Source organism: Labrus bergylta, chromosome 4 (genome assembly GCF_963930695.1).
Source record: "Labrus bergylta chromosome 4, fLabBer1.1, whole genome shotgun sequence".
Classification (NCBI taxonomy): domain Eukaryota; kingdom Metazoa; phylum Chordata; class Actinopteri; order Labriformes; family Labridae; genus Labrus; species Labrus bergylta.
This window is the reverse complement of record NC_089198.1, coordinates 24617730-24734904: the sequence shown is the minus strand read 5'-3', so window position 1 is coordinate 24734904 and position 117175 is coordinate 24617730. Positions and strand designations below refer to the sequence as shown.

The following is a 117175-nucleotide window of genomic DNA, read 5'->3' as shown; positions in this document are numbered from 1 at the left end:
ACTGCTGCAGCAGTAGTGGATGTGATCCACCAAAGGCAAACTGTAATCCCCGGGCACTCCACTTACCTTCACCCCAACCCCCCATTAAGCCTTTAGACAGATGAGCTTTGGTTTTAGCTGGCTGGTTTATAGAAGCCTGAGAGTAATTAGAGTAGTCTGCCAAGCAGCATGAGTAATTTTCTGATGGTTATCAGCTATGAAAATTGATATTATGTGGCAGGAATCAGACTATTATCAGCTAATATGAGAATGTTAACTGCAAAATTGGAATGAACGCACAGGCCATGTTTAACACGTTAAAAAGGAATAAAAGGATTTAACTGGTATGGTACAGTCACACGTTTAATCATGTCAGCGTCTGAAAGTAGTTTAATAGTAAGCACTGCATTGCCTGAGGACTCAATAATGGAAAGAAATGTGTCAGAGGAATTAGCAAGAGACATTTTCCTTCAAAAGGTTGGTTGAAATATCAGCTAATAACAAACCACACGGGGGAACAATTGTAGGAAACAGTTGCATATACATAAAAAAAAACTTCAAATGTACATATTTCAAGCGTTCAAAATCCTTGAGACATGACAAATCTTAACAAACAAATCACTTGTGCTGCATATGGCATAGCCTTAGTTATAATTAGGTGCAAGAATCAGGATGCCATCCACTCTGTGGTGCCCTTTCTTCCTTATCCTACCTATCCTGACTGCAGCTGGCTGAAAATAGCTTTGTGTTATATCACACAGGGGGCTATAGGTTGATGGAACGTGTGCTCTAATATTACCTCTCAAGGAGCTGAAATAGTACTGTCCCTGGACCGACAATGCCCCTGTGCCCTTACAGAGGAGATCCTGAAGCATCCATTAAGAAGCCATTTCTCCTCTCGATAATGAGAGCGGGGTCATGGTGCATATAGTTACAGCACAGCTACAGAGGTGTTTAGGTGAAACAAATAACAAGGAACTGGGGAGGCTGAGAAATGTGCAAGGTCCCTGGCTCTTGAGCAGAATTAAAAGATGCGGGATTGGATGGATGCAGAGGGGAGTGAGAGGATTATTAATCACAGGCGAATGGCAGGGCTGCACATGCATTTCAACTGCACTGCTTAAGCTTTGTATTAAAGCACTTGTAACCCACTTTCAAATGCTCAGCAACTACATGGAAAGCAAACCAAAATAACACAGAAGTCATCATACAAATTGAAGCCGGAGCTTAAGTGTAAGGCCAGCAAATTTGAAAACAGTTGTATAATGACATCTGTGGCTGCAGAGGGGGCATCGTGATGTCATGAGGGTTATCCTGGGTCAGGGCCTTGAGAATTGAAATCTTAACACCTTCTCTCTCTATATCCCCCCCAGAAACTGCGGATTAGCTTCTACTGATGCACAATAGAGAGTATCCTGACTTATTGTTGTGCTGTGTGGTACTCCAGCTGCACTGCTGCAGACATAAAAAGATCTGCAGAGGGTTGTGAAGACGGCTTGTCGGCTCCCCTCTGCCAAACCTGAATAACATCCACTCGAGCCGTCTCCTCACACGGTCCACAAACATCCTGCAGGACCCCTCACACCTCGGTAACCACCTCTTCACCACCCTCCCCTCACGTAGACGGAGAACCCCCAACACACGCACAAACAGGCTGCAGAACAGCTTTTTCCCCAGAGCTGTGGACATGCTGCATACACAGACACACAGCTAGAACTCACCCCGGACTCTGTGCAATAATGGACTCTTGCTGTCATGTTTTAACCACATTGCTCCTTTAGAGTATTTATTACATTCGTTTACAATTTTTTAACGGGTATGAATGTGTATGTGGGTATGGGTGAGATTTGTGTTTGTGTGTGTGTGTGCTGGTGTATTTGTGTATTTTATATTTTATATGCTGCGGCTGGATTGCTCCAACAGAGTTTCGTTGTATAACATGCTATGACAATAAAGCTCTATCTATCTATCATTGCTTGAAAGGGTGTACTTTTCCCAAACTTGTTCCCTTTCCCTGCTCTCTCCCTACACTCAATACATTCGACACAATGCAATACATTCAAACCTTGTTCTATTTCGCTGTAAAGATGCAGTCCAAACCATTATATCATGACTTGCCTTGCTTGACATTTTTTGTCTATTTAGTCTCCTGTTCACACTTTGTTCTAATTCAAAAGCAAAGCACTGGGAGGGAGGCAAATCAGTCCTGTGTATGTCGAAGGCAATGTAGAGGATAATGGTATCTCAGGAACAGTATATTTGTTCATGCAAGGTTTGGAATGGAACCAGCATGTAGAAGTATTCTTTGTAACAAGAGGAAGTTGCTCACCCATTGAGCTATTGTTGTACCCTGCATGAAGGGAATCCTTTAGTTTAGAAGTCATTATAATATTGAATGTAAATCGAGGGATAATGACAGTCCTGGAACGGGCAATCTGACTTAAGTCATACCAGTGTTTTTTGACACATGGGGCAGTTGCTCATCCACTGACCAATCACTCCGCCCTGCATTGAGGACCCTCAATCAAGAGCATCAAAAAAAACATCAGTAATGTAGATGTGATTTAGATATGATGGAAAAGGAACATCCACCACACTGACTGGGCCTGCTTGTTAGGGTTTATTCACATTCCAGTGCATTGTGGTCATTTAAAAAGGGTCCCACACCCCAGTGGGAGAAAGCTAGAACATTCCAGTCCCAAGAGAGGGCCCCTGCCGGTAGACTGCCAAGAGAAGTCAATGCTAATCACACTAATATGCCACCTTGCAGGGTTTTCTTGTTAGTGTTTATCTGCTTTCCAGTGCATTGTGGTAGTTCAAAAGGATGGTCTCAATCCTAGTTAGAGGAAGCCAGAACTTTTCAGCACCACGCAGGAAGACCCACCCCAAGATTCGAACCATGAGTTGAACTCTGAATCTCCTGCTGTGAGCCTGTAATCATACCCACCAACTCATAAAGGCAAGTGAAAAGAATAGTTGAGACTCCAGAAGCCAGAACAATACATCCTGAAGGGAAGACCCCTGTTGACCACAACATCAACGTGTCACCTCTTAGGGCAAGCTTGCTAGAGTTGATCAACTTTCCTGTGCATTGTAGTGGTTCAAACGTCGTCCACACATTAGTGGGAGGAGGCCAGAACATTCCAGCTCTACATGGGAAGGCCCTTGTTGGGGATTCAAACCCAGAACCAAATTGCTGTGAGGTGTCAGTGCTGACCACTACACAAACATGCCAAAATATATTTATATGCTTAAATAATCATAGTAACCAGCAGCAAAGATTACAGTCTTTCTAAAATAAGAATCATAGAATCTTCCCCAATCCCAACCTATCAAGATAAACCTTTGCCTGATGTTCAAACGTAAAAACCATTCAAGTATCATCTGAAAAAAAGCATCCTTATATCTTTGCTGTCTTGTTATTACAGCAAGTATTAGCAGCATATTAGATATTAAATATTAAAATTGGCCGTGTAAGATGAAAAACCTAATCGATGGGAATCTTTATCACAGTTTAACAAATGTCTTAAAAAGCTCTATCAAACCTATTTAATAATATATGACCTCATTTGATTTCAGTTGGATCCTTTGCTCTCCGGTTTATTAATATTATGTTTTTTTGGCACAGATAAATAACTTTAACTTTTTACCCTATTGAGATGGTGAGTTGATTCAACACCACCACCAAAAACAACAACAACAACAACGCACAAATGTGCTTTGGCTGCAATGAACACACTATGAGCCTTTTTTGGATTGAAGTCACAAAAGTCAAATAAATCTGGCGTACTCCATCTACAGCTTTTTTTGATGGAAGAAGGAGAGCCGCTGAAAGGCACATCAGCGGATCTTCAGCACAGGTTGAACTCTAACCAGCAGGTGAATTCAGTCATTTACAAATGCTCATACAGTCTGTTCAAGCATGATTGCTCCCTTTTTTATTCTCAATATGGAGTTAATGCTTTCTAAAATGTTCAAACCTACATGTGGATTTCTGAATTTGAACTTTTCCAGAACAGGGACGTCCTGTTCATCATTTTGTGCAGTTTATGAAAGATGTTATACCACATTTGGAATAACATTTGCATCATGTTATATCCAGAAACGAGATTAAATGCAGAGTAACTAAAATATCAGAATGCATATTCCTGAGTCATCTACAGGACAAACGTTTGACAGTGTAGTGGATTTATGCTAAGGTCATGTGTTTTGTTAGATTTCCAGTTGAAATCTATACAAAAATACATATGTAAAAAAAAACACCCAAGTGATTTTACAAGTATTTTTTTTATTACATTCATACATTTTCAACAACAATAGCATGACTCTAATGTCATATGTTCATAGGCTGCAACCACAATGGTAAAAATGAGGTAGATCACCCAGATGCCAAGGCTACCACTGGGCCGCACATGGTCATCTAACAAATATCAGTGAAGATTGTGAGAGCAAGTTGCATATTAAGTGTTAAATTATTAAAAAAAGAAAGACACAATCTACGGACCTTTGGTATTTAAGTTACATTTTTTGATCAAAAGTCTTATTTTTTGGACTCATTTTTGATTTCATTTCATAGTGGGAAATATTTTTTTCTGCTGGCAACTTGTGTAGTGCAAGTTCACATTTCCCGCCCTGCATGACATTCAATAGATCGAAGAATCATTCGTTTTTTTTGGGTCTTGTGCAAAAGCCTTCATGGATGTTTTTTGAAGGGGGCACACTCCCTTGTTTAAAGCAAGCACAGCATGCAATCAAATATTACACTTCAATATGATTATCAGTCCAAAATGCTTGTCAAATAAATAAGAATCCCCAAATGGACTTGATTTCATTTTCAACACAAATCCAACACAAGAACAGAAAGGGACACAGACAAATGGAAAAGGACACATCTAGGTAGATTCTTCTTGCCTTTGCAACATCACATAAAATGCAGAAAGACATTATGACCAAAATATACTGGCAAAAGCTACACAAGACTAAAAAACATCAGTAACCCTCAGTGGTTAAGGGGAGGTTATAATATATTAATAATGTAAACAACGCTTTAAACAGTACAGTAGTCCAAAATCCAATTGTTAATTTTGCTTCACTCAAAAAACAATTTCTTCCCCTCACAATCAAATGGTTTCTTCATTCTCACTGGTCAAAACAAACAAAAACAAAAATAATGAATTGAGCAGTGACAGTATGAAACCTCACTTAAGGCATATTCTTTGGACAACCCTGTGCAGAAACATATAAAAACATTCTTCTTTCAAGTATATGAAATGGTCTGGTCGGTTGCTTTTGACATTCTTCTTCTTTGATTACACTTTATATTGGCAGGAAAGGGTGGACGACAGCCTAAACCATCAATGTAAAATCAGCCACAGAACATCACAAAGAGGAGGAGAAATCCAGGCACAGTCAGTAGCACTATATTTGGCAGTGATTATTTACAGCATCTACTGACATAATGTGATTGAAATACCCAGTATTTAAGTCAGTAAATGCCCAATACGTCAGTAAGAACATTCCAGTCTTACTTCCATGTGGCTTTGCCTGATTGGTGTTAAACAGATGAGTAAAACTCTGTAGCAAGTTCAATGATTCTGTTTCCGACTGCAGACCTGCTTCATTATTGTGTATTCACGCTGTAACGTAACATGATCATAACACTTTCTTGCAAAGACACAGCTTGTGCTTTTAAAAGTTGTGAATAAGTCTTTGGATACAATTGCGTGTAAGTCATTTGAACAATATAAAACACTCAAATCGCGCCTGTTAGGATTATCGATGGCACGTCAATATCTTTGAAAGGCAGGGGAGAAAAAGTCCTCATTTTCAGATGAACAAAAGTGGAGTTGTACCAATACCCACATGAGGACAGATACTGAAACCAGTATGGGAATGGGACACCGATACTGCCTCAAGTGTGGTATCGGGTAAAGTTATTAAGAGATTTTCTGGAAGCATTTTTTTCTTCCAAATACTGATTAAATTCTAAGACCACTAGCATCTACAGATCCATTAGTTTTAGGTGATTAAAGATGTGACAACATCACAGAAACAATGTGATACTAGCAGAGAGCGTAAAGTTAGTTAGAGCTGGCAAAATGTCAACAATATGTGTTTTCAAATTTTTTTTTAATGCAAAAGTATCGGAGGGGTACTTGGGATTGAACAATACTCAAGACTAAGAATCAGAACCGGTATAAGGAAGGAAAAAGTGGTATTGAAATATCTAAGTGTAACGAGTCTAAAGTCTGAATTCCATTAGCATAACAGGAATTTGGTTCTCATGACGGTAGAAATCTGATAGAGGCAGCCCTCTATGTAAGTGTTTCTTAGACGTAGAGAGCTGTTACAGTCTTTGAGGCAGAGCAGGTGTGAAGAAAGAGAACTGGTAGGCAAGGCGCAGTTGAGGATGTCTTTGGAGCCAACATAAGTTAATGCAATGGAGAAAATCTTTCAGCGACCGCACATGATTCTCCCTTTAAAAACCCTGAGATAAACAAGTATATCCAGGACATACTATCATAGTCCATATACACATTACAATCTTCTAATCGTCACATCATTGATGGGAGGCTGTCCATTTATGCAAAAATACAAGAAAAAAGGACAAAGTTTGGATTCAGCTTTGCTTTTTCCTCACAGCAAAGTCTTTTTCAGTAGAAGCTCAATGGAGGAAAGCCCAGCTACAAGCCAGGGTTTAAACCCAGCCTGACCCGCTGTAGAGCCAGGCAAAGCGCACTATGATAGTGCAGATTCAAGGGAAAGCCACATCAGGTGTCCACTTTGGCGTGCTTCAGTTTTGGCGTGCTCCACCCTATCCCCTTCTGAACTTCCATTGGAATGGGAGGAAATGTGGTTGCTTGCTGGTTCGGAGTCAATATTCTCACATGTGATTGTGTCTCAGCAGCGGAGGTTCAGCTTCAGACATGGCTGCCAGTCAGAAAGTAGAGGGGATGGTCCTCACTGCAGTTAGCTGTCTGAAACTCGTCCCGCAGACGGAACTGCCACTCATCCTCCAGCTCTAATCGGGCGATGGTCTGGCGCAGTGAACTTCTGTCCTGGCTGATCACACAGAGAGTGGCACCTGTGGACAGGAACACGGGAAAAAGTTAGAACTAGAGGACTAATCCAAAGCCCTTAAGGTACAACTGTCTGAGTCCAGAAATGATCGCATAGTTCTTAACTTAAGGTCACAAGAATATTATGTACAATAACAACAGAAGGAGTAGCCAAAACTACAAGCACACTGATGAGTCACCTTTGAGAAAGCGGAATTTCTTGAGGAGTCCTGAGACGACGAAAGAGTCGCAGAGGTAAAGCAGGAGGCCACTGAACAGCATGCCCTGATGGTTCAGGTTGGTGGAGTGCGGGCGAGAGTTGATGTAGCACACAGAAATCTACAACAGAAAATATTTCATTAATCCCAATCAAGACAACCAAAGGACCCTCGAGGAAGATGTCGCTAAGGGTACAATTTATAAAGCGTTGATCATAAATACTTAAACAATCCCTGGAGCTGCCTGCTGTAAGCACATGCTCATGTTGCACTGCATGCAAGTATGTGTCATGATTTATTTTTGTACAATACTCTTAGTAGGCATATAATGTATATGTTCTGCAAGGTAGGTCTACAATGATGTATTCGTATGCACAAATGTAGAGCTCAAATGTGCATTGTTAGCATTCATGGTTTGCACATGTGCGAGGAAACAGGTCACACCGTTTGGAGCGTTACAGAAAGTAACTTGGGGAAAAAATTACAACCCTAGAATTTAGAAACCATTTGAATTAATGAGCAGTTTTTTTTTTGTAATGGTTATCAATGTGAAGGTGTCCCTGAATTAGTAGAACAGTACATCCATGTCTATAGACAAATCCTCATATATGTAAAAGCGATGACCTCCATCTTTAAGAGGTTCTTCAGAATAGTTTGGTTTTACAGTTGAAGGCATGATGTTGATAAGCTCCTTGTCTGCATGCAACTGCAATCTCCTGGGATCTCTTACCTCTGGGCTGATGTTGAGGTAGCTGTCGATGGACAGAACTGGGTTGATTCTGTTCTTAACAGCTTTTGGAAACAGTCTGTGGCTGCAGCTTTGCAGGAACCTTTCAAGCAGGAACTGGGCCGGAGCGTCCATGAGGGTCTGCTCGCTGTCTGGGGCGCAGACATACTGTGACGGGCTGATGGGGGCGGGGTTTTCTATTTCCTAGGGGGAGAAGAAATCAGTACAGTGTTAGAAGCTGCTTCATGCACAAAGTAAGACAAAATAAAGCCACTTGATGGGTATCTATGGAAAGATCATAACACCCACCATGAGTTTAGGTTTGACCAGGAAGTCTTTGTTTCCCCCGACTGGAATGTGTTTCTTCATGAGGCTGAAGTAGTTGAAGCGACACAGCAGCAGCCCACTGCTGTTCACCCTCAGATTAAAATCAACCTCCTCACAGCTATACCTGCACATGGAAGCAAAACAGCAAAGCCAGACAATGAAAACATTGCGCAAATCACAAAATAAGTGTATGACTGAGACAATCACCTGCTGACTTACCGATTCAGGTCATACTGAACATTCTGCGTCAGGTCCACATTGAGCATGATGAAGTCGTGGAGGTGACACCGACTGAAGGGTTTGCTCGGAGACTTGTGAGCCAAGTTGCTGCTCCACTTGCGTGCACCACACATGGCGTACAGGGAGATCTTCGGCGTGGTTTCCATGTGCTGAAGAACCGTCTTCAGAGATACGTTGGTAAGGGTAGAGCATCCATCTGATGTCTCACTGAGAGGAAGAGAAACATTTTTATTTAGTCCACTTGTGAAATAAAAATAAATAAATAATAATAAAACTTTTCAAAATGTAACTTTATAACAAGAACCCCAGGGTACACTAGATATTTTTAACCTAAGTAAAGGAGGTTTTTAAATATAACAACAATCTCAAAGTTAAACACAACCAGTGGGAATAAACAGTCAAATACTCCTTTTGCACATTTGATAAATGAAAAACAATAACCACCTGCTGCCTGCTGGCTGGTGGGCGTTCCACAGCACACAGGAGTCGTCCATCATGACAATGAAAGGCCATACATCTTGTCTCTTGACACCCTGCTCTTCCAGTCGGTTTCTCTCCAGTTCCAGGTTATGGTACGACAGCTCTTTGATCATAAAGCGTGCAGCACCTTAAATAGACAAGAGCACAAGTGTCAGTTTCTGTTCATCTATACTGTCAGACACAGTGCAGCAGAAGGAAAATAAAACCAGTGAAAGTCAAATTTAAAAAGTGAACTTTAGATTTGCATGAGAAAGAGAATTTGCATTAAAAAATGTCTATCTCCCCTGAACAGAAAACAGAAGACAGATGCTCTGTGTCACACTGACACGACGTAGGTTAAGTTTAAATAGACTCCTGTACTCACTCCAGCCAGCTGATTTCTAGTTAAGAAGAACTGACTTAAGTTAAACTCATTACAGACAGGCCACACACATGACTGGCTTACTTACAAATAAGATGTAAAGTAGTTCTCTTGTAAAGTGCAAAATAGACATTTAACCTTTTACCTACTGTACACACACACCTGCCTGTCAGCATAATAAATCCATCATGCAGTATGCATTATGTATGGGTGCTCAGTTTAACACTTGTTCTCTGATGTAATGATGGTGGCAGTACAGTCTTATAAAATGTATATGAATAATGCAGGATTCAAAATGTTCAACATTAGCAAATATCATTTAGAAGCAATAAATGTAAGCTTAGAAAAACTCCACAGGGCACCCTTAATTTGTGTTTTTCTTAATCAGTGAAATAAATGGAAGATTTTATTGTATTTGTCTGATTAAAACCACTATATGTATCATTTCTATATAATAAAAGCATCTTTCAAATGATCCCAGTGGCATAGAGTGGTTGTTCCTAGGTAAAATTGAGCAATCCATGTCTGTGGAGGAATTCATGGGAATAGTCGGGACAATTGATTTAAGAAAAATCTGAGATGAGGCATCTCAGACAGCTAGGCAGATAAGCTGCTCACCAACTCCTGCGCTGTTGAACATGGCCGGCAGGACGAGCAGGATGTGGTTGGGCCAGTACTTCCTGTAGTGAGGCATCTCAAATTGCTTGACCACCAGAATGTGCAGATGAGCCGCGCCCTCCATGGCGTGGAAAATATTGAGCAGGCCGTGCTCTTGACGTCCTGTAGTTGGGGTGAAGATCGGACTCTTTAACAGGTCAGGGTCCTGGTGATGGACGCAGAGAGAAGACCAATAGTTAAAAAACAAAAAAACAAAAAAAAGCTAATTTCTCAAGACAATCATGTAGATGTATATGCACACAAAAAAAACAGTAAACATTATCAGTAAACATACCTTTGTGGAGACCAGAGGCAGGTGCATGCTCTCCAGGTGGCTACCCTGCTGACTGAATACAAAGTGCCGCTCCTTGGCTTTAGGAATGACAAACTGGAGCTGGACCTCCTCGCCCAGCATGGACGAGCAGAAGGTGAAGGCATGGAAGGTGCACTCTGATAGCTACGACACAGACACACACACAAACTCATGCATTATTAACATGTATACACCCCCATTACTGTGAGCATGAATGCAGAGCGTTAAAAGCTCTCAAGCTGTCAAAGTATTTTGACAGGTTATAGTAATGTAGCTATGTGGATATTGAAATGGAGCCTGAAAAAGCAGCACATGATGCTTGATGTGAGCTTGTAAACTGCTCTCACCTGTGTGGCAGGGCCGGCTTCACAGTAGTGCTGACACTCTTCACAGTGATGAAAGGCGTTGTGGGCCGCAAACTTGGTCAGACGTATGGACTTGGTTTCTCGTTTGGCTACTGTTGGGCTCTCTCCTTCCTGCTTTAAGTCTGCAGAGAGCCAAAATCAAAAAAAAGAGTTAACACTCCTGTCAGAAAGGGTGTGGGAATCGCAGGGTATCTCTAGGTATGATAAAACAGCAATATTTGACATCAAGTGATTCGCTCTGTCTCTGCTGTATGTTTGAACACTTCTACTGACCTTTTAAGCACTTTTGCATCTTTTCAGTGAAAACAGGGCTGGCCATCCTGAATTTAGGGTCCCGGGGGTAGGGGTCAAAGGGCAACTTTCGCACTTCCTCAATGTCAGGCAACTGGTTATTTACGGGTGTAGTAACCTCTGATGTTTCTGGAGATTAAAAGAACATGAAAATGTGAAATCACAGCCAAATAACGACCATGGAAAAGACAGTGTGACATCAAATGTCTCATTCTATCTATGAATTGAAGTTTCCAATGAATGATCTTCACCTTCTTCCTCCTCCTCGTCTTCCTCATCATACACATCCACCTCCAACAGTCTGATGAGCATTCGAAACAGGATACGTAGAAACTGCAGATAGGCACCGGTTTTTCCCACCTAGCAAAGGGAAAAAAATGACCTCTGTATTATTACAATAACAATTAAATTATAGTCAACTGCTTAAAGTTATGCATCTTGATTGTATTTAAAAATGTTTAAAGTAACAGTAAGTGCTCCAGGCAACTTTGAAACAGAACTTGTGTTTTATTACCTGTGGCGGTCCGCTGAGCAGCAGGCGCCGTGGATGCGGCACAAGTGGAGCTTCATAGTCGGCATGATGCTGCCGGGCAGTGGTCCAATGGCGGTAGTACATGCTCTGCTCTGCCCCCTGCAGGTTGTGGGTGATAAGGGGCCTCAGCGGGCTGCTCCAGGCCACGTCTGCATGAGGCAGCAGAGAGAAGGAGCTCAGCTGACTCCCTGATTCCCCTGACAGCAGGTTGTAAGCTGCCCGGGACATGATGACTGTCCGCGGTGACACCCTGACAGGTTTCGGTTCACGACTGCACTGCGTGGACTGGCTGGGCCTCTGGGTGGACGAAAAAGATGGGGAGGGGGAGGAGGAGGAGGATGAGGAGGAACTGGAACAAAGAGAAGGAGGGGCCTTGAAGGTTTTGGATGGGTTGGTGGGGAGTTGGCTTCCCAGGGAGTCACACTCCTGCTTGAAGACTTGAGTTGACCCTGTGTCTGAGCTGATGGCGCCTTCAGGTTGGAACATGGAAGTCGAAGGCTTCTGTGAAGAGTCTGCAACATCAGATGAACTGACACCATTCTCTGCCAAAGAGCCTAAGAGGAATCATAAAAAGAGTGCAATGTTATTAAACTTGAAAAACTATTCCTGGCAGGTATGATTTTTGAATCATGAATCCTTAGAGTCAGCAGGATTTACCAGAGGTTCTGGTTACAGCGCTGCTGTTGCTCTGAGGTCTTTCTAGCTCATCTCCATCATTTAAGCTGGTGGCGGCCTTCTCTCCGTCTGATTCCCGAGTGACCATGTCCTTCTTGGGCTCCTGGATGACACTCATGGACACATGGGTACAGGCGAGACCAACCTCCTGCTCCAAGGCAGTACGAGTCAGGTAGCTGGAGTCTATCAGACGCAGGTCGCAGTATTTCAGAGACCTGGAAGGATAAAAGTGTGAGAAAAAAACAAATCAGATATTTGGATTCCTTTTTTTAATATACATTTATCTCTAATCTATCAAACTCATCTTATATTTGAAAATGCCTTTTAAGCCAAACTTACTTATTTGTTATTTGAACAGAATCGCAGTGTTTGAATAATGTTAAGGAAACCTTTTAACTGAAGTGCTATAACTCGAAAATGGTTAACTGATGTTACACAACACAGATACATGACTGAGAAGTGACAAAGGACTGAGGGCAGGACATAAATGTAACTTGACCCTCCTGTGGAGAAGACAACACACACTGTGTAAATGCAGACGTGTAAAACAACACTGGGAGGATGAACATGAAACGATGCAAGAGCCGACCAAGAGAAATTCAAGCTGAGCATCCAAAGAAATGTCCCACGCTTTCCATTAAAAATTCCGAGAAAATGTGAAGTTGATGGCGATATTCGATGGATGAGTCTACCTGGGGAAAGTTTCTCCAAGAGGGTCCTTCCCTGTCAGGATGACGATGCAGGGCAGCCCCTCCAGATCTTCATAAGTGTGCGGCACCCAGTCTTCATTCTCACAGCCTCTCCACACCTACAAGACAACGCAATAAAAACAAGATTCCTTTAGTTAAGTATGTTTGTACATGCTTCTTATGTGTTTTCTCTATTCCCCATGAAGCCATTGGTAACCATGTTGTTAAAACTGCTTTATAAATAAAGGTTACTTTTTACATCAGTATGAATGTATGTCTGGACCCATAAAGCATGAGTGGCTCATACTGGACTTGGATATTAAACAAGGTATAAAAGGGCAGAGTACTTTTTAAATTTATTGTAGATATCATTTGCAAATTTTATGAATTTTATTTTTATTTTTATTGATTACTAGTTTTAGTATAATTTCAAACTCTTCTCATTAGTCATAAGATTTCATATTATTATTTTGCTTAAGAAAACAGATCATTTGTATATGCCTATAAAAATAAAAACATCCATGTGATATTCTCACCCTGAGTCGGTTGATGAAGTTTTTGGGCAGGTTAAGTTCGGAGACAGGGCTTCCCAGCAGCACAGCAAAGCTAAGCTGGAGCCCCAGTTTGTCTCTCACGTCCTCCAGCCGCTCCCGAGCGAGCATGGCCAGCTGAAGCGAGGGGACTCGTACCAGTAGCATGTGGCCCCGGCCCTGGGAGCCCTCCCTGCTTGGGGCATTGATTAAGTCCTCCACCATGGCCAGGGTTTCTGGGGTAATGTGGTCTCTCAGGGAGGGTGAAGAGGTCAGCGCCATCATGGCCTCGGTGTACTGCTGAATCAGCAGGTAGCTACGGATCACCATGCTGTGGAGGTGCGGATGTCTGGGGCACAAATAGCATGCTAGTTTGAATACATTTCTTTCATTATAAATTTTACAAATACAGGCCCACAGATAGAAAACAGCGATCTGAACAGCCCTTTGTGTTTAGACAGATAGATATATGGATGGATGGATGGATAGATAGTAACAGTAGCTACAATCACAGTCAAGATACCATCACTAAATCTAACACTGAACATAAATTAATCTTATAAATGAGACACTTGAAAATATCTTAGACATTCAATAAAATGTTAAGTGTGCAAAAGTGGCATGTACTGTCCAAATATCAAGAGACTACAATATAAATAAATATAAACAGTGCATGCAAATAAATGAACAAATATTTGCTAAGTGCTGCTGACACCATGCTGACCTTTCCAGCAGAGTGTGGACCATCTTCTCAAAGGCATCATCACAGCGCAGGATGGGGCTGGCCACGCCCCACTGCAGGGAGTTGCTGTAGTCCCTCAGGCCAAAGTAGATCAACTCATTAGCAGACTGCTCCCCCTGCTGGAAGAAGAACATAACACAACACTGAGAACTGACAGGCAACGACAAAAACATATATATTTTTTTATTTCCAATATTTTTTCATGCCCCTTAAAAAAATGTTAGAAATAACACAGAGAATGATATTTACATCCCTCCTCTGCCCCCAAAATCCTGGGAAAAAAATAATACTTAATGTCTGAATTGGTTTTTATATTAAGATTATGTGTAATACATTCTTAAATGTTACCTGAAACCCTACACCTTTATTTGAATAGGTGTCCATCAACAGAATTACAATCGAACACAGCTGTATCTTACCAGACCAAATATTGTTTCGCTAACTTGATAGCAGCATGCTGTCAATGAGGATCAGTAAGTCTCCTGTTCAGTTTACGTCCACTAGGTGGAGTAGCTGAACCACAGCTGTTACAATCTAGACTCTGTGGCTACTTAAGTTAAAACTCAGGAAACCCCCCCCCAAAAAAAACAACCCAAACTTAAAATAAAAAAAAAACTGAGCTTAATTAGCGTAATGCTTTATGTATTTTGATTTTCAACAACACAAAGGAATGCAGTATCAGAATGACCCTTTTTCAACATCATCAGAACTTTTTTTTTAGCAGGTTTTGGTGTTACAATAACTTTTCTCACCTGACTTTTGTTGGACGGCCAGTGAACTTCATTGTGGATGCTGATGCGGGACTGGCAGGTCTGCAGTGTGTGTGGGAAGCAGCTGACCTGCAGGACCAGGAGGTTCATGGCATCCAGGACTTCCTGACAGTTCACCACCCGGTCAGCTAAACCCTGCAGCTCCCCGTGGCACACAGAGCCCGACAGAGCACTACAAAGGGAACATGACAGAGTTCTTTTCAGTTTAAATCCACCTAGAAATCATACCGTAGCTGTTAATTGTAATATAATTATAAACTACTCATGCATGGTACACGAGGCTTCATGTTCTGAGATAACGACACAGTATTCGGCTTCTAGAAAAAAAAATCACTGGACTGTTCTATTTTATGTTTCTGGAAGTGATACTGCAGTTTACATGTAACAAACATATGATGTTGGCTGGGAGCAGTAGTAATAACTGCATGCAAAATGTTCAGATAAATAAAGGCCAGATATCCCTCACAAACAAATATTACATTAAACAACAATGGGAAGAAAATAAAACTCTGTGACCTCAATTTTAAAATTTCAAGTTTATAGATACTTTGTGCTGTATTTGTTCTCACTTGCTTTGCAGCTGTTCCCCTCTCATCACTTTATCAGTGTATCAAAAGCACAAGGCTGGACTTGCAGCCATAACAACTTGTCTTTTCACACAGAGCATTAGATGATCAGAAGAGCAAAATAAAGTCAGTTCTCACAAAGTTACACTGTAGCTTCCTTTGTTTCCGCATACCTTGTGAGGTCGACGTGTGAGTTGTCATGAATGAGGACAAACAGGGTGTAAGGGTTCTGTTTGACTTTCTTCATGAAGGACTCCATCTTTGTGTGAACATCACCGTCCAGACGCACCACGTACTTCTCTGATTTCTGGCCGGCTGAGGAGGCTTCTTCGATTCCTAGGTCTACAAGCACTCCTGAGCAGAACAGAAAAAAAAGTGTGAAGACCTGAAGGACAAAATCATTTCAAAGTAATGTTGTAGCCACAACACTGCTTGAACTGTTTTGTTTGGCATGATAAGTTCAAGACCAAAACAGGTGAAAAATTCATCCTCATAACTTAGAAACCAACCTGATTGTTGGATGCGCTGAGCTGTCTGATGTACCAGAATGTGAGATGGAGGCACCAAAACCAGAAAGTCCACTTTGGAAAAACGCCCCAAGTCGAGATTCTGCGTTCCTGAGTCAGCGATGGAGCAGACTTGGGAGAGGAGGCTGCGAGCAACACTTAGCTGGGTGGGATAGATCTGAAAGACCTTACTTAGCAGCTCCACTGTTGGAAAATCTGCAGAGTAGAAGAATCAATGTCAATTGTCAATTTAATGTGAAACAAAACAAGAATTGCCACAAGTAATACAGACATTCAAAATGTCAGAAATATTGTTATGTATTCTCATGTATTGCTGTTTACAGAATAGTTAAACCTACATCTTCATACTTCTGATAAACAAAGATAACTGATTCCTGTCACACTCGGACTGCAGCTAAATCACCCAATGGCACAGCAGCATATTGATTACAGAAATCTCAGAAGTTCTATGGATTATTTTGGCTGGTGAATAATCTAGGTCCTGACAGGCCAGTTTAAACAGGGGGTACGTTGGGGAGCAGTCTAACCTCTGCCTGAGGGTGGTGACACGCTGGCAGCCTCCTGGGAGTGAATGTAGTCTGTGACATCGCCTTGGAAGGGCTGAATGACCTGTCCCTTCCGCCGGCGCTGGTATCGCACCAGCTGCTTGTCCAGATTGTCTCCTAAAAAACAAGCAGACACCAGCGTTATAGAAGCAGTGTAGTTTATGTAAAACACAGACACTCAAATCCAGTCATCAAACCATTCATCTTTGATGTGTAACAAAATGTTTTGAGTCCTCGTAGTCCTTCAGTATATTTTAAGACAGAATATCAGTGTCATGGTTCATCAAGTTCAAATGTTAATATGGGTTTCATGATTACTATTTTGCAGCCAGTAAAGGAAGTCTACAACATCTGTTATTTAAATGAATATAAATAACAAATTAGGCGTTGATAGACACAATTAAGTCGACAATTGTGCAACTTTTTTAACCATTTAACAGCGCTCTATGTTAATATTGATCAAGTACAGAGTTGCCCCCACAGAATAACTGTTCAAAGAAGGCAACCAACGCAGAAAGTGACTGTGATTCATTTTACTGTTCTGTGACAGCTGATAAAAAACAAAACAATCATCGTCGAGTGTTTGCTTTGGCTTACAGAAATCCTGACCTCTAAATGTAACATGGATGGCTGACATTCTGTTAATCGTGCAGACAAAGACATAACAACTTTTAAATCTCTAAAAGGAACAAGTGAGCATATATTTCATGAAAACAGCACTCACCCAATGATGTGGTCTTAAAGTGAGAAGCCAAGACGCTGACTTTTCCTGTGATGAGTTCGTAGCTGATCTCCTTCAGAAACTCATTGGTTGTGAGCATGCCTTCAGCTAAGGCCCGCGCCTGGTACTTCCCTGTTTACAGCACATAAATATAGAATAGTTTCATAATGTGCACATGTGACAGATCAGAGTAATAACCAGGTACAACTTCTTCAGGTCTAAGCAACAATGTTGCAGAACTCACCCAAAACAAGTACACAGAACTCGTTTCCACCCACTTTGGAGGCACATATGATGACAACATAGGTGGGTAGACACTGCTGGTGGAGGGTACCCTCACTGAGAGAGCGCAGTGACTCAGAGATGCCCTCTCCCAAAGAGTTGTGGGTGACCACAACTTGGACGCTGCCCCCAGAAACGCTAGCTTCAAGCCGAGCCAACCAGGGCAGCTGTGAGGGGGAGATACCTGGACCCCCTGGGCAACACAGCATCGCCTTTAGAACAATCTGCTCCAGCTCCTCCCGCAGTGGAATTTGCTCCGAGCCTGCAAGAAAGATCACATATATGAAAACCTACACCGAATATCAAAACTTAAATGTAAAACAGTATACAAATATGTGATATTTGTCTTGCTAATTTCTGTTCAGATAAGACACCACAACCCCCTGGCCATTGACCCCACAACACTGTGTTTTTGATAAAAGCTCACATCCAATGTGCAGAAGAAATACAAGTGACAGCAAGACTTTTTTTTGTATGTGAGTTTGTGCTTCTTGCTTACCTAAACGTGCAAGATACTGCAAAGTGAGGAGGATCATTGTATCCACACAGAGAAGCTGGCTGCTGTTGAGGCCCAAGATCTCCAGGGTTCTCTCTTTCAGCTGGCTACTCTTATAGCAACTGACCAGCAGGGGGCTCACCACTATATCCCCAACATTCCCATAGAAGTAAGGTAAAGTGCTGTGCCCTGAAAAGAAACATCAACATGAATCAAACTTAAACTTTAACATAAAATAGTATTTTATCAACTCAGCAAGAAAAGGCAGCTTGCTGTGAAAACCTGTATGACTTGTTGCAAGCTAATACAAAATAAAAATAAAAATCCAAGCAGGAAATAATTCATGATTGTTTTTAAAGCTGCTTGTGTGTCCAAATACTTGCTACAAGAGAGATCATCTCCTATTTACACTTGTTGCTGCTGTGTAAAGTGTTATTAAAATATAGTTGGCCTTTTTTAAACAGTCTACATTTGCATTTGGCATTGTCGAGCTGGAAATTAGTTTGTAAAGCTTTTACCGATTAGGATGACAGGGCGAACTCCCGAAGAGTTGAGCAGGTTGTCTGGGACAATGACCGTTTCTCCAGTTGTGACAGGCTGGGGCTGAATGACTCCTGCTACTGGTGGCTGTGGAGAGGACCCTCCTAAAGCAGAGCCTGGAGGGAAATCATTAACATGTCAGTACTAGGATCAATTAACTACATTTAAGTTATGTTTTAACATACTGGTATAAGTGTATTACATAACTCAAAAAACAATGCAGTCATGTTTTTGGTTGCTTTTATTAGTTCTAAATAATCAGGGAAGATAATTTGTTTGAAATGATGGTAGGATATAAATAACCATCATTACATGATGTCTAGGAAATCTTCCTCAATCAAACCATTTTGCCCACAAACTATATGGCTCTATCTCCATGGAGACACTGGGTGAATCATCCCTAACAACAAGACAACGTCAAGGCACACTCATGCCCAAACCAGAGGGAGAGGTTTATTCAGTAACACAATCTATGCTCTGCACACAGATGCTTACACACACAGTGAAATAAACCAAAAAGAAAACACCTGACATAGGAGGGTCAATCTGTATCCCTTATCACTGTGACTCATGTAGAAGAATACATTAGAGCTCAAAGAGCTGTCCTTTATATTTCAGGGCCTGACCTGGAGAACAAACTATTGGCCGGATGGCTGGCACAGGGACAGCTTTCGGCGGCACAGGCACCAATGAGCCGGGATGCCAGCTCCGATGACGTTTTTTTGGAGGACCCGAGTTCATAGCAGAGGATACTGAAAATCAAAAACACACACAGAGAACAAGTCCATGCAGATTAGAACTAAAAGAGAAAGGATGTTCAGTACAATGGTCTTGTAAAAAAAAAACATTTTCTATTTTTTATTGGAGAAATAGTTACCAGGACTTTCTCCTAGGTCAGCACTGCGATACCCCTGAACCTGAGGCCCTAAAGAGACCTGGGAGGGGCTCAGTAAAGGAGGACGTCCATCAACTCCCAGGCCGTTAGCTGGCACGTTCACCCTCAGAGCAGTGGGTACTGGAGAAACATAGATATATGCTTTAATACACTCATTAACAGTTGGCAATGGTTAAAACCTTACCTCTTATTCTTTATATGAAGAAAGTGTGTTTTAAAGATGTACGCAAACAATGCGAAGAGCCTACCATCATGCTAGCAGATATGTTAGGCTGTATGCGAGCATAGGAATGGTTTTTGACGAAATGCTAACATCAGCATGCTAACTCATATAAATAATGCTAAAATAAGATAAGATAATCCTTTATTTATCCCACAATGGGGAAATTTACAATGTGTCAGTAAACACAATGCTTACCATGACCACAATCTTGGCCAAAAGCGTTAGCATGCTAAAATTTTAACTTATAAGTAAAAAGTAAAGCTGAGACTGTCCTATGTATAACAGGTAAAATGAAACCATGGCCACAATCTTCACATATTATGTTAGCATAAAATCACAATTACTTAGGCTACTAGTAAAAAAGAAAAAACACCACTGTGGCTTTCATTGGTTTGTTGGTACATAGGCCATGGATTAAAGAAGAAAAATGAATTAAAACACCAACGTTAATAGGAAGCAGCATGAATTTGTATAGATTACTAAAGGACATTTCGATGAAGATAAGCCATTTAGTCAAATGTGGTTGGCAAACCAACAAACCAACCAGTATTGCCATTCTTACTCTAATAAATACATAAACAAATGTACACAGAAATATTTTTTGCTACATATTTCTGAACAGGCTGGGCAATACATTATAATAAATCAGTTCTAACAGGGACATATTGATTTCCTATACATGAATGGCTATTGCCAATGACCGGATTGGCCATTTTCCGATCTCATATTCACTGTGTTTGCAATACGCTAAAACATTGATTGGTGTGTGTAGCCTTTGCCTGTCAATATCACAACCTTGTAAAGGAGCTAATGGATAGCAAGACCTTAAAAAGTCATTACAGCATTCCTTCCTTCAATATTGATTGACGTGTATGAGTGCACACATGCATATGTGTGTTTGTGTGTGTATGTAAGCAGGTTTTGACAGATGCTAATCTTGGCCCCATGGTCAGCTGCAGCCCCATCTGCCTTATGGTGAACTGTGTAACCACTTGTAGCTAAGCAACCGTTAGGGCCAGTGTCAAAGGCTGGGTGCAGCCAGGAATGTGATATGAAGTAATTTCATGAAAAAGGAAAAATAACTTCATGAGGTAATTGGCTAAATTATAACATTGCAATCATTGATAAGAGCCTCACCTATTGGTAGAGTCTTGTTTCCAGGTGTGGACGTCAGAGGTTTGAGAAAACTGCAGTCTCTGCCGAGGTCCTGGCTTCCAAAAAAGACGGATGATGTCTGTGTCATTCTGGTGGGTGGAGAATCTGGAAGCAAAGACAAAACTTGGCTTTTTAGGATTCAGTTTTTATCATAAATAATAAAAGCTCCCTGTAATGCCGCTTTGCAATGTTTCCTTGTCGTAAGCTACTCTACAATTTTTTGTCATGATCAAAACTCTTAAAGCAGAATTACACCCACTGTAGCTCTGATTGGTCATCTGGTTACCTTTGGCCTTTGGTTGGTATAAAAAAAAAAAAGAAACCTGTCTTTATCCAATGTCCACTAAACAAAACAAACTGTAACTCCCTTTTTAACCCTTTTCATTAATCATTTCAGGATAAACGGTCATTTGAAGCTTGGAAGAGATGCTCGGGCTTGTAACCTTTTGGCTTCTAGATTAAGTGACCTTGTTGGGAGCAGGATGTTCCTGTAGGTCGCAGACAAGCGATCTGAAGCAATGGTTATGCCAACAATGAACCCTCTGCTGCATTAATGTGTGAGGTTGAGAAAAAATCAATACAACAAGCCCAGGAGCTTTTTTTCAATGAAAGGGGGGGGGGCTCATTTGGTGCTGTTTAAAGAGGTCAGAAAAAGAAAATCTCCTTAAAGAGAAGCAGAATCTGTCTCGTAAATATAACAGAAATGTAGGTTACCCAGATAAAACTATTTAGGCGGTTATCTTATGTGGTTGCTCTCCTAATACATGTCAGGGATTAGCCAATACCACTTGTCTCTTAGGCAACAACATACACCTGTCAGCATAAACCTGCAGCCACAATGACTCCTTTTAGTGAAATGTAAAGTGTATATTTACAGTGTCGTTTTAGAGACAAAGTAGGAAATACATTCTATTGAACTTTATTCTTTTTTCAATTTTTAGTAGAACAAGTGTTTTACCGTTGACCTAATCATCTTTCTCAGTTTTTAGTCCTCACTAATCATCGTTAAATTATGCAGCAAGTGGAAGTACACGTGTGCAGACTCACCTGAGAGGGAAAAGGGAGACGAGCAGTGTCCACTGTTGCCTCCGTATTCTTTACTGCTGAGGGAGGAGGACGAGCTGGGTTTGGATGTTGACGCGCTGCCGGAGTATGGACGGGTCTTGCAGTCTGAGGAGGAGGGAACAGAGATGAAAGACTGTGAGACAAAGTCCATATAATCAAAGAATAAAATGCTGCAGTGCAAGAGAGAAGAGTGTTATGCGTATTCAGAGATAAAACATTTTTATGTAAAGGTTTTCACCTTTCCAGCTGATGAGGGGTCCTTTGCACAGAGCACCCTGAGAATTCTTCACCAGGTAGTATTTTAAGTGCTTCTGCTTCTTGGGCTGCGTGGATAACTTTAGGTTGATGTGGTTGGAAAACTCTGTGAAGTATCTGAAACCTTTTTCCCCACAGCCTACACAGTTTCCTGAAAAACCTGCAAATTAAATAATTGCATAGCTTTATTAACAGTGTATCACCAGCGTAGGGTAACAACAGAATCTCCCAAAAATGATGTCGATAGCATTGTCTCCTTCACTCTAATCTCAGACTCCAGGAACACACTGACCTAAAAGTGCATTTTTCCCATTCTCGTCAGGCAAATAGCGGCGGTCCACAGCACACATTAGGATGTGCTCTGGGACGCCGGGGGACTTGGCGCCAACCAGCTCGAAGCCTGCAGGGACTTCGACGGGCTCAGTTGCTATGGAGACCAGTCTGAGGTCCTTGCCGGCCTGACAGAACCCTGAGGAGGAATTTTTTTTCAGTCAGAGGATGAAACATATACTTGAAGAAATTAATCAGCATTGGTGGTTGATACAGTTTATTCATTCATACTTCAGGTTATGAAACAAAGACAACAAAATCACATCGTCCTTAATTTCTTCATCTAAAAGCTTCTTGCAATTATTATTATTATTTTTTAAAGATTTATTTTGGGCTTTTTCGTGCCTTTAATTCAGAGGGCGGACAGTGGATAGAGTCGGAAACCAGGGAGAGAGCGCGGGGAATGACATGCGGAAAGGGGCCACAGGTGGAAGCGAGCCCGGGCCTACCGCTCGAGACGAGAGTCTCAACACATGGGACGCACGCCCGGCCACTGCGCCACCAGCGCGCCCCGCTTCTTGCAATTATTGAAGTTTTTCTGTGTTTTTACAGTGAAAACCAAGGCATGTAAATGTATGGGGGTTACCATCCAGTGTGCAGCAGCCTTCGGGTGCAGGGGCCTGTAGGTAGGGAAGAGGAGGGCTGCTGCTGTCTGAGTCGTCATCATCCTCCAGCTCCTCCAGATCGTTGGATGAATGGCCGTTCATCAGCTCTGGCGGCTCCCCTATGTGGAGGTCGGCTTTTGATTTAATATCTAATGGACATAAAAAACCAGATCATTGTCTAAATAACTAATCACAATATTTGTAAGTCTCCTGGCAAGACATTCTTATTTTGATACTAGTTGTAATTCATAATCATAATATTATACATCAAGAAGTAATTAATATTAAGTAGGTGTATATTAAGCTAGACATTTAATGAGATTACACTGATTAGTACCAAACGTTGTAGTTCCTTCTAGTGAACCACATCGTTGACTCGATATGTAAATTATGATTTCATGCCAATATGTGTGTGTTTGTGTGTGTGTGTGTGTGTGCGTGTGGGGGGATTTCTGATTAGATAAAAAATGCTAACAAAAGATGTTTGTCAAAATAGTCATATTACTAATAATGGAGACATATAAACCAGGCAGATAGCCTATATTTGAACAAATGACAGCATTTTAATAAAATCTGTCAATCGAGAAAATTGTATCACTCAATTTAACAGCAGCCTTTTAGACCAGGAAACTTAACATTTACCTTTCAACAACTGAGCATTTTTAAATGTTTTGTTTAAAAACAGGGGTGAATTTCCTTCCTATAATCTCAAATGCAGTTTAGAACCCCTTCTTGTTCTGCTTTTTGCTGAGAGGCTCTTACCTTCCATGTTACCAGGATACGGCTCAGGCTCCAGGTAGAGCTGCGTGAAGATGGGCTGAGGGTCTCCACTGCTGGAGCGCAGTGACGCCTCGATGGAGTTGTGGAGAGCCTCTTCAAATCGAGCAGACTTCAGCTGCCCGGCGTATGAATTTCCCATTTTCTGTGAGAGAAAAGTGACATTCATGTCTATGTATGGACACAGCTGTAATTTCCTGGGGTCATCGTAGGTCAAATTGCTTTTATAAATTAAGAATATTTTATTTTTTAAATTTAATTTTACATTCATAATTAATCCTGGGTCAGCACTGGGACTAGAGGCAGCAACCCTCCGGTTCCCAAGTGCTGGATGAAAATTGTCTAGTTATTTTGAAAAATATCAGTTTAGTAGTGAATGTCTAGTCCTTTGGCTTTAATCCTGATGCTTTATGCATTAAGCTGTTAGACGCATCTGTTTTAATATTTTGTAAAGGAGCGTGGAGGTTCTTTGAGAGGAGGGGCTTTGCTAGACAGCAAGGTTTATTTTACCTCAAGTAACTGAAATGTAGAATATATCTTTTACAATCATCAAGCACTACTCGCATTAGAAAAAAATGCAAAGATAAACGACAGTAAATGGACTTTTCTTTGTAGCCTGCGAGTTCAATTATCTGATATCAGGGTGAGGAGAGATTTGACACTGGTCATGGCTTTGCTAGATCACAAAATTCAATTTTGCACAATGTTACTAATATTAGATTATGTCTTTTTATTCTATAAAAAAAGTACAAGCAACATAAAATAGAAAGAAACTTATCGCCAAAAGGGCCATTTAATTTTGGAGAGTAGGTTGGGCAACATAATAAATGTAAAGATGTCACACTAACTCTGGGTGTTGAGATTGTTTCCATTTGTATGATGATTTAAGGGCAAATTAGCAGTGGGACCATCTGAAGACTTTGTGAATGTTAGTCGGAAAACAAACGTGTTATTTAGAAGTGTGACATTGGACTCTGGGTAATCTTAGTGAGAATGTTTCACTGTTTTATGACATTTTACAGACAAACTTTGTATTTGTCAAAAAGTAAATAACAGCCAGGATAACCAATTGTCAAAAGAATCTTTAGATGTATGTTATGCCTGCTTGATTGTGGGTATTTTCCATCATTTGATAAATGGGTCTGACTTAACAAAGGATCCTTTAAATTATAACAGAAGCTACATTTAATCATGAATAAATGCACTTAATATATATAAAACACACTCTCAGTTTTTCTGTGGCTAATGGCCAAAGCTAATGGCTTTTTCCTGTCTTTATTCTCCTTCTCTCTGTTGTGTCACTCTGCCTGCTCTGCCCCCCCCCCGTGCCCTCTCCACCCCAGTGTCCACTCAAGGACATCTGCCAGGGTCGGCTGTGTGGGCCTTAGGTTGGCTGGCCAGCTCTCTGGTGGCAGGTGGCAGCTGGACAGAGGGCTTAGCGTGCAGTCTCAAAGAAGAGACAGAGGGGAAAAAATAAAGACACAAAAACAGAAAGGAAGAGGGGACAGAAGGAGGAAAAAAAAAGGAGGGACAGAAAAAAAAGCTCCAAATGAGGTGAAGATCCAAAAACTGACCAGTGGCTTTGCAAGCATCATGGTGTCAAGTCATTAAACACCAGAGCTTTATTCTCAAACTCCCATTTTTCAGTTTGTCATAACATTTCACTTTGTCTGTTTTAATAACAAGCTGTTTACAGTGTGTGGGATGGGAGGCTGAAAAAAAAAAATGAAGGGGAATTTTGGCTGCTCTCCGAACACATGCATGTGTTTGGCCTAAAATGCTGCCATGTTTGTCCTTGGACTACATTTGAAAATCAGTATGCGTCATCAACACTGGAGGCCAAATTGAAGCCTGCAGATGTTTGGGGAGGATATAGCTCCAGCTCCTCAGTAAAGTCTGACAAAAAGCCTGCACAGCTGCTGAAGCTCCAACATCCGTTTGTAACTGACTGTCAACTTGAGCTCAGAGTTTAGTAATGATTGGAAAGACCTCAGACAGGCTGGGGTATAGTTGTGCAGGGACATGTCTCTTTGCAAATATTGCGATGCTTGTTAAATTAATTTAGTAGTAAGAGGCAAAGACTAAATGAGAATTGTAACCATGGCAATTTGCTAAATAAATACAGCAAAAAAAAGGCAGAATGATCTAAGATTTTTTAAAGCAAAACATAGGTCTGATCCTTTTTTCAATGTAAACTACTTTCTGAAATTCAGTAGGACTGCTTATTTTGTTTCATTTAATTAAATATTGTTTTTGTGGTCAACATTTGTTTGTAAAATTCACAACTTGTCAAAATATGTGAGTGTTAATGTCATAATGACCGTGCATATGTTTTATCAGGTACATGGAGATGGCATGTATCCAGGATAAGAATAAAAGGACAGGCTTTGCAAATTGAATCAATGATTTACAATCTTTACTGAATGTGTCAGACAGTGGATCAATATTCACTAGATACACTGTGCCTTTTGGTCGCACAGACAACCTGAACCTTTTATTTTGTCAATAATCAGCCGGGCGGGACTCAAGCTGCGGCTGCAGGTCTCATTTTGCCCACGCCTGGACAGATTCCAGACCCCATGTTTACCTAACAACCTTCCTGAGGAGGAATCTGACCAGCCCAGACAAAAGACAAGATTAACAGTGCCTGACTGTGCTGTCAGACAGATAAGAAGCTTAACAGAGTGAAGCTACAGTATTTCTTGCCTAACTGGAGGACTGGATGAAGGAAGAGAAACAAAGACAGAGGGGGTTAAAAAAAAAAAAAAAGAAGGGAGAAGAAATGAGTGCCTGAAGGCGTTTAAAAAAAAAAAAAAAAAAATTAAGATTTTTATTTTGGGCCTTTTTAATTCAGAGAGAGGACAGTGGATAGAGTCGGAAACCAGGGAGAGAGAGCGGGGAATGACATGCGGAAAGGAGCCTACCGCTCGAGATGAGAGTCTCAATTCATGGGACGCGCGCCCTACCACTGCGCCACCAGTGCGCCTGCCTGAAGGCGTTTTTAAGTAGTCTGTTCAATTGTGAAGTCGAAGGAGGCTCCGGAGGCTGCTTAACCCTGAAGCCCCGGTGGACAGATTTGTCATTAACCTCATGCATGCCGGAGGTGAACACAGAGGATGACCTTTTATCACATGCACAACTTAAAACAAAGCGTGACTGTGGCCCAACGGATGTTTCTGGGGTGTCACTCATGTGGTTGCTAAGGTCAGATGCAGTGGCGAGAAGAGGAGGGGGGTATTTCAGGTGAGTCAGCGGCTGAGGCGTGCTTGATGGATGGTCAAACATAATGAGCTGACTCCACCAAGAAGAGACGTTTAATGTTCAAAGACTAATGGCTTAAAAGGGGGTGTTCATGTTGCAGAGTGGAGACTTTAAAAAACTGTCTCACAGCCAGTCAGATGGTCAGTCAAGGCCGTTGCTCAGCTCCTCCTGGGTGGCATCGACAGATTGCATGAATGTGACCCTGAGGTCAAAATAAGCGTGTCTAATCTTCACTCGGTGGATTGAAGAGTAGAGAAAATATGCACAAGCACTCACAAACAACAGCTGAATTTCTAACTGATGGAAAAAAACAAACAAGGTAACCTACGTTGTGTGATTTTTCCCAGGCGTGAAGGGACTTGTTCACTTCTGCTACATGCTGGATCTCTACCACCCGGCAGAAACTTTCAGCAGAGACATTTCACTTTGTGCTCCGTGACCTGAGGGGGAAAACAGGGAGACCTCACATAAGCTCACACTGTAACAATCAATGATACAGTGAAATACATACAAACAACTCATCCATCCAGATAAGGTATTATGTCACAAAGGCCTTAAACAAATAAAATGGTTAGTCTCATGTTGGTTTGTGTCTGATTCTGTTTTCCAGGCTTTTTCTTCAAACCATAAAAAAACTAATTTCACAGAGAAAATGTGACAATCCTGAGAGTTCTTGAAAAATTATACAGATTACTACAGTGTTTTAGACTAATGAGGCAATTTATCTAAATACATTGTGATCAATATTTTATGAAAATGTTGAATAGACATTTTACTTTCCATTAGCAGCTTCTTGTTCCAAACAGATGAATGAATGAAACACTGTATTTATATGCATTTAAACAAGATAATAAAAACAAACAAAACAAAGTAATTGTCTGAAAAAGAGGAGGGACAAGTAAAACTCAAAAATCAAATGACCATGTATGAATCCATACTGGAATTATTATTTTCATCATCTTAGATTGATTATAAAGCCAAATATCAATTCTACAGATCAAAAGGCACCGGAGGTCACCACAGTCAAAAGAACATGCTCATTCATTAAAATAAATGGCTGCACTTACGACCACTCCAACGTAAGAGTGCCACAAACATGACATAGCAGCGACTATGAGGCTAAAAAGGCGTTATGCGATACCACGGCCCTCAGGCTATTTTCATAGAACACAATTGGGTGTTTTAGTTTGCAGCTGCGCTCAGGACACACAGTCACTCCTCTCTGAATGAATCTGCCAGTTACTTTGACCCTTTGACAAACTATTGTTTGGCCACTCAGACCCTGATACAACTGAAGCACAATCTTGTGACTGTGTGGTGCTGTTCTGTAAAAGGGGAGGCTGCTCAGGGGTCCAAGTCCTTCAAGTAGCGAGTGTACACAAACTGGTTCACCTTGCATTAACTGACCACTGTGGAGCTCGTTTTGTGAATGATTAGCTCGCTTGATACAACTGATCAAAGTAAAGAGGTCCAAATGTCAATAAATCAGATCGAAAAAATGCGCTCATTACTTTCTGGGCACAGTCTAGCATGTAGAATAAAATAAAGGATTCTGGCTACTGTAGTACAACAAGTTCATGCTTTAATCTTCATCCTACGAATGACATAAATCTCAACTACATCTCTCTTATTCTGTTAATTACCCTAGCAGCGCAGTCTTGAAATATTTTGATGGTTATCTAAGACATGAAAGACAGACGACACAGAAGGAGACGCAGATGGCTGCCGAGATGAAGATGAAGGAGCTGTAAATCTAGACACCAACACGAGCACGGCCCGAGGTGCTTAATAAGGTCCTGTTTTTCCCGTAATGACATTTGAAGAAAGCTTCAGGCTGACACGCCGGAGCCAGAATGGATTCAAGGCAGTGGTTAAAGACACACACACATTTCTGGCATTCTCTCTGTGATGCAAGTGCAACTGCATGTGCACGTATACAAACACCCAACAGAAACATATAAATAGCTACCCTTGATGTATACCACAAACACATTCATAAACTGAAGGATTTCATTGGTTGCGTAAATTACTGCTGGAATTCTGATAACATCACAGTTAAACCTATCTATTTCATGTTGTTATTTATTTTATTTTCTAGTATAAAACTTTTCTCCATTTTGGAAATACACTTTTTTATAAGTCATTCTTAAAAACATGGCTGGAAAACAACAAATATTTAAGTGTCAGAAGTAACACAAGTATGTTTTGATCATTATTTTGTGAAACTGGAAAAATAAAATATTCCTTAAATGTCAAATATTTCAGTTTACAATCATTAGCTGAAATAGTTTGCTATCAATAACCTGCAGACAATGTAGCAGACATTCAGCATAATCTAAATTTTGTCCTATATGTTTTTTAGATATCACATTTCACAGAAAAGTTCAGATTTTACTTATAACCCTGCATTTTCCTTCTCTTAAGCCAATCTTTTGTTTCTCTCTTAACTGTAAAATAAAATCAGTGTTTACAGTAGAGAGAGAGAGAGAAAAAGAGAGAGCTAGAGAGATCCATCTGTTTGATCGGTTCTGCAGCAGATGCTTCAATTTTTATTCCCATTTTTATTAAGCTTTTGAACAAATATCTGAACAAAGGGGTCAGGGAAATGTTAAAATGTCTGCGTTATAACTGGACACTTGGCTTGTGTTTAAAATGGGCTTATTGAAAACTATCGTTAACTTAAAAAAAAAACATTTAGTAAAAAACTAGAAAAATCTATGAACTAATGTTGGTACCTTTCATTTTACTTAAGACATGGAAATAACTGCAGATAAAAAGTGAAATTTGGGTAAAAATCTTAATCCTTTTACAGTATTGTTATGCTTAAACCTTTAAGATCCACACCACACCAATAGTTAAAATGCGGGAATGAGCCCAGCACACTCTTTACATTAGAAAAGCTGTGCATTAAAGACACTGCCCATCACAAATGAGAGAAAAGGGGGGATGGGGGTTAGGAATGAGGAGAGAAAAAAGACAAACATCTCTTCATGTTGTCTAAATGAGGTGCTAAAAGCCCATCTCATTAATGCTTCATCAGCGCCACGCGACACACAGAAAGAGGTTTAAAAGGCTTCTTCTGTACCTTCCATGGCTGTTCGGCCACTGCATGAACCTCTTACATCCAAATGAAATGCAGTTAATCCAAAAGATGAAGGCAGATTCTTTCAAATACAGTCCATGTTAGATATAAATCCTTGTGGAAGTACAATCCAGGCAGCATATGGAGTTTCACTCTTCTCTGGTATGTCTCCGGTCACCTTTGTCATGTTAGAATGAAATGGGAATCCTCAGTACAGCACAAACCCTCCCTCTCTCTCTCTCTCTCTCTCTCTCGCCCACTCTCTCTCACTCACATGCAAACAAACAACACACACACACACACACACACACACACACATACAACTGACCCCTCCCCCTAGGCCCAGTGCCCTCCTCTGTCCTGTGCCATTTGCCAAGGAGGGGGTGAATCCATCGGGGCTCATTCATCTTGGCCCTGCTGACCCCCTGCAGTGACAGATGCTCTTGGAAGCCTGCAGAGCTGCGGGGAGGGGGAAAACAAAGGAGATTCCCCTCTCTTTTCCCCGCTAGCTCACAAGCTCTGCGCCCTGCCACGCGTGACCCCCAGCACGCCAAGGAGTCCGCCGCTGGCACAAAGTCAGGTTGAAGTTATTCTTTCCGGAAAAGAGGTGAGCCGCCTCTGGCTCAAAGTCAGTTTTTTTTAAGGGAGACAGGAGAATCCCACTTCAGCATAAAACAGGGAGAAGAATGTCTGGTCAGCTTGAGCATTTTGTCTTGGTAGCCTTGCCCGGGATTGACCCCACACTGGGCTATTACTCGGGCTGTAAATACCAGGGGCTCATCTGGTCAAAATAAATAAACGGAAATGCACCACAAATCAGCAGGCACAGGCAGATGTTAAGGATTATATGTCATTGGTGATCAAAGCTAGCACCTTATCATACATTATCACTTACCATATATTACTAAACGGACAGGGTAATCATTTACCTCATACAAACAAAGGCCGACCTGGTGTTTGGTATGTGTTACATGGCTGCCAAAGCATACAAAAGTCTGCAACTTCTGAGGCGATACACTTAATTTAAAATCAAATACATCTTGTCCCACAAAATACTATTAGTTGGCCACATTATTGAGGATCAAATTTGTATTTTTATTTTCTGAGACACACCGACTTATTCCCTGACTTTGAAAGGTAAACACAACCATCTGTCACACTGCCAAGTCTTACTGTACAGCCAGGACACTGTTTGGTCTCCAATATTTCTGACGCTAATATCATACAGTTTAACAATCAATTACTTCCTCCTTATTCTGTGTAACATACTATGAACTTTACAGCCTCCTTAGGCTTCTGTTTCTGTCTCCCTGCACACTCATTAATGTCGAAGTAACGTCAGCAAGAATTTCTCAGGTAAATAAAAGGTCTGAGTAAACTCACATCTACTTGAAGGCAGAGTGAATGCACTCTGCATTTACCATGACTCAAGAGTTTTATTGCTATTTTTCTCCAGTATTTCCCCTAGATTAATTCATTAGATGGGATTTTAATTGTGAGGAGAAAAAGAAAAGAAAAAACACTACTGTAGAATAATCAAGAAATAAAATGTTAGTGTGAATTTCGACAGAAAATACCCTCTTTGAAAACAAACAAATGATAGCAATTCATGTATGTAATAAACCTCTATTTCATCAGGTGTTACATTTCTTTTGCATCAAATCCTCTCCTTGTAAACTTCCTCTCTTTTACTGGCCCATGTCTCTTGCTCTGCTGAGCCGTGTCACTGATGTTCCAGTTCATTACCACAGACACAGTCAACAGTTGTTTTAATCAAGTTGTATGCAGCTCTTCTCACCTCCTCTCCAATGGTTATATTAGGGTTATATTAGTGTGAGGGCCACTGTAAACCACCATGCCAGCCAATCAGGGCCTCCATTAGTCCTTATAGTGCTCTCATGCACTCATTTCTCTCTATCAGCCACATTTGTCTAAACATTGGGCTTGAGTTTGACTGTGAAAAGTGTCCGGTTGTTGATGATTTGGACCACACATGAGAGAAAATAGCGATTCTGTAGCAGTGTCTCTGATTAACTTGCGAAAATATAAAAGTAAAAGAAATATAAAGTGAAACAAATATTTTGAATTGACTTTCCTCAGGAGTAACCAAAGTGAAACCTCTTCAATGATCCATTTGCATTTAGCCACAAGTTCAACTGGGGGAAAAGAGCTGTCAGAGTGATTTATCTCTCAGCCCCTGACTTTGACATGGCCTGCCTTAAATAGCCCATTTAAAACGGAGATAATGAGTAAACCGGCATTTTCTTTAGCCTCAAAAGACACTGTGCAGAAAAACAAAAGAAAAGGGTGGATTGAATGCAGCCCGCCCCCCGAGCTCATCCTTCACCATTGCATTGAGCTCCTGCTAAAGTCCCTGACAAAGGGGAAGTATCCCTGCCGCCGCCACCTGAGGAAAGACGAGTCATGTGATGAGCTGTGGGGGGGCTTCTGGGAGATCTTGGGCTATGGGATCTAAAATGTGAAGGGGGTAGGGGAGAGGAGGTCTTCCTTTTTTTGGAATTTCCAGAGAAAAGTTACAGCTTTGCTTCAGCTGACTCAGCAGCTACCAAAAACAGCCGACAATTAAAGTAACCTGTCTACCTATTTTTTTTCATCATGATTAGTTCTATTGACCAGAAAACATGGCAGCTTTAGACTTTAACACTGTAAGAAAAATAGAAAGGTTTGACCGACAAATCAGAAATGACAGATGAGTATCAGGTGGGCAGGAAGTACAGCAACCAAAGGGGCTAATTGACACGTGTGCCTCTTATAATAAGAAAACAATCCAGCAGCTCATCTGTCAAAAAACAAAACAAGAAAACAAAACCGCCACCATGTGAAAATTCCCGCGACAGGAATCCCTTTTCTCCCTGCGCCACGCGGGTTACCTGACGCCAAGGGTGTTAAGACTCGCGCTGCTGTTTGGCAGTCCATGGCTCTAATTTCCTTATAAAAAGCCCCACAACCTTCTTCGAAAATCCCCCTTCCCCCACTGCTGGGGACTACCTGCTGGGCCCTGAAGTGCAAATCAGTGCTAGTGAGGAAAGCAGATGAGCTGAGGTCATTCATGGCTTTCCAGTGGGCCACACAAACAAAAGCAAACATTCCAGCTGAATGCCATTGCTGAAGTCGGCAGCGACGCAGAGAATGAGATGGAGAAGGGGAGCAGCCATGGCTAAGTGGAGATAATAGCCTGGAGCTGTATGTGTATGTGTGTGTGTGCGCATGTGTGTGTACATGTGCATGTGTGTGTGTTCTTCAGGATTATCTGAGGAACTATAAAGTGGGGTGAACCAGGGTTTAAGGCCTGGTGTGACCAGAGGGATCGGGGGCAGGGTCCCTGTCCCGAGAAGGGGTGGACAAAAGGAGCATTTGGGCAGATGAAGAAGTCATCATCATTAAGCCACTGGAAGTTTACTGTCCAGTTATAAAAGTCATTTCAAAATGAGGGCTGAGGGGGTGCGTGTGAAAGGGCAGCAGGGCTGGGAAGGCCTGCGAGGGGCTGAGGAACTGTAGCACTAATTCATTAGGGGACAAGCAGGCTTTGTGTTAACACCAGGTTGATTGGAGTGGTGACCTTGCCACACACTCTGGCCCAGCGGATGAGTTTAAGGGCAAGGCGTTTAACCTTAAACTAAATCTGAGCCACAAACAAAGGCCAGCAGCGTTTATGGCACAGGTCTACCAATCAGATAACTGGTAGAGGAAAAAAAAAGGATTACAATGACTAGAAGCCAAATCAGGGGGAAAAAAACAGACATACCCCTCTTTTACAGTAAATATAACTTTATGTAACCATATAATAATAATAAGCCAACTCTTTTTTTTTTTTACCAGGCAAGTGGTTATCATAATTTTTTTGTTTTCTTAAAAATGAGTTTATATACTGATAAGAAATTCCCATTTTAAACTGACCTGTATGACATTTTTCTTTTTCATGAAAGATTCAGAAAAACCAAAACTCCTGAAAATTTGGCTTAGGATTTTAATTAATATCATGTTAATTACTTGTTCATAAGTTTACATTTTTTGGCACATAATAGTAAATAGTATGCATTATAATTTACAACAGCTCAATGAGATGTATTACAATTGCTTTTTTTTTAGCAAAATGTGTACAACTGATTAAAAACATGTATGACATAAGAATGCAAGTATTTTGCTTTGTCTTGCTTGGAAAATTACTAATGACAAGCAAAAAAAGAATAGTTGTTAAAATGTGTTTTCTGAATATATGCAGAATATTATCTGAGGACCTTGTTATAAACCCGTAACTTGCATTTTACAAGGAACAGAAGGCAAAACAATGAAAGATGTTTAAATTCCACCATGCCCATGCCAAAAGTGTGAGATGATTGATACAAGCAGTAAACAGACAGATCAGTTCTCATGGCTGTTATCCCTGATATAAATACCTGAATGAAAGTGAAGGACGAGTGACAGTTTACAATGCTGTTCATGACTGTGTAATAAAACGGAAGGCCTGTCAGTGAACCCAATCTGCATTTTACAACACTGCTGGGTTGAACGCCAGTTCACCCAAGACCGAACAACTCAGGACCCTAAGGCATTTATGGACTTATTCAGGGATACCATATTGAATAAGAAGACAAAGAGTTCTATTTCATACTGTAAAGCTGTCACAAGCTGTGGTCAAACAGCGGTCAATGGTAAAGGGCAAGATGAGGGAAGGAGGAAAAAACTTGAAGAACAAGTGTAACTTTAGCTTGACTTGGTCAAATCTATTCTGTAAAAATTCACAATTGTATTCAAAGCCTGAATAAATCATCCTATACATCTTACATTGTTTCTTAAAAAAGAGATCCCCACAGCTTCATTTTACATCTGGTCCACACTTAACGGCTAATCCCAGAGCAGATCTTTGATGCTGCTTGCCCAGGCCTTGTCCTGGCTGTAAACTATAGACAGCCCTATTTGTTGTGGGGTGTAAATGGCGAGTCATGGATCACGTTGAGAGGCCAACACTATCAAAACATTGGCTCTTATCAGATGTCAGAGAGAGAGCAAAGAGGGTCAGGTTCTGTTTCCAGGAGCTGGCTGCACTTCACCCGGCCTCCAAAGGGCATGTCACTCACACTAAGGAATTGATGACGTGTAACTAAAGGGCGTTTTCAAAGTGTCAACTAACCTTTTAAGCCCCGTTGCCACCAAGCGGTCCATTTAGTTGCATGAGACTTGGTTTAGTATTTTTTGAAATGTCTCACAATCTGTGCCAATTTCTCGGTTTTATATCACATATTTACAAAATAACCTTATTCTTATTTTGAGATCTTCATAAAGGAAATAGCATTTCACCAGATGTACTGTGCTTCAATTGTGCTTATAAAGTACAGTGCCCTAGAAAATAACTTTTTTAACTAACAGAGAAAAAATGTACAGCTTTTCTGACTATACATTTATCTATTATAGCTTTTCTCCGTCAAAAGAAAAGTAATATAAGTTTCTTCTCAGAGGCAAGGGTTTTATAGCTATTATTGTCCGATCAGATAGTGGACTAAATATATTTGGGTTTCAGATTTAACAAGACATCTGAAGAAGTGATTTTAGCTGGGGAAACACCTTTTTTTCACCATAATCTGAAATATATATTTAATAATTATAAGTTTAAAAATAGTTTTAGCCAACTATTCAATTAATGGTCTTTGGTTGCAGCCCTTATCCGCCATACTCATTAAAAATGTTGAAAAAAACCCTCTAAATAAGTTCATGAAGTCATTTAATGTCAGTTTCTAGTGATATTCACTTAAGAAAAATATATATTTCCAAACAAAGAAGTATAAGAGGAACAGAAATAACAGAAAGGAGGAAATTGAAAGTTCACAAACTGACACATTAAGTTAATTTAGCCATGCAGGAGAGCTGGGAAGTCATGGAGAGGACATTTGAAAGAGTCCTGTTGTGTTATCAGGCATCAAGAGAGAGACCAATTTTTGACAAAAGAACCTCTCTTTTCTTTTCCTCCTGGAAAAAGGTCCCAGCCAACTTGAATCCATTTGAGTGACACCGTGACAAAGGGGCTTCTTAATGTCCTGACGAAGAACCCTCCTCCCCTTTCCCTCGAAACTTCCTTACCAGGCGATCAGCTGTATCAATCATGCCCCTCTTCCTGACCCCAGGCGGCACTGCTACATCAGCAGCCCCCAACCCCCCTCACCCCCCTCACACTCTCGCCACATCTCTTCCATTACCCCCCACCCGCCCGATTAATAAGCACCAGGTTGCCGTCGGTGACAGGACCCACACTTAAATCCCATCAGTCCTCCTTACTGCGGCAAGAGCCACAGCATCAGCAGGACTCTTTTTGTGTAAATGAGACAATGGAGTCACAGCCATCCTTTGTTGAGGGTTTGACCCCACACACAACCATGCCAATGAGAAAAAGTGACACTAAACCTATTCAAGCACGCTGCACTTCATCCTACACTGATCCTCCGAGAGATGAGATACTTTACCAACTGGTAGATGTGACACTAAAGACAAGGCTTCTTAGAAACTGGACTGTACCAGGAACTCAATATTATACAATTTGAACAAAATGTAAAGAAAAGTTCTGATTTCCTATAATATGTTCCTTTTTTTCTTGTGTTTCTTAAAATATGCCAGAATAGTGAACTTAACCATTTTGTATGTCTTAATGAGTGTTCCAATAAACCAATAGGATAAGACTGGATGATACTTTATTGATCCCCAGAGGGGAAATTTGGGTGTTGCAGCAGCACAAAGACAGTAGAAGAATAAAAACGTTTAACAGAATATATAAGATAAATAAAAATAGCAGGTATATACTAGTACAATATAAATGGTTAAGTTAACTAGGGCAATTAGTATCATTTGCAGTTAATGGCAAGATAAAGTAACAAGTGATGATTAAAGTGACTTGGTGTGATTGATAGCAGCAAGTTGTACAAACAGCGGTGAAGAAAAGCAGTATTGTGTCACTGTAATGAAGAGTGCAGTTATATAATATATAGTTGATAACTTAAGTTATCTGTTAAAGATTAAACAAGAGTTTGCCATTTTGCTAAACATAATAAGCCTTTATGTATTACTAAAGTGAACTGTACAAAACCTTGCACATTGACAATTTCTTTAGGGGAATGGATATAAATCACAGAGGTTTCAGGAAGATTAAAGTAAAAGAAACACAGTTGAATGAATAACCGAAGAGTATTGATGAAATGCAAGAAATAGTTAGCTAAAAATATAAATAGTTGAAAGAGATCACTACAAGAAATGGATAAACAGTAAAAGCATTGACTATAGTGAAATATTAAATTCAAAGTAATGGGTAAAGGTTTAAAAGAGATGTTTGACATTGCTGGCCTAGATATTGGGTAAATAGTTGAAATGGTTAGCTTTAAGTATTGAAAAGTTAAAACAGTTGGCTAAGATAAAGAGTTAAATTATTATAATACTACTTAGCTAAAATAATGAATAAACCATGTGGTTAGCTTAAACTTATGGATGAATGGTTGAATAGTTAGATTAGGTAAACAGTAAAGATAGTTAGCCGAAAGAACTGGACATACGGTTGAGATACGGACAAAGGACAATTTAAGTAGTTAGCTTAAAGTTATAATTGGTTGAAATGGTTAGCTATGCTAAGGGTGAAATGGTTGAAATACTGTAGTAAGATAGAAGTATTAGATACATGTTTGAGTTACTACAGTAAAGGATAAAGATTAAGCTAAAAGTACTGTTTAAGTGGTTGAAATAATTAGATCAAAGAATTTGTGATATTACCTGAAATAAATAATATAAAAAGTGGGATAAATGGTTGAAATAGTTAGCTACAGTAGCCAAGTGGATTAATGATTAAAGTAGCTGTAATGGATAACTGGTTGAAATTGCTGGATTCAAGTATTGGGGGGAAATTAAGACAAAGATAGTTGATTTCAATTTAATTTTAAAATGATAGTTACAATATCCACTAACAACTCTGAAACACTTTGTATTTACAAGTCCACAGAAAGGCAAAGACAACAAAAACACAATGGATTAACACAGCCAAGTATGGAGGAAGCATTCCTTTCTTGCACGGAGAACAGCTGCAACATTACTTCACACACATTTCATAGATCTCTGGAAATCGACTGTATGTATTAACACTGTTCTCCCAAAAACTTCTAGTGACACTCTAATCTAGTGTATTACATGCCGACCTTTTTTCAACTGGGTTAATATCAGGAAATAACAAAGGCAAGAGTGTATGATTCACAGCATTTTCATATTCATTATATCATTTCACTCTCATCATATTCAATTGTTGTTTCATCACTTATTAATTTAAGTTTTTACTGTCATATATCTGTATTGCCTTGAATGCAAATAAAAGTCTGTGTTGCTGACTTTTCATGTGCCTAAGCTGCTAATAGGAGCACACAGAGAGAATGAAAAGAGAGAATAAGGGAGAGAATGACCTCCCCTGCCACAGAGGAACGGTGAGTCCTCACAACACACACAGCACAAGGTCTTGGTGACCGTAGCTTTGAACAATCTGACAGCCTATATGGAAAAAACCCTTCCGCTACTGACAGCAGTCTCCCCCGCAGAGCTTCAAAACACAGGCTGACCTTGTGTTTTCAATATGAAGAGTGAGGGGATGAATACCCTCATTGGGATGGTTTTGTGTGTGTGTGTGTGTGTGTGTGTGTGTGTGTGCATTGATGTTTGCGTGTGTGGGCATGGAGGAGATAACAGGACATTGGTGGAAAAAGCAATGTTTCTGTTGTGTCACATCACATCTGGCTACAAGCCTGAGTGTTTTCAGTTGTTGTGTTAGCACACTTTCAGCTTTTTGACTGCAACAAAAACACAGCACTTCAGGATATTCAGTGTTTTGTACCTTTTGGAACAAGATTAGAAACGTGTCAGATAAAACTGCAATACAAATGGCAGTTTAATTAAATCAATCCAGATTTCTCAACTATCCATTTTAACATTTTTCAATACTAAAACGAGAATGCAAATCCAGAAATAAGTATAAACTAATTTTATCAATATACGAAATGTCTTACATTTATCAAGGCTTACAATGCACTTATGAATGTTAACAAAAAGCAACAGGAAATGTAGGTAATGGACAGGGGCTGCATTTATAATATAGTAAAATTAAATAATTCATTATTATTATACAGAAAATATTTACTTATCTTTTTTGCACATAATATAGGATACCACAACAAGTCGAATCAAACATATTAGTTGTTTGAATGAACTTGCAGGTGAGGATCTCTGTACATACAATACATTTTTATAAGGCCCATAAAAGTAAGATAACAAAAAGAGAGGCTCCCTGTGTGTTGAACTTCCATGTTTATCAATAGACATATCCCTCTTCTGCGATGAATCATTCCAATGCTATAAAAGCCAACACTTGAAGCAAAAGCTTAAACAATGGAATTCAACATATTAAACCATCAACTTTCCTCAAGATAATTAAACTTTGTTCCTGCCCTTGTCAGAGCACACACTGTGCTCTTTAAAAAGAACATGTACCCTGCAAACAGTCATTTCTGGCTGCAGGTGCTGTAGCATTACACTGGGGTTGGCATCTGTGCACTGGAGAGAGAAGGGGGGGGGGGGGGGTGTATGGGAGTACACCCTGTAAGAACAGACTGTTCCACAACAGCTCTGTGCGAGACAGGATTCTCAGCTGGATGCTCTCCAGGTTTCAATGGCATGAATGAGCATATATCATTCCTAAGTGCTCTCTACCTAGCTGCACGCACGCTTTGCTCTTCATGAACTTACTGCATGAGTGCAATGGCGCCCACAAATATATAAGAGGTTGATCTAAAAAAAAAAAATACCAAAAAGGAGGAACACTGGAGACATGGGATTAGCTATTTTTGCAATTGTCCTGTGATTTGATGTGATGCAAGGACTCAACTGTGAGGGGTTTGACCTCATTTGTTTATTTGTTTATATTAAAAATAAAAAAGGTTTGACTAAAGGGACAAAATACTGATATTCATCTTCGCCTTGACATACCATCACTCCCCAAACAACACACACACACACACACACACACACACACACACACACACACACACACACACACACACACACACACACACACACACACTACTGTTGACCCTTTGACTTTGCCCTGGACACGCTTCCTGGCGAAGCTTGGGGTCACGTCCAGATAAGTCCCATTCATTTCTGTCAGAAAACTATTTCAACTTTGATCTGGGGCTGGAAGGAAAGAGAAACAGAGAGCAATGGAGATGCCCCTTGACTTCTAAGGACAATTTCTGCTTTACTATATGAAGCCTTTAGAAAACACTTGCTAACACTACCATGAAAAGAGTTTCAAAATTCTGATCAGTAGTATAAATGAGTTAGAAAAAGAGTGATGGGGTTCATTGTGTCATTGGGTTGGTCAAGGAGGAGACACATCTGTGACAGATAAGGACCTGCTCTGTATGTTAGAATCAGAGATAACTAACAGGACAACAGGAAGAACCATCCTCCGGGGTCGAGTTCCACTCATGCATAAATGTACACACACACACACACACACACACACACACACACACACACACACACACACACACACACACACACACACACACACACACACACACACACACACACACACACACACAAACAAACACACAATTAGCATCCCAAGCCTTCTTTGCGACAAAGAGCAGGATGTTCAGGCCAGTCTTTTTGGCTGTACTCCTACGTGTCTCCTGCCTTCCTGACTGTAAGTTCCATTTAAAAGCCACAATCTGCAGAATGTGAGAAGGTGAAAGGCATTTTTTTTAAACTTTGAGGAATTTCATCTTCACAACCTTTCCCTTTCTCCTTCACTGCTGAGAAGGCCATAAACACAGAGGTGTCAAGTAGACCAACACCCAACAGCACAAATTCATGGTCACACACAGAAGAACTTTTCTTTAACATACAGCTACAAAGGTATGTTGGGAACATTTGAGTTGGATGTGGATATGAGCTAATGTGACAATAACAAGGAACGACAGGAATATGGGTTACATTTTTAAAAGGCAAGGTCGTTATTTCAGTCTCAGTGGGATCAGTCGATATTTTATTTGTTCTTTTAAAGGTACAGTACAGCTATATTGCTCCAATTCTCTGCACCCAAAAATCCTTATTCTTACAAACAAAAACTGGTGCTCAAGCCAATACTATATACTAATGAATTGGCTGCAAATAGTTTGAATGAATATATCTTACTGTTGTCTTATAATAGGAATCGAAAAAATATATTTTCCTGTCAACCTGTCACCTTTTTATTAAAAAACAAAACAGCGACCAGTGAGAAATAAGGAACCCAAGCGCGTGGTATTTTTTCAATTTGATCCTTGAGCTTTACAACCAATGGCCACTTCTACAAATTTTGCAATCTTGTTGAAGTTGTTTTTCTAGCTGTCAAATGTGCTCATTTTATCTGAACCCAAAATTCTCAGCTGCATCTATCAGCAGATGTGCAGATTATTTCTATTGATTAATAGTCAAAAATCCTTTAAAAAAAGGGCCAATTTTTCCGACCCCAAGCTGATTTATGACTTCAGCTATTTCTCTTTTTTTTTTCTTTTTTTTTTTTTACAACCAATAGGAAAAATCTTAAATCATTGTTGTAAAAACACTTGCAAACAAACAAAAAACTTGCTCATTGCTGAAGTTGGATTCAATGTTTTTTGTGGCATTTTTAATTAAAATTACTTTTATTTCAAAACGTAAGAAAATGAAATAAAATTGGAGGACAAAAAATGAATGACAACTAAAGTGAAGTGATTGTTCCACTTCCTGCAGGTGAAACTAAGACATAACAGCTGATGGTGGTAGTGGGCTTTGAGCAGAGAGCCCCACCCCCACCAGAGGGATCAATGCACATAAATGGAAGAGGTCACAGACCTTTGACATCTCCTTTCAGCCGGGGGTGGGGGCATGGGCCTTTGTGAGATTGCCTATAATGATCCAATTGTCAAGTGTGTCGTGCTCCTTCATACAGTACACACAGGTTGTCTCACATTCTGAACACTCCTTCCTCCCCTCTCCCTTCTCACTGTACATCATTCCTCTTCACTGTTGAGCCACACGTGTAAGATTTAAGTTGTCCTGTATCTCACTTGCTGTCTATATCCAGCTGCCTTGTTTCACTCTTCATCATTCCAACATCTGTTTTAACCTTCTCTCCCATCTCTTCCCCTCCTCATCCTCCCCTGCTCCTCTGTAGACCTTATCTGTGCTTTCCTTCTTCTCTCATGCTGCTTTCAAGAGGGGCAGGAAGACAACGGCTGTTTTCTAAGATGCTACAGCTCAATGCAATCTTAATGACATAAAGCAACTAAAAGAAAAATCTAATATTTTAAATCCAGATGAATTACTTACTCAAGATTCACACTTACACTTAAACAAATGATTTCCTAGTTACAGGAACTGATTTCTCCTCAAGTAGATGTGACTTCCTGCTAAAGAAAGAAAAAAAATACAACCTCTTTGACACTACAATTACGAAATGTGAGTATCTGTATCTTTTTTTTTTTTTTTAGATCCAAACACTATCAGTGAGCACAGAGTTCCTGGCACACCTGACCCTCAATAAAACGGACAGGGTAAAAGTTCACACGCAGCCATGAGAACACACCTAGCTATGCACATTGGCTCAGAGATGCTGCGATTACTTCTGATGATTCATTATTGAAAACGGCATCTGAGCCATTTTTAAATATCAAAAATACAATGCTCTATCATGATCGGTCATTAGCTCATCCTATTTATTCTATGCACATGCTAAGCATCCTGCATCACTGAATGATTCAGATTGCAGGATGTCACTGCTAAAGCAATAAACCTCCTTTTGCTTTTTATTGACCTTACGAGGTAGTTTAACGAATATGCAATGTCTGTGTCTTTTATGATTGCATCTTAATGACTGGATCAAGAATAACGTTTACTTAAGTAACCTTAGTGTCCTGAAGTAGAGTTAAAAAAATGGTCTTGTACTTCAATTTAATTATTCAATTACATTTTACTTTTATTTCTACTCCACAATATTTCTGGAGAAAAAAATACATTTTGCACTCAATGCATTTATTTTATAGCTATATTTACAAAGCACTCTACATATTGCACACAAAATACATTATAATCTAGATATACATTTACACCATATTATACAGATCACTGTATTTCTCAGATACAATAAGCTTCACATCTAAAAGCTTATCTTGCTTTTCATCTGTACTCATGACTACAGAGACTTATAATCACTAAGAAGAACCTCTGAAGGGATCAAGAGAAGCATCTGTCCTATCTGCTGACTAGACCCGGTCTGTTTTTGGTGATCTAAACTGGTATTGGGAAAATCTGTGAGGGTGTTTGGTGTGATCAATATCTAAAATGATATATAGCCAAAGCAGAAACTGAAACCTCTTAGTTACTAACAGCATTGGTAATCAATTGTTATTTATGCTTTGTTGTTATGACATCTGTATACAAATCTGTGAGATCTATCACACACGGTTTGTCATAACAGTGAAAAATAATGAGAGAACATGTGGATACAAAATGCTTGATTATCACTAGAACATTTGTTTTTTATGTTCCCTCAGAAAATAAACAGAAACTGAGAGCCAAACACAACAAACATAAAAAAAAATTAAAAATGATGTGCTGAAAATTATAGTTAGGGAATAATGTGAGAAACAAAATCACTCGGTTACCCTGGTGACAATCAAGGTATGCACAAATGGATTTGAAGTAATCATCTTTTACAGAGTGGTTAGGTCTTTTCATATGAGAAGGGACATGTTTTTGAGACGCCTTTGCCTCACAGCAGGTCTCAGACACATTAAGTGTGAATGAGTACCAAAGATAGACATGGAGCCAGTTAGATATATATATACATATATATATATATATTTTTTTAAAAGATTGCCTAAACATTTTTTCACCAGCAAAAACAAGAAGCTTTTTTTAGAGGGCATCTTTTGAAAGGTTGAAAAGAGATGGGGCCCTATTGTTAATATTTAGTGAGCAATATGTCGCTTTGGTTCTTTTGAATTGCTAAAGTGTACTTTTATTTTCCAAAGGCAGAGATCTGTCATTCATTGATCAGTCATCTGAGATACATGTTTTTATTTTACAACATTATTTACAGAAAAGCCCTCTGTCATAAGAAATAAATACATGTCTGATTAAAGTCCAATGTAGGTTTGAACTTTAAAAGGTTACAATTCCACAATCACACAAAGAAGATGTCCTCTGCCAACCCCAGGCCCTCACAAAAGAGAAGGAGATGTCTCCTTCAAGTCTAAAGAGGCAAACCTGTCCAAGCACAGGAGTGGTATTACGTGGACCTTACTTATCTCTTCCCAGATTAAGTCCCAATTGTTTGCCGTGAACAAAGGCAGCCAGTAAGACAACCAGCCCCCCAAGGGCCAGATGGTCAGTGTTCAGATCCCCCTGACCCCTCCAGCCCTTGCACTCTCTGACAGGGCTTCACGTGCTCTTGGCGAGACAGGCCACCCAGCAAAGTCACAATCCACACACCTCGTACGGAGCCTGCAGTCACATGATACTGTACTAACTTAATCAAAGAGATGTTTCTCTTTAATAGATATCATTTTCCAGAGGATTTGACATTGCAGCAGGCAATTCGATTTGTCTAATGCTTAAAACCCGCAAATAATGCAAACAAATCTGACTTTTGGGCAATATCTATATAGAGCTTATTCAAAAAATTGTTCAATGTAAGTGTGTTGTATTTACTTGCTATAATAAAATGCTTTTCCGTAAAAATGTTTCAGAGCTGCATTACAGACAAAACAGTATCCATATCACCAGTGTCTCTTTGCATCTGGTGAGTTAAACATCTGGCAATGTGTATGCAAATGTCATTAGCACTAATGACATTTTTAAAGCAGGCCTTACAGGAGGGGGTGGAGGGGCAGTGAGGAGGAATGCAATCTTTAGGACATGAAACATGAGGACGGGCAGCTTCGACACAGTCAAGACAGACTGGTTTGCCTGCAATTACAATGACAAACCACCAAATACATCTCCTGGTCACTCTTATCTGATAAGACGCTATCTGAGCAGCTAAAGTCTGTTTCAACACTGAGCCTTAGGCAACTGGAACGGTATTTAACAGACATGTAAATTGCTGGCCCGGTTATATAGGCTGGGCTACATGATGTAACCATGATTAATCAGCAGGGGTGACATTTAGGACGATGAATTTAATGTATTATTTTCTTTATTTTCTTTTTTAAGGGAGCACAGACTAATTGACAACATTTATTTTAAGATAAATGATCTGTCTGCTGATCTAATACCAGGTTTCGTTGCGTTTTTTTTCTTTTAAAGATATCAATAAAGTTCTACACTGACAGACAGATTAAAATGTAACCCCCCCCCCCCCCCCCCCCCCCAAAATACTGATAAAACACAGGTGAAAGTCGGCTACAAACTTTATCTCAGTAGGCAAATACCATAATTCATGCAGAAAAAAACAAAAAACAATATGGCAAACTGGTTAAATTAGTTAGCCTATGTGCAGTATTATTGAGCATTAAAACATATGCTTTCTGACAGACGTGCTTATAAATGGATTATAGCCCAGCGTATAGTCTCTTGCCATACTTTAATTACCGCTTTCTATAAATAACCCTGCTGTTTAGCAGTAGGCTATGTTTACCGCTTTATGTGATTCACAAGCAAAACAAAGTTTAAGCATCTTTTCTCGCCTCGCTGACTGACCGATGATCAAGGCTGCACAAGAAGACCATCCTGCGAGAAGAGTTAACCCTGTTTGTTATCAACGTGACACGTGAATTCACGCAATGTGACGGTTCCGTAAAGCAGCAACAAAGCATGCCTACCTTTATCCACGCGGTATTAAGTCTGTGTATTGTAATTTTGCCCTCCACGCTTCCAGAAAATACCGCTGCTGCTGCTGCCGCCGCCGCCGCTGCTGCTGCTGCTGCCGCCGTCCTTTCAGCTCCGCCACAGCTGATCTGCGCACGGCCAGCGAGCCGCCAAGTGACGTCACGGCATAACTGTAAGCCTACGTACCGTTTGGCTCAGTACAGGAAGGGATACAAAGTTCTGTTCAGCTTGTTGCTCCAATTGCAGGACAAAAAAACAACAACATAGGAAATATACAAAAGTTATACATGACATCGTAAAGCTAACTAACTAGCCCTTAGAAATGTTTAGACTACGTTTTTTTTTTTTTTTTAAGAAAGTAAAGAGAAACGAAATGCAATTCTCTCGTTGTCGTCGTCACATAAAATAACAACAAAACAATAGACCCGCTCACGATAATAGATAGAAAAGACAGGGATGGATAACATTTGTAGATCAAGATATGTAGACAGTAGTCTAAATATGAATTAATAAGTAGGAAGGTAAATAATATACAATGATAAACAAAAAATAGACAAATACAAATAAAGCAAAGCGTAGGCTATAATACAAGACTACTATTTAACAGCTGTCTATTTTTCATTAAAGCTGCAGCTGTAGTCCTGTACCCCTCTAAAAGTATACTTTATGTAGGCTCCATTAACAGTCTATGATACAGAAAGTCTGCTACAGACTACAAACCAGCTCCCTCTTTTGGTAGAAATAGGCTACATCACTCATGCAATATTGTACATCCCCCTAAAGAGATCAACACTAAAAAAGGTTGCTTGTCTTATGCCAAACTAAAGCTCAAACCTGTCGTCTTCTGAAAACAAGTTAACCAAGACTGTAAGTTTTCATTCAGCTGCAATTTCAATCAAATTAATCATCGGCCTCAAGTTCCTGAACACGATGGCTTTTCCACGGTAAAAGTTGTACAACAGCACCCTCTATTGGTGAGCAGTTAGAGAGAGAGCAGAAATCACTTTTTAAAGTATAATAATTCAAGTAATAGTTATATAAAAGGTTATAAAAGTATTTCTATTATTGTTTTATGAGGATGCAATTGACATTTTCTTTGCTGCATTAAGCAGATGCCTCAAAGTATTTGATCATTCATTGAACCATACTGCATCAACCATACAGTGTATACTGTCAGACAGAGGGAAAAGATGAAAAGGACAGTTTTTCAGTAATAAAATAGACTTTAAAGTTTCTTTGAGGTGATACAAGCTTTAAACTTTTGAATCTAATCTTTTTTTTTATACCCAACCCTGAGGGAAGAAATTGCAAACCGGGAGCCCTAATGTGATAAATCTCTGTGACCTGAGGATTAACTCTGAATCACTGAAGTAAGCTATAAACTTAGAAAGATTAACTGCCTATGGTGACGACCCTTACAAAACATATCTATTGCTGTAGACCTTGATGGATATTTTTGGAACTAAAGCAATGGGACCTTACTGGAGATCATCTTTAAATTAACGGTATTTTACTACTGAAGTAATTTACACAAATTTCAGGGGTATGCTTTGATTTAATATTATTCACAGTAACAGTCACTATTGTACAATTTGGAGGGCAGTTTTTTTGGTTGCTCTGAAGAAGAATAAAAAAAAAAACCAGAAGGAACAGAAAGAAAATTAAATCACTGCCAAAATCACAAGTAGGCTTCACCAAAAAGATTGCTCTGTCAGGGAAGTCCCAAATAAAAGATAATTTTATAGAGATCTAATATAGGCCTATCCAATGAAAACTAAATCATAAAAGAAAGATCAGCCATTCTAGAAACAGTAACGACGGCAGACATTGTCACTGGAACAATTACAGATAAAAAAAAAAAAAAAAGCAATGCTAGCAAGTAAAGCTAGCCTCAGAGGAAGATATGTCTCTAATTTAATACTTGTTCTGCAGTCCATTGCAGTAATATGACACAGCCCAATGTTGCGCAGTCTTGATCAAATTAGGGATGGTAAGATCAGCTTTGAAGCTAACTGATCCTGAAATCAATTCAATATACTGAATAATAAGTCACACAACATGGCTTTTTTTTTTTAAATGAAAACATAGCCCATGATGCCCCTGGTAATTATTGACCAGGAACTATAATTCGACCAGTTGTGGAGAAACGAGTACACCAGAATACAATAGAATAGTATAGCCTATTTCCAAAAATAGACACATTTGTAACCTTAGAGCATACTTTATATGACTGAATATATGATAGTGTAGCATATAACCAAGGATGGGTGTCTTTTATGAATATTTTCAACCTTGGACAGAATTGAATATTATAAGATAGAAGATAAAACATTGTGTTAGGCTATTTATAAAACATTAAGAAGCAATTGAAAAATTCACATATTAGACATCAAATTAGTAGAATAACATTTAACGTTTTCTTAAAACTGATTTTTTTTTTTTAAAACCTCTAAAGAATAGCTTTAAAACGACAATTTACCCTATCCTTTGTCAGATTTGCAAACAGCAACATGTTGCCCATGAACAGTATCCGAACTCTTTTGAATGCGCCTCGGTGTGTGGCGCATGCGCAGTGCTTGACATTTGAAGTTGCTACTCCGGGGTGTTTGAACAGGAAGGCGGACATGTTGGTCAGGCTTGTGGGAGAAAATCGGGCATCGTATGCTGTTTTTTTCTTCTTCTTCTTCTTCTCGAAAACGAACTTATATCTAAACACGGTTACAACGTCGTCGTTTCGAGAGAGTGTTTCCGTCCGGACGACAAACTACCGACAGTCATTGACAACGCACCGGATGTAGCGGAGGGACCGCCGTTAATCGTTGTAACCAGCCCCGTGTTTAAAACTCATTTGGAAGAAGCAGAAGTTTTTTTTTTTTTTTTACCCCCACCACTTCTACTTTTGAGCTGTCAGTTTCTATTGTCGTTTTGCTGCAAGGGCCTGACACAGATATGGGAATGGACCTGGACTAACCCCCCCCCCCCCCCCCCCCCTCAAATGGTGCTTTTCCAGCAGACATTACATATGTTTTAATTGCCTTTTTGTTTGGATGCAAAAACATTTTTAAGCCCTTCTCCTCGGTGGCATCCTGTGGAGGCTGACTAATCTTTCGCCTCATTTATCTTTTGCCACTGAAGTTATTCGCCACACACACACACACTGGGAAAACCTCTTTCGACTCTGAAAATGTGGCTTTTGTACATTCAACGCAACCTTAAACGATTCATCGTCTGTGCGAGCTCCAGGAGAACGATGTGTTTTCTTTGAAGAGAGAGCGGCGGAAAAGTTCACACGGAAGAAAAGGAACATTTTGGCTAGCTAGCTACCTTAGCTGGCTGCTGAAGCTAGCTAGCCAGCCTTCTGTCTCAGCAGGGAGCTGTGTGTTTTTTTGTTTTTTGTTTTTTTTTGTCCATAACCCGACGCCGAGGATGAGTTTAACAGCAAAAATGTCCACTGGGGAAAGCATGGAGGCTCGGTTTGAAAAAATCGATGCCATGTTGAAGGACCCAAAGTCAGAAGTAAACACGGATTGTCTGCTGGTAAGTTTGTAGCCTAACTAGCTGGCGAGGCAGCTAAGCTAAAGCAAAGCCAATCATTCGGGGTCAGTCTACTCCTTGGAGCAGAAATTATTTCCGAGTCCAACAAGTCGTCTCACTTCGTCCACTGAAGGAATGCCCTGATGTGGTTGTCCGACAGGCCATGTCGTCTCACACACTGGATCAAGTTCAAACACTTGTATGAGTTACTACATTTATGTGTTGAGGATATCGGGATAAAAGAAACGATTTTTTTTTCCTGCAGTGTAATGCTTTATGAACTCCTCTGCCACAAACAATATCTGAGAGCTGCAGGGTTGATGTTTAACTGCGATTTACTGTCAAGCACTGATAACGTTGCCTCGATGTGGAGTCTCATTTAAACGCATTTGGTGGCTGAAATACTCTTTGACAGATGGCAACCGTGTCTCCACATTTAGGTCATATTCGGTTAGTTAAGAAGACCTCTCTACTATAACAACTTATATTCGTTTGTGCTTTTTTTTATATATATATAATAAGAAGCGAGTGGTTAGGTGTGCTGTTTAGTCTAAATTCGTGTGATCTAATCTTCATTTGAAGTGATAGGCTGCCCGCATGCCTGTTGTAACCTGCAGGCCTCCAGCAGCTGTGTCAGTACACCTGTTGGCAGAAGTTTGCCCTTGCTTGCTTCCTGTCCGGGCTCATGAAGTGACTCTCCTGTCTTTGGAAAAGAAGGCGGCTGCTGCCACGTGCTAAAACCTAAAGCAACACCTTCATAGGTTTTCATTACGTGCTGCAGTCCCGGGAACTGAGTCACCATGGAGTGGATTGCCAAAGGGGATGTTGTTGTGTCAAGTGTTTGTTGATATCTGGAGCCTCTCAGCGAGGGTGACAGTGGCACTGAGTGTTGTCACAAGGATTTGGCTCTTTGTGACTCATGGGAGTCTTTGCCCTGCATATTGTGATTGAAAACCCGAAACGTAATGCTTTGAATTTCCAGGGAGTGACTATGGCACCTTTTTTCATTTGCATACGGAAGTAGTTTTTATTGTATATTTTTTTGGGGTAGCTCTAGTAAGGACAGAATAAGTCTGTTTGTTAGCAATACAACACAAGAATCAGTAGCATCATGTATCCCTGTCAATAAAATTAATCTATTATTTACTAGTATACTATTATTTTTGAACGTCCCATAAAACAAACTGGTTTCAGACACATTTTCATGTCGTTAAAAACAACAACAGTGAAGTTGTGCGAGTAGCACAGTCAAATTTGTATTTATCAAAGCTAATACTGATAGTTCCTTTCTACATAATATGCATATTAAAGGCAGTATAAGTTGCAAACTTGGCTAAAGCACACCAAGCTGTTTTGGGAAGGGGCCTTGTCCCAATATCCCACCCACACACACTGCTTGTTTAGTGTTTGAATAGCTTGCTCTAGATAGCCTACTTTCCAAAAGAAAACATGCTTATTCTTTGTGACCTCCCATCCTGTTGCAGAAAGAGGCAATTAAACTCACCTAAAAAAGTGCACACTCTCTGCATTTTTAATGGCAAAAAGCTGTGGGGACGGTTCCTGCTGGCAGCCTCACACACAAGGGTGTTGTTTCTCTTTTTTCCCCCCCTTTCTGCAATCTCGCCTGATCAATGAATGGAGGCCTTTAGCTGAGGCTCTCTCTGCGACCATGCAACTCCACCCACAGCTTAATAAAATTCCATGCTAATCAAATAACCTCTTGTCTTTGACTGGCCTGGAGTTCCCTGTGTCCCAAAGCCATTCTGCATGTCTGTAGAGAGTTGAAGCCATGCAGGCAGCTCTGAGGTAGCTGGGTGTGGGCTCTGCTGCTGCTACCCATAAACCAAAATTATGTGGACTGAAGACTCATGTTTCTGAAGGCCGTGAATCAGGACATTTAACTCATAAAGCAGCCAACATGCTTGGCTATGAGTAATAGGTTCCATCAGAATGTACAATGCGGGCCTTTTACTAGCCATGTTTCCATACCTGTGTCTCGAGCTGGCACTACTTTAGCACTGTTGGGCTTGTACATTTTTCCCATAGAAGTCTGGTCTGGGTTGTGTGATGATGACATTTGGCATGCACCTTAACACTCAGCTCCAGGCTGGCCTGTTGAGCACAGTACCCTGTCATCCTTATCTCCCCCCTTTTAAATAAATCCTGCTGTGAGAGAAGAGCACCTTATCTGGATGAGCTGCCCCCTCCCTAATCACTGTGCTCCAGGCAGGCTTCTAAGAGCTAATGTGAAGAGACAGAATTCCTCACATTGTGATGTGAAAGCTCACTGACATTAAGTGTCTGAACATTGCCTTTGTGTGTATTTTATTTTGGTAACATTCAATATCTTGAAACAGATGCTATCATCAAGTGGTTTGTTCTCACACTTTAGGTGGAGGTTTTAAAAGTTAACGATGACAGAAAAAGGGGGTTATCAATGTGTTGAATAGTGTTTTTTTTTGTGGCACTTCCTTTGGTCCTTCAATGGAGTGTCATTTATTTAAAACATAGTATTAAAACAAGTATTTGTTTGATACGTTGGTCAAACATGTTTTGCAAAGGCTTTGCCCCTGTTTGATTTATTAAGGCCTTGCAGTCTTTGTTCTAACTTTGACACGTGTGCTGCTTAAGCTTGTCTAACTTTTGATTTGCCTGTCATCTGTTATTTTGACTCTCAATCTATAATATTAGGTATTAAAAGAAAAAAGCAAAACACAGCTAGACCAGTCTCAAATACAACGATTAATCATGTAAATGCTGCATGTACACATCATGTTGGATGCTTATATTCAGAGCTGTTTAGGATGTCAGGCAAAATAAGCAGTTTTTTATATTGACATTTCCTTCGACACTGACAGCAATATTTATGTTGCGTATAAAGGGAGGTGCTTATAACTTATGTCATAACTAGTCAGTAGGACTGCCTGGCTTATACAAATTGGAACCAAAGATGCTAATGTTGATATGTTTTTTGTGTGTTCACTTCCAATTATTGTCCGGCCGACAGACAAAATGTGGACTGTTTTCCACATCAGGCTAAATTTAGCCACATAATGCACTACACGTCCTTAACATATGCCTAAACCAATGAGACTTGCAACCGTAGAATGATCAGTAGAGCACCTTTTTTTTGACGTGCTTCTTAATTACCTTGCCATAATCTACTTGGGCCCATCCTGGGTAACATCCTGAGTAAAGTCAGTCCTTGTTTAGTCTTTGTAGAATGCCTGCACTAGTACTATCAACCTTTGCCTTGAATGGACAAACCTTAGCTGTCAGATGTAGTCCTAGCTGATAATGCATCTGTAGTCTGTATTTGGTTCTGCACTTGACAGATAAGAATGATTGTCAGGCCAGAGTTATGTATTCAGACTAAATAAGATAAAATCAAACATTTCAACCTCATTCATTTGGCACAATGCACGAGGAAGAGTATTAAAGACGAGACTGGTTATAATCTATTTTCAAGATGCAAGTTTCACACTTTGTAGATTGGAATTGACAACACATTTGTTGTGAACATTTAATAAGTAAGATTGAGTTTCAGCCTGTGCTGGTGTATGAATTCACCTGCTTTGTTCATAATATACATTGAAAACAAAGAGAACAGACCATCAACGCTTCATAGAATAGAATAGCTTTATTTGTCATTGTACAAGTACAACGAAATTCGATCAGTGCAACGAAAACCTTTATAAAGTGCTAGAAATAAGATACAATACAAATACAAGAAACATCAAGTTTTAGATAAAATAGCATTTATATTAAATGATCTATATGCAACTTTACATGTATAAATAGTTTTTTATCACCCATTAATAAGCGAACGGTTAACTGATGTGAAAAAGTAGATGTTCACTGTCTGTCTGTGTTACCTGTATAAAAAGTTTCTGCGAAAGCTCCAGGAAGTGACATTTTATGCACGTTCTCATCGTACTCCTCATTCCGCTCTGCTTACAGAGATCAACAGTACAAACTCATCACACACTCCCGCTCTCAGCCAGTGCCTGCCGAGACTGTCGTTTGTGTATGACCACTTACCTCCTCTGTAAACATTATGTCGGTAAATATCCAGTGTTTCGCAACTGATGATTGTGCTTGTTTGTGTACGTACGAGCACGAGAGGGAGAGCGAGCAACAGGTTACTGGTGCAGTTCACCTAACGGCCATGCGGTATCACTACGAACGCAGTATTTTTGAAAGTTACATATAGCCCCTTTAAAATCAACTTAATCATAAATCGGGCATGAACATGCAAAAATATGTTTAGTGTTTCTGACATATCTAGCCATGTTGTTGTCCTATGGTAATGCAATTTCTGGGATATACTAGAATCTTGGATGCAGTATCCATGGATGCACCATCTTTCTTTGCATAATTGTCCTTCCCCGCTCTTCTACTTAATACCCTGCTAGGCTTAAATGCAGAAGCTTTGAGAAGGATTAAAAGTGACAAAAATGTCATCTTTTTGGTATTATCTACTCAAGGTGTGTTTCAATGCTCTGCAAGTTGACTTTCAGTGCAGTCTGGAGGCCATAAAATGTATTTATATAACTTTTGGTATGCTTTGGAGACTGGATGACAACTATAGAATGTATGTGTAATATGTCGTTGAAAGTGTACAGAAACAACTACTCAGGTAGTTCCTTTCAGTTGTAAGTTACATCTCCTTGAGCTGAAAACATGTATCTGTTATGGTTTTGTGTTTGATCCATCCCTTTTGTCATAAAGGTCCAGGCTGGACCGGGGTAAACTGCTCTCCTCAGCTATTCAGCAACAACAATTGGTCGAGCTATTTGTAGCTCTGCATTCCCTGAACTGGCTGATTATGTGCAGGAATGCAAACGATCCACTCTTTTAATAATGGTGCATTTTTTTGCCTTTTGATTTACCCATTGAACTTTACATCCTCCTGCTTTCCTTTCTTCTGCAATTCTCGTTAGCTTGTCCCACTTTGAAAGATCTCTGCGACCCCTATCTGGTGAAGATGGTTGAAGTGAACTCATGATGTTTAATGAGAAGGTTATTGGCTGTGGTGGTGAGGTCAGAGCTGTCAGAGGGGGCAGAGATGGCAGGACGGCCGAGTTTTTTCTTGAGAATCCGGGGCCCGGTCAGTGGAAACTCGTGAGTTCTCTCCACTGTTGCAATAACTCAATTATATTTTGACATGAAAGCGTTTGTGACAGTGATTCTCGCTCACTGGGGCCTCATAAGGAAATGGAATGCCCATGTTTTGCCACCCCTGGGTTCACTGTCACTGCCATTTAACTAGTAGAGTTGTTAGATATGCAGTCTTTCTAGGTAAGTGGGATTTCCTGTCAGTAGATGTTTTGTAGAGCAGGAGTTTGGATGAAGTGCTTGTTAAAAAAACTTAGTGGTAGTGTATTGTACCATTATTGTTCAGTCTAAAAGCAGATGGATACATATCCCCCTTAGATCCCCATTTCTCTCTGACTGGCCGTACCTAGAGCTGAGGAAGCACTGTGGTATTTCATGCTTTGAATAGCTTCATTGGTTTGTATGATCACATTTGTCTTTCCACAGGCCCGACCTGCAATGGCACTGCCTTTATTTGCATGGCAAACTGAACAGCTGTCTGCACAATTGCTCACATGTGGAAAGCATATTGTCTTGAAGAGGTGGCAGAAAAGGAAGTGAGAAGCAGGGCTCGACTTAGACCCGTCCACATGCCTTGTGCTGGCATGCAGAAAGGGATGATGTGGCTGAGTCTCCCATGGAAATTTTAACTCAGACTTTTAATGTCTGGAAAAGAGCTTGTGTGTGTGTGGATTTCTCTCTCCATAAGCTTAAAGAAATAATTGCTATATGTGATGTCAACCACTAGCCTTTGCGTTTAGTTTAACTATACATTTTTTTAACATCAATACCACATTTCATTAATAGGGCGATGAGATGGTTTCACATATTATTATTTAGTAATCCCTGGGTTGTGTCGCCCTCTGGCTGAAGCAGCATCAGCAGAAATAGGATAACATCAAGCTCTGCTTTGCTTTCCCTGAGATTTTTTTTTCTTCTTCTGAGACTGCCACATAGTGAAACATAGCCTGTGGACTGCTGTGCTACCACTCCGTTGGTGTTGAACTGATGGGATTTTCTGTTTCTTAGCGGTAGGTTGTTAGAATGAATCTGCGTACATTTTAACAGTAAATAATTTGCACATTTTGTATCCTTTACGCCGTTTCCTTCACCTTGCCTGGACAGCAGACAAACTCCTGATCCAACAAGTGCTTATCCAGGAACAGTATCACGTCTGCAAATGACTCTGCAATACTGGCTCATAAAAGAGCTTTGTCAGTTATCCGTTTGTATTAGCATCATATTTGTAAGCAGAGCCTGGAGCTGAGTTTGGGCTGAGACATGTTACTGGTACTGGCTGCTCCATCTGACCCTGCAGCAAATGGTCTGACAGCTAAAGCAAGATAGTGTGGGATGATTGTGGTAGCTAACCCTCAACTTTGATGATTACAAACCAGTGTGCTGCATTTACTTATATTCCATATTTATAGGTTGACCCTGATGACCCTGAGTGCATCTGAGTGTTTGTAAAAATGCAGATGTGTTAATTACCATACAGAGAGAGAGGCTGCTTCATGGATGAATAAAAATAGGGGTTGGGAATATTGAATCAGCAATATATCCTCGTCCTGACTGTGATAAAATGATTGTATCAAGGGTGCCAAGTATTGATATTTCAATAAAAATAAATTAAAAAGGCGGTCTCAAAGATTTCCCTGCCAAATTGACTTACTGTGTTATGAGAGAGGGCAAAGTAAACAGAAGTTAGCCAGCCAAAGAAGAAGACTGCAGGATAATGTCAGACAACGGTGATAAGACAAGATGAAGCTGACATCAAATTTCTGTGATTGAATACATTACTCCTGCACTTTACTTTCTAAGGGATTTTTATATTCTTCAGTTATTTGGATATGGCGATGCATCATTATATGACTATCAGTAGATCAATTATCGTTGGGGCACACATCTGGATCTTCAAATATAATTTCAGGTCTTTCATCGTTTGAGTTACAAATGTAGATTGTGCCTGCATTAGATGCTGATCACACAAAATGTGACGCAACACACGTTACGATTCAACTCTGGAGCTTGTGTTGGACTCCTCCAGGAACGAGATGCTTCATCTCAAGGGGCCGTCCATCGATCAATTTACAATAAAATGATTTGTGTTTATTCCTTGTATCCACTCTTTCTATTAAGCATATTTAATGCTTCACTTTGTTATTACACTTGGGGTGCACTCAGACTAATCCCAGTTTCCCCGGCCCATACTGTGCTAAATACTGTACCCCCTGGCCTGTGCTTACAGTGCTCCAAGCCCAACTGGGCCTGAGCTTGCTAACCTCTTGTACATAAGTCATCATTGTAATACTGATAGTCCTGTATTTTCCTAAAGACCTTCAAGTTCTTGTGGGTTTTATCCAGCTGTGCCTAATTTGCAAGTAAACACTCAACCTCTGCATTCGACAAACGTGACCCCTTTCCTGCTATGGTTTAAAATCATTGTCAAGAGAAACGGTTGCATTGATTAGGCTATACGTCATGTCCACGTTTTGTTCCTGTGCTTGTGTTCTGCATGTGCACGAGCACTCGTACTGTGCTGAGGCACACCTCTTCCAACTGTGCCAGAGCCAAGGAATTCTTCCAAACTAGTCGGACTAGTTACACAATGGTCAAAAGAACTGGACTTTATGGGTCAAACGTTCAGCATGGTACAGTTTGACTTGTGTGAGTGCACCCTTAATAAGGGCGCTATCACCCTGGAAATCCGCACTGTGCCTAAGCACGCTTCAACCCTAAACTCCAGTTCTTTTGACCAGTGTTAGCGCTTAGTACCATTCTCAAGCACGGTACACTTCCTTGGCACTGGCACGCTTCGGAGAGGTGTGCTTCGGCACGGTACACCACGAGCACGAGCACGCGGGTACACAACGTTGACATCCTTTTATTATGGAGAAATCCGGAGTGTGCTTAAGTGAGTGCGCCCTAAATCTGCTTCTTTTGGTTTCAGTACAAGAGTCCTCTGACTTTTCTTTGTTTTTTCCTAAGTTGTTCTTCTATTGGACCAGTCAGCCAAACATGCACCAGCCCTCCTCTCCTACCTCCCTTTTTCCGTCACTGTAAGGCATGGTCACTAGTGCTGATTGAATATAAGGCTCACAATGTTACTCTGTACTTGGGATGTATTTTTTTCCCTCCCTTCCTTCACTTTTTGTTGAGAACTTGTTTGGCCACATACCTAAAATAGCTCTCTGACGTGTACAGTCCTGTTAAGGAATGTTACTGTGGCTGTCCAGAGTTCTCTGCGGCAGGAAGTTATGCAAACGTGCATTGCAGAGCACAGAGCCTTGTGATTAGGGTCCTGAAGGACTCAGTTCTTCAGTGTGTCTTTTTTTCCACTGCAGGCTGGCTGGATATTTGGCCAACAAGGTCCCTTTTTCTTCACACTCAGCCCATCTTGTGTACATTCTCCCACCTGAAAGCTGACTTTATGTATTTCTGAAAAAGTGAAACAGACGACGGCTTTCAGCTCAGCCCTGTGTATAGATCACAACCTTATCCTATCATTAATTTCTCTGCATTGCTTTTGTTGTTCCCACCCGCCATTTTTCTCCTCCCTGTTTTCCTATCCCCCTCCCCTCTGCCTTTCTCCCAGCTTCCACCCATCCCGCAGGGCGACTGCTTGTTTTATGTCTCATAGGGGTGGGGGGCGGGGTACGGCCCTGACCTCCACTGCTGAGCAGAAGCAGCAGAGTTACTTAAGAGGATTCCTCGCAGTGTCTGAGCTGCTGATTCACCATGTGTCATCATTGTTTTTCTCCAAGATGCAAAAAGGAATCTGTCACTATCTTAACAGGTCATTCATGATACAGGATTGACCAGATTCTTTCTATGATAGTGAGTTCATAAGGGATCTTGCTAATGTCAACAAGTGAAGTGAAGCTTGTGAAGGATAAAGTTGGATTAAAGAATATGTTCTTGCCTGATCAGCTGCTGTATTTATTTGTTGATATCATTAGGAAAAGTGAAGGTTCGTTGACCCATGTCACAACGTCAGAAAATGCTTGGTGTCAACATCTGGCACTCACTCGTTAAAGAGAGGAAAAGCGTAACTCGGTGCTGTTTTCAAAATGTTTGTTTGCCTGACATCTTTTAGCCATTGTGGATTATGGAAGATTAGATGAAATCCCACCAGTAGCATTTACACGTCTGACCTGAGACAATCTAGCCGGCACTGTTTCTTTGTTGCTCCTTGACTCCTAAAGATGCATCACATTGTGATTGTATTCTTTCATTGCTTTTAATCCCATAGTAAAGTAAATAAATGAGGACATTCAAGATGCTCTAGCAAAGATTCAAACAAGGGTCAGAAAACACTGAGTTGGAGTAAACTTCAGTAATTGTTGTTTCAGCCCTTTATGGTAAAGTTTAGCTCACTGTACGGTCTTATGGCTCATTCAAAATCACTGTCTTCATTTGCATTTATAAGAAACTTTGACCAGGGGGTAAATTCTGCTGTTGTTGGTCATTAAGCTGAAAGCAACATCAGCCTTTCCTTGCACATACATTAAAGCTGCTAAGTTGCAAAGCTGTTCCTTTCAAACTCTCTGAGTTCTCCTGTTGAACTTAAATGTATGGTTCAGAGCACTGTTTAAAAATCCGATTCAATGTTTACTTCTTGGTAATTACAGGACGACAGTGGAGCCAACTATTCTCATATGGTGCTTTCTTTCACACATGCTGGCAACTCCTGAAAACGTCCTGAAATTTTCACTCAGCTTTACCTGGATTGTTTTCCTGCCAGCCCCCCTTTCAATTTTCCATGTGAAGTCAGTGTGAGCTGATGTGAGAATCCAGCAGGAAATATTCAGAAAAACTCCCTGTGAATGAGTGAGAGGGGGAAGTGTCATCTATATCCTGCGTTCAGCAAACGGCCATAGACTGTATGTGGGCAACCGGTGTGATCACCATGCATGTAATGAACATGAGCAACTCGGCAAGATTTCAGGGGCAGTCTGCCTTAAAATGTCTAGAACTTTTCAGAGGGACATGTGTGATTATTGCTGGAGTTTGAGTTGTCTTTAGATAAATGTAAAAAGCCAACATGCACTAAAGCTGACAGAAGTGAGAGGTTTTGTTTCCAAAAAGGTTTCTCAGCCATCTTTGAGTGTTTAGGTTTTTCAGTACCGCTATATTCTGTAGATTGTCAAAATACTAACGTAAAAGAGCAATGACATCTTTTGAAGTAAGGAAAGGTGTTAAAAAAAAATCTTGTTTTTTTTATTTTTTGTCATTGTCGTCTAGCCCAATTTTCCAGTAGCATGGCTCATACATGAATCTCATGTTAACAACTTTTCTCAGGACTACTACTCCACCTCCTGTGTGACTGCCAGTTACATAGTTTTGACAATAATGACACCAGACATACTGTACTTCTATTGTTCTTTTGGCAACTGTCTTTGATGCTTCAGGCTCTTAAAGATACACTAAATATTCAAACGTTTCTTGTCCTTGCATGCATTTGAAGACGCACACTTTTTAATTTTTATTTCTTTTCATGTTTTTCATTGGTGAATTCAGATAGTCCTTATTTATACTGTCGAAGGCATGTTTTGAGCAAGTGGAAACCGCTGGTGTTTAAAAATGAAGTCAATGCTGTGCAAAAAATTGCAGATTTAAATTGTCATTTAATTTTTCCTGTTACTGACCTTAAATTGTCTGCGTTATTCGTGCTTTCATTGGTGTTTGGAATATGCTAGCTCGATGGCGACTTTTTCAGCAACTAACATGTTTATTCTGCTTGCCTCAGCTCAATTTCTTTGCCTGCTTCTTGATAAGCTAGAAGTTAGTTCGAGTCAGCATTTCAGAAAACAGTTGTGTGATGTCTTAGACACTTACGTCTGTGCTAGCTAACTTAGGAAGTATTTTACAAATGTGTTCTAACAGCCTGCCTGACATGAGTCTGTGTTTGCTTTCACATGACAACCGTGATGTTGCAGTAGTAGAAGACTGCAGCTTTGTTTTTTCTGCTTGTTAATGCCTTCTGCTCTCCTCCTCAGGATGGCTTGGACGCGCTGGTGTATGACCTTGACTTTCCTGCCCTGAGGAAAAACAAAAGCATTGACAACTTCTTGAATAGATGTAAGTAGTACACATCATCCTTTTTCCCCATACGCCTCTCTTTAACAACGATCTGTCCGGCACATATGCATTTGCAGACCCTGTTACATACCGGTATTTAAGACTGGGCCCAGGAAAAAAAGAAGGCTGTTTTTGGGTCACCGCTTCTATGTCGGCTTGGACACAATAGGTGTCTGCTGCTCAGTGTCCCCAACAAAGAGGCTTTCATAAATGGCTGGTGACCCACATGGTGCCTATCAGGATGGCTTCTCTTTTTCACAGTGCCCTTAAACTGGGGAATCCCCTAACTATGTTTGAACAACCTAAAGATACCAACGCAAAGGCTTATAGTCAGGCAACATCTATCCCCCCCCAACAGGTCAATGACAAACAACCAATGTCTTGGCATTGACATAAAAGGAAATGCAACTGTCACGTTCAGTGTTTATTCTAGGACTTGATCTTGTAAAGCCATCAGTGTTTGAGATGGGGGTGGGGCATCAGTGTTACATCATGGTGATATACATAATGTCTTTCATTTCTTAATTAACATACAGACAAACATATTACCTTAACACCTCAAATAAACAACTATTTCTTACTCCCACTGCTGCTGGTATAACTGCATAATTTGAAGCATGTTTTGTTGCCTTCACTCTTTTTATTTTCTTTGGTTTCTCAAAGTAAATAAACTAATATGTCAAAATCTATTTAAGATCTGTGTTCGTATGAATTATCAAGAAGGTAGTGACTGCTTTTTGCACTCTTGTTGTGGAAAGGCACATAAACATAATGCTGATGAGTTCATAAGCAATCATCAAGAGAGTCTCATGACCCCGGTTGATGTAGAAGTTGGCATGATCTGTCAACCCAAAGGGCAAGAAGGAATTCTAAACTGGTTAACAGTGAAGCTTTTTGCTGTGACTTTAAAACCTTTTTTTTTCAGTGTGCAGGAGTCTAAAATTCAGTATTCCATGTATGATAGACAGCCAAGGTTACTGTAAAGCCCTGCAGCCAAAACTGCCATTAAACATCTCCCCCATTACTGCTGCTACAGTACTTCTGTGTGTAGCAGCCGAGTGTTTGAGCTGCATTGATGGATATGGACTAATGGACTAGCTGTCTTGTAAGACACTGCTCCTCAGTTGCAGGCATCGCCTGAAGCTCTCTTTCCTCTGACACACTCTCCTCCATGCATTGTTCTTTACACCCCGATCACTTCAGCTGATCACTCCTCTGTATACATGCTGGAACCCACTGGATATCAAACACATGCAGTTACATACAGCATGTCTCTAACAGCAACATGGAATCCTTTTAGTACCTTTTCTAAACATGGTGTCTATGCTTCTTTAGGTCCTCTGGGATTGGTCCAAGTAGGGATCATGATCCTATGAACTTGTGTTCTGAGGGGGAAATGACTCACTCTTAAATGTTCTTCTTCTATCATCTCAAGCCTTGCTTTTTTTTGGTCTATCTTTATTTATTTAATTTTTTTGTTTTCGATCAATTGAACTCGATTCCCCCTTCACACAGCCCCGCCCACTTTTCATGTGCTTCTGTGCCAGTTCTGACCCATGTGAATTGGAAATGATCCCCCCCATAGTTCAGCCAGGACCAAATTTGGCTGAACCAGTGAATGCTATCTCTCCTAGGAGAGCAAGCTAGCATTGTTACATCAGGGAGAGGCCCAAAAACTTTCCCAAGACATCATCTCTCAGATGTGCAGAGGCGCTGTCAGCTTTTCTCGTCTGTTTGTCAACATGGTGGCTGACAGTCTTCTTTGAAATGCTCAATGCTAAGAAAATGGTTGCTGATTTTTTGCAACATAGACCTTTGATCTCAATCTCAACCAATCCATCTCCCAGGAAAATATGTGGCTAGTAACTAAGATTTACCGATAGTGACTTGCAGTAACATGATGTGAATGCACAGAGAGAGAGATAGGAGCTGAAGGTGCCCGTTCTCCTGGTGGTCCAAGACTATAGCAGCATAACTAGGAGCTGGTCCATACCTGCACGAACCCTAACTATAAGCTTTATCAAAAAGGAATGTTTTAAATCTAATCTGTTGTGTTTCTTCAATGCCAGAGACCAGTGCAAAATACGAGTAGTTTGGTTTACTGCTTAGCTCGTATTTTCTCTTAACATCTGTCTTTGCTTGTTTTTTATACAGACAAAGAAACCATTAGTAAAATCCGTGATCTACGCATGAAAGCCGTGGACTATGAGGTGGTTAAAGTTATTGGAAGGGGAGCGTTCGGAGAGGTGCAGTTGGTAAGAATGTTTTTTTTTTTTTTTTTTTGTTTGCTGATAACATAACAATATGTCAGTATTTAAGTCCACAATGATGTTTATATTTTGCTCTTAGACTGCAAATGTTTGTGCTCAAATAAGGCTAACCTTAAAGTCCCCTTTTTTAAAATCTCTCCAAGGTAAGACACAAAGCCACAAGCAAGGTTTACGCCATGAAGCTACTGAGCAAGTTTGAGATGATCAAGAGATCAGACTCTGCTTTCTTTTGGGAGGAGAGAGACATCATGGCTTTTGCCAACAGTTCATGGGTTGTGCAGGTATGTCACAGAAAAAATCACGTTCAAAAACCCACACAGACTAGTCTGATGTTATAATGTGACCGCTGTTTTATTTTACCATATTAACATTTTTTTTTACGTTGTTAAAGCTAACTATTTCTTCTCTGTAGCTCTTTTTTGCATTCCAAGATGACCGCTACCTCTACATGGTGATGGAATACATGCCCGGCGGGGACTTGGTTAACTTGATGAGCAACTATGACGTCCCGGAGAAGTGGGCCCGCTTTTACACAGCTGAGGTGGTGCTAGCTCTGGATGGAATCCACGCTATGGGCTTCATTCACAGGTAACAACCAAACTCTACAGTCTCTCGGTTTCACTTGTGTTTATAGGTCTTGTTTTCAAATTATGTTATGGGTCAGTTTATTACCCTTATGGGTCAGCCTTAAAGATTTTGTTTAACGTGGTTGACGTGCATGTGTAAATTAATTTATCTTTATGGGGCTTGACACCTTTGAGATATGCAGAAGGCTCTAGAAGGTGTGGTGGCAACCTATGATCTAATGGGGCTTTGTAAAAGAAAGGAAGCAGCTGCTTTTAGCATAAATGCTGGTTACTTGCCAATGCTCTATTTATATGTGTGTGACTGCATCAATACTTGTTTCCAAAGCAAAGGTTCTGCTTACTTCAACACTAATGTCCCTCTAAATATCTTCCATAGAAACTAATCACAAACTAATGTTTGTTGTCATAATATATTACGTTGCTTCTCCCCCTGTGTCTCGAACCTTTTTATTTAGTATTTGTAGTGTTTCTAGTGTGTCCTTTCATTTATGTTTTATACCTGAAATTGTTTATGACACTTCTATTCCGCTAACTGTTGATCTTTTCATTTGAGCCTGACCGATTTGTCGGCCGGCTGATATTAGTATATCCAGTAACTATCATTATCGGCTAATTTTAATGCAGATATGTGCCGATTTAATACCAGTCAAAAAGCATTTTATTTGAGTATTGTTGTATTACACTAGCAGTTCTCTTTCTGGAGGTCACCAGCAGAGTTTGCTATTTGGATTATAACTAGTATCATCACTCCCTCGGGGTGTCAAGTGGTGTTGCACGTACAGTACATGCGCAGTTATTTTCCAGATGAGTAGCCATTGTGTCTGTGTCATAGGCAAGGCAAGTTTGTTTATATAGCACATTTCAACAACAAGGCAATTCAAAGTGCTTCACACAAGACATCAAAAGCATCATGACAGAGGAAAGAAAAGAAACATTAAAATAGAAAATTTAAAAAATCACTGAAATTATTAAATCTGAAAATATGTTCAAATGAAAATAATTCAAATGAAATTAATTCAAATAAAGTAAAAATATAAGAAGAGTTAAAAGTTACAGTGCAGAGTTAAAGTTTAAAATCTTATTAAAATTGTTTAATGAAAGGCAGCTGTAAACAGGTGTGTCTTCAACCTCAATTTAGAAGAGCTGAGAGTTTCAGCAGACCTGCAGTTTTCTGGGAGAGAAACTAGTTTCTGGGAGCATAGAAACTGAATGCTGCTTCTCCATGTTTGGTTCTGACTCTGGGGACAGAGAGCAGACCTGTCCCAGACGACCTGAGGGGTCTGGATGGTTCGTAATTAATCAGGAGGTCACTAATGTATTTTGGCCCTAAACCATTAAGCGCTCTATAAACCAGCAGCAGGATTTTAAAGTCTATTCTCTGACAGACTGGGAGCCAGTGTAAAGACCTCAGAACTGGACTGATGTGATCCATTTTCTTGGTTTTGGTGAGGACTCTAGCAGCAGCGTTCTGGATCAGCTGCAGTTGTCTGACTGATTTTTTAGGCAGACCTGTAAAGACACTGTTACAGTAATCAAGACGACTGAAGATAAAAGCATGGACAAGTTTTTCCAGGTCCTGCTGGGACATAAGTCCTCTAATTCTTGAAATGTTCTTCAGGTGATAGTAGGCTGATTTTGTAATTGTTTTAATTCTGGCCTTTTAAAGGGCTTTAAAAGCCACTTTTATTGAGGTCTGAGTCCATCACTACGCCCAGATTCCTTGCCTGGTCAGTGGTTTTGAGTCTTACTTACTTAAGCTGATTGCTGATTCTCTTTTTCTCCAAAAACAACAACCTCAGTTTTGTCTTTGTTTAGCTGGAGACATTTTTTTGCACATCCACTCATTGATTTGCTCTATGCATTTACCCAGTGCTTTTATGGGACCATGGTTGTCTTGCGACATTATAATATATATTTGTGTCGTCTGCGTAGTTATGATTGGAGTTATATTGTTTTTATAATCTGAGCTAGTGGGAGCATGTAGACGTTAAACAGAAGAGTCCCCAGGATGGAACCTTGGGGAACTCCACAAGTAATTTTTGTTTGCTCAGATTTGAAGTTACCTGTAGACACGAAGAAGTCCCTGTCCTCTAAGTAGGATTCAAACCAGTTTAGTGCTGTGCCAGAAACTCCCACCAAGTTTTCCAGTCAGTCGAGTAATATATTGCATATATACTGTATATCCTTCCATAATTACATTTGAGGGATCAATAAATAATAATAAATGAGATTATATACATCTATCTATCTCTACAGATTGGACATAGATCTAAGAGAGATATCGGCCTATATATCCAATTCAGATTTTTTTTTCTCCCCAATATCGATATCCTCATCGGCCCTAAGATTCCCATATCAGTCTGGCCCTAGTTTTCTTAGGGCAATCAATCTGTACACAGTTTTAATGATACCTTTTCTATGCATACACTCTTACGTATTTTAATTTCCGTCTATAAAATGGTTACAAATATTATTTTACTCACCAGGCTCCATGCACAGCTGCAATGCTGGAACATTCCCAGCATGACAGCTGTATTAAACACTTCTCTTGCTGTTTCCCCATTAACCTGCTGGATGTTGCAGTGAAAGGACATTTTAAGAAAACATAAATTCCACTCTCTCAGCCTCCAGCCTCCTTCACACCTCATTACATCTGACCGATGGCTTCAGAATACTGCAGCAACTCCAGACTGCTCCAATATGGAGAGCCTTTTCTTCTTTTTTTTTTTTATAATAGTATCACCCTGAAGCCCCTCTGACTTTTAACAGCTCACATTCACACGTTTAGTGCTCCAGTTTTTATTGTTATATTTTTTTTAGTGTGATGTGATACCATTTCATGTTTGCCTCCTCAGGGATGTGAAGCCTGACAACATGTTGTTAGACAAAGCAGGCCACTTGAAACTTGCAGACTTTGGGACCTGCATGAAAATGAACAAGGTATGTCATCCAGTTCCCCTCAATATTATAAGAATTATACCTACATGCTGCATACATTATAATATTTCTGTGTAGAAATGTATGTTTTTGCTGATTTCTTCTTGGATGATTTCTTCTGTATAAAAAGTGTTAAAACTGAGGATTGTTTTCAAATTGCTTTTCTTGTTCAGGATGGTATGGTACGATGTGACACAGCAGTGGGAACTCCAGACTACATTTCGCCTGAGGTACTGAAATCCCAAGGAGGAGACGGCTATTATGGCAGAGAGTGCGACTGGTGGTCCGTGGGAGTGTTCTTGTACGAAATGCTTGTTGGTGAGTTGATGCTGAGAAGGCCGGCGTTAATTTAATCATACCTGTTATGATGCTTTACAGTTTTCTCAAAAGAACTAAAAGATTAGCATTTGTCTTTCAAACAGTTTTCTCTCACTGTGAACACAGTAGTAACTGCTGACTCTTGTTGCTCTTGTGTTGTGCACAGGCGACACTCCTTTCTACGCTGACTCCCTGGTGGGGACCTACAGCAAAATTATGAACCACAAGAATGCCCTGACCTTCCCTGATGACAGTGACATCTCCAATGACGCCAAGAACCTTATCTGTGCTTTCCTGACGGACAGGTGAGATAGGTGCAGGCTAAGGGCTGGATTCTGAAGAGGTTTTTTTTTTTTTTATATCTCAAGACCCTTCCTCTGTTTAGGCACAGATTTTTTTTCTCTCTGGCCTAGAGGACCCTCAGTGGAAAGTATTTTCAATAAGAAAATGTAGAAGTTGTTGCTCTTTGCATGTAAATATTTAAGAACTGCTTTAATTCTTTTATGTAAATCAGGGATTCAACTAATTATGAAACCCCCCCTGACTCCTACAGGGAAGTCCGCCTTGGCCGTAACGGTGTAGACGAGATCAAGAGGCATCCTTTCTTCAAGAATGACCAGTGGACGTGGGATAACATCAGAGAAAGTACGATTACTAATAACTTTTCACACCTCCTGCTTCGTTTTGGCAGCCTGCTCACTGTTACCGCGGCCCTGTAGCCAGCGATCATGTTTTCCATCTGACCTACTACAGACAGTCGCAGGAAATTCTTGCGGACGAGCCATTCATTCAGTATCCTTTCCAAGACCAAACGTGATTCCTGCTCAGAGTCGTAATTGGCAGTGGGGCGCTCTTTGAGGCCAACTGCAGGGGAAGCGAACGCTAATGTGCCAGGATTGACACTGGAGCAGAGAGAGAGAGAGAGAGGTTTAAAAGTAGAGCTAAATCCAGGAGCTGCAGTCAGTTCTTTAGTGGCTTTATATTTAATACTTAACTAGGCTGATGTCAGCACTTTGGTGCTGTTCCACTGGGCTGAGCTGCTCTGCTAGCTGGCTGGCCTCTCTTGTTTTAAGAGAGTTTCAAAAGAGATGTGTGAGGCAAAAAAACAGTGATACAGGGAAAAGTTCAAGATTTGTTTCTTTACTTTATAGCCACCTTGAGGGTAATATATCTCAGAATACAAACATGCACAATAACAGATAGCACTTGTTCAAAAAAGAGAGGCAAAATAGTGTGTGGCTGTATGAAGTGTAGTCTAAGTATTCATTATGAACCTAAGAAGCATCAAGAGACATTTGGATTGAACTCTGATCTGATTTATGGTTTCTCTTAGTTCTTGCACATAATTTCAGACTGTTATCACACCCAGTAGCCTTTTGTACTTGATGAACTGTGCTCAACTATCATGACTCATGATTTTTTTTCTTTTATTTTTTGCACGCTGTGTAGCGGCTGCTCCTGTAGTGCCTGAACTGAGCAGTGACGTTGACACCAGTAACTTTGATGATATCGAGGAGGACCGGGGAGAGGAGGAGACCTTCCCCATACCAAAGGCCTTTGTGGGCAACCAGCTCCCCTTTGTGGGCTTCACTTACTACAGCAACCAGCAGTGAGTCCCCTCTGATTTTTACCACCTACCGACTAACTTTGATGGGAGTCAATGTAAAGATGTTCTGTATAAGTCAAACTACTACAGTCCACATACTTAAACAAATATGTATGGAATGGATGGAGTGTTTCTGTTCTCATGGTAGAAATCACTTTGTCACAGTAGACATTGTTTGAATACCTGACTAAACCAGGAGTGTTCCTGTGATATTCCTCGTGTCGGCACTGAGTTCAGGAAAAGAGTGTTTAGTTTTGCTGCTCCCTTTGCGTGGAACTTTCTCCAGAATGACTTAAAACTAGCAGATCTCATTTCACTTGAAGCCTCCAGCTTGATCTTGAAAGACAAAACAACAAGAGACCATTTGGACAGTGTCTGTGTTTTTGAATTGTAACCTGTCATCATAACTTCAGTACGTTATCTACCAATTTACACATTTTAATCATTGTTGCTCTTTATTATGATGTGTGCTACTGCCTTGGCCAGGTCATCCTTGTGAAAGAGATCCTGACCTCAATGGGTTAATTACCTGGTTAAAAAAAAAGTGGAGCACATTTAAAAAGTCCTCTGTTGGCTTGTAAATACCTCTATACTTATAACATTCCTATACAGACTTATTTCTTCTTAGTAAACTGTGCTAGTGGATAGATTTTGGTTTGATATTATGTTGTAATAAAATTGTCGTCGTTATGTATGAATTTATAAAAAAAATGATGTTTTCTTTGCAGTCTTATACGTCGGTCCACCGCCTCAACAAAGACCAGCGACAAACGTAGCAGCTCCGCAAAGGAAGACAAGAGTCATGTAAGTAGACCATCACAATTTGTTTAAGTAAAAGTATACAGTAGGATATGTCGAATTCAGAATCAGAATCGGGTTTTATTGCCAAGCACATTTACACATACAAGGAATTTGTCTTGGTGTATTGGTGCAAAAACCAATTGATCCCCTTGTCACCTTAAATTCCTTTTCATTCAAGTTCTATAAGACATATAAGAGTGTGTGTTTCCGTTTAGCTGGAGAACCTGCAGAAGAGAATCTACCAGCTGGAGGAACAGCTCCACAGCGAGATGCAGCTGAAGGATGAGTTGGAGCAGAGATGCCGGTAAGGAGCCATATGTTGATTTGAACACAATAATAGTTTTTTAGGAGTTTTCCGCAAGTGTGAAAGCCCTGATATTTTCCAGAGGAGCTTGATTCTGTTGAACCACACGTAGCATTGATTTACATGCAAATATTCTCATTAACAGCATTAAAGTGTAACTTTAACACATCAAAGTATACATAAATGTTTTTTTTGTTTGTTTTTTTTCCTTTTAACTGTTTTGATGGTACAAGAAAACAGGACCTTACATTAAGTTATTATGGCATGGTTTCATATTCTCTCCAGGCTGTTTGTATGTGCATCCTTACTTGTCTTCGATATCAGAGCCACACTGATTTTTGAACACAGGAATGTTGTTTAGAATTTCAACATATCATGTAATACTGTGTTTTTCTTGTAATATTTCCTCCCCAGGACATCAAGCACCAAGATCGACAAGATCATGAAAGAACTGGATGAAGAGGTTAAATGCCGCCTCTTCTTCCCTCTTTAAGCATTTTCCTTCTGAGTCAAAACTAAAAATTGCATGATCTGCTGGTAATATCAATAACAAGAAACATGCACTGCTTCTCATATTTTGGGAGTACATTCAAAAAGGCTTGTTGAAGTAGTTGAAAACAGTTCTGATTAAAATCAGAGGCTAGATTAAGAATCGGTTTCTTCATTGCCGCATAACAGCTGCTCTCATGTTTCCTTGCCCGCAGGCGAACCTGAGGAAGACGACGGAGGCCAGCATGTCTCTGCTGGAGAAGGACAAGATCATGATGCAGCACAGATTCACTGAGTACCAAAGAAAAGCTGACCAGGAGGCAGAGAAGAGACGCAATTTGGAAAATGAGGGTAAAGAGAATGATTTGCTGCTGACGTGTGACTCAGACACTTTGCAGTTACGGTATAATTGCAGAGTGAAGCAGAGATGAGGGCGGTAATTCAGCAGAGATTCTGCAGCACGTCAATCCCCCATCATCTCAGTAATATCTCCCACAATGAAAAGCCTTTTATTCAAGTGTGTCCTTCATCTTGCTCGCTGCGAACTCAATAAAGGTGTCACCTTTGCAACTGTGCAATGACTGACAAGTAATCACTGTTACAGTTTAAGAGATGATGTTCTGGGAGTTTAAATTAGAATGAAATGAATTCCCTTGTTATCATGTTTTTTTTGTTCTAGTTTCAACTTTAAAGGAGCAGCTCGAAGATATGAGGAAGATCAGCCAGAACTCTCAGGCCTCAAATGACAAGATTCTCCAGCTGCAGAATCAAGTATGAAGCAAAAACATATTCAAACACCTCACGTACTGCCCAGACAATGTGGGAGAGTAATGCATTAACATCCTTTCTCGTGTTTTAATCACAGCTGGAAGAGGCCAATGACCTCCTGCGTGCAGAGTCGGACACGGCAGTCAGACTGAGGAAGAGCCACACGGAGGTGGGCAAGACGGTGAGCCAGTTGGAGAGCTTGAACCGAGAGCTGCAGGAGAGGAGCCGCGCCGCAGAAGGGGAGAAGGCCCAGTTGGAGAAGGAGCTCCTGCTTCTTCAGAGCACCCTGGATTCGGAGAGGAGGAACTACAGCCAGGGCTCGGAGGAGATCAGGGAGCTGCAAGGTGCCGTAATGAGTCTGACATATGCAAAGCTAACGCTGAAAACCTTTTACAACTTGATTCCAGTTTCATTCCACCCTCTAGCTTACTCTATAAGGCAACGTTTAAATATATTTCTGCACGTTTGAAAATAACTCTTTAAGGCTAGTTATTGCACTCTCTTTAAGATACTTGAGCTTAGTCATTAGACAGCTGCAGAAATTAAAAGCTATCCCACATACCGAAACCCTGAAATGACCACAGCCGTCAAATGAGTCTCTGATTTATCAGTCAGCCAGGATTCTTATTTTAGACACCAGCTTATGAAAGTTCTAGAGTTAGTGGGAAAGAAGGGATTTGGATAAAGTAGGTAATTCTCTGAAGGTAAAACTATCTGCATGATGGTAATATAATGGCGTTTGAAATTCAAACTATTGCTTCTGTTCACAGCGAGGATGGCAGGGCTGCAGGAGGACAACAAGAGCTTGAAGCTCAGCCTCTCCAAAGTGGAGGCGGAACGCAAACAGGCCCAGGAGAGGAGCAACAACCTGGAGAAGGTACACACTATATCAGTAATCATAGTATTTAAGCATATACAAGAAGTGCATCCACCCTGTAGAATTTTAGTGAATAGCTATTATTTTGTGTTTCTAATTGGATGATTGCAGCTTCACATTGTTTTTCTGCTCACCCCCCCACCCCCTACCTCCCTCCCCCTCCTCACAGGAAAAGAACAACCTGGAGATAGACCTGAACTACAAGCTGAAGACTCTGCAGCAGCGTCTGGAGCAGGAACAGACCGAGCACAGGGGGACGCGGGCACAACTCACTGACAAATATGAGTCTATTGAAGAAGCCAAATCAGCTGCCATGAACGGTATGCCAGTCCTGTGTTGGAGCACGTCCTTTCATGCTGGTTTTTTTTTTCTTTTACCCCGATTTCTTTTTTTTCTGAAAATTTCTCTCAAATCCCTCTAGAACTTTTATGTCTCTTTATTTCTGTTGCATCCCCCACTTTTATTTGTATAACCTTCTTTCTGACGTTCTCTGCATGTTTGGTCGTCCCTGTCTGCCATCTGATCAGACTCACCTACAGGTGACGTTTGGGTGGGAGGAATGCAAGGCAGCATGTCAGGACATCAACTCATGCATATTAAAGCTGGACTCTGAACTAGTTGTTGCAATAAATGAACGATCTGGTGACTCTTACCTTTCACCTGAACTTCTTCTGCCCTTTTTTTTTTGTTACGTTTCTTCTGAACAGACTTTCTAATAATAACAGCTCCTCTTTTTGAATGGAAAAATACAGATTTTGTTTTGTAAAGATAATCTTTATGCTGTTTCCAGATCAAAGAACACACATTTTTTTTGTTGGAAAATAATTATTCCTCTTTTAAAAAGAGCTACCACCATAGCTTCTTTAAAGAAAATTAAGAGAAAAATAATGATTGACAGCTTACAATCTGATTTTGTGGAGGTCCAGCTCTGTCAGCTCTGTTTTTTCAGCTGTTACTCAGACTTCTATTAATGATCACAGCCCAGTAGTGGTGCAGTTTCTGCTCCTAAATTCCCTCATATAGTTATCGACTACGAAAGGGAACTTTCAGAATTGGTCAGTTTAGGTGGATGGATTGTTCAGAATGCCAAGCTCGCTGAAATCATCATGGAACGTTTGTCAGATTGTTGATAAATCACTTCGTCTGCAGCAGAGTGAACAATTGAATGTTATTTCTGTTCAAACTCCAGCTGTTCAGCAGAAGATGTCTGAGGAGAACGGAGCGAGGATGCGCGCGGAGAGCCGGGTAGTGGAAGTAGAGAAGCAGTGCTCTATGTTAGAGTTTGACCTGAAGCAGTCTGTGCAGAAGATGGAGCAGCTGATGAAGCAGAAAGAACGGTTGGAAGATGAGGTAAGTTGATCCCCTCTTAACTGTGGCTACTGCAGTCCTCTTTATGATGTACAACTTTATTCAAATGAATCTGCCTCAATGTCTTTTGTCTTCCTCCTCCAGGTGAAGGATCTGAGGATACAGATAGACCAGGAGTCCAGCAAGCGCGTGCAGGCACAGAACGACCTGAAGGGCCGCGTGCAGGAGGTGGACCGCCTTCGGGTTTCAGAGAAGCAGCTCAAACAGGAAACCAACACGGCTCTGGAGAGTAAACGCTCGCTGGAGTTCCAGCTGGCTCAGCTGACCAAGTGAGTGTTCTTAAGGCGTTGGAATGGACGACTTCTCTTCTGTTTTTTTGAGACTTTGTCTAAATCAACTGTGCAAATAATAGATCAAACAGGCAATTCTGATCAATTATAAACACTTTCTCAAGGTTAAATAAGGAAAAGTTCATGTTACCAAGACCATTGGGTTCCCTAATTTTACTATTAATAAAGTTGGCAATAGGTCTAGCCAGGAGCTTTAATTTTCTCCTCCTGCTGCACAGGCCAGTAATGCTCTTTGGAAGTCGAGGTGTAAATGAGCCCACAATTGCCTGTGATTTTCAAATTAGTGCTATTATTGCAGCTTAGAGGGGTGACTCTGCCAAAGCTGTGCTGCGACAGTGTTTACATCAGAGGATTAGCTTCACTCTGTGTCCAGCTCCATTTCCCTTGTTGCTAATCCTCTGGCTAGTGCTATAGCCAGTGCTGTTGGATGGGCTGCAAGTCAACATTTCAAGGCAGAGGCTGGCTAAAGAGTGTTGCTTGGAAAGTGCTGGAACCTGAGGATGTGAACAATTTGCTAAATTCATGAATCTATGATGTGCATAATGTTTTTTTCTTGATGTGTTCATAGACAATACAGAGGCAATGAGGGACAGATGAGGGAACTTCAGGACCAGCTTGAGGCTGAACAGTATTTTTCTGTAAGTACGAGTCCACAAAACCTCCATCCACTTTGCTTAGTTCAAAACAGCAAGCTAACCTTCTGTCTGTTCCCCCCCCCCCACAGACACTTTACAAAACTCAGGTCAAGGAACTAAAAGAGGAGATTGACGAAAGGAACCGGCACGTGCAAGAGGTTCATAAAAAGGTGCAGGATTTGTGCAGCGAAAGGTAAGAGCGACTTTTCCAAAGATCAAGTATCCGCTGAATGGTTAATGTCCTGTTGTGTTGTTCTTACTGGGGTTTGATCGTAAAAAAAATCCATTAGGCTAAAGTGTCGAGGCTGTTAAACTAATACAATGTGTTTTATTCTACACAAAGGGACTCCCTGTCTGCCCAGCTCGATCTGACGGTGACAAAGGCCGAGTCAGAGCAGCTCGCCCGGGCACTTCAGGAGGAACAGTACTTTGAGCTCAGCCAGGAGAACAAGAAGGCAGTGACAAGACATAAGCAGGAAATCATAGACAAGGAGTCAACAATTGCACGGGTGAGAAGTCCCTGAATTCTCTCCTTTAATACTATTGTTTTACTCCCCTCCTTCATCATCATCATACGCTTTCAAGCTTCTCACCCTCTAACTTGTGTGTCTGTAGCTTGAAGATTCTAATGCAACTCTTACCAAAGATGTGGAGAACCTCAGCAAAGAGAAGGCTGAGCTAAGTGAGAAGATTCAAGCTCAGGAAGAAGGTACTGCCTATGCACTAACCTTCCCCTGTCTGTTTTTTGTTATAATTACGCGGTTTTACAAACTGAGTGTCTTTGTCTCCACAGAGTATGTAGCTCAGAAGGAGGAGATTTCAAATTCAATCAAGGCCAACTATGAGAAGGTCCTCAACACAGAGCGCACGCTGAAGACTCAGGTAGAGATTCACTTTTGTTTTTTAGACAAAGGCAGTTTTCAAACACCTGAATGGCACCAATGCAAGTTGGATAATGGTCGTTAGTGCCTTCCAGCTGTTAACCTATTTTAATTCGTCAGGCGGTGAATAAGCTGGCAGAGATCATGAACCGTAAGGACATGAAGCTGGACCAGAAGAAGAAGGGCAGCACAGCTGACCTGCGGAAGAAGGAGAAGGAGAACCGCAAGCTTCAGCTGGAACTGAACCAGGAGAAGGATAAGTTTAACCACATGGCCATCAAGTACCAGAAGGAGCTGAGTGAGATGCAGGCAGTGAGTAGCAGATCTCCGGTTAATAGATGCTCTTATAACGCTCCTTTAAAAAATATTTCCTGCTAGTAAACATTACGTGGGCTTTCCAACCAACAGCAACTTGTGGAGGAATGCACATATCGCAACGAGCTGCAGATGCAGCTGGACAGCAAGGAGAGCGACATCGAGCAGCTACGGGAGAAACTGAGCGACCTGCAAAACTCCAGCGTCACCAGCCTGCAGAGCGATGAGACGGACAGCAACATCGCAGGTAGGGTCGACACGGGGGCAAACTGGACACTCCTGCTGCTCGTTTTGCTTTACACATCAGTAACTCCTCAACACAGAATCCCTGAAAAAAAAAGTTTCAAAAATAGAAAATTTTACAGAGCCATATTTGATAACTTAAATTTTCTTTCTTTTATCATTTATCATTCACACAACACAACAAATAATTTACAGTTTCAGGAGAGAGAGACCTTAAGGGTGGAAGTAATAAAAATTGTTGATAAAAATGAAGATTATGGGAAAAAAAAGATGTGGTCAGAAATTAACGTGATTAGATAATCACCATGCATTTTATACAACAGACATTTATCATTTACAACATGCAACTTTTTTTACTGAGATTTATTCTTTACAGCACGCAAATTTGTTACTTACACCTTAAAAACAAAAACAAAAAACTAGCCCGCTCTTCAAACCGCTCAAGACTCGGCTTTACCGTCTGATCTGCCAGGAGAGGAGAACGCAAGCTACAAAGTGAATTCAAGCTGCTATTTCATCACTGAATTTCCATCTTCAAGTTTTTTGAAGTGAGAAATTAACGTCGGTGTTTACAAATATTACATTTTACTATCAAAAATCCCCTCCGCTGTTTCAGAGTGTAGAAAATCCACAAGGTCAACCGGGGAAGCTGGCCAGCCAGTCCCTCCTCCTGCCCCGCCGTGGCACAGAGCACCATACAAAACACCCATTTTGTTTATTTTCCTTTAACTTGTACTTTGCAATGTTTAAAGTGTATGTATGCATCATTCAAATGTATCTAATATCAGCAGAGGCTCTGAATGATCTGGTTGCTGTGGTCTGTGTCACTGCCTGGCAGGAGGATTAAAGGAGGATGTGATACTTTAGATTTAGTACTTTGAATCGATCTCATTACCAAACATTATATTGAGTTGTTTTGGGGGTTGCTATGACATCATTTGTCCTTGTTGAAATCGATAACCTTGAGTTTGTCTCAAACCATTCAGAGTGAAGTGTTCACTGAACACACTCTTCATAACATGTCTGAGAACTCAGGTTTAGTATTAGAGGAAACAAAGTATCTAACACATGACTTGACAACTATGCATATTATTCTAGGTGTGTTTTCATTGATGCTGCTGTCTGTGGTTAAATCATGTTCTCTTTATTCCCCTCATATCCAGCTGGTTCTCCTCTCCTTCTTATCTTTGTAACTTCTATTCCTTTCCCTCTGTGAGTAACTTGAGTGGACATTAAGCCCCCTCTTGCCTGGCCTGTGCTGCAGTTGTTGTGTGTTGTTCTTTTTTTTCTCTCTTCCTTTTGCCTCTGATTTTTTTTTGGAATTAGTATTCTTTTTGCCAGAGGTGAGAAAACCATCTCTGTTGGGGGTGAAACACTTTTGAAAGAAGCCTGACGGACTGAAGAGAGAATGTCTCGTTTCCAAAATTGTCCAAACCGTTTGACAGACAATATTTTCTGAAACACTGACCTGAATGGGATGTGAAGCAGAGACGCTTGTTGTAAGACTTCTTTATGTCACACAAGTTCAGCCCTAACGGTGAAGTAACCACATCAGACTGTACCAGACGACACCCTGTGTGAGGTTTACCGCCCTCGCTCGCAGGCAGCAACTTTCAAAACGTGTCATGAAACTGTTAGAAAAAACTGTTTTTGTAATTCACAGCGCTGTTTTTGTTTTAACACTCTTCAATGTTCTAGTCGGCATGTTCACCAAGAAAGCACTGCTCGTTTGGACACACAAAGACCTCCCTCACAGCGTCACATGTAGTAGACGAGCCCTTCTGAGTTCACTGCTCCCGTTTAACTTGTGTTGTTTCAGCTGCATGCGATTGGACTTATCATTTTGACAGTGGATCATGTATTTAATCTGCAATGCACATGGTTGTTTGTATGAAGTGAGTGATCAAGATCATTTAGAGAAAATGAAAATTAACTCCTGCTGCTATCATCTGATTACAAGGCTTTTTATCTTAATCTGTAACGATACACTCGTTTAACATGCTGTTAGAATAATGTACTCATGGTTAATATTTCCCTCCTTGCATGAGGAGTGTGGAGAAGCAGCATGGGGTCTCTAAAATCATCTCTTATCACCTACTCCAGTGCAGATACCTTAAAGCTTGCAGAAGTCCCTACAGCGTTCCCCTGGTGTTTTCAAACACTTTTGACTTTTGTCTCTCAACTTTAGATTTTTAGTTTTTTTTTCCCAGTTAAGTTTGGATTCAAACACTGCATGGCCTGTGCGTGACCTTCACAATACTTTTTCTAATTATTTTGTCTTTTTATTCTGCGCTGCTTTTCAGAATCCAGGCTGGAGGGTTGGCTGTCCATTCCAAACCGCGCTAACATCAAGCGATATGGATGGAAGAAGCAGGTATTGTTGTCTTACTCGGTGCTTCCTCTTTCTGCCTGCATTGTTTCGAAGTCTGCTTCGCTTTGTTAAGAATGCTGCCAACCCCTCCAGGGCAGTATCCGTCTTCCTCTCATTGTCCTTTGAAATATTTGCAGTATGTGGTGGTGAGCAGTAAGAAGATTCTGTTCTACAATGACGAGCAGGATAAGGAACAGTCCAACCCCTCTATGGTACTAGATATTGAGTAAGTTTTTTATTTTACTGTCTTTTTTTCTCACTTAAGGTCATACTGCAAGTGTTCTTATGGATATGTCTTTGCTAATGTTGTGCCTCTTTGTACAGTAAATTGTTCCATGTGAGACCAGTCACACAGGGAGACGTGTACCGAGCGGAGACGGAGGAGATTCCAAGGATATTCCAGGTTTGTGGGGGCTTATTCCTGTCCTGGAGATAACCCTAGATTTCCATATATTTCATATTCACCCTGGGGAGTTTCTTTTTCTGAATTTTGACCCTCTTCCTCTGTTTGTCTGTTTGTCTGCAGATTCTTTATGCCAATGAGGGAGAGTGCAGGAAGGAAGCGGACATGGAGACGGTCCCTCAGGGCGACAAGACCAACTGTCTCCCACACAAAGGCCACGAGTTCATCCCCACGCTGTATCACTTCCCTTCCAACTGTGAGGCGTGCGCCAAGCCTCTGTGGCACGTTTTCAAGCCGCCTCCGGCCTTGGAGTGCCGCCGCTGCCACGTCAAGTGCCACAAAGACCACCTCGACAAAAAGGAGGACGTTATCGCCCCTTGCAAAGGTAAACGCTTCTCCTAGATTGTCCAAGCTGTGACTGACTGATGAACACGTCACAGTTTGAGAGCTTGTTTTTGTGGTTTCAATCAATGTTAATGTTTTCAATGTCTTTAAAGGTGATGTTGAGGAACTCATCAAGCCAGAGGGTGTTGTTAATGGGGCATTTAAGTTTATAGATGTTTTCAGTCATTGTATTCAAACAGTAAATACAGTCGCACCTTCATCTAACTTCACCATAAGGTGGTGCTCACAAACTTAGTCAGCCAATAAGTTTAGTTACAGAGATATAAAAGTTAATACAGCAGTATTTGACAAGTGATGGATTGTTTTTTTTTTTCTGTGTGCTTATGTTTTATGATCGTAAACTTACCGTTAAAAAGTCTATAGGTCTTCTTTAAATCAATATGTACTGGTTCTAGCTCCTTAAATGTAATAATTGTCTATTTGTCTTCGGTGGGAGTAAACTGACTGTCTTTGGATTTCAGACAGTTGGCTGGGTAAAACATTTGTCTTCTTGTTTGAGGACTGCCCTAAAGATGCAGTACAGTTTACAGATCACGTTTGTCAGATTTGATTCTTGACCTGTGCGACTTCTTCATTATTCTCTTCTCCCCCCCCCCGCAGTAAACTACGACGTGACCTCTGCCCGGGACATGCTCCTGCTGGCCCTCACCCAGGATGAGCAGAAGAAATGGATCGGCCACCTTGGAAAGAAGATCCCTAAGACCCCGCCATCCACATTTTCAAGAGCCTCACCTCGATCCATGTCCACTCGCTCCGGACCCAACCAGTCCTTCCGCAAGAACCCTAAAAGCAATACAGGAAAGCTGAGGTAACTTTACAATCTATGACTCACTTGCCCGCATTCTTTAAATGTTGTTTTTTATTTTTTCTCAGTAGGACAAATACATGAAATGCAATAAGGCACTGTGATGTTGTTTTTAGGCCGTAAGCGAGGGTGTGCAGCGGTCACAAGTCTAATTTTATCCCCTCTGCTGGGCTGAAGTGTGGTCAAGCAAGTGGCGTGACCTGCTGTTTGTCTCCTGTGTTGTAGCAGAGCGCAGTCCAGCCTCCAAGCAGCAGACACTACATCCAGCACTTGTTGACAGGAACTTCTTCAGAAAGTGTTGATGTTTGGTTTTTTTAGACATTCCTTCACAGCTTTAAACTTTGTCTATTTATTAATTGTGTTCCTGGGTGTTTCTAACACGAGACACTTCCTGGTTGGTTGGTTAACTCCTGGGCTCTTTCCAGTCGACACTTGGGACTTTTCTAATTGGCACTAATGTGTTGTTGGGCTCAGTAACTAACTCATAGGCTTAATATTTTACTCTGGTTAGTAAGTCCACATTAAAGGACATTGACATCACCTGTTACAATGTTTATAAAGCAGCTTGTTTTTTTGTTGTTTGTCGACTTAGATTGGGTTACTAACCGAGGTAATGATACTGTGTCTTTCTTTCACTGGACACCTGCCTCTGCTCTTTCTTTCAGCTAACCATCTGAACCGTTTGGATTTTTTCTGGACTCTAAACTTTCCCCTCCTTCCTCATTCTTGAAAACAGAAGCCTGTATTTTGTCAAAAATCCATAAAAAAGAGAAAAATTAAAATGATAAATACACAGCGCTGGAAAAATTGCAACGCATGTCACACAAAAGGCATCGTGGACATTGAGAGAGGTCTGATCCCTCAAACCCTTCCGCAGCTTTTCCTCATTCAAGAAGACCGCCGTCATCCAACTCATCAAACTTGCAGCGCTCCATTTCTACCAGAAGATGGCGCCCTCTTCTTGATCTAAAGATTGACTCTGGAGTGGAAAAAGAGGGACGACACATGGCATGGAGACATTCTGTGTTTCATATTATACGACAGTTTATGATGGAAACAGGAAGGTAAAAGGGGGGTTTGCTGGGACTGCTGCAAGTATGTGTTCAGCTAAAGGTACTGTCATACAGGGATTGCATATCTGCAGTGAGTGGTTGTGTCTCAGGGGTGGAAAATTAATATCTGTTTTGTCATTTCTTTCCCCAATGTGACAGATACTCCAGCTAAATGCACGCATACTTCTGTTTCCATCTAAGAAAAAAAAAAAGACAGATGCCTTCATTTAATATCTCTGGCCTTTTTGCCTTTATTCATATCACTCTTCAAGTCAATTATCAGGTTTGGGACAGAGCATTTGGACATAAGTATTAGATATTTTGAGTATTGAGTGAGGAGCATGCAAGATCACCATTTAAATCTATGCATTATTTTTATTATTATAATTATTTTTATTGCTCCAAGCCATAAGTAAAATTCCATTGTAATGGCATATAAAACTTAATTGATTTTTGTTTCTGTTTATTTGGTACATTGTCTCTGTCATATTTTTTTTTTCTTGTATTGTTTATTTTTTGTAATGTATTGCCTTACATTGATTCATAGATACATGGTTGAAAAGGAAAACAATAAGTTAACAAATGTAAAACTGCACTGTTTGAATTGTAAATTATTTGTAGACTAAACAGGTGTAGCATTTGGCACACCTAGTGCCTTAACATTTGGATATTGATTTTACTGCCATATCTGTTTGCTTTTTTCCTCCTCTGAAACATGACAAATCTTAACTCTTCCACCTTTTTTTTTTTTTTTTTTTTTTTAAAGAAATCGCCACACGTCTGTGGTTTTATCGGAACTTCTTTTCTCTGGTTTGAGTATATAAAATATATATATTAGGTTATGTCTTTATGGACACATGCAATAGAGTTAACGTGTTAAGACAAAGTCCCCACACTTCGATTCATATCACAAAACAAAGTTCAGGATGGTGTACCAAAAGAAACCTGCCTGTGTCAGTGATTGTCCAAGGTAACAATTACAAGTTTGTTTCTCTAACACGGTAATGTCCCGTTAATGCAAACCCCCAACTGTGTATATAATGAGAGAGACATAAAGATTATGGAATACCTCCGCAATCTTTTTATTTGTAACTTTTTGTTCAGCTAAAAAAGCACTGGAACTATGATCTACTCTTGGATAATTTGCATGGTTAATTGCATTGGCATTCGCACTGAAAGATATGTTAATAAACATATCTTTATCATTCATTGTACACTAGTCTTCAATTCAATTATGGGTTTCATATTTGTGTTAACAGGTTGTATATGGGTTCACCCAAAGACATGATAAGCAGCCATGCTGAGTGCACAACAGCCCCTGAAGCCTCACTGCCCCAGCTTTACTGTATCTGTATCCCATCTGATTTAAAAGTCTGCAGAGCAGAAGCCAAACATCAGCTCACTTTTTAAGGGGCCCTAATGGGAGTCCTGTTTATAATCTTACATATTTAAGTACTTCAAAAGAAGTTATTTGGGTTTAAGATATATTTCATTTTGGGCTTTAACATGGACGTGAATATCTCAAATTAATTAACTTATTATTAAAGTATTACAAAGTTAATATTTGACAGTGTAGTATTTTAGCATAGACAATCGCTACAAATTAAACGGATGAATAACAAGGAGCTAAATGGAGTCCAGATTGTAGATATTCAGCAGGATAACAGAAACGAGAGCACACAGATTCAGTTGTTTCTTATAACCTTGTGAACAGAACCACACCTCAGTAACAACAACCCCTTCACTCAGATAAATACTGTAATTAATGCGGCAGAATGATGTCTAAGGCAAATCTAATCTTGGCGGTGTCTGTCTGGGCTCCGCTCATGAGTCAGGCCTGGCGAGCTGATGTCAGAGCGCATCGATCGCAGCGTGTTGTTGCAGCGTCATTCTGTTTGAATGAAGTTCAGACGGAGAACTAGCCAAACTCTTCATTCGCGCCCCGGAGGACTGAAACAGGAAAAACAAAAGAGTTCAGGAAGTAAAAGGTTGCCAAATATGCCGGTGTTTACAGGTACGACTCTCTTTTAATGCAATAATCAATTGCCACTTAAGAATATATAAGACATAAACGCACACGTGTTAAAGTGTAATATGTAAAAAAAAAAAAATAGCTTAGCTAGCCTTAGCATGATCTGCAGCTAGCATGCTAACGGCTACAGGCTGCCTGTCAACCTTGTTTAGGCCACTGTTAAAGATACTGTAGAAAACATTATTCAGACACAGATGAGAATAGAGAAGTGATGTTATTGTGTTACTGCTTCTTATGTACCATTTAAGCGTGGGCGGCTTTACCAAAACTCATTTTAATAAACTTCACCAGAAAGCAGCTCCTGCCGCTGAGTGCTAGCTCGATTAGCTGCACTAGCTACTGAACACTGAACGCTGACTTGAGTGGTTTTAGTTTGTTATTTTAAAAGCAACAACTTTTAAAATCTCAACTCAGTTATTTTCTGCTTTTTTTTCCCTCGCCTGTGTAATCACTGTCCATGTCTTGAGTTGAAACCGGTGTGAATTAAACTGATTATCGCCTTAAATTAGCTTTAGGTAGCCTTGCTTGCTATGGTAGGCAAATCATGATTGTACACTTATTAAAAGATTTGTGCTGCAGTGTCTTGTTGTTAAAGCCCAATTAAGAGAAGAAAACACGAGTTTGTGGTTGTAACGTGACCGTAGTCTTTCTGCTGGTTTATAAAAACAGCCAACAAAACCGTGTAATACAAGTAGTCATGTGGACTCTGCATGTCTGACACCATGGCTCTCTCTCTCTGCTGTTTCTGTGTCATACATGTCAACAGTGCAACAAAGTCACTCTGCCACGCTAACGTGGACTTATTCGTCTCTTTTTTTTTGTAATTTTCTTTCAGTAAATGTGAAATGGGGCAAAGAGAAGTTTGATGCAGTGGAGTTGAACACTGAGGAGCCTCCCATGGTGTTCAAGGCTCAGCTCTTCGCGTTGACAGGAGTTCAGCCGGACAGACAGAAGGTCATGGTGAAGGGAGGCACTCTGAAGGTACCAGAACATAAACAACATGCAGTCCTCTGACCCTCGTGAAAACCCACGCTGCAGGTTGAGTTTTAATTGGAAGGATAAAGCGGTACCTTCTGTTTGTTTTAAACATTAAATAACTTAAATAAAAACAAACACGTATGAATTTAAAAAGTAACAAGCGTGACGTATCTATTCAAAGACAAACTCTACACATTACAGCCTTGTCCACAACTATTTAAAGATTTTTTTTGTTAGGGGCTATTTTGCCTTTTATTGGATTGGACGGCTGAAGAGAAACAGGAATTGTTGGGAGGAGAGAATGAGGATGACTTGCAGCAAAGGCATGGGCGGTTCTAGGCAGGGGCCAACAGGGGCCAGTGCCCCCCCCCCTCCCCCCCCCCCCATAACACATACACAGTATTTGACTCAATAACCGGACTCACAATCTAGTCTTAAATACTGTTACTGAAACAAATATAAATCATAAATCATGTTATTTTATTTTGTGGTATTTAATGATGTGTGCTGTTATTTGGCATAATATATATTCTTTTAAAGCGATCATCTTTGTCTATTTTTCACCTGGGTTTAATGCTCCCCTCTGACAAAACAACTGGCCCCAGTTTGGCCCCCTCAGTAAAAGTGGTCTAGAACCGCCACTGAGCTAAGGGCCGAGGTCTGATTCCAAGTCAATGCCACTGCGACGAGGACCATAGCCTCTGTACACGGGACGCAAGCTAGGCCAAATCAATTTTAACACCAATGAGCAACACAGTTGTATGCAGTGACGTGTATCTTTATTACACCAAGGATACATTGTCCTGATAAACTAAATAATGATAGAGCATACAATGTTTATTTATCCACAGCTGAAACCAGTCAACCCTTTCAAGGCATTATTTACTCTAGTTGGGTTGAATTCACAACTACAGTGCCTGTCTGTTTGAGGAATTTAGATTTAGAAATGATTCCACCTATTTCCACATTTCTATTCAAAGATCTTTTTTTAAGAACCAGTGAATAAAAGGTCAGAGGAGTCAGAAAGTGTTAAAAACGTTTTCTTGGCGAGGGTCAGTACTCTAGTTTTTCCTATTGTCAAAGATTCCAATGCTAGGTTTATCTTTTGTCTGTTTGTAAGAAGCTAACCAATGTGTTGTCCTCATTCTAGGATGATGAGTGGGGGAACATTAAACTGAAAAATGTGAGTATTTAAGCAGTGTTTTGATAGGTCTATAAAGCATTTTTTTTTAAAGAGCTATACTACAAAATGCCTTCTAACAAATACATGATTGAACTCTAATGTGTTTCTACTCTTTTCGCAGGGAATGACTCTGCTGATGGTGGGCTCAGCTGATGCCCTGCCTGAGGAGCCTTCTGTCAGGCCCATGTTTGTGGAGGACATGACTGAGGAGCAACTGGCCTCAGCGGTGAGTAAGACTGAAATTTACCAGTACACCTTAAACAAATATGGTGATTGCGGTTTTCTGCACTGACATGGCCAGTTAAACACGTTTCCTCAATGTGATGTTTACCAAGTACAGAGAATATCAAACATTTAATACACAGTATATGCCCGTTCGAGAAGATCAGCTTCTGAAAATGAGACTCTTCATCAATAGTAGTGTTTATCTGATCGAGATGTTCTTTTGATAAGATAGGTGGATGTCCGCAAGGTGCTTTGTTAATGGAAGGACTCATGCCAATGTCACAAAACTGAAAAGTATTATTAAAAAGTATAAGAAGTAGTCATATGCACAGTGTTTAGTACACTATATACTTAATGCATATGAACTAGAAACTGTTGTGACACTTGGTACTAATCGGCTGTTTGGTCTCCTTGCAGTCAGGAAATGATCAGGTCCTCTAAGCTTAGAGTCTTGTTTTAAGAGGAAAGAGAAAAGCTGATGTGATTGTCTGTGCCGCTGCAAGCTGTGCTTTGAGATCCAACGAGTTTAATGGTTTCTTGTGTTATCAGGCCATCACAGATGGGTCTCTCCCAGAACTAATGGAAGATTTGGGAAATGGCAACGAATTCCAAAAAACAGAAGAATTAAATTACTATATAAATTGAGGGCATGAAACTGCATGTTTTGTAAACAGATTTTTACAGTACTTTGTTTAAAGACGAACATTATTTTTACAGTACACACTTTAAGATGAAATATACAAAAAATATAGAGTTTTATTATTGTTATGGTACTCACCTCACTCTTTCTCTTTTTAGATGGAGCTGCCTTGTGGGCTGACAAACTTGGGCAACACCTGTTACATGAACGCCACAGTGCAGTGTCTGCGCTCCGTGCCTGAGCTCAAATCTGCACTCAGAAGGTGTCAGTTTATAGACATGCTGGGTTTAAATGTGTTTTGTTGAAAGGCTCTCCTTGAAAACCATACCATGGTCTCACACATACTGATTGTTTCCATTGTATGGTCCTTGCTGGGGTTTTAGGAGTTTGCTAAAATTGTCTCTCCTCCTTCTAGGTATGCAGGTGCTCTGCGATCCTCAGGAGCAAATGTACCATCACAATACATCACTGCAGGTAAAACACAGTGAAATGTTAACATTAAGAATCACAGGCATAGGTTTATATCATATCTTTACTAATCCAATCCTTACTACTACGTCTGCATCCTCAGCCCTGCGTGACTTGTATGAGACCATGGACAAGACCTCATCCAGCCTCCCACCCATTATTTTGCTGCAGTTCCTTCACATGGCCTTTCCACAGTTTGCAGAGAAGGGAGACCAGGGACAATACCTCCAGCAGGTAAGTTGTCCCCCCCCCCCCACCGAAATGGATACAGTTAGTACTTACAAACTTACAGTGACCATTGTATGAAAATATCAGGACATGTTTGAATTGTTCCCTCATCCTTCAGGATGCCAATGAGTGCTGGCTGCAGATGATGAGAGTACTTCAGCAAAAGTTGGAGCCCCTAGAGCCGGAGACTCCCATGGAGGTAGGACCTTATGTGTTTTGTTCTATGCTGTAATTATTAAGTTAGTTCTGTGCAAACAGAATGTTTCAATTTAGCCTTTTCTCTTTGAATCAACAGACCGAGGCTGGGAGTGCAGCTGCCTCGGCCTCCTCAAAAAAGAACTTCATTGACCAGTATTTTGGTGTGGAATTTGAAACAACGTATCCTTTCAACATGCATTCTGTTGACTGAATTTAAAACAACTTGTATATATTGGTTCAGTATAGTTTGGACGCTAAGCTTCTGAGAGGGGTCATGTGGACACATCAAAGGTCTGTCAGCTGTGATGAGACTTTGTAAGACTTTTTCTTAACTCTGCTGTTCAGTATGAAATGCACAGAGTCTGAGGAGGAAGAGCCAATCAAGGGCAAGGAAAGCCAGCTCCAGCTCAGCTGCTTCATCAACCAAGAAGTCAAATACCTTGCAACAGGACTGAGGCTGGTATGTATTTGACTTTAAAAAAAAAAAAAAAAATATATATATATATATATATATATATATATATATATACTGAAACAGGAGCATGTGTTTGCTTAAACTGGAAAAGGTGACAGTGTGTGTGTAGCAAGACGTGTGCCCTTGTATCGCTTGTATATTAGAAACTATGCTTGGATGTTTAATTACTCTATGTCCAGATTTATTTAAAATGAACAAATAAAATAATGTTTGTCTGTAAGATAACAAGGTTCAATTATTTATATATATATAATTTTCTCTTCAGAGGCTGCAAGAAGAAATCACAAAAATGTCCACAACCTTGGAAAGAAATGCCCTGTATATAAAATCTGTAAGTTTGTTCTGTTACATCTTCATTCCCATGCCACATTGGAAGAAGTTTTTTCTTCATGCTGTGAAATGTATTTACCCTCTGAAACGGTCCTTTTATCCCTGTAGTCAAAACTCAGCCGTCTGCCTGCCTATATGACTGTTCAAATGGTCCGATTTTTCTACAAAGAGAAGGAGTCCGTCAATGCTAAAGTCCTCAAGGTTGGTTCTGAGCTACCATAGTGTCTCATTTACAACAGGGATCACTATTACTTTTTGTTCCTTTACTTCTGAGACTTATATATCCCCTCCTTTGCTTTTAAAGGATGTCAAGTTCCCCCTCATGCTGGATGTGTATGAGCTGTGCACCTCAGAGATCCAGGAGAAAATGCTGCCAATCAGGTCCAAGTTCAAGGAGGTTGAGGACAAGAAACTAGAGAAACAGCAGCAAAAGGTAAGACTGGTCCTCAGCGCTCTTATTTGTACTGCCTTCATTCCCTTCATGCTTCAGTTACTCTTTACTTGTGTATAGCATCTAACAACAACTCTCTCATCAGTTGCTGAAGAAGCCAGACGCAGTGAAAGAAGTGAAATATGAGCCTTTCTCTTTCCCTGATGGTATGTTGAGACACTGACAAATTCTGTAGACTTCTTTTTAAGTGAGAATCCACACAGTTACACTCTAAAATACTTGTTTTCATAAATTCATGGACTAATAACACATCATATCATGCGCCTTTAATATGTGTTTATGAACAAATATCCTTCACTAAACCTAGCCATGCTTGTTATGAAAAAACAAAATGCATAATAGTAAACGGCTTAAGAAGAGGCCATTGCTGTATTATGGAAACCTGAGATAGCCTTTTGTATTCTAATGTGCTTCTACTGACGCTTGTTATGCTCGCTTACACAAGACTAAAATTAAATTTCAGATTCCTGAAGGTTTTTTTAAGCCCCTACAAAAGTCAGTTATTTAATATCATTTGAGAGTGGACTTCTATTTTTTTGTGTTTCCCATTCCCGTGATGAAAAGTGTAAAGATTTGTTCTCTTGTTTCTCCGTCAGACCTTGGCTCCAACAACAGCGGCTACTACGACCTGCAGGCTGTTCTGACCCACCAAGGCCGCTCCAGCTCATCAGGTCACTATGTGGGGTGGGTCAAGAGGAAAGAAGGTAACTAGAATTTTTTTGTTTTTTTAACTCTGCACTGTACTTTGTTTGAGTGGTGTACGCCATTACTATGAGTTACACATTTTAAAGGAACCTGTACGGAGTTGGACCGGCTATTTGTCAATTCAAACGTAGCCTACTTGGAATTTAAGTTATAACTGAAGACGGAGTTTCTGCACTACCAACATTTAAGATGTTGCACCAACTAAGATGGTTCCAGCATAAGCATAAACTGTAACTTAAATCTTACACCTAGCTCCTAGTAGGTGTTTTCTTCTCTGTAAAATATGGTTTTAATGTCGATCGTTTTTTGAAAGCTTGGAGGTTGAGCAGAGGTTTTTACCAGCTCTTTGGTGTTGGTAATGCATTCTCCCGTCACTCAGAAGTGTATCATGACTTTCGTTATCTCGCTTTTGTTTTCCACGAGTGGAGCTCGTTCCATCCATCAAAAGAAGGCTGTTAAATGACCTTTTGTTTTAGTTGAAGATTTCACAACTTAAAGTCCCTGTTGTTGTTTTACACTAACTGTAGATCAAAGCTGTTAACACCTAATCATAATGCTAAGCCATATTTGCAAACTTTTTGTCATGTTTTTGTGGAATAATGGCAGTGAACAGAAGTTATCTTTTTAGATGATAGTCTGTTCAGAAACAATTTGACACGAGAGGCAGCACTGTAACAAACCCTGCTTTTCACTGATTGTTCGCAGGAAGTGAAAACGTCACATTGCGACAATATTTTGGTTAATTTGGACATCACACTTTACTTGTTAAGACCCTTACATCTCCGTGGAGCAACCAATGACACAACTTAGGTTATAACCTAACTAGTTTCAACATAGGGTTTAGTGTGGACTATACACCAGAACTTAAGATGTAACGTCAACATATCTGCTACAGGACACTGAGTGCACACAGATGTTCAGGAACTCATTGTTTGCTCTCTGTCTCGCTCAGATGAGTGGGTCAAGTTTGATGATGACAAGGTGAGCGTGGTGTCTCCAGAGGATATCCTGCGACTGTCTGGCGGTGGAGACTGGCATATAGCATACGTTCTACTGTACGGCCCCCGGAGACTGGAAATACTTGAAGAGGAGGAACAGTAGCTGTGGAGGATTTCCTAGAAGACAAAGACAACAACCCACACGTACAAATTGCCATTTCCAAGCACTGCATAGATGTGCAATAAAACTGGTGTCTTTCAAGATTTGATGACCTTAATTTTTTTTTGTTTGTTTTTGTAACCAACATGAATGCTTGTAAAACAAATTCTGTCAAATGGTGTTTAATATTCAACCACAGTAGGCTTTGAAGATGGATATGAGAGTCATGACGAGAGGCAATCACTGGACCGACTCCTCGAAAGAGGTTTTCACGTCTAGCTCTGCAGTTTCATTAAATGTTTTATACACATTGTATATTTTTTAAAGCCTTAGACAAGGTTCTCATATCATAAAATCTAAATATTTCTCTTTATTCATTTTATCAACTTGTATAAAAATTGCCTAGCCAAACTATTGTCATTGACGTTCTGGCTTGTGTCCTCTCAGATGTATAACGGAGACTCTCTCCCTCACTCTGTAAAGACCTGCCCTTGTTCACCTGTTGGCCCTCTGGAAACTTTGGGTTCAACCTCAGGTCAAGTGCTTGGCTCACATCATCTCCTGGAATTGTTCTAAAATGAGGTTTCTTTCTGCCAAATCTTCACTAATGCTTTTTGGGGGGGGCTGGGGGGGTAGTGTGTGGGGAACTTTTTCAGAACAGGTTGCACTTGCAGTGAACTGTGCGCAGTTAAAAAGACTTGCGATTCAACTGTGATGATTGTTTACTCGACAAGCATTGAACGTTATCCTTGCCGACACTGATTTCAGACTTTGACATCTGTACTGATAAAATGCTATGCTTCACTTTGTTTCTTCTCGCAGGTCTTCTGATCACCAAGCCACCATGTGTAAGACCTAACCATCACCACTCTGTAATAAGTTATTGACTGATTGCTTTTCATAGGTGGTGAAAATAAACTGTTATACCAAAATGTGAGCTTCTTGTGTTTCAAAAAGGATAACATAACAAATGTATTTAAAAAAGAAAAGCATTTATTGAATTTTCAACAGTGAAAAACTTGACTTACGTTTACTACGTATAAAAATCTTCCTTCCAGACTTTTTTTTTTGGTATGAAAAGGATGCAACAATGTTATGGAGAAACTGATAATTTACATAAGAAAATCTACTCTAGGCCTCACTGAGAGTGTCTGCAAACTGAGGGAATCCTGCAGCATTCAGAGCTATGACCAGGTTCTCCACAGTAGCTTGTGGTCCCTCTCTGTCCTGCCAGGCAACAAGCAGCAGTTTGGCCTGCATGTCAACATCTTCACTGTCTGTTTCGATCTCCCGCAGCTCTGCAGCCTTAATCTCCAAATGAGAAGCCAGCATCTTCCACTGGCCGCCAAGTTTGGCTGCCAAGTCATCCATCTGATTGTTTGTGACCAGCTTGTTCTGTATGCTCGGACCTGGAAGAAAGACATCATAGTGAAGTTAAAAAGATGAGTAGAGACATGCATGACGTGAGGGAAAAATACAGAGATCATGCGTGGAGAAGGATAACCAAAATTATTTTCTTTTCAGTTTATGGCCATTTAACTTAATGGCTGTAAGTAAATAGATTAAAGTGTTGGTTTTAAGAACATTCTGTTATCTACGAAAATGTCCTCTGTGTAAAACATTAGGGCTATGAAAGAGAGATTGGTGTAGGGTGAACAAGAGGTACAGCATTGATAAGCAACATCAGGTTTTATACTCACTGTCGTTGCTGTCTTTGAGAAGATTGTCTCCGTTATCGTCATCATCTTCTTCTCCTGTCTTTATTTCCTCAGAGGGGATATCCTTCTGCACACATGGAATAAAAAAACATGAATGATGTCAGTGTTTGTCCGCAGCTTTTGTGGGAATCACGCTCACTCTTTCTAAAGATGACAAAAAAAAAAAAAAGCTCACCGGCAGCTCTTTGGCCAGTTTGCTGACCATACTGTCGAGATAGTCTGCCAGGCTTTTAAACTTTTGATTAGTTGGTTGAAAGAAGTGCGGACTTCTCCGGGAGAGCAGCCTCAGAGCGCGCCAGCCATAGTTTGCGTTCCGCACAACTCTGCGTTTATTTACAAGAAGAAACACAAGAGTCACACACAGATGAAGAAACAAAACTAGGCGTAAAGCAAGTGAAGTTATTTTGCAAACCTACTTGTACTCATCTTCCACCATGTTAACCGGATCAGCCTGTTCAATGGCCTCCGCAAAGAATTCATCCAGTGACGGCATGAACTCCCTGAATAAAAGACATCAGATGTAAAAGCAGAATTCTCTGATATACATGAAAAGCTACATCTGTGAGCTGCTGAATCACCGACCTGCTGTCTGACTTGCAGGCCTCCATGTTGTCTTGGTTCAGGTTCCACAGTCGAGTCAACTCATCACTAAGAAAGAAAAAAACAGGAGCTTGAATTTTGACTATCTACAAAATATTTTTGAAAGAAAGATATTTTAGCAGGATGGAAACGTCATAACACGTTGAAAAGTTAAATTTAATATCTGAAAAAAAAGTCTCCACGCGTCCTCCCCCGGGGTTAGATCACATACTTTCCCATGAAAATCTTTCGGTCTGGCCCTTTTCCAAGGAAGTCTTCTGGAGCTTGTCTCTTCCTGGTGGGTCTTTTGGGTTTGTCATCTACAGTCCTGGTGAAGAGGACACAATGGGATCAGCTTTTATTTTCGCATGCATGCAAGCTATAACTCACACACAGCATACTTATGTTGAAAACAAAAAGAAGAAACTATATATCTGCTGTACCTTTCTTTGACAAAGCTGGGGCATCCCTCGTTTTTCCAGCCATTCCAGTTCTCCTCTGTGTTGAGAATGTGCTGTAAAAGATGAGGAACGGTTTAGTGTCAGACAGGCAGGGAGAACTCATGAATGGGAGTGTGTATAGATAGATGAGCCACATTTTATATAGAATATCAGTCTTCTCAAACAACGGCTTACCTCAACCATGGTGGCAAACTTGTCTCCATCAGGAGGGATCTCCCCCAGTAGCTACAAAGAAACAAAACATATTAGTATGGCTAATCTCAATGTGTTTTCAATGAAAGTACCTACTATATATCTATAATGAACTAAATATTAACATTAACACAGAAAGCTACGCTCATTTTTTCATAAATTTTTAATAGGACTGACATGATAAACGAGTTGAGTCGTCTCTTCGATCCATGTTGTCTGGTCATCGTTGAGAACACAGCTGGAGCTGCACGAGGACACAACATTAAAAAAAAAAAAAAACATTAAACCCTCCAAAAAACTGCCAATTGTTTGTTGTCTGTGTGTTCTAATCCCAGCAGGGTCATGCTTTACCTTTTGAACTTGACCTGCCCCTTCAGGTACTGGAAGAGGATGAGGTACTGCAGGAGAATGTGCCGTCTGAAGTTGCTGTCGCTGAGCTGCAGGTCCATCAACTAGAGATGAAGAGGAAAGGAAGGAAGTGGGTGAGTGAGCACTCTTTTCTTGTATGAATACAAATATTTTGGGTAAACAACATCAAAAGTACACATCTTAACAAAAACAGAATCATTATATTAAAAAATTCAAATCTACTGTTCCGGCTTTTTGATAAGCGAGTGGGATTTCATTTTCTAACAGTCTCAAGTCCAATTAGAATAATCTGATCTTTGAGTTCTCTTACCTTCTCACTTGTTAGAAACTTTGCAAAGTAGACATGTTCTCCTCCAGATGCTCTCAAATCCTCCAGTTTTCTCTTAGACGCCTGCATGTCATCTAGTTTGTAGCTTTTGAACACAGCCAAGGTCTCGTCTGAGTACTAGGCAGCACAAAGAAGAAATTGGCATAAACAGTGAGTCATCTTTTTTTTTTTTTATGATTTGACAAATGGAGAGCAAGGACCCAGCACTTTGTGTTCAGGTGCATTACCTTCAGGAATGTCATCCAGGAGAATTTATCGTAACACTGCGCAGGGTTTCTGAAGTAGTCCTGCAGAGTCCAGAACTTTCTGTACAAGTTGTAGTCAATTGGAATGCTACTGAAAGTAAAATGAAATTGAGTTGAAAAAGAAATCGGAACACCACGGACAAACTTGATTACAGGTTGTAGAACATGACTTTTACTTACCATGGTGCAGGAGCATCATCCTCTCCCATTTCTCCCTCCTCCACATCCATACCATCTTCCTTTTCTTCTGTGTGCTGCAAACATGGAGCCATCAAATAATATGAAACTCAAGTTGTTTGAAATTTAAAATTAAAATTCATGCATTCACCATCAATAACATTTTACCTTTTGACCAAGAGTGCTCTCTTGTTCATTTTTGTTGAACACTGTTACGTTGTCCAGGTTAAACTGGCTCTGTAGATTGAGACCTGCAATAAACACAAATGGCAGGACATAAGGAACTGCTGCAGGACAGGTCTGAGGATGTTTGCTGCCACACATGATCAACTACCAAAGACTCAACTCCGAAGACTTACCTGACTTTTCTGAAAGAGGGAAGAGACGAGCCAGAAAAAGCTGGATTCGTCCACAGAAAACAGTATTCTGAGATTTGGACAGCCTCCTCAGGAGATCTACACAGATTGAGAGGTGTGTTACACTCGGCCTTTTTTTAAATTTATTTTTAATCTTATCATTCAATAACAATGAAATACTATCCCTACCATTACACATCCGCAGTAAGTAGTTCTTCCCAGCAGTGTAGAAAGAGTTCTATAAAGAAAAGGTAAAGAGACAGTAATCAAATAAACTATGTCACATGGAAAGAAAACATTAAACTGTCATTATAGAGAGGGTGCCACTTTACCGATTTCCAGGTGGAAACATTCTCTTCAACAAAAGTGAATATTTTGTCACACTGATCGAGAGGCAGGCAGTCCAGTACATCTCCCAGGAGAACAAAAGGAGTTGTAGCGGAACAGATACCTACATTGAAACAAGACATAAAAGGCTTCATCAGCCCAAGTTGTGCATCTTGTGTGAGGTGAAAAAAACTCAACATGGCTCTAAACAATTATTCAGTCTGCTCAGAAGTTCACGCTTTGTTTAGTAACATTCAATAATAGTTTATAGTACAGAGTTCTACACTGGTATGAGTGTAATTAATATGATTAATTGGATGATCAAGTATTCCTGACATTAAAGGGGCTATATGTAACTTTCAAAAATACTGCGTTCGTAGTGATACCGCATGGCCGTTAGGTGAACTGCACCAGTAACCTGTTGCTCGCTCTCCCTCGCGTGCTCGTCATACGTGCTCATACGTACACAAACGAGCATCATCGGCCGCGAAACACTGGATATTTACCGACATAATGTTTACAGAGGAGGTAAGTGGTCATACACATGTGAAAGTCTGTGAAGGAGTCTGTGTGTCTGTATTCATTCTCCATCCTACAAACCACAGTCTCTGCAGGCACTGGCTGAGAGCGGGAGTGTGTGATGAGTTTGTCCGTCTTTGAGAGCTCCTAGGGCGGATAGAAGTGTGTGGAAGGCGGCCTCTGGCTGTAGCGAGAGTGCGTGATGAGTTTGTACTGTTGATCTCTGTAAGCGGAGCGGAGTGAGGAGGACGTCGAGAACGTGCATAAAATGTCACTTCCTGGAGCTTTCGCAGAAACTTTTTATACAGGCAACACAGACAGACAGTGAACATCTACTTTTTCACATCAGTTAACCGGTCGCTTATTAATGGGTGATAAAAAACGATTTATACATGTAAAAAGTTCCATACAGCCCCTTTAAGAGTGACAATAAATTAAATGATAACTTATCAAACATAATGTGAAAATGTGTAGTCATAATACACCAGGAAACCATGATCATAAGGAGAGCAAAGACAGGACACTATCAGGAGTACACATTAGAAGTATACGTAGGTTTCAGTGTAATTACCTACCAGTCAAATGACACATACCTTCTGTAACTGCATCAATGCTCAGGTAGATGAGGGACAAGTAGTCATCACAGCTGGTTTTTTGCTCTATCTGAAATCACAGAGCACCAAAGTCAAGCTTCACGTAGACAGACCTGGAAAATGTGCTGAAGTTTGTTTACACGATAAAAAAACAGTGTGTGACTTTAATTTACTTACAATCTGATCACCCAGAACCCCCCTCAGCGCCTGGTCAAGTGTGGTTTTCTTCTCTGTCTCACTGTGGATGAGTTAAAACACGGATTGGTGTTCAGGGGAAAACAACATCACTCGTGTCGTGTGTGTTCATAATAAATACATATTAACCACTCATGAATCACTTACTTTCCAGAGATCTGGTTAAAAGCATTCACCAAATGTTTGCCGGTTTTACCAGCTAGAGCATGTCTGGCAGACGCCTGTGGTGTGTGAGGGGAAAAGACAACATGTGTGAGGAATAAACACAACATGTATGAAGATAGCGTGTTTGTTAGCTTAGCTCGCAGTTGCTACTTTGTATGAAAGCAATACGACAGTGAAAAGCAAACACTAGCATGCCTGTTGTCTGACTATCAGTAAAAGTACTACATGTGCTATACATATGTGTATATATATATATAAATAATAAATGCATTAAAGGCGGAACAGATATCTCACCGTAAATGTGTTTTTAGCGTCGACAAAATTGAATAAGGTCGGCGACATCTTTACGTCGTTGAAACCGGAAGTGGCGCTAAACCTCATCCGGTTTCTTCTGCGGTGGGGGGGTGGATTAATTTCATTCAATTATATACATATTCATTTTATATATTAAACGTTTCTTTGTTTTTATTTGTTTAAAATCTTCGTCTGCAACTATCTTTATTTATTTATTTATTTTTACTCTGTGCTCAGATGTTCACAACTCTCAAATAACATCAAACAATGCAAGTTTTAATTCTTTCTTGGCATACATGTAACGACATATATTGCAATATACATGGGCTTGTATTAATACATTTGATTTTGTGTTTTCTAAAAAAAAAAAAAAATGAAACCACGGTCAAACCGGTCAAACACAGCAGCAAATAGTTTGTGGTCTGGTGTAATTGTAAAAACTGAGAAAGCTTTCTGTGTGAATGGGTTTAAAAACTGCGTGAAAAAAGGACGAGGCCTTAGTTACAAAACAAGACACGTTAATTAGCCTGAAGGGGACAAATGAGAGCCTATCACACTTTGCTAAAGGGATATTATTGAGGCACAGTTAAACATGTCCGATAGTTAAATGGAAGATTACCCAGCTGTTGTAACTTAGTGGTTCATTCTCATATCAGGATGAGAATATATTGCAATGCTTTTACTAACTCAACTCAGTTTTTATTTTATTTTACTCCATTACTAATTGTCCTCATGCAGCGGTTGACCCAGTTCAGACCAGAGGGTGGCGGTGTTGCACACTATTTTTGTCTTCCACAGGAGCTGTCAGATCACAGCTCTGTTTGGACACAATGAATAAGAACTGGTAGCTGTGTAAGTTGGTGTACGTGTATTAGTGTGGAAGACCTGTGCCCATGGCAGGAACAACTTGAAATCCACCCCTTCCTGATGATAACCTCTGCATGATTTTACAAAAAAATGCAGCGTTGTACATACAACTCTGCTGACTATGTATTGCTTTCTATTTAATTGTGTTGCTTCATAGATTTGTTTTCAAAATAATATGAAAAACATATTTAGACTCATGGTTTGTTGATCATGTAGTGTGTGTCCCTGTCACCAACACCTCCAGTAAAGGGACAGGGCTAAAGTCATTTCTTGCAGATGAAGCCATGCGGGCAAAACGTGTTGTTTGTTTGAGAATGTTATTAAATGAAAAAGTTATCCAGCCTTCTTGTGTGGGGTGAATCTCCTCATTTTCTGTCAAGATGATGTGTCCTTCCATCACATGCACCAGTATATAAGGACTGACATTATCTGTGCACAGGGCATCCAAGTTTCTACCATTTCTAGCTCAACAGAGGTCACAACAGTCAGACGAGTGTTTTTTTTTGCCTTCTGTGTCTGCATGTGTGTGTTATGAACATAAAAGTTTGAATTCAAACTACTGAGCTGCAGGGCTTGAATGCTTCCAGTAGACTGACTGTTCAACAGTGTCACACAGAACATTAAAACCAATGGAGCATTAAATCGTAACGTTAATCATTAAAGGGCCTGTGTGATCTGTGTGTTTTTTCAAACACATTTAACACAGACATGTGCTTAGTTGATTAAATCATCATTTTGTTGATTTAGTTGGAGCCTGTTTTTATAAGACCTGTGCCCATGGCAGGAACAACTTGAAATCCACCCCTTCCTGATGATAACATCTGCATGATTTTACAAAAAATGCCTGTTTTTATTAGACACAGAATCAGTTTTTAACACCTTATTAAAAAATGTCAATGTAAACACAATTTTAACTACACCAGAAACAATAAAAATAAGAACAAAATATGACTGTTTCAGTGATTATTCTTAGCTGTAAAATATCTGTTAATCATGTGGAGAGTAAATACATTGATTTGAATTTTGCTGGTGAGTTAAACATCAGTATTATGCATACAGTATTCAACTTTGGCAATAACCAATGTGAACACTGTGACCTGTTTTGATCTGTGCTAGTAGTTCGGTCAGGACGTCTGAAGTAGTTCCTTAAGTGGAACCATTCAGCGGCATGCTTTAAGAAGTATCTACAGCCCTGCAGTTACAAAGGCAGTTAACAGATCATAAAGATGTTTTGCTGATGATCATAGAATAACAATAAAGTTGTGAAAATGTAGGCCAGGAGTGTCATCTGGAAAGAGCTGAGGAGGGATTTTCATGACAACTGTCTGGTTGCAATGGTCACAAAAAGGAGAAGTAAAAACTGTTTCACTCTGCAGTTTAGATTGGCACCTTGTTTCTCATATGTAGAGTTTTTCTCACAGTTAAACAGATATCTGTGTCACCCCCCCCCCCCAACCTACCCCAAACCCCCCCCACAGTCTCCCTGTCAGACCCAACGTTTATTGAATCTTTGCCAAAAGCTGATGAAAAGCAGAAAGGGAGTGAGCAGGGCGCGTAGGCTGCAGATAAAGACCCTGCATCAGTCAGTATGTGGAGACAGGCTGAAGAGAGCTGAGGGGTGGGGAGGTGGGGGGTTTGCTTTACTTAAAGGTTAAGGTTAAAGGCAAGTCCTAAATAGTTGGAGTTGTTACTTTATATGTCTATTGGGTTCTAATGAGGTCGCTCTATCCCCATTGTAAATGCAGGTGTTTCCATTTATCTATTTTTGACTTTTAATCTCTTAAATAGTCCAAACCTAACAATCTGTTAGTCTGTCTCTACGTTCTAACTAACACTTTAAAAAGGCTCAACAGCTTAGCACTGTAGCTTAAAGCAAATATTACTGGAACAGAAGTTAATAGTGCATTTGTTTGGGATTATTTTCAGTCGTGGATCAATACATGCTTGCTCTGCTAGTGAATCTTTACTGCAACAGGTGGAATAATGTGTTTGTTTAGGGGGTTTGGGGTAACACAGTACAATCAAATATACTTTATGTATAAAGTTGAGTGGTGTCAAACCTCTTTTCTGAACCCCCTTTTTCAGTTCAGCTGCTTTTTTATGTGTGTAAGGATGGTATTTATGTGTTGTGTGCCTACATATTCTAATTTAGAAAGTTTGACTTAAAACTTTCTGTAGTGAAATTATCGACAGCCAAATTGCATACACACACACAAAAATTGGGAGTAGAAAGAGAAGATTACTTTCTTATCTTTATGTTTTTCTATACTTTGTAAAGGGATGATGTTCGTTAGATGTATAGACCATATTTTGGGTTATATGGAATATGGATAAGTTTGAGATCAGGTTAGGCCCTTTATTCCCAGTTGTTTATTTTGTCTAAATTAGTATAATGAGAGGTCCACTGAAAACTCTCCCATGCCAAGTCAGGGAATAATCAAGCTCAACATGAGAGCCAAATCATTTGATGAAGGACAGTTTCAGACAAAATGAATAAGGGGAAACAAAAAGAGCATTGTCCATGTTGTTGAGGACAAACTTCAAAACAAGAGGCTAAACACAATGCTCTGACCTCGGAGGTTATGCACACAAAGGAAAGAGATTTTAGATTGGCTGCCCGTCACATGGCCGGCCTCTGAAATTCCACCATAAAAAAGCATGTGAAGAAGTGTCATGTCATATAAGGGAGATAAAGCCATCAGCAGAGCTATGCCCCATTCATGAATTTATCAAAAATAAAGTAGGTTTGTGAGGTTGCCGATCCACACACAAGAGCATTATTCCTCCTTTAAGGGACAGAGGACATGCATCCTTACACAGCACATCCTGCCCCCTGATTGGTTCTTAAGTCAACAATAACTCGCATCTACTTAAATGACCTTGGCTGGTCTGCGCTCAGACCACAGGGGACTGTTGAGAAATGTTGGGTTTAAAGCCACTCGATGGTTATTCAATTTTTAGCCCAGGGTGTGGAGGATCATCAAATACCCATAAACCATAAAACGGGATGTGAGAGGGGCTGTGTGCGTAGATCGAGAGGACATTCGCCAAACAGGAAATATCCATGATGGCCACATCTTGTCTGATTGACAAAATGCTTTTATGTGCAATTACCTGATCCACATCCTTGTGTTGTTTGGCTACAAAAAGACTTTTGGGATTGTCGCCAAACACCTTGAATAGGATAATATTTTATACTGTGAAGTGATGAATTATAAAGAAACTCATGTCAAGGTCAAGCAGGTCGAACTATACATTGTGTTATTTAAGTAAATACACAATGTAAAGACAGATATTACATCCTTACAATGACCTATGACATTTAAAAAAATGTTTGAGACAAAAGCCCTGAAACTGGATGAAAAGAATGATTTATTAAGTATTCACTGGTATAAAAATAAACACAAAAATGTCCATATTTATTTAAAGCATATCTGTCAAATAAATCGTGTTCAAAGAAGGTAGAAAATATCAAAAGTCGCATGTTGTTCATTGTTTTGGCCATTGACTTGGCCCGGGGTTGCTGTTGCCTCCTTCAATTATTTCAGCGACATCATTTTCATCTTCCGGACCATGAAGCAGGACGTTCCTGCGACTTCTCAGGGTGTTTGTTCGTGGATACAGGACAAAGTCATAGATAAGAGATGCTGCTATGCCTCCACACATAGGCCCCAGCCAGTACACCTGGTATGAAAGCAGAAATCAGCAACATTCACCTTTTACAAACTGAAATATGAAGTTAGAGGAGATTAGTTAGAGTGTTGACCTTACCCAGTGGTTCTCCATTGTACTCTTTATTAAAGCAGGTCCAAAAGAGCGAGCAGGATTGATGCCACATCCAGTGAAACTTATCTGTAATTGCAAAAGCAATTATTAAGTTAAGAATACATATTAAGAATTATATTAAGAATAAAGTCATTTATATACATTCGGGGTGTGGGGTGTAGTTCACACATTAATGTACAAATTATTATTTTGGTAGATCCCTGATTCCCAAGGTAATAATACAATACAGTAAAATGTATTACAATTGTTGACATGCAAAATGTGTTCATATTCGGATTTTTAAACTGATAAAACTTTTTTTGAATCTCATTGTTAGCATTGGTTTAATTGGAGTTTCCCTGTGTTGTGTTTCACGTGATAGCGAACATTTTTAGCATGATTTTGAAAATTCCTGTCATGGCTACCTTGTATTAAACAATTATTGCGGAATAAATGAAGGCTGTTTCCCATCTGTAACTCTGCAATTTGCCAGAAAAATACAAAAGTGACATTTAACATGCATAGCCATCATTGCAGTTGTCTTAGCTGCTCCTGAACACCTACTAGTGTGTGGCATCAGACGCACAAGTTGCAAAATTATTCAACAAGACATGGCGGAAAAGTATTGAATCATGACCATTCCTGCCAAAGAGGAAGATTGTATTTTCAACGAGGAAGAGTGGTCTTTAAATAGACCCTTAACTAAACAGCATTTCTATTGAAAATAGTTAAAATTGCCTAAAAAAATACCAACCAACACCTTTGACAGTTTAAAAAAAAATCTGACAGAGAAACCTCCTGTAAATGGTCATTTACTGCAAAGACTGTTGTAATTAAGAGTGCCTCTATTGTGTCCTCCCTAAATTACTTTAATCACCTTTCAGATTTTGTAGTATTGTAGGAATGTGATTTACTTACAGCAGCAAAGTGTCCAAGGCCCACTGACAGACCGATAGCCAGCGGTGCAGAGCCTGTGACATCCTTGCGTCGCTTATCGGTCACTGCTATCACACACAGGACAAGCTGAAGGGTGGCAAGGAACTCAATGATGAAGCCTTGTCCTACAGACACATTCACGGAAAGCTGCAAGAGAAACACAAAACAGCGAAATCATTTAAAAAAATTGAATATATACCCTAGATTATCTCAAGTTTTTTGAAAGGTCTACTGTCACAAGGATGACTTCTTACACCGTTAACACCAAGAGGTCCACTGCTATTAAATCCATTCACAATGGCGCTAGCTGCAACTGCCCCGAGCATCTGAGCCAGGATGTAACCAACACATCTGAGAACACTGATCTGGCTGCTGACCAGCAGGCCAAGAGTGACTGCAGGGTTCAAGTGTGCCCCGCTGATGTGCCCCAAACTCTGAGCTAACGTGGCAATGGCCAGAGCAAAGGCCAGCGAGACCTTCAGCTCCTGAACAACAGGCTGGGAAGGTTTTCCAACAATGGCCAATAAGCCAATAAAGATGAAGAGCAACATGCCAACAAACTCTGCAGCCACAGCCCTCCAAAACAGCCAGCTTTTTATTTCTCTCATGTCTGCTGCAAAATGTGTCTGCAGTGTTAACCCAATAATTAGGTGGCTTTAGTATTTATAGTCAAGGGGTTTTGTGTGCAGAGGGGAGGAGAGAAGAGATGAAGCAGGAAAAAGATATGCTGCACCAATTTTCAGGTCACACATTTGAGCGTCAGAGAAAAGATGGAACTCCTTCTTTTGAGGAAGTGTTTTACTCAGAACAAAAACAGCAGTATAAAGAAATACTTTGCACTCAGACTGGCTCCTTTTTGCCAGTCTTTAACCTCCTTGAGAAGTGGCTCATGAATTTCACTTTCCATCATGGAGCCACAACAGAAGCTTAAGTAAGCTGAAGAACAAAGTAACAGGACTCATTTTGTATTCCAAAACTGGGAAAATATTGGATTTTAAGTCTTAAAATCCATACTCAATGATTCTCAAAGGACCTGTTTATGACTGCAGGCCCAAACGACCAGGCCGGGTTGATTCCGCATCCTGTGTAGCTGATCTGTAAACCAGAGGAAAGGAAAACACCACTTACATTTCTGGCTATGCATCAGCAGATTACACACAGACCTGATTTACAGCCAGTTCATCCCATGCCAATCCATTGTATCTGGTTCCAATGAGATGGAGAAACCATTTTCCAAATTAAGGAGGGCGGAAATCTTTTTAACATACAGTATACACATTCACTCCTGCAAGATGTCCCAGCCCAACTGACAGTCCGATGGCAAGAGGTGCAAATCCATTTACACCTCGCCTTTTGTCCATGACAGCAAGAACACACAGGACAAGTTGAAGTGTGAGCAGGAATTCTACACTGAATCCTTGACCTGGGCTGATTCCATTTAGCTGCAAAAGAAGAGAAAACACACTGCTTCTTATTTTCTATGGATGAACAGTTTATGATGATGATTTGGGGATCATTCTGCACCCACTTTAGCATTAAACAATTATTAAAAAATATCTAAACATGAAACTTACTATGCTGCTGTTGGGGTTGTATCAAGTCAACTTTGGTTATATTCTTTAATAATTATACTTATTATACTTATTATTAATAATATAAATAAAATATCATTAAACTATGTTTAATCTCGTTTTGGGGCACCAACCTGTAATCAGGTAAATATAACCAAAATATCACTCAAATCAGTCTCAAATTAGTTATTTAATTACTAATATTATTAATAATGAATAACTATATTTAATAAATTGAAGGCGTGAAATCCGTACACAAAGCCTTCGCACCCAGCTTATATCACAATGTAAATACACCAGTAACCACAAACAACTGCTCTCTTAAATTATAACAGAATTTATTTAAACAAAGCAACATCAATCCAAAATCAATGAACTTAATTAAACAAATAACTATTATAAACTAATCTAAGCAACAAACATTATCAAGCAAAGGCTTGTGGAAGGGGTGTGAATGTAGGTGTGTGTGTGTGTGTGTGTGTGTGTGTGTGTGTGTGTGTGTGTGTGTGTGTGTGTGTGTGTGTGTGTGTGTGTGTGTGTGTGTGTGTGTGTGTGTGTGAGAGAGAGAGAGAGAGAGAGAAAGAGGGAAGAAGAAAGGGGGGGAGATGGCTTCGTACCCTCGTGGTCGTTCACGATGGCGCAAACCTAACAAAGACCTGGGTGCGTGCACGTGTGGATGAAAGGGAGAGAGAAGGGGGGGGGAAGATTACTTCGTCCCACGTGGTCGCCCTTCCGATGGCACACACCTAACAAAGGCCTAAATGTGGCCTTAAGGTCTAAAAGAGACTGAGTTCGGCCCTACACAATCTGTGTCTCTGAGGCGTCTGGATAGCCGCGAGTGTATAGATCTCTGTGCGTAATGGCGCGGTGGTGGAGTTGGTCTCCAGATGTACGTTTACACAGGAATATGTGTGTATGTGTGTGCGTAGAAGGGGAAATAAAAGAGAATAAAAGAGAAATGCGTGCCTGAAGAGGCCGGATCACAGTCCGACTCCCGCGCCACAACTCGGAGTAATTCCCTTCATTCACAGAAACAAACCAATAGCTGAATTCAAGTTAATACAGCTTACACTGGCCTTTCTGATCAGAGGAGTAATACCCGGTTATAACGCTGTTACGCTAAACACATATAGGACGCAGCGGTCCGAAACAACAACAAGAGTTTTAAACAGTTAAAACTCAGGAAGCAGGTCCAACAAAGATAAAAATTACAGTTTCTGCTTCAATCAACAATTGTTAAAAACACTCTCTAAAGCTAATTCTGCCCAGACCTAATTAAGCCTCACTTGTGAATCGCTTTGTCCGCGATTGGTGAAAGGAAAAGAGTCCGGCGATGGAACAGATCTTCTGTCCGTCCTGGTGCAGAGGCGTCTGATGGCGGCGAGGGTCCCTTACGGCGAGAGCGGCTTCGTTGGTTCTCCGTCGAGTGGAAAGATGTCCGTTGATGTCCTTTCGTTGCAGGACGGAATAAGACCGTTATCTTTCTGATAATCTGTTATAGTCTGACGCTCTCCGAGAAACTGAGATGCGTTCACTGGACAATCCGAGCTCGGAATTTAGAACACTGCCGGCCGCGGATTACCTGCGCGCCAAAAACTTAAAACAAAGGAAGATTGTTGCAGGAAACAGGAGCTCTTCTTGGGTCTCCGAGCACCGAAGGTCAGCGCGTGAAAAGAGAGCGAGCAATGGAAGTCTTGGAGTTTTGTAGCCTGGCCTGCTCCATGGGGGTCTACCTCAGGTCCCCTCCAATGAGGAGAGAGAGGTTCCGGCCCCCCCTTTACTTCACACGTAGGTGTGAAGTACCGCAGGGGATTCTGGGATTAAGAGTCCTTTTAGGCCTCTTTGTGATCTCAGTGAATAACTCAAATGAGGCTTTTACAGAGGTGCAGGCCCAAGTCCATTGCTTGACTGTTCTAAGCCTGCGTGGCCCAACATCCCCCCTTTGTCCTGAAGAATGGGATTGCGGGTCGCAGTCTTTAGGGCAAATAGGGCCAACAGTCCATGCGTGAGGAGACAAATTTTCAAATAGTTAGTGAGCCAAAAGTCCATACATTTTGAGAGGCTTTCGGTCTGGGCAGACACTGAGGCAAAGTCTGGGCAGACTGTCTAACTATGTCTAAAGCTAGGCATAAAACATAACTAGGCATTAGCAAAGCTTCGTTACTCAGGGCACATTCTTTGACATGGAAAAGGTAAAACAATAAGGTAACGTGAAGGTAAAGTAGAGGGGAGGACAGGGTAAGAAAGAACCGTGGAGGTTGTTAGGACTTACTCCTAGACTAGGCCGGAGTCTACCAGTGGAGTGGTCTTAGTCTGTGTGAAACGCGGCTGGATGAGCATGATTGAGTCTAGTTTGGCCTGCAGTTTCCTAATGTATTTATACATTACGTATGCCACCACGGCCGTGATGATCCAGCCACTAAGCAGGAGCCCTAGTGCAATCTCACTAATAGGCTGGCTTTGTCTAGGTACCGGCCTAACCATTTGACTAACAACATAAAACACAACTAAGCCACAGCTTGATGTCTGCTTTGCTTAAACCACAAAAATTTAAAGAAAATATAATTTTCTTCCGAAGGATCCTTTTTAGGATTTTAAGTTTGGATTACTGTGCATTAACAGTGCAATAAAGCTGGTTTATTGAAGGCCTCACACGGGGCACCATTTGTTGGGGTTGTATCAAGTCAACTTTGGTTATATTCTTTAATAATTATACTTATTATACTTATTATTAATAATATAAATAAAATATCATTAAACTATGTTTAATCTCGTTTTGGGGCACCAACCTGTAATCAGGTAAATATAACCAAAATATCACTCAAATCAGTCTCAAATTAGTTATTTAATTACTAATATTATTAATAATGAATAACTATATTTAATAAATTGAAGGCGTGAAATCCGTACACAAAGCCTTCGCACCCAGCTTATATCACAATGTAAATACACCAGTAACCACAAACAACTGCTCTCTTAAATTATAACAGAATTTATTTAAACAAAGCAACATCAATCCAAAATCAATGAACTTAATTAAACAAATAACTATTATAAACTAATCTAAGCAACAAACATTATCAAGCAAAGGCTTGTGGAAGGGGTGTGAATGTAGGTGTGTGTGTGTGTGTGTGTGTGTGTGTGTGTGTGTGTGTGTGTGTGTGTGTGTGTGTGTGTGTGTGTGTGTGTGTGTGTGTGTGTGTGAGAGAGAGAGAGAGAGAGAGAAAGAGGGAAGAAGAAAGGGGGGGAGATGGCTTCGTACCCTCGTGGTCGTTCACGATGGCGCAAACCTAACAAAGACCTGGGTGCGTGCACGTGTGGATGAAAGGGAGAGAGAAGGGGGGGGGAAGATTACTTCGTCCCACGTGGTCGCCCTTCCGATGGCACACACCTAACAAAGGCCTAAATGTGGCCTTAAGGTCTAAAAGAGACTGAGTTCGGCCCTACACAATCTGTGTCTCTGAGGCGTCTGGATAGCCGCGAGTGTATAGATCTCTGTGCGTAATGGCGCGGTGGTGGAGTTGGTCTCCAGATGTACGTTTACACAGGAATATGTGTGTATGTGTGTGCGTAGAAGGGGAAATAAAAGAGAATAAAAGAGAAATGCGTGCCTGAAGAGGCCGGATCACAGTCCGACTCCCGCGCCACAACTCGGAGTAATTCCCTTCATTCACAGAAACAAACCAATAGCTGAATTCAAGTTAATACAGCTTACACTGGCCTTTCTGATCAGAGGAGTAATACCCGGTTATAACGCTGTTACGCTAAACACATATAGGACGCAGCGGTCCGAAACAACAACAAGAGTTTTAAACAGTTAAAACTCAGGAAGCAGGTCCAACAAAGATAAAAATTACAGTTTCTGCTTCAATCAACAATTGTTAAAAACACTCTCTAAAGCTAATTCTGCCCAGACCTAATTAAGCCTCACTTGTGAATCGCTTTGTCCGCGATTGGTGAAAGGAAAAGAGTCCGGCGATGGAACAGATCTTCTGTCCGTCCTGGTGCAGAGGCGTCTGATGGCGGCGAGGGTCCCTTACGGCGAGAGCGGCTTCGTTGGTTCTCCGTCGAGTGGAAAGATGTCCGTTGATGTCCTTTCGTTGCAGGACGGAATAAGACCGTTATCTTTCTGATAATCTGTTATAGTCTGACGCTCTCCGAGAAACTGAGATGCGTTCACTGGACAATCCGAGCTCGGAATTTAGAACACTGCCGGCCGCGGATTACCTGCGCGCCAAAAACTTAAAACAAAGGAAGATTGTTGCAGGAAACAGGAGCTCTTCTTGGGTCTCCGAGCACCGAAGGTCAGCGCGTGAAAAGAGAGCGAGCAATGGAAGTCTTGGAGTTTTGTAGCCTGGCCTGCTCCATGGGGGTCTACCTCAGGTCCCCTCCAATGAGGAGAGAGAGGTTCCGGCCCCCCCTTTACTTCACACGTAGGTGTGAAGTACCGCAGGGGATTCTGGGATTAAGAGTCCTTTTAGGCCTCTTTGTGATCTCAGTGAATAACTCAAATGAGGCTTTTACAGAGGTGCAGGCCCAAGTCCATTGCTTGACTGTTCTAAGCCTGCGTGGCCCAACACTGCTTTCTGTACAAACACATCATACTTCAAGCAACTATTATTGCCTGACTCTTGAATAAAGAAGCCCAAATATCTAACAGGAAACTTATCATGTTAAGGAAAACTATCAGATGATGCTCTAAGAATTCAGCTGCCTGACTGATTCTTTCTGCAGAAAATGCATACACATCCTGATAAAAGGTCTGTCTTTGTTGCATGCAGCAAACAAGAAGTGATAATGAAAATCTGACACACAAATTTGGGACCGTGAGCTTTTTAATTTTCACAAAGAAAGTAGTCAGCCAATTCCCCAAATGTCACTCAGCCTGAGCAGTACATGTAGTTCATTAATGAAAACATTACTCAGGAAAATTGGACACACATTGACTCCACCATACCTTATTAACACTGAGTGAATCTGTTGTTTGAGGTTTGATACCATACACAATGGCACTGCCAGCCACTGCTCCCAACATCTGAGCGGTTACGTAAAAAACGGCTCTGACGATGCTCATCTGGCAGCTGGCCAGCAGGCCCAGGGTGATTGCAGGACTCAGGTGGGCGCCGCTAACGTGACCTGTACACTGAGCTAGTGTGGCAAATGCTAAGCCGAATGCTAAAGCTACTTTTATCTCCTGGTCAGGGTTAGAGTTATTTTTGCGGCTGAGAGGCCGATGAAGACAAAAATGGTCATTCCCACGAGCTCGGCCAGGATTGCCCTCCAAAATGCCCACATTCTGATTTCTGACATGACTACCTGGAAAGTGTCAGACTCAAGTCACAGAGGCAGATTTTTGGGCAGCCTGCTGACCAAAGATTGTTGCTAAGGCAGGGATGTGGTTTCACCTGCAGCCAATTTGAAAACATCAGTAATGCTGTGTGTGTGTTTAAATAATCAGGCCTGATTAGAAGCAGATGAGAGACACACATGACCTCCATGTCGCATGCTCTGTTAGTGCTTTTCCAGTTTAACAGAAGGCGGTGCTGCTTGTTCACAACTCATTTAACACCATAACAACGAAAGAGGAAATGACATAGAAAACCTCTTCACATAAAGAGTTAAATGACCTGAACCCTTTTTGAATTATCAGAAAAAGAGCAAAGTTTTAGAATATGTACATACAAAACCTGCAGCCATCAGCAGTTTGCATGCATGACATAACCCATGCTCAAGCCAAATGTAAATGTACATTTTTTATTATTACCGCTGTAATGTAATTGAAAGTATGGTTTTCTTCCAAAATGTTCAGGACTTTAATCAAATGCAATGCATACTAAATTTATAAAACCCTTTCAATATAAGTTGGCTTTTATCCAGGCACATGAGATAATAAAGGTCTGACGAACATCCATCAGATATGTGAAGGACACTCACTCCCCATTACATTTAGAAGCTCTTTGTGAATCCCTATCTTTAAATCTTCTTCTTCTTCTATTCTGAGCCTGTGTCACACAGAGCTGGCCACATTGAAGTGAACATCAGCAGCATGCCAGTGAGAAGGATATGGGACCTTTTGAATTCACAACAAGGAAACCAGCCTCCGATTCTACTATTTTTTTTCTGTGTGAACGGACAAAGAGGTCAAAAGGGCACGCTGCTCCTGGTCTTCTTGTCAATTGGTATAAAAAAGGATAAGACTGCAAAGAATCACCTTTAACTCTGACAAGAGTTAACTCTTTCACTTTTATCAGAGAAATGTTGCTTTACTTGCACAGCTACAGCAAATATCTCTATCTATCATTTATTTCTCTTTCCAAATTATAACACTGTTTAAATCCTCTGTCAGAGATTTGTTAGAGCCTGTTTGAAACATTTCAGAGCATAGTATAGGGATATATATTGCAGTTTTGACTCCATAATATTTGTAGTTAAGATGAGATGACTGATGATAACATAATTCAGATGTTGTAGGATTTATTTCTAAAAGAAAGAGGAGTAGTAATAAAAATGCATACAATAAAACATATGAAAAGAGAGAGAAACTGACAGTAAATATATGATTTCTAATCCCATGAGGGAGACCAGCTTTCTGGGCCCTGCAAATCCTTCACTTTTCATTTGTTGGATATCAACTCATGGTACGTGCACGTCTGATAATGTCTCTATGCTGTTGCCTTCCGCCCCTTCACACACATGTAAGCTCTGAGTCTAGTGTGGGGTGTGTGTGTGTGTGTATGTGTGTGTGTGTGTTTGTGTCTGTGTGTGCCCTCAGCTCAGACTTTCCTCTTTCAGAGAGTGAAGAGGTCAGAGCCTTGACGCAAAAACCTCAGCTCTGCACAAGATGTACACTCAGGATGTGATCTATTCTGCATCAGTTGACTAATTGAAAGGGAGCTAAAGGATAATTATCAGCCACAGTTATAAGTCAGAAAATGTAACAACAACAAAAACGTCCAATAGGGATTGACATTGAAAAAAACACATAAAAAGTCAACAGTAAAAAGTTAAATGATTCTTAAATGCTACAAGTCAATCACGCTTATGGCTAGCAATTGGCTGTTTGCGTTCATATATACGGCTTCTCTGGGATATAACCTTAATTTTTTCAGGAGATTTCTGCAAGTGTGAAAGCCCTAATAGACTGTATAGAAAGGTGGACGACATGACAGCTCTACGAAATGAAGCCAAAAAAAAATTAGGCGCTCCTCTCCTACTGAGTGGCTGCAGCTTTGGTCAATAGCCCGCCTCCTCTGTTCAAACAGAGGGGGTCAGACATGGGTCAATCTATAAAATCTAAATACACGTCAGATATAGTTAATAGAACATGGTTTCTGTCATTTAAGTTAGTTCCCATCAAGTTGATTTCTGTCCGTGTGTTAATTTTTCTATTAAGCGTCCTTTTAATTCTGGATTTCTGCCGTTTTATCTGTTAGTAAAATGTGTGTTTTGGTTAGCTGACGGGGTGGGACAGCAGTACCATGGCTCCACGAGCCAATCCCTACTGCACAGACTCTGGGTTAAAATGACTCCATTCATATCAGCTTCTATTGAGGAGGGTATTTTGGCTTCATTTGGCACCACCTTATCTAGCCGAACTTCTTCATGTCCATACTCCAGCTGGAGCTCTAAGGTCAAACAATCCGCTGCTCCTTGATGTCTGTGAGGGCTGATTGAGTCTTCACAGTATCTGCCCCTAACCAATGGAACAGCTCACCACCTTCACTCTTTAATGTTTAAAACAGAAGACACATTTCTTCCTTTTGGCTTTCCTTTTGTGATGAAAACAGTGTCTGGGCCTTTGTCCACTATGTCCCTTTTTTGCCCTGGCAGCACTCACACCCCCAGTTTCAGAGTGCTTCTCACCGGCGCTTATTGTTGCTAGGTTACGGAAGTTCCTAGCCAACTACCACTTCCTTTGGTAGTGACCATTAGGTGTGTTTCAGATTGCTCCATGTGCATAATATTTGCCTTCATTCAAGGATAAACAGCCAAGAAAACATTAAAACAATGAAAATGAATATTGTCCTGGCATTAGCAGCAGCCCTATCGACCTGGAAATTGTTCCCTCGAACAGACGAGCCAGATTAGTTTCTTCTCCGCCATCGTTGTTGACAAAGCCCACAGGTTGCGGCCCTTCCTGATATCGATTGGACGTTGAGGAAGAAGTGACCTTGGGGCTGTTCCAAAAGTTACACAATTTTCAACTGAGAGCTGTGAGCGCTTTGAGCTCTGTGAGCAGGTTAAAAAAAAGTCAGCTAAACATGCAATGAAAATACATTATTCGTGTTTAAATCCAGTGTTCCTGTGTTGAATGCTAAGTTATCTGATGTTATTTACCAAATATATTTCAATTAAGTAGTTTTACATCATAATAACAGTATTTTGTTAAATGTTTCAAATGTCTGATTACTCATTCTTCACTCAGGGACGTTTACTAATGTTTCGACTAATTAAAAAGCTTTGTTGAATCAATGTCTTTGTCCTATCAGCTGGTCAGACAGAATGATGGTTTCAATTGACCAAATTCTTCCTGGTTTATGAGGATTTAATGTATACAAAAACGTTGGGATAAAGTCATCCTCTCATCAGTGATGTTCACTCCCCTGGCTTTTACATGTAAATAGGACACAAATGCTGTTCGTCATCTCGAGATATAAATAACATCCAGATGCAGGTGTTCTGAAGAAGCCCTGAGAGGATTGTTATTGTGTTCTGGCCCTCAGAGATTATAGGATGAACACAGAATTCAACCATGCAGAAATGGGAGCAAGTCAAGTATATAATCAATATGTACGCTTGTCTGTTAGGCGGAGTTAAACGGTACTTGAAACATCAAAGGCTTGTACCTCACTGTTGCTTAAAATAAATGAAAATCATATGTCGTGCAAAAACAGAAAGAGCAGCAGAAAAACATCGTGTTAGAAACAGTCTGAGTTCTCATTCTTATCTCTGATTACCAAGTTTGAATGCTTATAAAACACTGCAAAGTAGGTCACTCTGACACCAGGTTTACACTTACGGAACGATATCATAAAGGCAGTAGTTTATCTTTTGGCCCATATTTTAAGGTAAATGTAGAAATAAAGCCACAAAGAATTTTTTCTTGCACATATTTGATCAGCCACTGCAAAGTCTCTCCAGGTTACGTCATGTTGCTTTATAACAAACGCCAAGCCAGATTCAACAATTTGGGTGGAAAAGCCTGAGTTATTTTATTTTTATTTCTTTTGCTGCAGCACAAGATTTTTACTCCTGCTTCCTCACCAGCCTGGCTCCATTCAAAAGAATTGAGGACTGCTGCTTTTTACCATGCAAGGCTGGATCTTATAAATGAGCCATCTGTTCCATGACCAATGATGATCTTTCTTATATTACATTCAAAGCCACTTGAAGCAATATAGCTGTAATGAAGCCTGAAATAAATATGCAGGTGTCCTGCATGTATATGATTGTGTTTTCTGGAGTTTTTTTGTTGTTGCTCCAATTACTGTTTCAGAAGAGGTATCTAAGTGCTGTTGCAAAGAGGGTGACTGTTCATGGTGTCTTTGCTCTTAATTTCTACCAAAAACCTTTGCTGAAAAAGGATATGTTCATGGCCAAATTGAACACGTCTGTGGGCACACTCTACTTCAGCTCAAGTGCCCTACAAGTTTGCCTCATGGTCAGACCTCCAAAAACCCTACTAAGGCCAAATGTCTCCGTCTATAGCGTAAGCAATCTGAGCCATAATGGGTTTTATACTTAACATAAAACTTTTCCTGGAATCAGAGAAAGGGCAATTCATAAAAATCCCCTGTACGCTTCTTCTTTACAACCGGGGAGGAACTCTCATCAGCCTGGCAGGCTGCCATCTGGTGCTTCCCCTGATGAAAACATGAGCGAGGGCAGCTATCTATCAATCAGCTAAGACAGCTAGGTGGTACGGAAAAAAAAGAAAATTGCAAGAATGACTGAGTGCCTAATATTTGTAAGATGTCAAAGAGTTGACCATGCTTTTTGTTTTTTCTCGTAACTTAAGTTGACACCAGTGGAAATGCCATATTCAGCGATACAGGGTTGATCATTGATCTATACTGTAAAGTTAATGTGTCTTTCCATTGCTATGCTTACCACACGCATGTATGTCTTCCACAAAAATCTGTTTACATCTGTTCACTACTACATATAGTTCTGTATACATCTGTTCCAATCACTGTCCACTTATATCTACTCTTTTTATTTATTTTGTATTTTAAGTTAAGTTTAAGCTTTAAGTTATATTTAAATTGACACCTTATATGTTAGGTCTTCGTCTACCTGCACTGTTGTTAATTTACTGCTCTGTGTGCCTTTAAATTGCCCCCCAGGGACAAATTAAGTTTTTTGAGTGAATTTGGATTTGAATTTGAATTTAAATTTGAAACACCCCTCCAGTCTCAACTATTGTAATGCACTTGACTTTGACTTGAGCCAAGAATCTTACTCTCCTTGGTTGGTTCATAATGCTATAATGGTGCTCCTTGCCTTTTTACTGGTAAAAGTATTGTGAGCACATCTCCCCTATTCTGGCCTCTAATCACTTGCCCACCATGTGTTTCCAGGATTACTTTTTAAGATGTTATTTTCAACATTTAAACCATTAAATGGGCTAGCTCCAACCTAGCCTTGAGATCTTTTAAAAGCACATCTTTTATCAAGGACACTCAGATACAGACCAGTTGCTTCTGGCGGTCTCGTGGTAAAAGCTGAAGCTCAGGAGTGACTGAGTCTTTTCAGTGGCAGCTCCAAAGCAATGGAACCCTCTGCCCCAACATGTTCAGCTTTCTCCCCCACACTGCCTGTTTTATTGTCTTTTTAAAGATTTATTTTTGGGCTTTTTGGACACTGGATAGAGTTTGAAGTCAGGGAGAGAGAGAGTGGGGTATGACGTGCGGGAAAGGAGCCACAGGTGGGATTTGAACCTGGCGCGCACACTAACCACTGCGCCACCAGCGCCCCACACTGCCTGTTTTAAATCAAACCTAAAACACAATGAATTCCTTTTCTTTAGTGTTAGTGTAAACACTTCTTACTATTTTATGTCCAATCGTCTTTAAATTGGCCTTAGTGTTTTATTAAGTTGATTTTAATGCACTTTGGTCAACTTTTTTTGTTTTTAAATGTGGCACAAATCTTGAACAACAAACAAAGATCTTGAACAAAGATCTTGAGCAAATGTTAAAAAACAAACACACTCAACATATTTGTCTCTTAAACAAATCACTTTTAAAGATACATAGTGCTGCCACACTATAGTTCAAGAGAGAGTTTTCAATGATTTAGGAAAAGATAAATGTCCAATGTCTTTGGAGATTAAAACATTGACATGTTGTGGCTAAATAACAAGAAAACACATCAAGCGACATTTGTTAACAACAAGTGTTTTATTTACTTAAAAAAGTGAGAGACATTTTAGGGGTACATACAATACTTCATCCATCAGAAAAAAAGTGACAGGCAGATAAAGTATACAAAAACATGGCTCATTCTTGAATACTGATAAAGAAAGGGAAGAACATTTTTGTGGAGTGAGTTAGAAAAAGACATTTGCTGACCCTCTACTGCAATCCTCATGTATATTTCAAAATAGCACAAAACACTAAACTATATTCAAGCGCATTTTCTTTTTACAATAGTATAAACATATTCAGTAGAACTAACTGACTGGTGCTGTATTGTCACTATTTTGACGACATTTCCACAGTTGTAGTGTCATTGCCTCCGTTGACGTCATAGTCGCCGACTGGGCCACTGACAAGGACCTTTACGCGCTCGGGGAAGTCATCAAATTTTGGAGACAGCAGGAAGTCGTAAATAAGGGCTGCTGCTACTCCGCCACACATCGGCCCAACCCAGTACACCTGCAATGGATAACTTTGATCAATCTCTGGCCTTTGTTTCACAGTTAGAATGTCTGTCAATGTTTGAGGCAAGCTAATTCAAAGTCAATAGAATTAACTAGTGAGTCATCTGGCAGTTATGCTTATTAAATTATTATTTAAGCACCACATGTGATATGCATGCAGAAAAAAATGTGAGCCTCCCTCTCCCCTGACTTACCCAGTGGTTTGTGAAATCGCTCAGGATCAAAGCCGGACCAAAAGAGCGAGCGGGATTGATGCCACAGCCTGTGTAGCTGATCTGTAATCAGCAACAGAGAAGAAAACATAAGAGGATATCTTCAGCTACATGGTCTGCTGGTTCAATAGAAACTGGCAGGGGCGAGTGGGTTCAACCTTAAACAGTATAAAAAAAGCATGAAATTCTATCCCTCTAAGAGCTCCAACATATCTGCTGTTTGTTTGCATTGCTCAAATGTGCTGTGCATAATCTGAGATAAGCATTACACTGCGTTGGGTATAGTTGCAACTTACCGCAGCCAAGTGTCCAAGGCAGACCGAGAGGCCAATGGCCAAGGGTGCTGAGCCGCTGACATCACGCCGCCTTTTATCAGTGACTGCAATGACACACAGCACCAACTGGAAGGTTGCCAGGAGCTCGATGCCCACACCTTGGCCGGGAGTGACACCATTGAGCTGCGAGAATCAAAAACAACAACAGTTTGTAAGTCTGTGTCGGTCAGATGGATGGTTTCCCATAACAACCACTTCCCATTTAGTCTCCACTGCTTGCTGCTGCTGGCATACCATTCTTTAAGGCTGACAGAAATTTGGCAGAGAGTCCAAAGTGACACATTACGTTTTTCATTTTTTTTCCTACAGGGGCTGATCATTGTGATCCACTGTTGTTACTCTCATCGTGTGGGGTTGTACAGTTTACCCCCCAAAGAGCAGATATCATCCTGCTATTAAATTTTCTTTTCTGCAGATATAACTCAGCTGATGTTACTCATTACATTTCATTTAAGAAAAGTGTTGCTTTGTTTGGGGAGGGGTAGAACTTGCCAAAACAGCTGTGGAAAAATCTCAAAAAGTTGACATTGCATGTTTTTATTTGCAGATTCTCTCAGCTGTTGCTGTGTGGTGTGCTAAATTAATGTGTCATCACTTTTCAATATTCAGCCATAGCAAAAATGTTCAAAGAACAAAGCAAACACAGCCAAACTTAGGGTCTAAATCCTTGTAAATCCCAAAGTTTGAGGTAAACTTTAGACCACAAAGGGGCTTTAAATACTGAATGCATCACATTGCAGGGATTCTTGTTTCTTAGGATGTTTTAAAGCTCAGATCATCACATGTTCTGTCAAAAAAAGTGAAATGAAAAGGTATACTCACAGAATTCAGCCCAAGTGATTTATTGGTGTCTGGACGTGCTCCAAACATAATGCCACTGGCCAGAGCAGAACCTAGCATCTGGGCTATGATGTACATGACAGCCTTGAACACGCTGATCTGGCAGCTGGCGAGCATCCCGAGGGTGACTGCAGGATTCAGGTGGGCCCCGCTGATGTGGCCTAAACTTTGAGCAAGTGTGGCGATGGCCAGTCCGAAGCCCAGAGCCACCTTCACCTCCTGGTCTGGCATTTTGTTGTTGCTGTTCCCAATAGCTGTGGCCAAGCTGAGGAAAATAAAAAGGGTCATGCCAACCAGTTCAGCCAGGACGGCCCTCCAGAAATCCTTGCTCTTGAACTCCCTCATGTTGCTGGCAGTGGGGTTGTAGGTTTGAGCTGTGGAAAGTGTGTGTACTCACAAACAACAGCGACAGGCAGCATATATAAGGCTCCGGCTGATAATGGTCAGTGGGCGGGCTTAAAAAAACTGAAAGAGAGGGCCACACTGAATTAATGAGAAATCCAAAAGAGTCGTCTCTTGCTTCCCTCCCTCTGCTCCCTCACCCCCCTCCTCCTCTCCCTGTCCTCCGGCCCCTCTCCCAGTACCTCCCTGTGCACTGGGAGCTGGTCTTTGGACTTCTGTTAATAGTA

General features: G+C 40.6%; 6 protein-coding genes and 1 pseudogene across 9 annotated transcripts; 2 read left to right on the top strand and 5 right to left on the bottom strand.

Annotated features, from left to right (window-relative positions):
• Window positions 1-4247: 4247 nt before the first annotated feature.
• greb1l (GREB1 like retinoic acid receptor coactivator) lies at window positions 4248-46264 on the bottom strand. The gene is made up of 34 exons (XM_020654675.3): window positions 46164-46264; window positions 27526-27637; window positions 23922-24081; window positions 23141-23308; window positions 22517-22693; window positions 22208-22384; window positions 21952-22074; window positions 20887-21009; window positions 19509-19646; window positions 19258-19383; window positions 18610-18747; window positions 18095-18280; window positions 17558-17857; window positions 17317-17445; window positions 16575-16709; window positions 16030-16242; window positions 15694-15874; window positions 14937-15126; window positions 14167-14303; window positions 13449-13791; window positions 12916-13031; window positions 12206-12438; window positions 11531-12102; window positions 11268-11376; window positions 10999-11145; window positions 10708-10847; window positions 10343-10504; window positions 10009-10213; window positions 8994-9156; window positions 8529-8756; window positions 8292-8433; window positions 7986-8186; window positions 7238-7376; window positions 4248-7063 (listed from the first exon to the last, which is right to left on the bottom strand). The coding sequence occupies exons 3-34, from the start codon at window positions 24076-24078 to the stop codon at window positions 6900-6902; spliced, it is 5862 nt and encodes a 1953-aa protein (XP_020510331.1). The 5' UTR covers window positions 24079-24081; window positions 27526-27637; window positions 46164-46264; the 3' UTR covers window positions 4248-6899.
• Window positions 46265-48772: 2508 nt separating this feature from the next.
• On the top strand, window positions 48773-81812 carry rock1 (Rho-associated, coiled-coil containing protein kinase 1). Of its 3 annotated transcripts, none has more exons than XM_020654665.3 (33): window positions 48773-49707; window positions 60801-60882; window positions 63037-63137; window positions 63296-63433; window positions 63565-63740; window positions 66595-66679; window positions 66850-66994; window positions 67161-67299; window positions 67548-67639; window positions 68444-68603; window positions 69329-69404; window positions 69617-69705; window positions 70120-70168; window positions 70410-70545; window positions 70874-70965; window positions 71060-71306; window positions 71733-71839; window positions 72009-72159; window positions 73029-73189; window positions 73292-73476; window positions 74066-74135; window positions 74222-74325; window positions 74476-74641; window positions 74748-74841; window positions 74926-75014; window positions 75134-75325; window positions 75422-75575; window positions 77875-77945; window positions 78080-78168; window positions 78267-78345; window positions 78469-78730; window positions 79351-79558; window positions 80221-81812. In XM_020654665.3, exons 1-33 carry the CDS (start codon window positions 49597-49599, stop codon window positions 80222-80224), a joined length of 4104 nt encoding a protein of 1367 aa, XP_020510321.1. In that variant the 5' UTR covers window positions 48773-49596; the 3' UTR covers window positions 80225-81812. The 3 variants fall into 3 exon arrangements, 2 of the variants coding, with proteins under 2 accessions (XP_020510321.1, XP_020510319.1); XM_020654663.3 differs by lacking the exon at window positions 80221-81812 and adding an exon at window positions 79781-80214; XR_010666349.1 differs by lacking the exons at window positions 78469-78730; window positions 79351-79558; window positions 80221-81812 and adding an exon at window positions 76735-76783 and having other exon boundaries at window positions 78267-78314.
• A 650-nt stretch (window positions 81813-82462) lies between these two features.
• On the top strand, window positions 82463-90550 carry usp14 (ubiquitin specific peptidase 14 (tRNA-guanine transglycosylase)). Its single transcript, XM_020654674.3, has 16 exons — window positions 82463-82621; window positions 83475-83620; window positions 84768-84800; window positions 84922-85026; window positions 85824-85927; window positions 86081-86139; window positions 86237-86367; window positions 86480-86560; window positions 86657-86739; window positions 86905-87019; window positions 87300-87365; window positions 87473-87565; window positions 87669-87797; window positions 87901-87961; window positions 88412-88519; window positions 89473-90550. The coding sequence occupies exons 1-16, from the start codon at window positions 82507-82509 to the stop codon at window positions 89619-89621; spliced, it is 1578 nt and encodes a 525-aa protein (XP_020510330.1). The 5' UTR covers window positions 82463-82506; the 3' UTR covers window positions 89622-90550.
• Window positions 90551-90593: 43 nt separating this feature from the next.
• Window positions 90594-96212, bottom strand: thoc1 (THO complex 1). Of its 2 annotated transcripts, none has more exons than XM_020654672.3 (21): window positions 96137-96212; window positions 95825-95898; window positions 95660-95720; window positions 95483-95552; window positions 94376-94494; window positions 94233-94281; window positions 94047-94142; window positions 93856-93938; window positions 93691-93764; window positions 93493-93601; window positions 93248-93382; window positions 92920-93020; window positions 92746-92812; window positions 92551-92601; window positions 92359-92429; window positions 92148-92243; window positions 91919-91984; window positions 91753-91836; window positions 91512-91659; window positions 91319-91403; window positions 90594-91027 (listed from the first exon to the last, which is right to left on the bottom strand). In XM_020654672.3, exons 1-21 carry the CDS (start codon window positions 96182-96184, stop codon window positions 90750-90752), a joined length of 1965 nt encoding a protein of 654 aa, XP_020510328.3. In that variant the 5' UTR covers window positions 96185-96212; the 3' UTR covers window positions 90594-90749. The 2 variants fall into 2 exon arrangements, with proteins under 2 accessions (XP_020510328.3, XP_020510329.3); XM_020654673.3 differs by having other exon boundaries at window positions 93493-93598.
• A 4143-nt stretch (window positions 96213-100355) lies between these two features.
• LOC109999587 (aquaporin FA-CHIP-like) lies at window positions 100356-102322 on the bottom strand. The gene is made up of 4 exons (XM_020654670.3): window positions 101959-102322; window positions 101687-101851; window positions 100775-100855; window positions 100356-100687 (listed from the first exon to the last, which is right to left on the bottom strand). Exons 1-4 carry the CDS (start codon window positions 102310-102312, stop codon window positions 100493-100495), a joined length of 795 nt encoding a protein of 264 aa, XP_020510326.2. The 5' UTR covers window positions 102313-102322; the 3' UTR covers window positions 100356-100492.
• A 424-nt stretch (window positions 102323-102746) lies between these two features.
• On the bottom strand, window positions 102747-108675 carry LOC109999588 (aquaporin-1-like; annotated as a pseudogene).
• A 5983-nt stretch (window positions 108676-114658) lies between these two features.
• On the bottom strand, window positions 114659-116961 carry LOC109999589 (aquaporin-1). Its single transcript, XM_065954202.1, has 4 exons — window positions 116529-116961; window positions 115668-115829; window positions 115354-115434; window positions 114659-115154 (listed from the first exon to the last, which is right to left on the bottom strand). The coding sequence occupies exons 1-4, from the start codon at window positions 116889-116891 to the stop codon at window positions 114975-114977; spliced, it is 786 nt and encodes a 261-aa protein (XP_065810274.1). The 5' UTR covers window positions 116892-116961; the 3' UTR covers window positions 114659-114974.
• Between the last annotated feature and the right edge of the window lie 214 nt (window positions 116962-117175).

What these genes read in the sequence shown, in the direction of transcription:
- greb1l (XM_020654675.3), bottom strand. Translation starts at nt 24,078, where the DNA reads ATGGGAAATTCATACGCCGGGCAGCTGAAGTCTGCTCGATTTGAAGAG. An exon ending in CTTGGAGAAACTTTCCCCAG is followed by an intron (nt 12,439 to 12,915) that starts GTAGACTCATCC and finishes TTATCCTTCCAG; the next exon opens with GTCTCTGAAATACTGCGACC. An exon ending in AGACGAGGAGGAGGAAGAAG is followed by an intron (nt 11,146 to 11,267) that starts GTGAAGATCATT and finishes TTTAATCTCCAG; the next exon opens with AAACATCAGAGGTTACTACA.
- rock1 (XM_020654663.3), top strand. Translation starts at nt 49,597, where the DNA reads ATGAGTTTAACAGCAAAAATGTCCACTGGGGAAAGCATGGAGGCTCGG. An exon ending in ACGCAATTTGGAAAATGAGG is followed by an intron (nt 70,546 to 70,873) that starts GTAAAGAGAATG and finishes TTTTTGTTCTAG; the next exon opens with TTTCAACTTTAAAGGAGCAG. An exon ending in CAGGATTTGTGCAGCGAAAG is followed by an intron (nt 74,326 to 74,475) that starts GTAAGAGCGACT and finishes TTCTACACAAAG; the next exon opens with GGACTCCCTGTCTGCCCAGC.
- usp14 (XM_020654674.3), top strand. Translation starts at nt 82,507, where the DNA reads ATGAAGTTCAGACGGAGAACTAGCCAAACTCTTCATTCGCGCCCCGGA. An exon ending in AGGGACAATACCTCCAGCAG is followed by an intron (nt 86,368 to 86,479) that starts GTAAGTTGTCCC and finishes CTCATCCTTCAG; the next exon opens with GATGCCAATGAGTGCTGGCT. An exon ending in GGTGTGGAATTTGAAACAAC is followed by an intron (nt 86,740 to 86,904) that starts GTATCCTTTCAA and finishes TCTGCTGTTCAG; the next exon opens with TATGAAATGCACAGAGTCTG.
- thoc1 (XM_020654672.3), bottom strand. Translation starts at nt 96,184, where the DNA reads ATGTCGCCGACCTTATTCAATTTTGTCGACGCTAAAAACACATTTACG. An exon ending in ACGCTAAAAACACATTTACG is followed by an intron (nt 95,899 to 96,136) that starts GTGAGATATCTG and finishes CACACACCACAG; the next exon opens with GCGTCTGCCAGACATGCTCT. An exon ending in AACTGGCCAAAGAGCTGCCG is followed by an intron (nt 91,404 to 91,511) that starts GTGAGCTTTTTT and finishes CCATGTGTGCAG; the next exon opens with AAGGATATCCCCTCTGAGGA.
- LOC109999587 (XM_020654670.3), bottom strand. Translation starts at nt 102,312, where the DNA reads ATGAGAGAAATAAAAAGCTGGCTGTTTTGGAGGGCTGTGGCTGCAGAG. An exon ending in GACCTCTTGGTGTTAACGGT is followed by an intron (nt 101,852 to 101,958) that starts GTAAGAAGTCAT and finishes TTTCTCTTGCAG; the next exon opens with CTTTCCGTGAATGTGTCTGT. An exon ending in GTACAATGGAGAACCACTGG is followed by an intron (nt 100,688 to 100,774) that starts GTAAGGTCAACA and finishes CTTTCATACCAG; the next exon opens with GTGTACTGGCTGGGGCCTAT.
- LOC109999589 (XM_065954202.1), bottom strand. Translation starts at nt 116,891, where the DNA reads ATGAGGGAGTTCAAGAGCAAGGATTTCTGGAGGGCCGTCCTGGCTGAA. An exon ending in AATCACTTGGGCTGAATTCT is followed by an intron (nt 115,830 to 116,528) that starts GTGAGTATACCT and finishes TGATTCTCGCAG; the next exon opens with CTCAATGGTGTCACTCCCGG. An exon ending in GCCTTGGACACTTGGCTGCG is followed by an intron (nt 115,435 to 115,667) that starts GTAAGTTGCAAC and finishes TGCTGATTACAG; the next exon opens with ATCAGCTACACAGGCTGTGG.